Source organism: Lissotriton vulgaris, chromosome 8 (genome assembly GCF_964263255.1).
Source record: "Lissotriton vulgaris chromosome 8, aLisVul1.2, whole genome shotgun sequence".
Classification (NCBI taxonomy): Eukaryota; Metazoa; Chordata; class Amphibia; order Caudata; family Salamandridae; genus Lissotriton; species Lissotriton vulgaris.
The window spans coordinates 109,101,705-109,245,883 of NC_141696.1; the positions used below are offsets into that span (position 1 = coordinate 109,101,705).

The following is a 144,179-nucleotide window of genomic DNA, read 5'->3' on the forward strand; positions in this document are numbered from 1 at the left end:
ACATTGAGGATATAATAATCCGCTGGAAGGGAGGCTAGGATATCTGGCAGTGAATTCTGGGTAAGCCAGGTTTCAGATAGAAACACAATGTCAGGTTTCTCCGATGTTAATAATAAAAATATATCCACTTGGTGTTTGGCCATGGAGCGTGTATTAAGATATATACAGCGAAGTTTGACCTGAGGAGTTTGGGGTAACTGACTAGCAATAGGTGTAAGCTGAGTAGAAGTGGGATTATAAGCGGTGTAATCAGTTTTTTTTAGAAAGACCGTATAATGAGGTACGATTTAATACGTGCAGGGGTAGGGTGGGGCAGAGATGGTCTGGGGGCCTCAGAGTGAACAATTAATCCGTGGTATAAAGATGTTTTTGAGCATAAGGGTTGGCCCCTGGCCCCGGCCGGCCGTGGACGGGCGCAGACGGGCTTGCCTTAGGCGCGTCTTCGGCGCGCCCGCTGCGCTCCCGGATGCACATTTCCTTTTATCCCTTCCTCCCCAGAAGAGCTAGACCGCTAGCTCCGGTCTGGCCCGCTCCAAGATGGCGCCTCGCCCTCCACACAAGCGGCACAGTCAGCCGTGGTGGAACAGGGCGAGGTACAGTGGTATGCAAGCTTTGAAAACAATAGAGTGCCCAAAATAGTAAGTAGTGATTTAAAAATTATTTTTAAAATTATCGAGGCGGCATCAGCATCGTATTCATGCACGCGCTGCCTAAAGCTTTACAGAGGTAATGCGCGCTATGTAGCGCTGAGTGTTGCGGTTCGTTCTCCAAACGGACCCCAGGAGCTGCCACCAACCTGAGAGTCCTCGGAGAATACTGCGCTTCCACTCGCTTTATCCCTTCCTCCCCAGAAGAGCTAGACCGCTAGCTCCGGTCTGGCCCGCTCCAAGATGGCACCTCGCCCTCCACACAAGCGGCACAGTCAGCCCTGGTGGAACGGGGCGAGGTACAGTGGTATGCAAGCTTTGAAAACAATAGAGTGCCCAAAATAGTAAGTAGTGATTTAAAAATTATTTTTAAAATTATCGAGGCGGCATCAGCATCGTATTCATGCACGCGCTGCCTAAAGCTTTACAGAGGTAATGCGCGCTATGTAGCGCTGAGTGTTGCGGTTCGTTCTCCAAACGGACCCCAGGAGCTGCCACCAACCTGAGAGTCCTCCTGTAGAAAAACAAGTAAAAGCAGAAGCACCCAAAACATATGTGAGAAGAGGGAGCTTTCCCTCAGAGTCCTTGCAGGCTCCGTCAATGGAAATCTTATAGTCTGATCATCTTTAAATGAGGCAATCGGACCAAGAGTTTGGCTCCTAAATCCATTTTTGTAAAAACAGAAGCTGAGCATAGTTGTTCAAGAAGAACCGAAAATAGTGGCAAGAGATATCTATTTTTTATTGGAATAATGTTCAGCTCATGATAATCAATACAATATATGGACATGGTTCTACATTCAATATTGGCTCAAACAATATAGGTGCTTCAACCAGAGACGTAGTGTTGGATAAATAAATTAAAGCATTTGGTGAGATTTTCCTCTATGTATTTCTTGAGCTCCTTTACTTCCTTGATAGTGAAATCATAGGGCTTATGATCCTTTTTGAAGGTAGAGAGAAGATCTATCCTTGGCGTATCATAGGCCACAGCATTCCCCACGGTGGGGGGCGCCTGAGCTCCCTGGGGCCCACTCAGCACAGTAGCTTGTCCTGAGAGCTCCTGACTGACTCCAGAGGAGGACACCTTTATGTACTTTGCAGGCTCCCCTCCCCCCTCAAGTTACATTTCGCCACTGAGATCTATGACAGTGTTATCCTCTATGCAGTGGTAATTCTTCAGATAACTTTTCATCAAAGACATCTAAGAAAGTAATAATGCCTTCTCTTGATCAGTAGGATAATGCTACAAAGACGCCAACATCTCTGTTGCTTCCATAGGACTTGTAGAGACACAATGGTCTCAAGTGGACTCAAATGAAATGATATTGTTGGCTCAATTCATAACAGCATTGTGTGTGCGTAACCACATATTACCCAAAGTGATGGAAATTACTTGTGCAAGGATAATGATTGTGAAGGTCTACTGGCGTGACCATAATCTGCTTACTAGTGGCATACGTAACATTTCCAAATGTGAGGGGTGTCCCACCCACAGCCCAGAAAGGTCTGTTTATATGTTGGGTACCAATGGAATGGCATGTAAGGGAGTCATTTTGTACCCATAAAAACACATTTCAGGTTCTGGAATCCAAAAGAGCAACGGTGTAGAATGGTTGGATTGGAAGTAACAACAAAGCATGTATACAAAAAGTGACAAAAGGAAATAAGATTAACGAATAGTTACATGCTTGCTCATCGCCTACTATTGACCACCGGCAGGGCTATTTTACAGCAAAGAGGGACAATATTTCACAAAATGTTTTTCGACAATTTAATCATACGTTTTCTTTCTTTTGGTCTTTTTTCTCCTCTGGGAGCAATTTTTGTCTTATGTTTCACAATTGCACAGGTTCTTCTGTAAAAGGATTTGTGTTGTGCCTCTCCCCCACCAGCCAGTGAGGTCCTGTGGTCATTGGCACTTTTTTAATGGGGCCTAGCCTTTTCCAGACCCAGCAGGGAGAGCTTGAAGTGCTTTGGCACTCGTTCAGGTGGGTGTGGAGGCAGGGGGCAAAATAAATTCTTGCAAGGATTGCAACCTTTCAGAAGCAGGCAGCCTTCTAGGTATGGATAAAGTATTTAAAGCCACACTCCAGCTCAAACATTGCTTGTGATCCAAGACCTTAGAGGGAGCAGGACCTCCTCTGTTGCAGTTCTTACCAGCTATTTCTTCCGCATGCAGCATCCAGTGGTCCTCCGCTGTACAGCGGACCTCCCAAAGAACCTGAGAAAAAAAATAAGAACTGAGTTTAGTAAGGCAGTAGAATGAGAAAACTGGGAGAACAATAATCAAGGTAAGGCGCACATGCCATAAAAAGTAGACATTTACTATTGCTTTCGCTGTCTTCAAAGTGAGTAGATTTATGTGGCCCTGTTGCTGTGAAAGGAAAGGCTTTTTTCTAGCACACAACTAAATTTAAATGTCCGTAAGGGAACTGTGCAGATATTTAATAATATAATAGAATTAGGAAAGCACAAATTAAGCACTTTTTTGTAATTCTGAAGTGTGGTGGAAACAAATGTTTTAAAACGATCAAAACAAATCAATACACTAGGTGATGACATTTCCACACATTATCGTTTGTGCACTGTATGCTTTTATTTTGAAAACTCTATGTCTCTGCAAATGGTCATTTCAATTGAAAATGTGTTGTCTGTAATTGCAGTGAGCTACCACACCATGCATACTAAACACTACGTCACTCAACTCCACTCTTCACCACTCCACTCTACAACACTCTACTCTATACTTGGACACTCTTTCCCACTCCATTCTATGACACTTCACTCTATGACACGCCACTCCACTCTACGTCACTCCGTTCTAAGTCACTCCACTCCACTCTACAACACATCACACCACTCTATGACACGCCACTCCACTTTATGACATGACACTCTACTTTATGCCACTCCACTTTATTCTACAACACGCCACTCCACTATATGACACTCTATGACACGTCCTACATTCTTTGTCCCTCCTCTCTACACCCATCCACTCCACTTTACTCTACAATACGCCGCTCCACTATATGCCACTCTATGACGCGCTCCTACACTCTTTGCCCCTCCTCTCTATGCCACTCCACGCCACACCACTCTACAACACAACACTCTATGCTACTCCTGTCTGCGACATAACACTCCATGACACAACATTCTATGACACTCTACGCCACTCCAATCGACATTCCACTTCACTCCACACCACTCCTCTCTACTCCACTCAGACCCTTTAGTCCACTCTACGCCACTTTACTCTACAGCAGTCTATGACAGTCTATGCCCATCCACTCTATAACACTCTTTGCTACTCCACTATACAACACTCTATGAAACTCTACTCAACTCTGAGCAACTCCCTATACGCCTCTCTACGCCACTTTACTGCGCTCTACTCTGTGACACACTATGCCACACACCACTCCGTTGTACTCCACTCTATGCCACTCCACTCCATGACACTCTATGCTACTCCACTTTACAACACTCTACTCCACTGTATGCCACTATACTCTACTCCACGCCCCTCCACTCTACGACACTTCACTCTCGCACTCCATTCAGCAACACTCCACTCAACAACTCTCCAATCAACGACACTTCACTCAACAACACTTCACTCAATGACACTCCACTCTACTCTGTGCCACTCCACTCTACGACTCCCTACTCCACTCTATGCCACTCCACACTACAACAATCTACTCAAACCTACGCCACTTTTCTCTACATCACTCTACTCCACTTTACACAACTCCCTCTATGCCACTACAAGACAATGTATTCCACTCTACGCACCTCCATAAAACCCAACTCTAAGACACTCTACGTCACTCCACTCTACAACACTCTGTGCCACTCCATGACATTCTACTCCACTCTACATCCCTCCATTCTATGCCCCTCCACTCTACGACACTCTACAACACCCAATGCCACTCAACAAAACTCTGCTTCACTCCACGGAACTCCATGCTACTTTACTCCACTCTACTCAATAACACACTACTTATACCACTACACCCACTCCATTCTACTCCACTCTAAGCCACTCCACTCCATACCACTCCACTCTCTGATACTTACTCCACTGTATGCCACCCCACTCAACAACACTCTACTCCACTCCATGCCACTCCACTCTGCTCTAGGACACTTCACTCTATGACACTCCACTTTACGCCACTCCACTCTACAACACTCTATGCCACTCACCTCTACTGCTCTTTTTGCCACTACATTGTACAACGCTCTAAGGCCCTCTATTCTACACCCTTCAACTCCACTCCATTCAACTCCCTCCATGACAATCCATGCCACTCTATGCTATTCCACTCTAAGCCACTCTACACTACTCCACAACACTCCACAATACGACACTCCACAACACTTCACTCTACTATACTCTATGACACTCCATTACACTCTACGCCACTCCACAACACTCTATGCCACTCCATCTGACACCCTACTCCACTCTATGCCAATCTACTCCACTCTTTGCTATGACATGCTACTCCACTGTACGCAACTCCCTTTACGCCACTCTATGCCACTTTACTACACTCTACACCACTCCACTCTACTCTATGACACTCTTCTCCACTCTACGCCACTCACCTATGCGATACGCTAAGGCACTTCACTCTACGACACTCTGCTCCACTCTATGACACTTTACTCCACTTTATGCCACTCCACTCCATTGTAGTACACTCTACTCCACTCTACGCTCCTCAACTCTATACCCCTCCACTCTACGCCACTCCACTCTATGCCACACCACACCACTCTATGACACAACGCTCTAAGCAACTCCACTGTACAACATGACACTCTATGACACTCTCCGAACCTCCACTCTACAACCCTCCACTCTATGCCCCACCGCTCTATACCAATCCACTCTATGCCACTCTACTCTATGCCAATCCACTCTATTACACAACACTCTATGCCACTCCACTGTACAACATGACACTCTATGACACTCTCCGAACCTCCACTCTACAACCCTCCACTCTATGCCCCACCGCTCTACGCCACACCACACCACTCTATGACATGACACGCTACGCCACTCCACTCTACAAATGACACTCTATGACACTCAACACTCCACTTTATGAGACAACACTATGACATTCTAGCCCACTCTATTCCCCTCCACTCTTATCCACTCCACAACACTCTATGCCACTCCACAACACTGTACTCCACTTTATGCCACTCTACTCCTCTCGATTGTATGACACACTACTCCACTCTATGCCCCTCCACTTTACACCCTTCCGCTCTACTCCACTCTACTCCCTCCATGACACTCCACGCCACTCTACACCACTCCACTCCACTCCAAGACACTCTATGCCACTCCATCTATGACACTGTATTGCACTCAATGCAACTCCACTCTATGACAATCTACTACACTTTAAGCTATAACACTCAACTCCACTCCACGATCCTTTACGCCACTCTATAACACTCTGCTCTATGCCACTGTACTCCACTCTACAACACCCTATGCCCCTCCACAACACTCTACTTCACTCTGTACAACTCAACTCTACAACACTCTACTCCACTCTATGACATTTGACTCTACCCCACTCTAGACAACGTTCTCTTTGCCACTCCACTCTACTCTATGGCACACTACTCCACTACATAAATTCTACGGCACTCAACTCTATGCCATTCCACTCTACGACACTCTATGCCACTCCACGACAATCCATTCCACTCAATGACACTCCACTCTGCAAAACTCTACTCCATCCTATGCCACCCCACTCCATGACAATCTACTCCACTCAAAGCCACTCTACTCTACAACAATCAACTCTACGCAACTCCCTCCATGCCACTTAATACCACTTTACTCCACTACAGTCTACTTCACTCCACTCTAATCTAAGACACTCTATTCGACTTTAGGCCATGCCACTTTATGACACCGTATGTCACTCCACAACACTCTTTTCCACTCCATGCCGCTCCATTCTGCCCCTCCCATCTACTCTACAACACTCTACTCCCTCCATAACACCCCACGACAATCTATGCCACTCCAATGAACTGTTTGACAGTCTATCCCACTCTATGCCACTCCACTCTATGACACTCTATGCCACTCCACTCGTTTGAAAAAAACGAGGCAGAAGTATGGACCCACGAGAAATCAGAGCATATCTAGTTCGAGAAAAGTGGGACTACGAAACTGGGAATAGCGCCTGACCACATTATCCCTCGTTATACAAGAATTTTAAAATACAAAGATTTCGGTAGCGGATACAAAGAAGTCCACAGCTCCCATTAAAAGGAGAAAAAAGAAAAAAAGAATAGCAAAACAAGACGTCCAGTCTGATTTATGTGCTCTACTCAAAGGTTCACCCTTGATAAAAACTACAACTGGATTGAAAGAAAAGTGAGACAGGAATATCAACCTGGGCCACATATCTAATCTAAAGGTCAATCCTTTAACTCGATAAAGCCCCATAGGAGAAGAGTTCACTCCCGGGTTGGGATAGTAATCCCCCTATTCCAGAATAAGACGAAAAGGATACCTAAATTGGAAACGGTGACCCCTTTGAATTGTCCTGTCCTGAAGAAGGTGTTACTGTATCAGTGGTACAACACCGAAACGCGTCGACGCATTGAAAAATAGAATCCAAATAGAGCCCCAGGGAATAACAGATATACAAAAATTTGGATACTGTAGTTCCCGTTAGAAAATACTGTAAGGCTATTGGATCAATATAATGTGTAGCTAGAACATTTGAAGCTATTGAGAGAAGGGGTAATGTTGTGACTTTATAAGGTACTGTGATTATATAATGTATTGTGATTAAGTGATAAATAGGTTGTGTCTATATATATATATATATATATATATATATTTTTTTTTTTAAAAGGTCCTTTGTTTTTTTGTGTCTAATGATTTTCCACCTGATCTCTATTGCTGCATTGTATTTAAAACGCCCAAAACATTCACAACCCTCTCAGGCAGGGATCTCTGTCCAGAACCCCCGGATGCGGCAACAGCACTCTAATAAAATGAGGCTGCAAACACATGCATTATAATCACTGCTTACGGTGAACTACACTCCTGGAGGTATCGTCTTTGTGACCGGAACACTAACAATCAGAGGCTGCAAACACATGCATTATAATCACTGCTTACGGTGAACTACACTCCTGGAGGTATCGTCTTTGTGACCGGAACACTAACAATCAGGTGTTCCTAACGCTCTATGTACCCCTTATAAAATCATCGCGCAGCACGAATGCCTCAGCTATAACCGCCACACAGAAGTCCCCCAGGTGGCTCATATGCTAAAGATAACTAATATGAGGGCACTTTGGACACTGAGCTAATGCCTTAAAGAAACCAACAAGTCTTTCTTCCATGACACGCCTAGATCCTTTATATCATAGAACTTTGTACCAAGCCCTCATATTTTAACTATAGTATATTAGTTATTTGTTTGTTCGCTGTCTTCGGCCCTGAGGAAGGTGACATTCACCGAAACGTACGTCGGCCTACCATCTACTGTCCAGGATACGATCTGGTTAACTCCATCATAACTAGCAGAACCATACCATCTAGGTTCCCATGCGTACCACACTAAGTACACCTTTGAGCCATTATTAGTGTTAGTCCAATGTCTTGTACCATTATGTCTATGTGTTTAGTTTGTTAGATCTGTATCTTTTATCCTCTAGAACTAGTATGACTGATGTATGAGTCTGTGTTGTATGATCATTAGGACAAACTGCTATTAGAGGGCATTTTGAATGATAGGATGATCATTACTAAAATTTGTATGTAAAAATGTGTTTCTCATAATGATAATGTAATGTACTTTTGCACAAATGTCTTTTGATAAATGTTGAAAATGAAAAAATAGTCAAATAAATATCTCATGTTTGAATAATACCTTATAGTTTCTCGTTGGCATCTTTCTAAAAAACTGTTTGGATATATTCCATGTTAAAAGAAATATAGGTCCGCACAGAGGTACTGTCTCCTTTTTCGCTTGGTTTATCTCCCCCCTCTGGGCCTTAAAGTATCTGGGAGAACTCTCTTTTCTTATAATGAAGTATTGGGAACATTTATTTTAAAGTGATATACTGTACATGTTTTTAACGATGGATGCTTTCAGAAGGTTTTTCTGAAATTTTAATCTGTGATGTAAGGAAAGATTCCTCTTCATTTTATATGCTAAATAAAAAGAGTGTAAACGTTACATTTTAGTGTGGGTGTTATATATAAAATGTTTTTCTTTCTATTAAGACTTTCTGGATGTATGAGACGCAGTAATATTGAGAAAAGGATTGCTTTTCCAGGTATTTCCTTAGACTTTGAGTGTCGATAGTACCCTGTTCCCTGGAACTCAGTGGGGTCTTCTCTCCCTTAGAAACATGCTGAACAGCAGCCATGCTGGCATTAAACCTGGCTAAAACACATTGGTCAAAGCCAATAGCTCATGCATAGGCGAGAACAATTAGCTTTGCCAAAGCTTGTTTAAAAGATTGCACCACCACTCTCAAGACTAAATTCTAAATAGCTGCAGCAGTTTAAGAGTAATCAGAACTCCTGGGGAAATGGATGTTTCTAAAGAGACACCTCTATGTAGGTTTACAAAGAACGTTTTCAATCTTTTAGCTAATGTAAGTCAATATAATATGAACACTAATTTTCAGAATCCCACAGTTTTAGCTTTACCCACTTAAACATTCATTTTGGTATCAATGCTAATGGGCTATGGTACTACCAGAAATGTTATGGATTTGAGGAAGGCAAAGACATTAGGAATACCTACTAAAGAGAAAGATGGTCTAAAGCCTGTTCACTAATAGGGGTGCCAGTGTGGAGTCTGGGCGGTCCTGGAGCAGGGCGTTTCTACTAACCAGATGCAAGGGTATGAAGGATTGAACAGCAGTTCTGGAGTCACTTTCTGGAAGAAATAGTTTGATTTTCCTTAGACGAGAGAGCTGGTACCAGGCCGTCTTTGTTTTTTTGGCAGTGCGGTCCTTGATGGTGAGGTTGGTGTCCACGGTGCACCGAAATGACTTGCCATTCAGTAGATGCTGAGGCTTTAAAGCCATCAATGCCATCTTGTTGAGCCCGATTTGTACTGTTTCTTGATGTTCTTGACAAATAAGAGCATTCTGTCTTGGATGGGTTGAGCCTCAAGTGACAGTCACTTCTGGATGATGTACAAGCAATATTTGAGGGGTTGGATGTCTGAAGCAGGGAGACTCAAGTAGAGTTGTGCATCATTGGCATATTGGTGAATCTTGATGCTGTTATCTACGAGTAGAGCACCAATGAGCTCCATTAGATGTTGAAAATGACAGGACACAGTACCTAGACCCTAGAGGACTCTATCAGTAATACGGATCTTTTGTGACTTGGAGGTGAGTCTTTGAACAAACTGGTGGTTGGTTGGAAAGGTCGGAGTAGAATCAGTGAAGGACATTGCCAATGACTCCCTTTCAAGACTTCAGAGAGCGTAGGAGGGTGGAATGGTACACTGTGTAGAAGGCTGCTGAGAAGTCTAGCAATATCAGGAGCAGAGGTCATCTTCATCAGTGGTCCAACGGCATCGTCCACGATGTATAAGGTAAAGGTTTCCATGTCACGTGATCTGAAGCCAGACTGGTAGTCGTGCAAAAGATGCTTATCAATGATGTCATCTTGAAGTTGAACATAGACTTTTTCAATGGATCTTGCAGATGAAAGGTGGGTGAGTGATGTGCCGATAGTTGGTGAGGTCATCGGGCCTAGTGGTGGTTTTGCAAAGGAGTGCGGGATCTGGCCTATCTTGAGAGCTTCTAGGAAGATGCCTTGACTGAAGGAGAGATTGACAATGGCAGTAGGCATAAGAGAGCGTCCCTAGAGAGAGCTTTGATGAAGGATATTGTCTCACTGCCCTCCCACCATCTTCTCAACATCTATCCTCAACCCCTCTTTATCCACTGTCCTGTCTCCCTTTCCAAACATCCTCAATCTCTGCTATCAATGCTTACTCACTCTTTCACCTCCACCCATTCTCAGTAGCCCACGCACAATCTCGCTCACCACCCGCTCGCTGGTCGCCACCAATTCTTTAACCAACTTTTACGTTCTTGTCCCAAATCCAATCCTTGACCCACACGCACGTTCTCAATGAGGACTCTCCATCGTTCCCCACACCCACCCATGCACCACAATCTCTCGCCTGCTTTCTTCACTTTCCCACTTCTTAACTAACACTGTTTATAAAAAAAAAAAATCTAAGAAGAATACCTATCTGGAAATCTAGAGCTCAGCTATCCCAACAGATTGTTCTCAGTGTAAGGTAAAGCAGAGAGGGCTGGGTGGAGTCAGTCACGTTTCCTGCTACGGCTGATTTTGAGGCAGCTCCCCCCGCCTTTAAGTCTCACTTTTGACAGAGACAAGTTCACAGCACGAAATCATAACATACACTGAATGAACACGATTTGCAACCGACAGAAATGAGATATCAGGGCAGCTAACCGTATGATTTTTCTTGATAATTAAGAGTGTTGGAATAGCACTTTAGGAGCGGTTATCTCAAAGCGGAAGAGAACGTCACGCGAACAGCATCAATCACTTTTCACTATAGAAGACGCGACCTCTGTAATCACTTCCGGCGGATGCGTCACACTGTTTCCTCCCGCCGTCACAAAGCGCAGCGGTTCATTGAAACGGGCCATAACGTTTTATTGCGATTGCACCTGCTATTTACTGGATCAAATGAAGGCTAATTATGCAGGTCAGCGAGGAAACCAGGAGTTCAAAGGGCATTTATTCTAATGGCTCTTATGCTGGGTGAAAAAAGTCGCAGTTTTTTATTTGCAGTATTGGCTTTTAAAACAGTGCGAGCGGAAACCTTGAACAACGCAAACATGCAGAGCAGGTTTACTAGAAGAGTAAAGCATAAAAAAAACACAGATGTAAATGGAAACAATTTTATTACCTCCTGTCCCATCCAGGAAGTCATGGACCTCACCAAGATGGCCACCCCTTGATGGTAAACATTCTTGACTGCTCGTGGAGCCCGCATTGGGCTCCTGATGCACCGCTCACTACAGCCTTCAGAGACAAGAATCGAGGTCAGTTCCAAACTTGACAGCTGACCAATGGCTCGTCCGCTGTAATACTCTGGGGGTCACCAAGTACTGCTAGACTCATTCTCAGCAAAGCAGTTTCAGACCTGGAAAAACCTAAGAGCAGTGGATTTGTTAAATGCACTTTTAACATTCTTTTGGAGGACACAGCCTGCCTGAAAGTGGAGGGAGAGTGCTGTCTCTGGTTCTCCAGATGGAAGGGAAGCAGACCTTTTCTTTGAAAAAGAAACAATCAAGTAGGATTGCGTCACTTAGAGATAGAGGGCCTGATTTAGATCTTGGCAGACGGGTTACTTCGTCACATTGGTGATGGATATCCTCTCCGCCGAAATGTAAAACCCATTATATCCAATGGGATTTATATTTTCAGCACTCCAGAATGTCTGTTTGGAAGCCTCGAGTGTGTCAAGCAGGGCCTGCTTTGCCTCAAGACCAGCTAGCTGTCTGTGTACTTGACAATATTACAGAGATCTTTCAGCAAGTGCACAGCAGGATAACAGTCGGCACATTAAAGGTGGACATCATGTGTGTGGAGCAGGTGCTCTTCAAGGATCATATAGATCTCTTCCAGGCGAAACACGAGAAGAAGGGCGCCAGAGAACTGATCCTGTAAAGACCCGTGCATGGAGAGACTCAGCCAGTGGAACCGATTAAACCTAAACAGGAGGAGCATGACGTGTGAGACGACGTAGACAAGAACAAACCGAAGGACACAGAAGAATATCTATTCTACTATGGTGCAGTGAAGATTGACTCTTCATGTGTGCTGATGCCGTAAGACTTGGAATCTGATGGGAGAAGCCAAAAGATTCGAAAAGCTACTACTCTGTAGAGAAGCAAAGACATGAGAGAGAGGTCCAGGAGGGAAGTTTGCCAGACCTCTGCATCAATGCATCTCCAAGACATTACATCCAGAAGTCCAGGGGCCACAATGACTTCGTCATGAAGAAGATCATCAATGGACATTGTAGTGGAACTTGAAGGGGCGGCTGGTGGATTTTCAAAGTGGTGGGGCGAAAAGTTCTGTACTATTCAGTGGCGGCTGGTAGATTTTCAAAGTGGTGACATGCTCCTATCACTCGAGAGTACTGCTCTGCTTCCGGAGATGTGTACCTGCCCCATAGAATAATACTGTGCGTGCCCCATGAGACGTACACTGCCTGCCCCCCAGAGACTTCTACTGGCTCTCTCTCGGCCCCAGAGGTGTTTTGCTCTGCTCCTACCCATGAGGTCACCATACCCTTTAGGGGGCTCCGCGCCAGTCACCAAAGCTCCTCACATCCAGAGAAACCCAGCTGCACGTGAAATGCTGCTTTACTCGTTGCTTGCCTGATTAATCGTAACAAATGGATATGCCCTAATACTCTTTTTGTGAATCGTACATTTCTCCCTGCTTCTTCAGTGAGAAAACTCAAGGTCAAAGAGGACAGGGGAATGAATACATGGCGATGATTCTGCCAGACGCAGTCGCGTGCAGACAGTATCCCCAGGGTTTCGTATACATTTATGGGCAATAAATAGGAGACAGCAGGGTCACAAGCTTATATTTCAAAAGGACCAAAGTGCATGGCGCAACGACTCATTACCGCGTTGCACAAATAACAGCTTGTTTGCATTCTGCTGGACAGAGATATATAATTTAGTTCCAGGACCATTACAGATGCGAACCCCAGGCTATATAGTTTACAAAGTTCGACCATTTTCTGTTACATAACACTCATTTGATCGCGACATCTGCTTTAGTTTGAGTGCGTACCTCGAGGACATATACATGTTTTTGAAGACTGTCCCATCACTTCTAAGACACCAACCACAATAGATCAGTCACGGCTCGCTCACAGGGGGGTGGGGATAAATAAAATAAAAAACTTACCTTGTCTTCACTTGACCGGGTCCGCACCATCTCTGCTCTGGGGTCCCGTTGGCGCCTAGACTGATGGCTGCCAACTTGCCGATGACGAGGGACAGTAGTAGCCAATCCTGATGCTGCTCTCTTTAGAGGAGAGCTGCTCTCTAAAGAAAGTAGCATCAGGATTGGGCTGAGCATTAAAAAAACGTCGTTCGTTTTTTGAGCAATGGGGTACGTTGCATTAGGCAGGCAAACCCCTAATCGGTGGTTTTTTTTAAAACCACATAGTTATCTAGTTAAAGAAGCCCTGCCGGGCAAACACCACATGCGCAGTGAGTGCGCACTGTGCCGGCACAGAGTCAGTCCAGCGCCACCCAGTGTCAGACAGTGCATACTGTCCAAGTCCATGACACACACCACAGCCGCAGGGCAATAATTATCGGGCAATTTATTCGAGCGGCGCGTTAATTTATAAAACTTTTACTAACGCGCCGCTCGAATAAATTGCCTGATAATTATAGGTGGGGCAACGCCCAAACGCCCTAATGGTAAAACCGCCACTGAAGGTAACTATTCTGCAAGGCACACTGGACAGTGGGCGTTACTTCACTTTGTATGTGCCACAGAACTGAAATTGTCAGACCCACCTGCCACTGGAAACTTGGAAGGGCTGGCTTGCCCTAGCAGAGTGTGTGAAGATCCATCTTTTGCTTTACAACAAAGGGTCCTGTGTACCTAAAGAACTGAGATTGGCTTCATTTCCTGGTGTCACAGAGAAGGCGTCATCGTGTATCATAAGAACGTGGTCTGCCATGTTCAGCACAGTATCCAAGCAGTGCCGTGACTAGGCGAGGCCAGACTACCTCTGCAACCTGTGGGTGTATCCCTCGTACTGGATGGGGATGAGGAGTAAGGTACCAGAGGCACGATCCATGGAGGTGATCACATTATGAAGAGGGCTGCTGGCCACAATTCAACCCAACAACAAGTTTAATGTTGAAAACCACCTGCAAGGCAGTTGTTCTGAAGAGACCAAGAATCAACACACTCTCAAGCGCTGTCCTGATGAAGAGTGCCTGGCCTCCATGCGCAGCAACGTCTTGACACACGCTTCACCCTACCAGGCAGAATGTGGCTGGCCCACATGTGAATGTCTGCTACAGTAGCCCAGACAACGTCCACACATCGGAGGGTGATGGCATCTCACCTGAGGATCTAGGCTATGGTGCCAAAAGCTTCAAAGAAAACCAGGAGCGCTGACATCTCATCAACCTGTAAGTAGGATAATAGACTCTCCTGAACACAGACAACCAGTTCACCAAAAGATACCCGGCGCTTCACATTTACCTAAATGGGGGATGTGAATAGACATCTGCAGGATCTAAAACTGCAGAGATCATCCAGCTGTCTTCCAGTCGGGAGGCCCCACTCACACTGTGGCCAAAAAACACAGAATGAGGCGAGAATGTCCATAGACTATCATATGTTGATCACATATCAGTACGCGATACTTCATGTCAATCATGCACCCAACACACTGGAAGTAAGTAAGTAATACTTTGTTTGTTTCAATTAATTAAAATTGTCAAAAGTGTCATAACACATAAAATACAAATAAACAGAACATTCATCGGCCTTAAGTAATTTCGAGCGTTGTCCTATGCGCCCTGAAGTATATAGCCATAGCACAGGCCCAGTAAAATGCAGTTCATATATGCAGTGTAAATTTGTTGACAAAACGACTGACACCCGATGGCACCTGGTAAGTGCCCCAAAAATTAGTCATATTCTGAGAGTATAAGGTGCAATAAAGTGTGTTACTATACGAACCGGTCCAGGTCTGTAAAACGGGGCCATGTGCTTGTAAATCTTAGTTGCAGCCAGCAGGGAGCACAGAGATGCTAAAGTGCAGAGTGCAGATTGTAAAATCATAGTCCCCGGTTCACGTTTCATGTGCAAAATACACAAAGTCCTGAGTTCAGCTATAATGTTGCTGAATTCTGAGCCCTTCGGGATTGTGCCATCAGTTAAAGACCCAAGTGCTAATTGTGCTTTTGAATGTCAGTGTTGTGAGTCCACCTGGGTTCAGATAAATTGTGAGCGTCTTAGTGATTTAGCAGCTTTTGAGTTAAGTCGATACATTTGGCAAATCTTGCGAACTCCACAGGGGTTTCCAGATTAAAAGGGAGCTCTTTTGCTTCCCTGCATGAACGTGCATCCTATTTTAAGAAAAGTGCCTTTATCAAAGAGTGGTGTGCATTTAAGAGGACACGACATATGCAGATCAGGTGGACCAAGGATTCCTCCTGTGAGTGACATTGCTACATGCGCCAATATTTGCTGGTGATTTCCAGCCACTGTTTACATCTTTAATTGCAAGAGCCATGAGTCTTGCTAAGAGAATCTGCTTGAGCAGTGGCTTTCTTAACACACAGTTTAAGTTTGGCTGGCAGCACCTTTCTCTATGAGCCTAGTTAGTATGACCTGGATGTTGCTAGATTTTCACTCTTGTGACCAATTTCATTGGGTAATAGACAAGAGTTGACAGTGGGTGAAGATGCAGTACGTGCAATGCAGCGAGGAGGGGTCGACCTATGAGGCCCAAGTAGCCGAGCTGTGAGGAAGACCGACGGCCACCGTGCGGCGTGCAGATGCACGCCATGCACGTCATGAGTTTTTGGCGGCTCGGCGGTTGTGATCTTGCTGACGTCGAGGCCCTTTCCGACCCCAACTACCGTTTTCCCTCTACAATCAAGCAGCCAAGTCGCCAGGGGCTGACACACAAACCGAGCTGTGGTGTTTGGGCCTCAGGCCCACATGGTAGCAAAAGGATGGACACAGACACTCCGTAGTGTGGTGTGATAACTGGCCACGAGCACATGCACCCAGGCCCTTTTATTGACAGGCTCATGTCACCCGTGACGCCTGAAAGGGATGCGTGTGGGGGGTGCAAGCGTGCCCACTCCCATAGGGAAGTGGCTACTACTCTGTCTGTCGAGACACTAGAACGTGTCTCGCAGGACACAACAAGAGCGGCAGCTCCATGAACCTCCATTACCCAATGTGGTGCTAACACATTTGCAGTCCCAGCCCTTCTACACCGCAAGATATGTGTCATCATGAGCTCCGCTGCAGTAAGAGCTGTACGTGGGAGTGGGTCTGTGATGAAGTAGCAGTGGGTTAAGGCCCTGCTGCATTGGCAGAACCCTGGCCCGCGGAAGCAGCCCAACCAGGTTTGGGTGCGGCTTGCAGACCAGGTGTGCCTCTGCCCAGCCAGTATCACCACGGTGCGCTTTCCTTCCCCATGCACCCCATGCAGCAAATCCCCAAGCTTGTTCACTGCTTTTTTTATTTCTGCTTATTTTCACCTACCAACACTTACTGGAAGATGATTGGTCTCACTGCTGGATTTGAGGATAATCGGTGCTATCAGATCTCCAAGGGAAAGAAGACCCAGAAAAGGCAGCAGTCTGCAGTCCACTGCTTTACTGTTAGTTCAGGAGTTGATCCAGGTCCTCTCTGGAACATTGGCAATTTTCTAGGGGCTCATGGAGAGGGCTGTGGGCAACATGAATATGCTAGAATACGTTGTGCATCCACACAACCTAACTGACCACTTTCAGTTTATCTACAGCTGTGCTAAGGTCTCTCTTCTCCAATGTATGCCTCAGGAAGGCTCATTAGCTTCCACAAAGTAGACAAAAAGTGAACTTTTTTCCTTAACCACAATACATGCCACCTTTATTTGAAGCTTTTTAATTTTCTCCTCTTGTACACGATTACCCAAGACACCCTTGGGTAATCGTGCGCTCAACAAATTGCATAAAATAAATAAATACATCTGCCATTACTTCAGGTGGTATATCTGCTTCCCTTTACATCAGACCCTGTCTAGGCCAGACTGGACACCAAAATCAGCCTTGGCAAAAGTGTTTGAACCAGCTGCACACTGCAAGATGCTGCACCCAGATTGGGATATAGGGCACCCTATCCTTCCCTGAAAGCAGTACCCTATTCTTCAGTGATGGAAAATTTGCCAGAGTGGCAGAATGGTCGTTGTAACGCTGGACTCTGAGTGTACAGGGGTACCAGATCACATGTTGATGTGCCTTTCATCATTGCTGATGTACCATGTCATTGGAAAACCATCAGCCTATGCAGAAAACCTTTATTCTGCAAACATCAGGCATTTTAACTATTCACATACAAGCAGCTCAGGGTGCAGAGCCTTTCGTTTAAGCCTTTTGTCTGTTCTCATGTAATATGAACAACATCAGTTACTCTGTCAGGCAACTTCCCACGCCTACCTACACGTGTCCCAGTGTGATAATCTCTTAGTGTGTTTCACACTCTGTGTGTGTGTCAAGCTACCCAAGTGTGTCTTTATGTTGGGCAGTTGTCATGTACTGGAAAAAAATCAGAAACATCTTATGCACCTCCTTATCTGCCAAATGTAGGACAAGTAACTCTTTTCTCCCATCTCCTTGGTCGCCTGCAGTGGTCGGTCAGGCTGGGCTATCCCCAGCTGCCGTCTTGCAACCGTAGCAGCTGTAACATTTGATGGTTGAAGAAAGGAAGCGGGTGATAGATTCTGTCTATGTGACCTCTTTGTGGACCACCACAGGGCCAACCACTAACACTGTAAAACGTAAAGGTCACAACTGACTCCATTTGTCACTATTGGGGCACACACAACAGTCATCTACCATGGAACTGACCAGACAATCAAATAGTGTGTTAACCATTACAGTCAATAGTTGAGATGAACAATTCTCAGAGTGCATCACAACTTCATCGACTGCCCCTACGTCAATAAAAACTTTCAGATGACCAAACCCTCATTGCCTCGATTTGCCATGACATTGACATGACTCTAACAGCAAAGAGTGAAGTCATGGAAGGTCTAGGCAGTGGCCAGATCAATGTAATAGCACTTAAGATAGTGTTATACAGCTTTTATTCATTCTCTCTTTCACTGAAATAGGACCATGTGAATGAACATGGTTTACAGCTATCAAACAGGATTCTGCCAAAGTCACATCACAGAAGCTTCTCTAATTGCCAAAAGCTTTGGACCTAGAGGCCTTCTCCCTGTGTTCCAATCTTCTAGTGGCAGACTGATGAAAGATGTGCAACCACCTGAACTCTGAGATCCTCACATGTGGAAAATGGTCCATATAGCGGGAGACATCGTTTACAACACACGCGTTACATCGCGTGCCTTTACAATGCAATTATTACAATGCAAAATCCATTAAAATGCATGTCATTACAAAGGACACAATAACAACGCATTCCCAAAAGTAACGCCTCGGCGGAGTTAGAATAGTAATTTGCGTTGTAATGGATCATGCGTCGTAATGACTTGCGTTGTAATGAAATGCGTTGTAATGGATTTTGCATTGTAAATAAAATGTTGTAATGGCACGCTTTGTAAAAGCGTGCGTTGTAACATGTCCTATTCCCATATAGCTCAATGGTTCATCTGAATGAAGATCACCAGTGGCCAGAACTAGAGAAGGGCAGAACCTGAAAGTGCGCATGATTACTGACTTCTCTCTTGTACCCCAGTTGAACCAGATCACTGAAATTTCCTTCATCATAAGGAACTTGAGACATATCTTCCCATACCCTTGTATCCCACCATATTGGAGAGGTCACCATTGCCTTACTTGGCCGCCTCCACCTATTTCACACCAAAGGATTACACTTGGTGCTCCTGTATTTGTCTAGTGCAGAACTCAGCTTCTTTTTTAGAATGCAGCTGCAAGACAGCTTCAATACCCCTGCAGCCATGAAACCCATCTTCAAGTGCTTTAAGCTCTGCAGAGACTACCTGAAGCAGACGGTTCTACTTCAAAGACCTCTGCATCACTCATCGAGCAATCCAAGACACCTGTCCGAAATTTCTGCAACACACCTATCAACCAAAATGAACCCTCAGATCAAGACTGTCTCTATTCCTGGTCAGATTCAAGTTCAGAAAGAACTTACATCAGCAGGACATACTTGATGGCTCAGACAGGCAAACCCTCGAGCTCTCTCTCAGCAAAATCAAGAAATCTTGCTAACCACTGAAGTTCTGAAGTTGTAGAGATGTGAATTTTCCCAGCAGACCTATCCTCCCACCTAAACCAAGACTACCTTCCGCCATTGATTCTGCCAATTAGCTGTCACCTAAACGAGAGACCTTGAACCCATCCCAAGATGGTAAGCTTAGGAAGCTCATTTTGGTGTGACTGACATGCTTAAGTGCAGACATGTTCCACAGTGGCATGGCTTGAGTACTCCTCTAGACCAACCTTTCCCACATATGTCACATTTTAAACACACACTTACCCAGCGAGTAGACTATGCAGCGCCCCAACAAGTGCAACTATATCTACCTTACACCCTTCTGCATCATTGACATGACAGAGCGCAGATCCCATGTTTGCAACAACACAACTGGAGGACCCACCGCTCCTCACACACATCACCCACGTAGCTTACACTGTAAAGGTTACTATACCAACCGTTGTATTGCATTCTATTGTATTGTAGCATTTGTACAACATTTATCATCCATATGTGGGGCACTGAGGTGCTTACCCACACGGATAGCAAGCGAAACCTTGTAGGGCAGGGGTCTCCAACCTTTTCTGTAATGAGAGCTATTTCTGATCGTGAAAAAACGTTCTACGTGCATTGTAACCAGACACCCAATCGACCAGCTTAATTGATTTTAAACCTAATGTCGATGGAGCCTGATACTATGGTTTGAACAAAATAATGTGACTAGGGGTATTATGATAGGGCTGTGAATGCATGGTCTGTGGGGATCTATGAACATGTGTGTGAATGAATGGGATATATGTGTATGGGTGACTGTGAGGTAAACCAGCCCAGTCCCCAAAACGTACCTGCACACCCGGATAAAGGTCCGTGGTCCGTTCCGACCACCAGAGGCAGGACGTGACCCGGAACCAAAACAAAGCACCCATCTAGAATCAGGAAATAACCCCTCCTCCTTATCATGTGTCATCGCAGGAGGAGAAGCGTTGGTTGAACCCTGCACCAGGAGGCGGAGCTGACCTGGAAAGACTCTAGGGGAGAGAGAGAAAAAGGACGAGACAGAGACAACGAGGAGAGACCCGGAAGCGAGTAGAGGAGGCGGAGACAACACAACCAAAGCTGACCTCCAGAGAAAGCCCGAAGAAGGATCACGAGAGGAAGCCGAACCTGAGGAAGAAGTCGAGCGGTGGAGCGAGGAGTGGTGGTGTCCACCGGAGGATGCGGAAGGGCGGCTGCAGCTCAGGTGAGTTGCAGCAGAGAGGGTAAGTGCTGACGGGACGGGTGGGTAGCTGTGTGGGAACAAGCACATCGGGGAGGGACAGAAAGGGGGGGGGGGGAGTATGAACGAACCAGCACTTGGCACGGTTTGTTTATTACCCTCAATAGGCATGTCCCGAGAGACCCCCACAACCCTGATCCAAGGCACGTAGTGGGAAGATTAGGACAGGACACAAGAAGTGAACACCGTCAACCTGTCTAAGACAATTGGTGTTCCTTATATTATAGATAGGAGGAGTTATACCCTACGTAGAATACAACCCAAGGAAGAAGCATTCTGTGATTATTCTTTTCTTATTACTTTCTTTATAAAACCCCACATTCTTTTCCCTGCTACACCGAACGGTCTCTCTTTTCCTTTTAAATCCCAGTTACTGACTGCTCCTTTCTCTTCCACATTTCCGAGCCTCTGGGGAAAACACATAACCAGGATAAGGCCGGACGGAGGACGCAAGACCACTGGAAGGAGGAGGAAGACCCGAAGTACATCAAGGAGTCTCACCTATAACTGGGCTGTGAACTTGAGAGACCCAATAAAAGCATCACCATTAAGAAATATATCCAGCCTCTGCGTCTGTTTATCCGGCCTGCCCTCCCACAGTGACTGAGAGCTTGTGCCGTATGTACTTGCGGCACAGGCCATAGCTTTCGCCATATGTAACACCTTTACATGTACAACACAAACATACAACCATTTTTTTAAATGGGAGAATTGTAAAGTGCAATATAAAAGTTCTATTCTGCACTTGATGGAACATTTTTCTGCACTTTAAAAATCTCCCATGTAAACAAAATGTCTGCATTTTTCAAATAGAAATGTGGCAGCGTGCCTACCAGCCACAGAGAGCAACATGCCTGGCCCGTGTAGATAAAACACTTTGAAATTAGAAATAATTCAACTGAAGAGTTAACTTTATGTTTATATGCATTTCATAAAACTCATCATTTTAATGTTTTCCCATTTCAAAGTGTCTTTACAAACAGGACGCATTTTAGTCCCAGGGGCCTGTAGACATCATGCTATATTTGAAACAGGAAAATGCAGTTATTTGTTTAAATGTAAGCAATTTAAAGTGAAGGAACATGCTTTGTAAAACATTAGGACTTAACTGGCTTAATTTAAAGTAGAGAAAAACATAAAGACGTAATGTTCCATAGAAATATTTTCTTCACTTTAAATGTCTCCTATTTAAAAGAAAATGACTGTATTTTGTGCTATAAACATGACACTCTGTCCATCAGCCACTAGGAGCAAGATGCCTGCTGTTTGTAAATGTGACACTTTGGAAAGGGAGAACATTAAAATGAAGTTAACTTCATTATTAAGTTAACTTCATTTTATTTTTTTCTCATTTAAAAGCATTTTGAAACATAATTTTGTTATATCCATTGAGTTGAGAACAACTTTTATTTAAGAGTTAAAAACCTCAGTGCTTCAGTTATGAACCTCTGTAACCCACAATAGTCATAAATCTGACTGAGCACTGCTCATTAACAGGCCCTGCTATCTTCAGCCTGATAATAATGTAAGATAAACATAGCCTTTTCTTAACTTTAAAAAGGAAACACAAAACGTATTTATTGCAGTTCTTAATTAAAAATGAACTCAAGGCTGGGAGCTACTCTGAAGGTTTCTATGAGGTATTGGTAGCTCGCGATCGACTGGTTGGAGACATGGGGAAGGGTGCTGTTTTTGTTTTCAACCTGCATGTGAAGTGTTTTCATGTTGTATGTGATGACCACCAAACTGTGGTTATCGATCCAGCAACTGGCGGTATGAGAGGGGAGGGTATGTGAGAGATAGACGTGCAAATTCAAACTGTAACAAGGACTAAAACATATAGACAGCTACTCGGAACCAGCCTAGCTGTATGAGCCGTGGAATGCTGTGTGTGTACCAGCAGAGGGGTAATCAGAGAAGGCCCAGTAATTCATATGCCAACGTGTACCCCTCACAGATGCTGGTTAATGAATAAAAGAGCGCCAAAATGACAAAAATAGGAATTGCTGACATGAGCAGCAAGCACACACTTTTTATTTTAAATTCAGGGAAATGGCCTATTGCTGCAGAAATACACCTGATATTTGATGAAGGGGTGGAACAATCAAGGCTTGACCCTGGGCAGAAACTACAAATCCTTAAAAGGCCCAGACACAACCTACTCCAGCTAGGTCGAAAGAAGCCAACATTTTGAGCAGAGGTTCATGTTCTAAGCCTCTTTCAGGCTCCTAGTCAGGTTATAGCTCAGTCCCTGGCAAGATTTGTACCTTGCACATGCTAGAGTGAGAGAGAAAACCCTCGGCCTGCTTCCTGCGAGCCCAGTACTTTTCCTTGATGTTAAAGCGCCTTTCTCTTTCTAGGTTACATAAAGAGGCATTTTCCTGTACTTCTATCATTTCCTCCCTGACAAGTTTCACTTTCATTATTTGTAGTGATTGACATTTCAGCAGGGGCGGTTCCTCCATTAGGGCGGAGGAGCGTCGCCCTACTGCTTTCTCGCAATGCGAGAAGCAGAAACATAAAATTATATTTTATATACCATTTTATGTTTCTGCTTCTTGACCTGCGAGAAAGCAAACACAGGGTACGCCTGGTTGGGGGCGGGCGGGAGGGTATGCCTGTTTGGGGGCGGGCGGGTCCGGGAGGAGTGGCTTGCCCACTGTTGTGGGCTCTGACTGTTTGGTCAGACCTCTGGGGCTGACCAAACCAGTCATGCGCTCGCTACATTTTCTCTATGTAGGCTGCATGCAGCCTACATAGAGAAAATGGCCTCCCTACATTGGCCATTGCAGCATTGTGATTGGCTTGGGGAGTGGAGGGACGATGCATGCTGCCTGTTACTGCTGAACGCGGGACCCGGCCAGGAGCGGAGGCAGCGTGGGACCCGGTAAAGTACGTTTTTTTAATTAATGTTGTTAACCGTCGCCTCCGCGCGACCCCCCCCACCCACGAGCCATGCAAGCCGCGACTGCATTTCAGAAGAAAAAAAGACCATTTGCTGAAAGGAGGCATCCTCTGCTTCTATTGTTTCGGCTAGGGCAGCTGCATGGCACCGTTTTTTCAGATTTTGTTGAATTTAGCCCAGCTTTTTCCTGACCTATGAGCCTAGAGAAAACACCTTTTGTATGTCTCCCCAGGTTACCTTACCTTCTGGTCTCCACTATATGTTCTCTTCCCCAGCCCCATCCCCCATGCTTCCCACTACAACCCCCACTAACTAAATCTGCTCTCACCTCTAGCAAGAGGCCTATGAACAAAGCAACAGTAGCCAATAAACGTCATTTCCTGTCCTAGACAACTCATAGTTCACCCAGCAGAGTTGATTGATTCTGAGCACATGTGCATATGTAATATTCCTCTGTGTAACTTGCTGTGTAATCTTGTAAATACCTAACTCACCCTGAGTTACAGTAGTAGCCATAAGTTTGGTCCCATGCTACCATATTACTCTAAACTTTCTCATGCAACATTCCTCAGGCTAATGTAAAGCGCTTTGACACCTCTGGTAATGTACGCGCTATATAAAATTGCATAAATAAATACATATCTGCTTTGGGAGGAGAGCAGAGCTCTCCCGCCTTTTTAATCCAAAAAGCATGTTTGACAGAGAGGTGTTTCTCAAACCAGACCGCTTCGGGTCTACACACCTGCGGCAAGGCCGTGCCATAAAACCAAAGCAAAAATGAACCAGAGGAGGATAAAAGATAAACAAGCATTTGCAATGCAATAGGTCTCGCATTATGAAAGTTTGAGCTATTGGTCTTGTAAATGACAAATTTTTTATTTATGTGTTGGTTTTGAAAATAGCGAAATTAATAGCTGTGTCATTTACAATGCCAATACTTTTATCTTTTGCAAATGTGACACCTATAGCATTTGTAATGCAACATGTTTTGTATTTACGTGACTTAGATATATTGATATTACAAATAACAATGGCTTTTAATTTTTTTAAATACATAATACTTAAATAAAAGTTATTGTAATTTATAATGGCAATAGCTTAAACTTTTGTAAATAACTTTTTTGAGGATTATGTTCAGTGTATTTTATTGTGACGAAAATCCAAGAACAGAAGTGAAATATTATCATCTTTGTGACATTTGTAATAAAGCTTGAAACATTGAGAGAACATATTTGAACCAGTTGATGTTGAATGGTTGCACAGATTGATACTGTGGTGGCGACGAGTGATGCTGTGGCGTTCAGTGATGTTGTGGTAGCGCATATTGATGTTGTGGTGCCCCTGAGTGATGCTGTGGTGCCCCTGAGTGATGCTGTGGTGCCCCTGAGTGATGCTGTGGTCGTGCTGAGTGATGCTGTGGTACCCCTGAATGATGCTGTGGTGGTGCGCTAGATAGAGTGAGTGAGGGCGATAGATAGAGTGAGTGAGGGCGATAGATAGAGTGAGTGAGGGCGATAGATAGAGGGAGTGAGGGCGATAGATAGAGGAGGTGAGGGCTATCGATATAGAGGGAGGGCGATAGATAGATCGAGTGAGGGAGGACGATAGATAGATCGTGTGAGGGAGGGCGATAGATAGAGTGAGGGAGGGCGATAGATAGATAGGTAGATAGATAGAGCGAGGGAGGGCGATAGATAGATAGAGCGAGGGAGGGCGATAGATAGATAGAGCGAGGGAGGGCGATAGATTGATAGATCGAGTGAGGGAGGGCGATAGATAGATAGGTAGAGTGAGTGAGGTTGGTAGAGTGAGTGAGGGCGGTAGAGTGAGTGAGGGCGGTAGAGTGAGTGAGGGCGGTAAAGTGAGTGAGGGCAGTAGAGTGAGAGGGGTTGAGTGGTAGAGTGAGGGCGGTAGAGTGGTAGAGTGAGGGCGGTAGAGTGGTAGAGTGAGGGCGATAGAGTGGTAGAGGTATGTGAGAGGGTGAGGGTGTGTGAGGGTGAGGATGAGGGGGTGTGAGGGTGAGGATGAGGGTGTGTGAGGGTGAGGGTGTGAGAGGGTGTGTGAGGGTGACCCAGATTGAAGAGTCAAAGATGAAGTTGTGGGTGCTTAAATTTGGTGTTCATATGTGGTAATCTGCATACTAACACTGTATGCGTCACCTTGATTCTGAGGTCAACACAGCTACAATGTTGCCCAATATCACATATGAGGTCTCAGCCAGGTCTAGCTTTACAGCCAAAAGCACACTGCATGCTGGGACTTGTAGTTTCACTGTTAACAGCGTAAGTATAGGTTAATAAATCGCAGCATGCAAAGAGCTGTTGTATAAAAAAAGGGCTGAACTTATCACACTTCACGTGGTCCTTCTTGGCAGCAGTAATATGAATAATTGGCAAGTGCAATAGGTTTAGCCAAAGGCACAACTCGATCTCTAGCTATGTCAATTGTTTCGCCTATGTTGTTGTGAATGAGCAAAAATAAAAAAGTGCTTGTTTTCCAATGACGAGAGGCATTTCCAAAAAACGCCCAAAAAACAAAGAAAATAAGCACATGCCCATCTCGCATGTGCATGTATCTGGCGTTAGCATATCACATGTGCATGTATCTGTCAAGACGCTCCAGTGACACCAGTGTGATGACGTGTACGTCATGATGCAGTAGCCATTTAAACAAGAGGAGAGGGCGGCCGTGTCTTTGCACATCAGCATGTGACATCAGCCTGTGGGCGTGGCAGCCTGCATTAGAGAAACGGCCTCCGGACGCAACCATTCGAATCCAAGAATGGGCTCATTCTAAGTTCAGTCTGATGCTCAATTGCAGTTGATCCCTAATCTCATAGTGGCACAATGTCTAAGGCATCTTTAGGTATTAAAAGCGTACTAATTTTAAAAATGGCATGGTTAAAGTGTTCAGAATGTTATGTGTATACTATCCCAATATTCAACATATGTCGGTCACACAATGGTAACGTGTTTATATTGACAAGCAGAAACAAGCGGGTCGGGCAGACGAGTGCAGTGGGGGGCAGGAGAGCCTTTCAAGGAATGCAGAGTCTGCAGGGGGCACACAATGTAAAACAAGCATGCTGATGCATGCATGGGTGTCTGCTGAGGTCTGGGCGCACTGCACCCTCCGCACTAACCTCCCGCAGATGCTGAGGACTGCTCGCCGTCGCTCCCCCTGACAGCCAAGCTTTGACGGGCTTGAACCTGGCCAAGTTTCCAGAGCAACGTAACCAGGGACAGTAGAGACAAACAAGCCCAGGAGGTGCTGTGTGCCCCAAGCCCCACCCACGTCGCCAAACGGGGGCTGACAGCACCCTCGATCATATATGTCACTCGGTGCAGCAAAACCTGCGTCACACGATGCGCAGCTATTTTGCAGAACAAATATTAATAAAGGCTCTTTTGGTGGCATTTATTTATGGTGTCTAACTTTAAATACACATCAGAAGAACTTTGAAGCTTCCCTGTCCTCAAGAATGCCCGAAGCGAGGGAGCAGGGTTTCTTTTGTTACGCAAGGGGCACTGGAAGAGGGCATTTTTTGAGTTAATGAATGAAGGAAGGCTCCCAGCCCTCCAGGCAGGAAGGGGAAGTGGGGCCGAGGGGAGGGGTATTGATTTACACATATCAATAGAACAGGTTTTACGAACAAGGTGAGAAGCTCCCCCTGCTTACACAAAGGAGCTTGTGGGAGGAGCTGGGGGGCTGTGGGTGCACGCTCAGCGGGGAGGGGTCTAGGGAACAAAGATGTGTGGGGGAGAGCAGATACCCAACAAACCGAAACTGCCCCTCCCACACCGCAACCCGACCACCCTCCCTGCACAGGTTTCGATCGCTTCGGGGAGCTCCCCTGCCCTGCAAGGGACAGCACCAGCCAAAACACGCGGGTTTTAAAGTGAGCTATAAGACACCGAAAAAAAAACAAGGCCCTGAGCAGGCTTCTTTCTATATGGGATTTATGTATGTAATCATAAAGCTGAGCGGGCAGACAATGAGCGTTTTCGGCGCCTGATCTCGGAGTTCCACCTGAATACATTCGTTGACGAACTCAGCATAGTAAACACGAGGAATGTCTCCTGTTTAATAATCTATGCTCATATCTCACCTAGTTAGATTTGTGAATATTTTAACGGCCCTGTCGCTGCTGTGAGGAACCCTGCGAGCTGGCTATTTATCCAGCAGGATGGCAGAGGTCCCCCTCACCATAATTTCTACCATGGCGAGAAACAACACCTTGGTCCCCACAGGCAAACAAAGTTTCACGTGCACTGTAGTCTGAGCGGACATGCCTGCACACGCAAGCGCCAGCATCACACTGATTGTGATTCCAGGACTGCCCCATGTTCTGCAAAGATTCCAAACTGACTGCCTGCTGTCCTGGGTGGATGCCTGCAATAAAAGTCTTCCAGTTAGCTCTATGTGCTCTACACCAAGTACCCACTACAGGGCGCCTCGGCACTTAATCGTCACCAGGGGCTCTCACTTTGAAGAGTCTGATAGTTCAAGACCTCTGCCATTATTCTTCAGCAGCAGGCTAGTACATCAACGCTCACTAATCACAGAGCGAGAAACAAACAAGAAACAAAACAAATTAAAATTTAGTGAACTCCGTTTTGAGTGCGGCATCTTCAGCGAGACGTCTTTAAAGTTGGTTACACTGTTTGTGTGTTGGGACATGAAATCAATCAGATATTTCAAAAACTCAGCCGCTAATGCCAAATTCTGTATTACATGACAATTGCCGAAGTGCTGCTGAAGGTGAGCTCTCAAAATACCCTGGATGCCTTAAATATCAGTCTCGGGCGCCTTTAATATCAATCTTGCATCGTTAAATAGACCGCGTCCCTCCCCTCTGAAGAGAATTTGCGGGTTTGTAGCCATATTGGTAACAGTTTGATCAATACTTACGCGTGGAGTGCGTTTAAAATGATACATTGCATTTTTTTACTATAGGCAAAGTGCACCTGTTTTTCATTCCATATTTCCATTTGCTGTTTCTGAATAGTTGCAAAGGAAAATAGTACCAGGCTCGTTCTCAGCAGCACTGTACTTGAAGGCAGAAATTGGGGAGAATTCATAGGAGACCCTCGCATCGGCCGCACGGCCATAAAAACGAAAGTGAGCCACACAGGGAACAAGAAGTGGGCAAAGAGGTGTCACTTGAGGGAGAAGGGGAGAGGAAGGAAGAAGAGGGAACGTGGAGGGAAAGTGAATGCAGCAGGGGGCGGAGCGGATCCCTTTGAAGCACGGCCGCCGTGAAAGAAGTGTGTGTTAATTAGGGGGAGGAGAAGTGAGACCGAGTGTGCTGGGGAAGCAACAGATGGCTTTAATGTGAAGCTCTCGGAGGCAGCGCGGTCACGAGAACTCATGCACTCGTGGAAATCCGCTTTCGTTAAAGTTTTTGGGTTCACCGTAATAGGTCTCTCTACGAGACCTAAAAATGCTGGCTAGGGCGGACTTCGGCCACTTAACACGCCACCATCACCCCCTCGTGACTCATTAAAAGCAGCGGAGAAGCTATCAAATTGCAATGGAAACTTTGAGACGCCAACAGCGCCACCTAGTGTTTCTCCTTTCCGTATCTTAACACTGCATTTGAAAAGATCTTCGAATCCTTTATTCAGCGGTGGACGCCGCTTACATTCGTAAACCCATCATTACATTGATGACGTCTCATGGTGTAGGTTTAGCGGAATCCTGTAAACTCCAGAGCTTTAACAGCCGTTCACTCTTCCGTTTATCGGAGTAACCGCTAGAACTATTTGCGAGAGTCCTTGTTGTCTTGTCACCCCCCCGTTGGAAACTTTTTACCGTCGTTTCCATATTGATTGTTTATTTAGCTATTTCTATAGCGTGCCATTTTCACTTGTTTGTGTTTCCGGAATTCTCTTTATTCACGGTGTAACTTTGTTCTTCCGAACACCCTATTGTGCATCAGGAATACCTTTGGTGCGTTTTAGGAGGCTTCTAATCACCCATTTAATTTCAGGTCTTTTTTATTTTCTACATAACAGGTACATTCGTATTGCATTTGAGAGGTCCAGTTGGTCGGTACATAAATGTAGGGATAGACTAAGGTCTGGTGGACCACATGCAGAACACTTGAAACCTCTCCTAAAGCCAATGCCGACTCCCCTCCTCTTTCACAGAAGTGTGGCTACCTGAAAAAGTGAGCTCAGTATCCGGCGACCATAACTCATTTATCCATGTTTCTGAAGAAGATCCAACTGATACTCGCTAAGAAGACTATTAATAGAAAGAGCATTTTTATGAAGGGAGCGTTCTGGAAGTAGTGCGGCCCTAAGACAATTGTGACCAGTATGGGAATACAGCCTAACTCACTCCACCGACCTGAAAGAGCCCCTTCCAAAGGGACTAGAGTCGACAGAGGTCAGAGCAGTTTCAGACCGAAAGCTTATTCCTGTAACTCATCTGGGGCCTGAAATTATCTCACTCCTGAGGAGAATAGCTGTGAGTAGAACCGGTAGCTGCTTTAAAATGACCAGCATGGTAATCGCTGAAAACAGCTGCATGTGACCTGAAATATTTAAATCCAGCTTTGATTCAAACTTATGTTGCCCTAAGCTTGATAAAATAAGTTCCCATGAGCTGTGTAGTAATAAATTGCATTAAATTCTGACGTTACTGTAGGTTTGTACACACACACACACATATATATTTATATATATATATATATGATTTACATATGTCGGATCCCGAGTATGGAAACTCTGGTCTTGGGTTATCCCTGTCAGCTTGTGAAGCCGCTTGCGCTGAGCATCTATTACCTCTTCATGTCTTGCTAATCCCAGTCCACGCCGTATGAGAGAATATCAAAGCGGAAGCATTCTAGGCAACCAGACCAAATAAAACACCATCACAAACAGATACTGCAGCATCCAGTGCACTTTTTACAGCTGTAATTTATGAACTAGGACTGCAAAGAGGAAGACCAGGACACAGAATAATGAAGAATACTGGCAAGTAACTGGGCCAGATGTCCCTCATGGGCTGCTAATCCTGGCGACCAGTGCGAGAGCCCGACTGCGCTCCCTATGACTTTTGATATCTACTCCTAGAATGTTCAGTTATGTCGCAAGGAGCTGAAGCTTCTCATTAGCTCGTCTCACACTAGTCTGATTGCAACCTTGCATTCGGAATGACAGGCGTGGCAACCAATAGCAGTAAAGGGGAATTTCCAATGCAAGGCAAGATTCCAATGTCATTGAGCACCATGCCCCAGTCAGTGTCTCAGCCTCATTTGTGCAAACCCCACAGGGCACTTCCGTGTTCCAATATCTGTTGATGCCAAAACCACAGCACAAGGTGCAGACGGAACTGCGAGGACATGGGCTGCTGCCACAACCTCACTAACACTGTTGCCGCCCTCCTCCCCACATTACTCCATATGGGTGAAATTGTGGGTCACGTGGCTATTTATTTACTGAATTTCTAGAGCGCACTATCACCTGACAGGCATCCTGGCGCTAGTAACTCAGCCTGACAACCTCCGTTAGACCTTACTGTAGCCAACCCCTAAGTCTTAGGAAATAGCCATGTTTTGAAATTCCTTCTAAATTAGAGAAGGTCACTCATTTGTCTCAGCTAAAGAGGTAAAGTATTACAGAGATTTGCTGCCACAACACCAAAGGATCTACCACCTGCTCTAACTTTTTTGAATCGGGGGATTTTTATCAGTTTTGCCCCAGATAAGCGCAGAGTTCGGGTAGGAACGTACCACTCGAATTTACGTTGAAGAGAGATATGACCCATTCCATGCAGGGCCTTAAAAACTAGGCAAAGTGATTTAAACTTGATTCTTTGTTTCACAGGGAGCCAGTGCAGCTCCGCCAGGGCCAATGAAGCGGAGGACCTTCTAGACCAGCCTAATACTAATTTAGCTGCGGTTGACTGTAACCTCTGCATCCTGTCCAGTAGAGACTTTGGGGATTCAAGGAGCAGGGCATTACAGTAATCAACTCGGCTAAGTACGGTACTCCGTGCTATCAGTGAACGCGCCAAAGGGGGGAGCAACGGAAAGATCTTCCTTAAAGAACGAATGATGGCCAGGCAGCAACCTATAACTTTCGTGACATGCACCTCCAAAGTAAGATTACAATCGAATGTCACACCCAGGTTGCAAACTGTCTTGACAGGCTGAACAAAATTAAGGGAATCAGAGGGCTAAAAATTACTAGACAACACGGAAGGAATCCTTCTCATGGCACAGTAAAGCACCTCCGTTTTAGACGCATTAAATTGCAGCAAGTTATCCCTCAGCCACAATGTCATAACCCACAGGCAACTGTGAAACCCCCCTAGAGAAGTTGACTGTGCTCCCTCCAGGGAGAGAATTGCGTATCATCTGCGTAATTAAAGATCTTAATGTTATGACGCTTGATGACCGCCATCAGGGGTATTATGTAGATATTAAAAAGAATAGGGCTAATGGCCGAGCCCTGTGGCACGCCATGCGAGACACTAGTAAAAACAGATTGGTAAGGAGAGAGGGACACTGCCTGCTGCCTACCTGACAGAAAAGACTGGAACCACCTAAGGGCGCAGCTCGTCACTCCCACCTCTTTCAGTCGTTTTAACAGGATTTCATGGTTAACCATTTGAGTCACTCAAGAGGATAGCTCCTTCCTGCAGAATGTGATGAGGGGCCCCTGAGTCTCCCATATCACACAGATATTCATTGTCCTTGGGCTGAATGGGGGGGGGGAGGGGGGGTCACTGAAAGTTTAGGGGCCCCTGAAGGGTTGGAGGGCCACCTGCGTTGCTACGCCCTTGGGCTAGGCATCATCTTGGCAGGAGCTACAGAGGCTGATGGCACAGTGAAGGGGGCCCTCTTGCTTTACTACGTCCAACAAGACATGCTGAAATTGTCCTCAGATGACTACTCCTCAACACCACTGAAGGTTTTGGGAAAAGGTTGTGGCAATGCACCCAGAGCTTCCAAATTTGGAACTGTGGAACTAGGTTCAAATCTCAGCATCGGATCAACATCTTCTGATACTTGGCAGATCATTTAATCTCCCGTGCCTTTAAAAAAAAAATCTGGCCTTGTGTAATGATATTACTGGAGAGGTGTGGTGCAGCGGCCAGGGCAGCTGACTTCGGAGCACAGGGTTCACGGTTCGATCTCCGGCTCCAGCGGCAGCTCACCTCAGCACCATGTGACTCTGGGCAATAGCTCACTTCATTTTCACGACGGCCCTCAGCGCCTTGAGACCCGTAAGGGTGAGTAGTTTGTGCTTTAGAAATACGGATTAACATTTTTTACTGGTGCTCAAGTAGATTTCTTCAATACCTTTAGGGTGAGTTGCGCTACATACATCTGCAATAAAAAACATACCAGGCCTCTGTGGATATGCTAAACACACTTCAGTCACCAGGTTAACCCTGGCTATGACCTATTCTTGCTACACATTGCACACCAATGAGTCCATGGACACATTTCCTATTAAATTGATAGAGTTGGTAAGCACATGCACAGTTGTTGACCCGAGCAAGAGGTACACCTGCAAATTATTGAGGCCTGCAGCTATTCGCACCTTCTACAAAAACATCTTTCAAAAATCTGGGCTTAAGCTCCCAGCCTTGCCGGCAGTGAGTGGAGGTGCTGGACTGTGAGGACCGTGGGCAACCCACACTGAGGCAGCATTCACATCAACAGGGTCAGGGAGGAACCACCCCAGAGAGAGAGCAAGATAGCCCAAAGAGCAGTGGTGCTGGAACTGGGGGTGCTGGAGGTGCTGCAGCACCCCTATAGAACTTGAAAGAGTTTAGATGGAGAATGAACAATAAGGGGACCATTGAAATGTTTTTCTTCTGGCAGTATGTGATGTGTTCTAAAAGTTGCTGGTCAATGTCCCCACTTCAAAAATTGTCTCAGCACCACTGACAAACAGTGAGCTGTCTCGGACTCATGCCAAGATCACCAAACTAGATGAATCAGAGGTCACTCGGCCAGTAGTGCTGGAACAATTTTCAGAGTGGGGGTGCTGCCATCAATGTTACATCACTGAAGTCATCGGGTTTATGAAAAATCCAAGCATCACACAAAGAACACATGTAGCAAACGAGCCACAAGACTGGTGAGGGCGTAGTATGTAGCCTGTGATAACTTTGGAGCAGGCTGTTGCAAATACATTACTAAAGTATAATGTGGTGACACATTGTAATTTGCCGACAGTTCATTTTCTACTGAAATGGCCACTAAATTTGCCCATCCATGCTGCTTTACAGAAGCACATAGATGGCGCTCAAACGATAAAGTGTGGAAAATGGGTTTTAGTATATATTAATCATTTGCACATCACCAAGTTAAGTGTCTTGATTCGTTTTGATTATATTAAAATCTTTATTTCCACTTCAGAATTACAAAATAATGAGCTTCTTGTATTTTTTCGTAAAGGTGAGACAAAAATCATGAGTGGAATCAGACAACAGGAAAGAATATGCAGCAGAGGCTGAGGGCAGGGGCATTGATAGCACTGGCTCTGAGAGCAATGGAGATGATGTGAAGCTGGGGAGAACATCACGACAAGAAATCAAAAACAGGGCTACCGAAATTAGGAACAGGAGTTCAGAGATCAAGAATAGGCTGTACTCGATAGGCACTGGGATGAGTAAACGAGTGGAACCAGAGGCGGCTCCTCCCCTATCTCCCCCCTCAACCCTACTGAAAGCCAAGAGAGGCAACCCACAAAAATAAAATGATAATAAAACATTTTTATGATAATTTTATTTTTAGCCCTGCAGGCTGTGAGCTGAGGGAGGGCCGTGGTCTCCCATACTGACGCTACAGCTGCAGCACCAGGAAGGAGGGGATGTGTGGGCACTGCGCCATCACGCACACTTAGCCTTTCTCCACCTAGCTGTGTTGTACAGCTGGTTGGAGAAAACAACACAGGCTCCCAGTGTATGTCTGAGCGCTGAAACGAGGCGCTCAGACCAATCCCAGCGCTGCTCACATGCTGAGTATAGTATTCCCAGCATGTGAGCAGCACTAGGATAGGGAGCCTGCACAGTGTGCAGCAGTTCCTGGACATCCAGGCAGCGAGGATTGGGAGGAAGGAGGAGGCTGTCAGAGCTGGTAAGTTACATTTTTTATATGTTTATTCTTTGTTTTTGTATACCCCCCACCTCACCACTTCTTAATATGAATGACCGCTAATGCAAGGAACTTAAGAATGTACCCAAAAGCCCCTTGGACAAAGGAGGCCCTGCTACCTTATGGAAACTGGAACATAGATTCAGAATAAGAAACTGAGGGATGTACCTAGCAGGCACTGGGACAACTAATGCTTTAGTGGTATGTGAAACAAATAGAGAAACTCAGAACAAGGCTAACAACAAAAGAAAGACTCAATCAAGAAAAGAACAATTCAACAAATTCATGGTCAGAACACCAACAGGAAAAAGAGAGAAAGACAGGAAATCAGTGTACTAAGTTAAGGCAGTAAGAAGGTGAGGCTATGGGGCACTGAAGAAACAAATTAAATCAGAATGTCTAACAAGGCAGCCACAGGAAAGGAGGCCAATATTGTAGTGGCGCAAATGAGGATTCTTCTTAAATTCTCAAAGGCAGTTTCACCAGTGCAGGCAACTGGAATTGAAAGCAGGAGCTCCCAGAAATGGCAGTTAATATCACAAATTCTAAAGGAAGAAACTAGTCTTAAATCCCTCCTTTTAGCTCACTTTGGAACGCAGAGCAGGTGTGAGCAAACTACAGTACAGCGCAGAAGAGAGCATTTGACGTCCCGCCTCCATGTCGCTTTCAGCTGAGGTACATGGAGATTCCACAAGGAAGCAACAAGTGTGGACAAGGGACAGTGGCAAAGTCCGTGAACAGCATAATTTTTAACTTGCTCTTATCCACGGCTCAGGCTCTTTTCATTTGAGGCTATTTCATTGGGGAAGCACTGTGTAGAATTGTTTTAACACCCTACCTGTACTCGAACTTTGGGTCTCCCTGCCTCGGTCCGACGCGGTGTTTACCGTTGCGCGGAGGGCGGGGGAGACAGAGACAGGCACTTCCGGGAGGGCAGCGGTCTAGTTTTGGGGTGGGCGCTGCTTAAAAACACTTTGGCAGAGCAGCCGCGATGTGGACAAGGGACTGTGGCAGGTTTCCAGGTCCTATCGCGGCACAGTCTGTGGACAGCATAATTTTTAACTTGCTTTTATCCACTGCTCAGGCTCTTTTAATTTGAGGCTATTTCGTTGGGGAAGCACTGTGTAGAATTGTTTTAACACCCTACCTGTACTCGAACTTTGGGTCTCCCTGCCTCGGTCCGACGCGGTGTTTACCGTTGCTGGGAGGGCGGGGGAGACAAAAACAGGCACTTCCGGCAGGGCAGCGGTCTAGTTGTGGGGAGGGCTGTGCTTAATAACATCATGACCTCGCGTCCGCACAGCGGGCGCGCCGAAGGCGCGCCAAAGGCGAATCCATCTGCGCCCGTCCGCGGCCGACCGGGGCTAGGGGCCAGCCCAGAAGCCCTGCCGGTTTCGGACCAAGACGCCATTACAGCCCAGGGAGGCTCCACGCTCTCTGCCCTAACCTGGACAAGAAATGCAGGCATAGTATTAATGTTGAGGTGGAGCCCTGGCAATGCAGTTACTGCGCTTTCGGGGCAGAAACACTAGCAGAGACTACAGAAGGCGGTAATGCGCTCAGGCTTGCACTCATCAACTGTAGATCCTTAAGGAAACACAAATTTGAAATATGTGACCTTCTCTTGGAAGATCAAACGGATGTCCTGTTTTTTACGGAAACATGGCTGGATATTGACTCTGCGCCTGAAATTCTGGAGGCACTCCCTAATGGCTATGGGATCGTGCGAATTGACAGAGGATCAGGACGGGGGGGGGGAGAGGGGGGGGGGCATTGCAATTATTTATAAACACGGCATTAATTGCTCACTGGTACCTCCTAACATAACAGATGGGGAAGCAGGCCTGTTTACTATCAGCTTGGCCACTAACTATGTTGTGAAGGGGTTACTGATATACAGACCCCCTGGCCCTCATCTGCGCTTTACCCCCAGCCTAATTGACTATCTCATACAACCAGCCATTCGTTTTGAAAAACGTCTGGTTTTGGGAGATATGAATTTGCATCTTGATGATGCACTCAGCTCTGGGGCACAAGAGCTTCGTCAGGAACTTGAAGTCTTACAAATAATTTTACAATCTGAACTCCCCACCCATAAACTAGGGCATTTGCTTGACCCTATTTTTGCCAATTGGGATGTGCTGGGAATTGAGCCTCCACTTCCGGTGCTCTGGTCTGATCACCTTTTGGATCAAGCTTCCCATTGTAAAAACTCAGGAGGGAGCCAAGGCTGGAATAAAGAGAAGAAAGTGGGCTGGTTTCTCACAGGGCGCTTTCGACCTGGCACTTCTGAGGGAGGGCCCTCCCTCCAGGCTGGACGTAAATGAGGTATGCAAATCTCTCAAGAGACGCATTACTGTCGCTCTTGACTGTATGGCACCTTGGTCTTCTAAAGTGTCCATGAATAGGCGCAAAACTGCGCCTTGGTTTAGCAAAGAGTTACGTTGCGCTAAAACCACCTGTAAACAGTTGGAGAGGCGATGGAGGAAGGCTTTCTCTGTTCACCTGAAAGCAGACTATAAACTCAGTCTCAAGCACTATCATTCCTTCATTAGAAAGGCAAAGGCAGCCTATTTCAATGAGAGAATACAAACTGCAGAAAACTCTACTAAAGAGATGTTTAAGATCTTTACTGAAATTTCCTCCTTGGCGTCTGCTGCTGCACCTTACATTGGCTCTGAGGAGTCATGCAATCGTGTAGCGGAATATTTTGCGGATAAGGTGGAGAGTATGTACTCTTCCTTTCCCAATTTAGCTCGCGATGGGAAAAGAGTGGAAATTGAGGGAGTGGAAGTGGCTGAAACCCAAGGTCTTTCTGAATTTCTTGTACCACCTCGGGACATCCTTAAGAGTATTGCTATGGGTATTAAATCAGGTTTTCCTGGTGACCCGGCTACCCCATGGGTGTTGAGGAGTAGGATCAATGTACTTGAGCCTTTTCTGAGACATTTATTAGAACTCTCTTTTATCTCAGGAGTGGTCCCAGAAATGTGGAAGGAGGCTGTGGTTCTACCCCTACAGAAAAAGCCTCACATCAGTGCGGATCAGCTTGACAATCTGCGTCCCATCTCTTTGCTTCCGTACTTTGCAAAGGTGGTGGAAAAAATTGTGAATGCTCAGTTGAGTGCCCACATCTGCACCAATAACCTTCTTCATCATTCTCAGTCCGGCTATCGGGCTTTGCATTCCACGGAATCGGCCCTGCTGTAATCCATTGAGACCATCCGGAAGTATGTGGACAAAGGTCAGACGGCGGCCTTGATTCTTTTAGACTTAAGTGCCGCGTTCGACACTGTCGCCCACCATACTTTGCTCTACGATTTGGAGAAAGGGGGTATAGCTGGCAGAGCGCTAGAATGGATGGAGTCCTTTTTGTCCGCGTGCAGCTTTCGAGTTATGCAAGGCAACCATTACTCTAGAAACATCAAGCTGGCCAGGGGGGTGCCTCAGGGCTCTGTATTGAGCCCTACACTGTTCAATCTGTATGTAGCTCCCCTGGCTAAAATCTCGGACAAATATGGAATCAGTGCCTTGTCCTATGCTGATGACACCCAGCTAGTAGTCTCCCTTACCCAAGCCCGGGTAGATGCTGCCTCCAACTTTGTAGCTTGCCTCCAAAAACTGGCTGACTGGATGGCAAATAATTGCTTGAGGCTGAATGGCAGCAAGACCGAGGTGTTGGTGATTGGGAAAGCTCCTTCTGTCTGGTCCTCGGCATGGTGGCCCCAGTCTCTGGGCTCTACTCCCATACCCAGTGAGCGGGCTAAGAATCGTGGGGTCTGGGTTGACAACAAACTGTCCTTCGACTACCACACCAGGCAGGTGGCAGGTGCGTGTTTTGGGATATTGAAGAGATTGCGTAAAATCCTCGATGCCCTTCCCACTGCATCCAGAAAGACCCTGGTCCACGGCATGGTAACATCCCGCCTGGACTATGGAAACCTTTTATACTTGGGCACTACTGCAAGATGCCTGCAGCGCCTACAGTACTTTCAGAATGCAGCGGCTAAGCTAGTTCTCAGGCTCTCTAAAAGGGCCTCAGCGACTGGTGCGCTGGCTTCTCTGCACTGGCTCCCCATTAGGGAGAGGGTGAAGTTCAAGGCCTTTTGCGTGAGTCATAGGATCTTACAAAGAAAGGGCCCCTCATATCTTCACAATATTCTCACGCCCTATGTACCGACCAGACTCTTAAGGTCGGGCGGAAAGGGCACTGTACAGGTTCCCAAAGTTAAGAGAGCCAGGATGGGCTGCATGAACACTCGAGCTAGAAGAGAGTGTTGAGGCTGAAATTTGGTTATGAGGGTTTGCATGCTTGCTAACCTTGCTGGACTGGGATAAGCGAGCGCTTTTGAGGTGTTTATTGTGGCACCCAGGTATTGTTGTATGTGGGACGGTTGTAGATGAGACTTTACTGTAAACCCCTAGTTGTTGAGTAGTTGAATAGTGGTGTGGGTGTGATGTACACACTGACTGTATGAGCTGGCTTTTATAAGCCAGTCGTCTAAATATGGGAAGACGTGAATGTGTTGTCTTCTTAGATGAGCTGCAACTACCGCCAGGCACTTGGTGAATACCTGGGGTACTGTGGTGACTCCGAATGGGAGTACTTTGAATTGGTAGTGTTGACCGTCCACTACGAACCTGAGATATTTCCTGTGAGATGTGTGAATGGGAATATGGAAGTAGGCATCCTTGACATCTAGAGTGGCAAGGAAGTCGCCTTGTGAAAGAAGAGGAAGGCCCAGCTGAAGTGTGACCATGTGGAAATGGTCTGAGTGTATGTACAGGTTTAGGGGTCTGAGGTCTAGAATAGGTCTCAGAGAGCTGTCCTTTATTGGTATGAGAAAATACAGGAAGTAAACTCCTGTGTTTTGTTGGTGATGGGGAACTGGTTCTATTGCACTCTTTTGTAGGAGGGAGATGACTTCTTCCTTGAGCAGTGATAAATGTTCTAACGGCATTGGGCACTGCTTGGGTGATATGTTTGGGGGTAGAGGTAAGTTCCAGACAGTAACCTGATTAAACGATTTGTCTCACCCACCTGTCTGTGGTGATGTTGCTCCATACAGGAAGGAGCTGCTGTATTCTTCCCCCGACCGGAGTGGAATGGTCCGGGGGAGCGTAGGGAAGTCATTAAGTAGGGGTGGAGGCAGGTCGGATATTGTTGGTCTTGCCTCTACCTTTGTTATTGTTGCCTCTATAGCCTCCTCTTTGGTAACCTCTGATGAATGTAGACTGGGTGGGAGCCTTGTAAGAGGTGGAGGTGTTGTCAGAGGAGTAGCCTCTCGAGGTGCCTTTGTAGACGGAGCGACGAAAAGAACATCTGGGAGCTTGCGATTGCAAGGCTTCCATTGATTTAGCTGTGTCTGTGTCTTTCTTCATCTTTTCAGGTGATGAATCTACATTAGGTCCAAATAAGTGTTCCTGATTGAATGGCTGGTTTAAGATGGAACTTTGTACTTCAGGTTTAAAACCTGAAATGCGTAGCCAAGCATGTCTACACAGAAGGACACTTGTGTTGACGGCTCTGGAGGCGGTATCTGCTACGTCCAGAGCGCAACGAATGGAGGTGTTACTGATGAGTTTTCCCTCCTGTATGAGGTCATTGGCCCTGTTTTTAGGTTTTGCCCTGAGCCAGCACATGCGCTGCTCTGAGACAATTAGTATTGGGGTTTTCAAAGTGCTACCAGATGCTTTTGCTGGCCTCAAGCTTGCGGTTACGCGCGCAGCCGCCATCTGCCATCTGCCTCCCTTCCAGCGCGATCCCTTTCACTTTTTCCTGCTGCCGGGCGCGCGCATTACTAGTGAGTTTTTAAAAAAACGTTATCGTCCCCTTTCTATCCCAGTGCGCTTTTGCTCGCATGCCCACACAACTCCCGGTCGCGGAGAGTCCCCCACTTGCACTGCCAAACACTAGGCATGTCAAATACGAAGCTGGCCTCATCTTGCTTCATAACATTCCCCTTGCTGCCAACACCAACCCCTCGCTGTCTTTTTGTCTCACTGACTCAGGTTATTTTGCATCTCCACTTCCTCCTTCGCCTTTCTCCCTTTTCTGCTTTTTGCTCACTTATTCTGGGCCAAAGTCTCATGATTAAATAAATCCTGGTGACCAAATAGGAGTACTTGTGCCAACCATCTGCAACGAGGCACAAACTGAGCGCTGATGGTGGCGCTGGCATGTTCCTGTGGGTTCAGCTAGCAGGCATCATACTGAAATAATCCTCGATCATTGGTATTAAAGCATTTAGAACCTTTCAGTCGTTGTTGCTTGCCAAGACTACCTTGGTGGAAGCCATTTCTGAATTTCTGTTGCAGGGGTGAACTCTCAAAAAAATACCTGCTGAGTGCTCTGTGTGGTCTTGAATTGTAACAAAACTTCGGCAGGAAGTGGCTTCTCAACTACCCTTAATGCTGTCTGTCATTTGGACATAAATGCTTTTCAAATCTTACAAATAACAAATATTTTCACAACTATTTCAATAAGCCACTTCTTCACTGAAAGACACCTAAGTACAAAAAAATAAATTGTCTACCCTAAAGCCCAAAGCAAAAGCTAGCTAGAAATTAGTAATGATTTAGAAATAAACACCACATAAACCTCTGAAAGACGCGCCCTGACAAATAAGTACAACTCCAAGCAGCCTTGTAGCCCAGACACAACTCACCCTCACACTCGACGCAAGCTAAGGGAGTATGCCAGAATATTGATGGGTAGGTGCGGCCGGGACTGAGTACCCGCCCTTCTTTCATTTGAAGGGGAGAGGGCCTGCAGCTCTCAGCACTCCTGCCATGCATTTATGTGTTAACCACCAGAGCTAACTTTACGCTTTATCGTAGCCCTGGCCTTGCACATTTAGTGGAGTTCGCCACAGCAGGCTCTCAACCTACTGAGCTATAAAGGCAGTGAGTTATGCAGCTGCGTTGTGTTACTCCCAGTGGGCTGTGAAGGGTGTTTTAAAGCAGATGTTACATGTTGCCACATCAGTGTTTTTATGCAATGAGATGTTGGTTTTCAGCGGTGGCCACCTGTTTCGAAGCCCCGAACATCAAACACTGGCTGATAAGCCTAGCAACACTGAGGGGGATCACACAGGTTTTTTTTTTTTCTCATATAGCACGAACTCAACCCAAAGGTATTGGATCGCTTTACATGAGCGCCAGTTCTGTTACACAAGAACACATTCATTTTTGGAAGGTATGGGAGAATAAGCGATTTGCCCAGAATCACAGGATGCTTAGCTGACAGTGAGACTCCAACCTGGTTCCCCAGTGCAAAAGTCAGCAGCTCTGGCTGTTACACCACATCCTCTTCAACTGATGATAGGAAGCCGGCAGGGGCCTTCGCAGCCCTCAGCTGTACAGCTCCCCTTCCACTGTTATGGCTCCCCTCTCAACTTAAAACCCAAGTTCTTTATATGTTGCCCTTGCCACCTGAAGAAGCACTCCTCGCTGGAAAGGTTGAGGCCTCCCCGCCTCGTAAGTAGTTCAGGGCGTTCTGGGACTTGTAGTTCAGGCCTCCCTGCTGTAGCACATCCTGAGCTGCGGGGCAGATGAGGCAGTGATTAATTTGTAAAATATTAAGTGTTGGGGCTCAAAGTTTTGCTCTGAAGCCGCCACCAGCACTGCAAAATGTTGTGGTGCCAGAGACCAAGAACGGGGAGGCTTGAGCGCCCTTCATGCACAACTGACCCACCCCCAGACACTCCGTTTCCCTTGCTCTCACTCCTGCGCGTTGACATTTCTGCTTCCACCCTTTGTCACTGACCTTTTCTTCGTCTTCACCTTTTGTGAGGCCGTTTGGCGACCGTTGACTCTTTTGGTCAGTCCTGCTACCATGTCTCTGCCTCCCCCTGTTGGGTGCCCACCTTCCTGGGCAGGGAAGGATTTCCCTGACAAAAACTCTTCTCTTGTAAGTTAAGTGCGGGAGATAGGATTTATGTTGCTTGTTCATAAGATGCAGATTTATACAAAACACTTGTGAAACAGCTGTGTAAAAGCATCTCTTTTGTTTTTGGACTGCAGGCTAAGGCAGTCAAGTTAGATCGCATTGTACACAGATCTCTGCAGCAGAGGCTCTAAGGTGTCTAGTCCACTGGCATAAGAGGCAGTCCTTCTTCCTTTTCTTTTGACTCTAGAAGAAGAGGAGCAGGAGTAAAGATAAGCAGAGTCGGCAGACAGGGGGGCTTTGCGGTTGCATGATAGCACAGCCCTCTCATTCTAACAAATCCACAATCTCAGAAGCTGACCCCCTCTTCCCAGGTCTCACCTCCTCCACCGCCATCCTGGGGGTGATCTGAGATGTGGTCACTCTCCAGCTCCTGCTTGTAAACAAAACTAACTCGAGCTTTTCAACAGTAATACCATCCTAGGTGTCTCCGCACTGGTTTAACACATGTAATAATTACCCAACTCCAGTGTACTCATTTCATTGCTTCGTAAGGATTAAAGGCAGAGTCTTCTTTACAATATCAGATTATAAATAGCTGCAAGGGGTGCCTGCTCTTGAGCTATTTTACTTAAAACTCCTAAGCTTTGCAATAGCCACACAATTATTTAATCTGTATAAAAACAACGTGGGAAGATTTCTTGCAAATCTAGTCCTTGACATTCCAAAAAGCCAAGATAAACAAGCACTGGCGTAACCAATATGTCTCGCCTTTGGGGCCTTATAAGTATTTAGTTATGCAGCACATCCTAGGTGCAACAATATCAACTGTTGCATGGCTAAACACTTATAAGGTCCCAAAGGTGAGACCTATTGGCTATGCCAATGCTTGTTATATTTGTCTGAGAGGTGCTGCAATAGGGTCTCTAGTTCATTGTATTGTGCCCTATCGAACCTGGCTAACAGAGCTTGAGTGTTGGCGATATACCATATGTTAGCTGCTTGTGACGCTGTTCTTTTGCCAGAGGCGTCCAAGAGTTTGGACTCTTTCTCGGGGGTGGATCGTCTTCTGATGTCTGAGAGTTGGCCTTTTTCCCAGCATTGGAGACTACTAGGGAATCTAAAGGTACGGGGCCCTTAATATAGGCTGGGTCCGCAGGGGCAGCTTTGTACTTTTTCTCGATCCTGGGGTTAATAACTCTAGCCCTCACAGGATCTTTAAACACTTCAGGTGCATGCTTGATGACCTTTTTAGCATAGGCAAAATAGAGGTGGACCTTTGTGAGGTATTAAAAGTGTCCATTAGGAAATCCTCTTCTACAGGGTCTGTATGGAAGTTAAACCTGTGGTATTGGGCTGCTCTGTGGAGTAGCTGATTAAAACCGGTTGTGTCCTCTGGAGGGGAAGGCCCAGAGGGGTAGATGTCCTCCTGTGGGACATTAGGGACATCTGGCGTGTTGTAATCATCCCAGGGATCAGTAGAAGAAGGTGGACTAAGATCCCCTAGTGACTCCTCATCCGCACCCCCGTGTCATTAGAGGTGTCATTATCGTCCCCTGATGGAGGAGATGGTGTAGGAGCATGGTGTGGTGGGGGAGGTGGAGGAGAAGGTGGAGGAGGAGGTGATGGAGAAGGGACCCTGAGAGGAGATGTGGCAATGTCCCTCTTTTTAGGTGGTGAAGCCGGACGTCGCCTTCCTTACAGAAACCTGGATGAACGCATCCTCAGCGCCCGACATCACCATAGCCATCCCGAACAATTACAAGATCATCCGAAAGGACCGCACCAACCAAACAGGAGGAAGCATCGCCATCGTCCACAAAAACACCATCCGAATCACGACCAGCTCCGACAATAACCTCACGACCGCCGAACACCTCCACTTCCAGATCCACACCGACCCCAGGACCACACTTAGAGGCACCCTCATCTACAGACCACCAGGAACCCGCACACAATTCAACGAAGACATCACTGACTTCATCAGCCCACATGCCCTCACCTCCGAGAACTACATTCTACTGGGAGATCTCAACTTCCACCTGGAAAAGAAAAACGACAGCAACACCACCACCCTTCTGGACAACCTGACCAATCTCGGACTCAAACAACTTGTTGACACCCCCACCCACCTAGCCGGACACACGCTCGACCCTATCTTTACCTCCAGCAAACACATCTCCTTCGATCACACCACAGCTCTCCACTGGACGGACCACAGCTGCGTTCACTTCAGCTACAAAAAAACCACGACCCACATCCCCCCACATCCTATTCCTCGAAGAAACTGGAACAAAATCACCACTGACCAATTCTTCACATCGCTTAATCAAAACCCCCCTGCCATATCATCGGACCCAAACCAAGCTGCCACCAAACTCACACATTGGATCTCCCACAGCGCTAACAAATTAGCACCCTTGAAAAACCACCAGATCAAACTAGGTAGCAAAAAGGCTCCCTGGTTCAACGATGACCTTAAGAAATCCAAGAAGGTATGTCGTACCCTCGAGAAAACCTGGAGAAAAAACCCAACCACTAACAACCTGACCACCTTCAAGGACGCCACCCGCAAACACCACCAACTGATCCGATCAACCAAGAAATCAGCATTCAAGGATCGACTCGACAACAACGCCCACAACAGCAAGGAACTATTCAACATCGTCAAAGAATTTACCAACCCCACCACCGGCACCAACGACATCACTCCCTCCCAAGACCTCTGCGACTCTTTATCCTCTTTCTTCCACAACAAAATCGCCGACATACATAACAGCTTTGAAAACCAGGCCGAAGATCAGTCCACTCCACCCACCCCCGAACCAAAACAGCACTTTCACAACCTTCACGCCTGGAACCCAATCACTACTGAAGACACCATCCGCCTGATGAACTCCATCCACTCAGGTTCACCAACCGACTCATGCCCCACCACATCTTCAACAAAGCAGACTCCATCATCGCACCCTACCTCCGTGATGTCATCAACTGTTCCTTCAACTCCGCTACCTTCCCGGAAAGCTGGAAACATGCCGAACTCAGCGCCCTTCTGAAGAAACCCACAGCAGACCCCTCTGAACTTAAGAACTACCGCCCATCTCACTCCTCCCATTCCCTGCCAAAGTCATTGAGAAAGCCGTCAATAATCAGCTCGCCGCCTTCCTGGAATCCAACAATTCCCTCGACCCCTCACAGTCTGGATTCCGAGCCAAACACAGCACCGAAACCGCCCTCATCGCTGCTACAGACGACATCCGAACGCTACTGGACAACGGAGAAACAGTTGCCCTCATCCTACTCGACCTCTCCGCCGCCTTCGACACAGTCTGTCATAGCACCCTCATTCAACGCCTCAGCAACATCGGAATACAAGGAAAAGCTCTGGACTGGATCATCTCGTTCCTCACCGGAAGAACCCAGAGAGTCCGCCTCCCCCATTCAAATCAGAGGCCCCTGAAGTCATCTGCGGCGTACCACAAGGATCATCTCTCAGTCCCACCCTTTTCAACGTTTACATGAGTCCCCTCGCATCCATCGCGCGACAACACAATCTCAACATCATCTCCTACGCAGACGACACCCAGCTGATCCTCTCCCTCACCAAAGACCCAATTATCGCCAAAACCAATCTACACAAAGGAATGAAAGAAGTAGCCGAGTGGATGAAAAACAGCCGTCTAAAACTAAACTCGGACAAAACGGAAGTCCTCATCCTAGGATCATACCCCTCTGCCTGAGACGACTCATGGTGGCCACCGGCCCTGGGTACAGCACCCATACCCACAGATCACGCACGTAACCTGGGCTTCATCCTAGACTCCTCCCTCTCGATGACCAAACAAGTCAACGCCGTCTCATCTTCATGCTTCAACATACTACGCATGCTCAAAAAAATCTTCCGTTGGATCCCCACCGAAACAAGAAAGACAGTCACCCACGCAGTGGTCACTAGCCAACTGGATTATGGAAATACCCTCTACGCCGGAACCACAGCCAAACTGCAGAAAAAACTCCAACGCATCCAAAACGCCTCCGTCAGAATCATACTGGACATCCCCCGTCAAGCTCACATCTCCGGCCACCTGAAAGACCTCCATTGGCTTCCCGTCAACAAATGAATAACTTTCCGGCTCCTTACCCACGCACACAAGGCCCTCTACGACCTAGGACCTGAATGCCTCAACACGCGACTGTCCTTCTACACACCCAACCGACAACTACGATCATCCAATCAAGCCCTCGCTGCAATCCCGCGCATCCATAGATCCACCATGGGAGGAAGATCCTTCTCCTACTTAGCGGCCAAAACCTGGAATTCTCTCCCCACTCACCTCCACCTTACACAGAACCACCTCTCCTTCAGAAAGCAGTTAAAAACCTGGCTATTCGATAAGTAATGTACCTACCCCCCCTCAAGCGCCTTGAGACCCTCTGGGTGAGTAGTGCGCTATACAAATTATTGAACTTGAACTATATCCAATGGTCTCTTCTTTGAACTTAGGGCGAGTTGACCAGTTTTAGGGTCTTTTAGAAGAGTTTTTTGTCAAGTGTCTGGTGTAAAGAGCTCTTCTGATGGAGGCTGGTCTTTCGGCGTCTACTTTTTCGGTTCGGGAGACTTACGCGGCACCAACTCCGGACCGGTTTTGTGGTCTTTTGGTTTAGAACCGTGATGTTTTACAGTCTCTGTGGCTGTCTGTGTAACCGGTTGTTTTTTCGGTTCCGAGGCTTTTTTCGGCTCTGAAGGGTGTGAATCAGAACTTTTAGGGAACAGCTTTTTGCTCCGCTCCGAGTGTTTTTTCGGAGTCGATGGGTTGATGCTTGTAGATTTAGGTGCTGAGTGCTTGGATGTGAAGTCAGCGATGGGCACGGAGGAGGAGGGCGGTTTCTTTTTCGGTGCCGGTGACCGGGTTTCGGTACCGATGGCAGACTGACTCGAGCTCGAGTCACTTGAAGGCTTAATAGGCTTCTTTGCTGAGCCCGATGGCGGGGCATGGGAAGCAGTCTCTCGGTGTGCACCTGGGCTCGAAGGTGAAGGTGTGACTGAAGCCTTTTTCGATAGTGTATGGAGGGGGTCAGGGTCGACGTCTTTACTTACGACCCGCTGCGCAGGAGTGACTTCTTCGACCTCGGAGTCCTCGACTTCGGAGGCGCTGATGAGGAGTTCTTCGACCCGCTCCTGTTCTGGAACGTCAACGCGCTCTTGAAGGATGTCATCAGGAATGGATGCCGACGAGCGAGCCATTGTTCTTCGAGCTCGACGATCCCGAATGGTTTCTTTGAGCGGAAAGAGGCACAAGCTGCACAGTCTCTGGCCTGGTACTCCGGTGAAAGGCAAAGGTTACACACCTCATGCAGATCGGTGTGGCGAAACTTCAATCCACATTGAGGCACTTCTTGAATGGAGTCCTTTCCATGAGCCACGTGCGAAGGCCCAGGTAGGCCCAAAGACCCTCGTCAACGATCGGAATCAAGGACTTCGAAGTTGGAGAGATGCGCGACGACTGGGGATCGCGATCGAAAACAATACCGTAGAGAGGTTGAAGGATAGCGCGTCGAAAGTGGAATCAGTGACGGTTCCGAACTGGAGCGCAAGAAACACATCTGAGCCCGATGGCGGAAAAAAACAATCTGTAGATGGAGCCGATGCCCATGTGCACTATAGTCCAAAGGAGGAGTCACATATCTTGTTACTTCCAAAGACTTTACTAAGAAAAAAACAACTGCAAACATCCGGGCCCAACACCAGTTGGCGATCTATGCATAGTGTGTGATCTGCAGCTCATAAGCCTCGAACATACAGTTTTACTGATAAAACTACATAGCGCACAAAGGAGATCAGGTTTCTGTTAATATTTATCCTTCGTGCATCACTAAGTAAAGTGTCTTGATTTGTTTTGATCGTATTATAAACTCTGTTTCCAGCCAACTTCAGAATTACAAAAACAATATGCTTCATTTGTGCTTTCCTAACTGCTTAATGCATGCAGTTCATTTCTAGTTATTCACAGTTTGTTGTGTGTTGCAATGATGACATCTCAGAGCCTTCCTTTTCACATTTCCTGTACTCCAGCAAGATCGTCACATAATTCACTTTAAAAACTCCTCTTACTTCACAGTGAGAGATAGAAATGTAAACACCAAACCTGCAGCAATTTATCAGAGGACATATCCTGAAATTTGACCGCTGCCTTTGAAACACCAGCAAATGTGACAAGGTAAACTCAGAATTTAAAAGCATTGTTATTTATTGCTCCCACTTTCCCCGCCCACAAAAAAGACAGCTCGCAACCCACAGTTTGGGAAACCCTGCTATACAGCATCCCTGATGCTCTGCAGTATAGCTACCAAGAAAAACAAGCATTTGCAATGCAATGGTCTCGGCATCATTAAAGGTAGAGCTATTGGCATTGCTCATGACATTTCTTTTTTTTTCTTTAAATCATAAATAAATGGCATTGACATTTACATTGCCAATACACAGCACTCTGCACTCAACAGCACACACCACTCTGCACCTGCACTCACTGCTCTGCACACTCACTCTGCACTCACTACTCTGCACTCACTATTCTGCATTCTGCACACTCACCCTGCACTCACTACTCTGCACTCACTACTCACTACTCTGCACTCACTACTCACTACTCTGCACTCACTACTCACTACTCTGCACTCTGCACTCACTACTCACTACTCTGCACTCACTACTCACTACTCTGCACTCACTACTCTGCACTCACTACTTTGCACTCTGCACTCACTACTCTGCACTCTGCACTCACTACTCTGCACTCACTACTCTGCACTCACTACTCTGCACCTCACTACTCTGCACCTCACTACTCTGCACCTCACTACTCTGCACTCACTACTCACTACTCTGCACTCACTACTCACTACTCTGCACTCACTACTCTGCACTCACTACTCACTACTCTGCACTCACTACTCACTACTCTGCACTCACTACTCTGCACTCACTACTCACTACTCTGCACTCACTACTCTGCACTCACTACTCACTACTCTGCACTCACTACTCTGCACTCACTACTCAGCACTCACTACTCTTCACTCACTACTCTGCACTCACTACTCACTACTCTGCACTCACTACTCTGCACTCACTACTCTGCACTCACTACTCACTACTCTGCACTCACTACTCACTACTCTGCACTCTGCACTCACTATTCTGCACTCACTACTCACTACTCTGCACTCACTACTCTGCACTCACTACTCACTACTCTGCACTCACTACTCACTACTCTGCACTCTGCACTCACTACTCCGCACTCACTACTCACTACTCTGCACTCACTACTCACTACTCTGCACTCACTACTCACTACTCTGCACTCACTACTCACTACTCTGCACTCACTACTCTGCACTCACTACTCACTACTCTGCACTCACTACTCACTACTCTGCACTCACTACTCTGCACTCACTACTCTGCACTCACTACTCACTACTCTGCACTCACTACTCACTACTCTGCACTCTGCACTCACTACTCTGCACTCACTACTCACTACTCTGCACTCACTACTCACTACTCTGCACTCACTACTTTGCACTCTGCACTCACTACTCTGCACTCACTACTCACTACTCTGCACTCACTACTCACTACTCTGCACTCACTACTCACTACTCTGCACTCACTACTCACTACTCTGCACTCACTACTCACTACTCTGCACTCACTACTCTGCACTCACTACTCACTACTCTGCACTCACTACTCACTACACTGCACTCACTACTCTGCACTCACTACTCTGCACTCACTACTCTGCACTCACTACTCACTACTCTGCACTCTGCACTCACTACTCTGCACTCACTACTCACTACTCTGCACTCACTACTCACTACTCTGCACTCACTACTCACTACTCTGCACTCACTACTCACTACTCACTACTCTGCACTCTGCACTCACTACTCTGCACTCTGCACTCACTACTCTGCACTCACTACTCACTACTCTGCACTCACTACTCACTACTCTGCACTCACTACTCACTACTCTGCACTCACTACTCACTACTTTGCACTCACTACTCACTACTCACTACTCTGCACTCACTACTCACTACTCTGCACTCACTACTCACTACTCTGCACTCACTACTCTGCACTCACTACTCTGCTTTCACTACTCTGCACTCACTACTCTGCACTCTACACACTCACTCTGCACTCACTACTCTGCACTCACTACTCTGCACTCTGCACACTCACTCTGCACTCACAACTCTGCACTCACAACTCTGCACTCTGCACTCACACTCTGCAAAGCGCGTCCACATACCCTAAGCGGCTCGTGCACCTGTCTGTCTCCCTTGGGAGGCATTTTAGAGATGTTGCCCTGTAGTAAAAAAATAATACTTGTACTTTGAAATGCAAAACATGAACCCCTTTATTAAATAGTCTTGCTTAAACCTTTGACTGCCATATAGCGTTTACCTCTATAATGAGCAATTGAAGCCAGGGAACCCTCCTGATACTTACATACCTTAAAAATATTATTACGCCCCTAAGTCTTGCACCATTTCTTTTATCCATCTTACCCCAATGGATGAAAAAGTTTTTGTTGTGATGTTGGTGGGAGACCGGAGTTTGAAAGTGCCGGTCTCTTCAGGGCACTGGCAAACTCTTGTTCAGCATAGCTTAAAAACCATAACCATAGCCAATCGATTCCACCGGAGAGACCTATTGACTGTCCCAATGCTTGTTATAACTGTGATTTTATCTTACCTGCTGCTCATTGTATCTTTGCACCAGAGGGCTCCGTGTAGCGGATCTAGCGCTCACGTGACCCCCTCTTACCGGCTGGCCACGCCCACCTTCAGGCCACGCCCCCTTCCCGCCCTTATTAAGCGCCAGCTCTCGAGCGCTCAGTTGGGTCACATCTCCTGAGGCGGAAAGCCGGGAGAAGCTCGCTTTTTAACTTGTTATAACTGTGATTTTATCTTACCTGCTGCTCATTGTATCTTTGCACCAGAGGGCTCCGTGTAGCGGATCTAGCGCTCACGTGACCCCCTCTTACCGGCTGGCCACGCCCACCTTCAGGCCACGCCCCCTTCCCGCCCTTATTAAGCGCCAGCTCTCGAGCGCTCAGTTGGGTCACATCTCCTGAGGCAGAAAGCCGGGAGAAGCTCGCTTTTTAACTTGTTATAACTGTGATTTTATCTTACCTGCTGCTCATTGTATCTTTGCACCAGAGGGCTCCGTGTAGCGGATCTAGCGCTCACGTGACCCCCTCTTACCGGCTGGCCACGCCCACCTTCAGGCCACGCCCCCTTCCCGCCCTTGTGGCCACCTATATCAATGTGCAACTTCAGAACGCGCAGCGGGAGCGCCTAAGGCAAGCCCGTCTGCGCCCGTCCGCGGCCGGACGGGGCTAGGGGCACGACTCCATGCCAAAACTACGTCTTACTCTTCCAAGGATCTTATTGCCCTCCAAGGCCAATGGCCACTTCCGGACCCCATCCGCAGACGGGTTTCCTCACTAGGCCTTGCTCCTTCCTCCCCCACAACACCCTATCCCCCGCTGCACATCCCCCTGTCACCCTGCCCCCCTCCCCTTGACCCCCTCCCCCACACTCCGGCATTGTCTGTTTTCCTACTCAACACCAGGTCAGCGGTCAAGCACCACCACGAGCTGTTTGTCTTACTCGACTCAGAGAAACCTGACCTACTGCTCCTGACCGAAACCTGGTACTGTGATTCTTCCCTCCCTGTTCTCCTGGCCACCCTACCCCCCTCCTATGTGGCCCTGCGAGCCGACCGGCCGGCAGGCAAGGCTGGCGGTGGGGTCGCCCTAATCGCTCGGTCGGAATTTAACTTTCAATCACTTCCCTTTCCCCCCATTCCCCCTACTGACTTCCTGATGGTCCGCTCTCTTTCATCTCCCCAAGCCAAGTGGGACGGCAGAGCCTTCTCCACCCTTGCTCCTAGGTGGTGGAATGAACTTCCTCTGGATCTTAGATCTCTCCCGTCCCTACAGAGCTTCCGCACTGCCTTAAAAACCCTTTTATTTCAGCAAGCATATGTTTAGGGTCTTATGTCCTGTCCTGATCATTCTCTGATCTTTTGATAGGCGCCTTGATACCTTCGGGTTACTGTCTGCGCGTTACAAATTTTCTTTCAATTCAATTCAATTCCCCCCCCCATCACTTGTCTCTTAATGTACCGCCCTCCTCAGCCTTCTCCTTCATTCTTGCCGGCATTTCAAGACCTGTTGGCCAACTTGGTGGTCAACTATGCCTCGGTCTTGGTGCTGGGGGACTTCAATTACTGGCCCTCAGACCAAAATGAGTGCTCAGCCTCAAAAGAATTCACAGATTGCCTTTCGTCCCTCAACTTCGTGTCACACATATCCGTCCCCACTCACTCCCATGGGCACACACTGGACCAGGTCTGGTCCCTCAACCTCCCTGTGGCATCGGCTGCTGTCTCGCCGTGCCCATGGTCCGACCATGCCCTCATCTCCTTCTCCATTCTCCGTGATCTGATGCCCAAAACTCCGCACGCCAAAAACACCTGGGCGCGGAATTGGAATAGACTGGATTATCCCTCCTTGACCTCCCTGCTCCACAACTCCACCCCCACTCTCGCTGGCTTATCATCTGCCTCTCAAGCCAAGGCCATCAACACCTGGCTGGCTGGAGGCTGCGACTCAGTGGCGCCCCTACGCCGCATTTCCATCCGCCGATCAAAGGACTCCAATAGATGGTTCAATGACCACCTAAAAGATCTCAAACTGAGCGCCCGACGGGCGGAGAGGCAATGGAGGAATAATTACTGTCCCTTATCAAAAACCCACTTTTTATCATCACTGGCCAAATACAAAACAGCAATCCTAGCTGCAAAAACCACCTACTTTTCGTCAAAAATAACTTCTGCAGAAAACAAACCCAGGGAAATCTTCGGCATAGTGAATGACCTGGCATTCTCAGACCGAACCTTGCCCCAAATCCCTCCCTCCCAGCCTCTTTGCGACCAACTTAACACCTACTTCTTAGACAAAATTGCTACCATCAAGACCAACATCCCACCACCCTCGTCTGCCTTCGTCGATCCCTCCCCCCCTTCCGTCCAATGCCTTCTTACCTCCATTCCCCCCCTCACTCAGGACTCTTTTCTGGAGATACTCCCCAAAGTGAAGTCGGGGTCTCCCGCGGACGTCTGCCCGGCACGAGTCCTGCAGCAAATTTACTCCAGCTGCCCTGACCCCCCCATTGCCTTCCTCAACAGCTCCCTGGCACAGGGCGTAGTGACCCCTGCGCTAAAGGCAGCTACCATAGTGCCCATCCTGAAAAAACCTGGCGCGGACCCTTCCATCTCGGCCAACTACCGCCCCATCTCCCTGCTACCCTTCCTGGGCAAGGTGATGGAACGCCACGTCACCGCGGCACTCAGCGCCCATGTTGAGGCAAATGGGGGGCTGGCATCCCGCCAAGCCGGGTTCCGTCCCAGGCATTCGACCGAATCAGTCGTGGTCTCAGTCTTAGATAAACTCAGAAAGGGCATGGATGAGAACAAACACCAGGCACTGGTCCTCCTTGATCTCTCCGCCGCCTTTGACACGGTGGACCATACCATCTTACTTACCCGTGTCAAGGCGGCCGGCATCCGGGGATCAGCTCTGGTCTGGCTCTCCTCCTTTCTGAGGGACCGCACTCAGGCGGTCCGGCTAGGCGACTTCACGGCCACTCCTCTCCCTGTCACCTGCGGTGTTCCCCAGGGATCCTCTCTCTCCCCCTTACTTTTCAATCTTTATATCTTTCCTCTCATCTTCGCACTCCAGCAGCTGGAGGTCACCGTTTATAATTACGCGGATGACCTCCAGCTCATCTTTGATCTGTCCCCTTCTCCTCTCGCTGTCTCTAATTTCCAGTCAACTATGACATTCATCAGGGACTGGATGAACCACAACCACCTTAAGCTGAACCCGGAGAAAACCGAGCTGGTTCTCACTGGTGGTCCATCCAGCCCCTGGAACTCTCTCTTCTGGCCCCCTTCTCTTGGTCCCGCACCGTCCCCCTCTACCACGGTCAAAACACTGGGTGTCAAAATAAACAACCAGCTCACTCTCCATTCACAAATTAGTTCCGTGGTCTCCTCCTGCTTCCTCACTCTCCGCACTATCCGCACTGTCTCCCGCTTCTTTTCCCCCCAGGCACTCAAGATTATCATGGCCGCACTGGTGATATCGCGACTGGACTACGCAAATGCTCTCTACCATGGCATCCCCGCATACAGCTTGCGTAGACTCCAGACTATCCAAAACCAGGCGGCCCGGCTGGTGTACGGCCTCCCTCGTTATCACCATTCCACCCCCCTTCTCAGGGAGCTTCACTGGCTCCCTGTAAAAGAACGTTCCCTTTTTAAGATTGGCTGCATGGTCTTTCAGGCCCGCCAGGGCACGGCCCCCGCTTTCATCTCTTCATTAATCAATCCTTATGTACCTGCAAGAGAACTTCGGTCTTCCTCCAAGTCCCTTCTTCAGATCCCTCGCTTTACACGTAAAAAGTGGGGCGGGTCCAACTTCTCCATCCTGGCTCCAACATTCTGGAACTCACTCCCTGACCACCTCCGCTCTGCCACCCAGTATCTCCCCTTTCGTAGAGATCTGAAAACGTTCCTCTTTAGCCAGGCCTTTCCCACTTAAACTCTCTTAAAATCTCCTCGTATCTTTTCTTCTGATCTTTTTCCCTCAGTTGCTGAACCCCCTAGCGCCAAGAAACCGCAAGGTGTACGCTGCGCTCTAGAAATGTTTTAAATTAGAAATTAGAAATTGTTTCCACTGGAAATGTTTAAATCTAGTATTAATGTTTGAGTGGAGCATGTACTTTTTTATTTAATTGCTTCACTCGATTGCATTTGAGCTTTTGCTTTCAGTAACTACTTTCCACTTATGTCATTTGCTTTAACTAGACAGCTGAAGTATTAATTTACACAATGATAATTATTTAGGATTATAATATTTTTTCATGGACTTCCTTTAAAATACACCTTTCTGCAGTGTTGTGTCTCCATTGGCGCACGCACCGGAAGTCAGGCAATATCGCCTGTGATGGGGGCGGGGCGGCGTCCGGACCGGAAAAGGAGGCAGGCGGACTAAATGTGTATCGCGGCCCGGGGCTCCTGTGAGCGGTGGAGAGCCCCGGGGCCGCCAGCAGAAGGTTATGCAAGTGTTGCGGGGCTCCCTTGACCAAGAGGGAGCCCCGTGAAAGGAGCTGGCAAGAGCCGCAGCGGCTGAGTCCCCTGAGATTGGCCCGGTAAGTTAGAAAGGGCTGGGGGGGGGTCTTGGTGAACTTGCGTGTGTGTCTGTGTGCGACGGGGGGGGGGGAAGCACTCGTGTGTGTGTATGTGTGGGGGGGTGTCTGTATGAGCGTGCGTGCATGGGTGCTCGTGTGTGTGTGTGTGTGTGTGAATGCGCGACAGCAGCTGCCCACAGCGAGCGCGTTCGCGTGCGCGTTTGAAATCGCCTCCAAGAGATGTGCGCGGCCAGGAGTGTGTGTCTCCTGGGAAGCACACCCGCCGACAATAAGTTCTCGGCGAGAACGCGCGCTTCCGCGCACTTAGCCGAGACCTAAAAAGCCTATGATGTTGCTGGTATGTCATTTTCTATACGTGCACACCATGCATTCGTGTTCTTACAAAATGATGCACTGAAGTATACAAAAAAATGGATGGAACGCTTGAATTCATCTCAGCTACTGGCCATTATTTGGGCCCACATACCAGTCCATTGTTATTTTGCACACCATGCCAGCTTAGGGCATAATTCACGGCCTTCGGAGTCACGGCAGAGGCCTCACAGTTGCTGCGGGGGTCCCACACTCACAACAGGTCCCCTGCAGGTCGCCTGCAATGGGAAACTACTGTATGGAGGTCTCACCGAGTGCAAGACCCCCGCCGCGACTGTGAGGACTCCGCTGCAACTGCGGAGGGCATATGTTAAGTAGGCCTTTGGTTTGAACCCAGCCATATGTAAATCAGTCATGACCCTTCGCAAACAGTGAATCCCAAACTGAGAGGTTAGGTCCTCCCTGAACTGGAACACAAGCAACCCAAAATCGGTCGTGTGTAGCTTGATTTTTGTTGCACAGGGTGCACGGACCTACATGGGCATACCTGTGCCACTTAGGACGTCGAAGTGAAGTAAACAAAAAAAAGGGATAGATGGAATGCTTGAATTAACCTCAGCCACTAGTAATTACTCGAGCTGCATCCCAGTCCATGTCCACTCAGTGGGTAGGTAGAAAAGGTTTTTAGCCTTTCTCTTCCTCTAATGCACTTTACAAAGAACAATGAGAGATACATATATATAACATTCAATAGATCATATATCACTTTACCTGGTGCTTTGAAGAGAAAAAAACACATAACAGAATAGTGATGTAATGGAGGATGCAGGGAAGGAAAAAGGACATAAGAGGAGAAATGGGGGGTATAGCAAGAAGGTGAAACACAGTGCTAAATCACATAGACATAAGTCAAGCTCGTATATAGTCCTAGATCTTCAAATGAATCATCTTAAAACATTTCCTGGGTTAAATTTGGGATTCTGAACATTTCCATTATTAGAGAGGGTTGGTGGGTAAGCCATGCCAGAGGTATTTGGTGGGATCACGGGGCTTGGAGCTTCAAAGTAGAATCTAAATATGTGAGCCTTCATTCCATATCTAAAAGCCAAGGAGTTCCCTGCTGTTCTCGGGTGAAGAGGTCCACGAGCTGGCCGCAGAATCTGAAAAGGGTGAAGAGGAGATGCCGCATGGGGCAGGGCCGGACTGGCCATGAAACAATCGTGAAGGCCCCATTATCCCAATCTGGTCGTGGCCTCCTGTATCGTGAACGGGTTTGAATATTTTTGCCAGGAATGACTTTGGTTTCCAGTCCGATCCTGGTGAACCACACATACGTTCATCCAACCAGCAACTCAGGTTAACCAACATAACAAGAAAAACATAGATTTGTGGTAGAATTCTTGCACATGTTCATAAACGTTCTCTCGAGATCATAATTATTTCCACCACCTTATGACGTCTGTTTCCAGAATAACCAATAATAGTCAGATTTGATTTGAAGTAAATTCACTACATTCCCAACTATAGCCAGTTAAAGAATATGTTCGCTGTACTCATACTACATAAACTACCTATGGGAAGCTTACATGATGAAATCCAAAAGACGCTAATCCAACTAGTCTGTAGCAGCGACTGAGGTCATCTGGGAGCAGCTTGGGAAACATGACCTGTTCCTAACTACATATTGCATTGTTGACGACTAGACTGCAACTTTGAACAGACCTCTATGGTCAGTAAGATGCTGCTCTACAGTGTGTTTCATACCCGTCGGCTAGCTGCATGTGTTTTTCTGGGGACAAGAGCAGTTAGTGTTGCGTATTGCAACACAATTGTTAAGGTGAATCTCATTTTGTACATAACTGCATTCATTAAAGGTATGGACTATGGGAAGTATAGTCTTTATCCTTTGAGTCCTAACATACACCTTTCAAAGGCATGCACCGAAATAGTTTTTTTTCGTACTATGTACCAAACATTTTCGAAGGCAGATGCCATGCATGGACATACATGCACATACACAGAGAGGCAGCCATCTTAGAATGCTTTTCAGCATAATTTGATATTGATTTACTGTTCCAAGATGGCTGACTGGGAATGGTAAAATAATAAAAAAATGTAGGTGTGGGGTATTGCACAGATGTGCACCTCAAGAAAAGCAACAGTTCGGCCCTTGCATCTAAAAAAACAGAAAACATTAAAAAAAATGAAATATTGCCCTACAAGTCCTGGCACTGAGGCGCACAGCTTTTTGCAAAAGGAAAATGCTGTATGTGACAAAGCGAGAAGCCAACAGCTGAAGTGGGTTGACCCTTTACCTAACACTGCAGGCTGTGGTGGGTGGAAGCAAAGCATGGTTGAAAAAAAATGAATTCCGGTATATATGTACACGAAATATGATTTTTTTTTTTGAAGAAAGGAAACTGTCTCTAGTGCCCAACCTAAAAAGTACACTGCTAATATTAGAGTATTGTATGTGTTTTTCTTCAATGCAACATTCAGCATGAAATCGGGCTGCGGTACCTTGTGTGATTGTAATCATGGCATGCGGGATAGAAGTCAAACTTCTGCTTGGTTAGCATAGTGCATTCTGGACAATACCCAAGTCATAAATGCTTCTATTCCACGTGGAAAACATATGGGAAATGTCTCATCAAAATGTTTGGGTTGAAAAAGACTATTTTCCTCACACATCGTAGATCTCTGTGTCAATGACAGTTCTTTTCTACAAGGACAATACCGGGGTCCGCGACACTCAACTGATAAAAGCTTTGTAAGGGAGATTGAAACAGTGAGGCCTCACTGCAGGTGTTTCTTCTGGGCAGAAATGACTCTTTCTAGCTCAATACCTGGTCTCCTATACCATATTCCGTGAGTCCATCGAAAAGGGCTCAAACAGGCACATGCATCATTGTTGGCCTTTGCAATTTCTTAATTGCGATTTTTAAGGAATCGCAATTAAGGAATCGCAAAAGCCTATGCATGTAGAAATCGCTTAAAAAATAGCGATTTCTAAACATTCCTTAATTGCGATTCACAAATTGCGATTCGCAATTAAGGAATACCTCCCCATTCATTCCTATGGGCCCAGAGGCCCATAGGAATGAATGGGAAGACATTCTCAATTTGCGAATCTCAATTAGAGAATCGCAAATTGAGAATGAAATTTCAAGGGTGCCAGGTTGTCAAAAGGACACCCTGTTGCACCCCTGAAATTAATCCGTGCACATATGTTGCGCACACACATGCCCTTGTGTGTGCGCAACATGAAACTTTGAAAAATGCACAAAAGTGCATTTTTCAAAGTTTTTGCAAATTACCATGAAGTTCAACTTCATGGTAATTTGCTCCCCCAAATAGCAAAATCGCGGATTTGTTAGCTTTCATGCATTGGACTTAAGGAATCGCAAAATGCGATTTGAGAACTCGCAATTGATTGCGAATTCTCAAATTGCGCGCGCCTTGACACTTGATGCATCGCAAAAGCTAATTTTGCGATCGCAAACAGACGATTTTTGCGAATCGCACCTTTTGCGATCGCAAAAGGCTTTGATGCATGTGCCTGAAAGTCTCTTTTCAAACTAAAGCGTCAGCATTCAATTCATCAATCCTAGCTGCTCCAAGTCAGCATGTACCAATAGTATGGATCAGTGAATGTTCTAAAGTGCATGATCACTGGCTTTCACACTTGGTATGCTCCCTTGCTTCTGCATGAGAAGCATCATTTCATGATAGCAAGTATCGTATTGCTGTTCTGTTATATAGACCTGTGGATTCGACCTTTCCACTCACCATCACCCTCTCATACTAAAGCACCATCTTCTTAGGCATCGTTCAGTTTAAACCTTCTACATCACGCCTCATTGTAATATTCCAAAATTGAATACATGCAGAAATTCCACTTTGTAAATATCAAATAATAGTGAATCATTGATATGTTGAATTGACTAAGGGGCAGATGTATCAAAATACCTATTTGCGATTCTCAAATAGCGATTTTTAGAGAATCGCTATTTGAGAATTGCAAAATGGTATGTATATAAAAAAATCGCAATTTTTTAGCGATTCCTTAAAATTCCTTAATTGCGATTAGCAAATTGCTATTTAAGGAATCGCAATTTGCGATTTCTTAAATGCTTACGCAAAATTAAAGAATCGCAAATTTTGCGATTCCTTAATTTTGCTATGCAATTTCCTTCATACATACCGTTGAGCAAATTTTTAGTCGCAAACTCTGCTTTTTTGCGAATCGCAGCGTTTGCGACTAAAATTGCTTTGATGCGTCTGCCCCTAAATGTCTTAATTTAATATGCACAAGTGACATTCATTCAACATGTTTATTTCACATATAAAGAACCTCAAAACTCCCCAATCAATGGAATAATAGACCCCATAGCTAAATCATGAACTAATGTAAAAGAGCAGGTGAGCACACAACAGGTGACAGTACAAAAGTTAACATAGCTCTGTGTGCCTCGCTCCATCCAGCAGACCCGAGCTGGTCTCATCAGCCCTCGCACTGCAGGTAACCTGAGCCCGCGGCCTCTCAGGTGACAGCCCCTCTTCTGTTCAACCCTGGACGGCTGCCTGCCCCTGCCTGGGATCCATTATTGATGGAGAGCGCGCGTCACCAGGACACAGGCGTCTCTCCTGCGGCAGCGCTGGTGGCGACGACGTTTCATTCCTGGATGCGGCTGCTGTTGGGGCGCGGACTCTTGGCCAACCCCAGGTGCAGCCGTAGTGTGCAAGGACAGACACCAGCGACCAACAGGTATGAAAGGGCACTTTCTAGGTCCGGCTTCAGCCAAGACTTCTATGTTTTACTAAATGTAAAGTGGGAGAGGGAAACATAGTGTGAGAGGGAGTGGCGAGAGAGAGAGAAGGAGGCAGAGAGACGGAGAGAGAGAGAAAGAACAGAGAGGGAGAGGGAGAGAAGGAGGCAGAGAGACGGAGAGAGAGAAAGAAAGAAAAGAGAGAGAAAGAGAGAGAGAAAGAAGAGAGAGAGAGAGAAGGAGGCAGAGAGACAGAGAGAGAAAGAAGAGAGAGGGAGAGAGAGAGAAGGAGGCAGAGAGACGGAGAGAGAGAAAGAAAGAAGAGAGAGAGAGAAAGAAGAGAGAGAGAGAGAGAGAGAGAGAAGGAGGCAGAGAGACAGAGAGAGAAAGAAGAGAGAGGGAGAGAGAGAGAAGGAGGCAGAGAGACGGAGAGAGAGAAAGAAGAGAGAGAGAAAGAGAGAGAGAAAGAAGAGAGAGAGAGAGAAGGAGGCAGAGAGAGAAAGAAGAGAGAGAGAAGGAGGCAGAGAGACGGAGAGAGACAGAAAGAAGAGAAAGAGAGAGAGAGGGAAAGGAGAGAGAGAGAGAGAGGAGGCAGAGAGACAGAGAGAGAAAGAAGAGAGAGAGAAAGAAGGCGGCAGAGAGACGGAGAGCGAGAGAGAAAGAAGAGAGAGCGAGAGAGAGAGAAAGGAGAGAGAGAGAGAGGAGGCAGAGAGACAGAGAGAAAGAAGAGAGAGAAAGAAGAGAGGGAGAGAGAGAGAGAGAAGGAGGCAGAGAGACGGAGAGAGAGAGAGAAAGAACAGAGAGGGAGAGAGAGAAGGAGGCAGAGAGACGGAGAAAGAGAAAGAAAGAAGAGAGAGAGAAAGAAGAGAGAGAGAGAGAGAGAAGGAGGCAGAGAGAGAGAGAGAAAGAAGAGAGAGGGAGAGAGAAGGAGGCAGAGAGACAGAGAGAGAGAGAAAGAACAGAGAGGGAGAGAGAGAGAGAGGGAGGCAGAGAGACGGAGAGAGAGAGAGAAAGAAGAGAGAGAGCAAGAAGAGAAAGAGAGAGAGAAAGAGAGAGGAGGCAGAGAGACAGAGAGAGAAAGAAGAGAGAGAGAAAGAATAGAGAGAAAGAAGAGAGAGGGAGAGAGAAAGAAGGAGGCAGAGAGACGGAGAGCGAGAGAAAAAGAAGAGAGAGCGAGAGAGAGAGAGAAAGGAGAGAGAGAGAAGAGAGAGAGAAGAGAGAGAGAGAGAAGAGAGAGAAGATAGAGAAGAGAGAGAGAGAGAGAGAAGAGAGAGAAGAGAGAGAGAGAGAAAGAAGAGAGAGAGAGAGAGAGAGAGAGAGAGAGAGAGAGAGAGAGGGAGGCAGAGCGACGGAGAGAGAAAGAATGAAGAGGGAGAGAAAGCATGCATACGTGTGGAGTGTTTATAAATACACTTATAAGGGCTTTCCCCCTGACCTCTTCATCCATTGTTCTACTGTTGGGTTGCATTTTTCTTCCTCACACTACAGCTCACATAATGGGGCAAAGAGTCTGTCCACTTCAGCCATTGGCTAACTTCACTGTGAGTGACAGCATTCTGCTCTTTCACAAGGAGCACGCCCACACACAAAGTTGTTCCTTTCTGTGCCAGGGATTATTATGGCAATAAATGTTTTTTGAGACCCAAAAACATTTTTGCTTTTAGCCAAGTGTTTTTTGTGTTTTTCATAACAGCTCCCCAACGTTAAAGTGTTACAAAACAAAACGACAAAACAAGGATAGGTAAAGCCAAATGGCTGGCACCCAAAGCCAGACCTATTGATTTTGCTATTGCTTGTTGAATGTATCTTAGGATCGGACCTTCATACTGATGAATTATTTATGTATTTTCAGAGTTTTAGAAAGTGTTGTTAGTCGCCTTTAGGCCAATTCAAATGTTTTTTTTAACCACAAAGTAACCAGGGGCTTAGCTTGGAGAGTAAGATTAGGATGCGAACTTCAGATTTCCCAACAATCAGACTGGCATAACTACTGAAAATACAAGGTATGAGAAGCAGGGAATGAGGATGGCTTTACGGGCACTGCGTATTGCTAGGAGTACATAAAACACAATATTTTTCAAACTAACCAACATTTTTTAAACAATTCAACACAAAGGTGAGAGAGCGCGTGCATGTGTGTTTTTGTCTGTCTATATGTGAATATCCCAAGTGAAATTTGACAGACACCTCACCATACCCAACTAAAAACACTTATACCCATTTATTTACTACAAAATGCATTTTGTGGGGCGGTGTAACACCCCCCAAAAAAACCCTGAAGCTACACCTCCGAAAAAGTAGTTTTCTCCACGTGTTAGGCAATTCGTAATGTTCAGGTAGAGGAGTGGTAGATTCCCTGGTTTAAGTAATGTAGTAGTCCCTGAGAAGGGATGTTGGAGGATAACAGTAGAAAAGAGGCACCGCATAGAGGTGGAAATGTTAGGGAAGGTGAGCACATAGGGTCCAGTTTGGAGATAACGTGATTGTCCTTTGTCTTTCTTCTTTGTCTGTGGTTAGAATCGTGCTGAGCTTCTTGTATAGGATTGTTGATTATGGCCGGGAGAGTTAGTTACCTTGTCAAATTGAAGTTCTTTTTCCTCTGCATCCTTCTGCTCCTGGTCCTCAGCATCAGTGAGTGTTTGATCCGGTCGAAGTAAACTTAGGTGATCGTGTTCAGGCTTACGTGTTGGTGAAGAAAATGGGGGCTGACAGGAAAGATAGTCCTTTTATGCTATCACTCCCTTTGCAAATTCTTGCTGAATAGTAATACTTTTGTAAGTATTACAAACTGAAGGCTGTTGAGATGGGGTCATCATAAATGGTTTAATGCATTCCTTAGTTCTGGATCTTGAACTCTGGGGTGTCTGCTTGTCTTCATGCTTTCATGTTTTTTATCTTTGACTCTGGGCTGGAGGATCTCGTAGTACTTTGAGGATCATCTCTATACTAGTAGTGTTTCGTTGGTTAAATAGAGTTAAACAGTTGTGTAATAAGCGTGAAACCTAACAATGGGCTGATCAGTGTTTACCTCCTGCAGAGCTCCTCCTAGGACAATCAGTGGATTCTGAGGCAGATCAATTCTTAGACATCATGCTTGCATTTCCTGCACCTCATGAGTTTAGGCAAAAGAAGTACATCCGTGTGTTATAATTGAAAAGCAATCCTCATATTTCATAGGGGGTTGTATGACGTTACAACGCATGCTTTTACCCCGCATGCCAATCCAACGCATTTTTTATACCCCGACTTGCTGTCGGGGGAGCGCTGGATGTTGGAATAGTATAATTTACTATTCTAACTCCAGTCTGGGGAACAGTGGTGAGGTGTTGGCGTTAAATCCAATACCATCTACCCCCTACAGCAAGCCATTTCCGTTGCAACGGCATGCAGGGTAAAAGCATGCGTCATAATGAATGCGGTGTAATGGTTGTGTCCCTTCGTAGAATGTTGAACAGTCCAATACGCAACCATCACAGCTTGTAGGGGTAACAGTCCATTTATCTAATTACCAACACCTCTCGGCAGGTTAGGTTAAACACGTTTATTTATTTACTATCCCCACATATAGTAACCAAGAGCGATCCCAATACAAATCATTAAAATATTCATACACCATCATTTGAAAAACATTAAAAAATACGATGACAAATATTAATTGAATCAGGTAAATAAAACAATGTGATTGCATCAGCTATTACAGTTGACAAACATAGGTTTTAAAAGCCTTTTTCCATATATAGGGCCAGGCAAACAAAACGTAAACGAGTAAGGTCCTGGACCTTACAATTGCACAAATTACAGGATTGATCTATTTGGACTTCATTTTTATATGTCCAATATTTTCCTTTATTGGCAAACCACCCATACAAAAATTGATATAAAATTGTCGTACCTTCATGCCCAAATTAGGGCCAAGTTAAAAGTTACAAAAGAAAGTGATCAACCTGCAAACTCTTGAGATCTTACTATAGCCTTCAACCATACCTTTCGATTATTCTTTCCCCTTCTTGACTGTAGTAGAGCTTCATTTATACTTAAATCAGATTAAGAGAGTACCATCAATCGAGTAAAACATGCTGAAAATATGTGTCCTTGTGCACTTCTCCCTCTGTCGGAGAGCGTAAAGTACCTGTAGATGAATGATGAGGTTGTATCTATATTGCAACACCAGAGCATAGCCACAGAATTATAGGCTAACCAAACCCAGATCGCGTCAGAAACCTTCAACTGTAGTACTTGTGGTCACATTAAATAAGTCACCATAATAGGCCTTCACCTATAGTAAGTGGAAAGCTATAGGTAACAAGCATTTTACATCATATAACTTTAGTAATACTTCAATCTCACCCAGGGCTGACTTTAGGGCGATGCGACAGGTGCAGCCACACAGGGCGCTGACCTGGAGGGGGGGCACTGCCCTCAAATGGGTGCTTTTTTTAGCAATAACTTACAATTTAAAAGTACCTGCTGCAGAGTTCCTTGTGCATCAAGTTTTCAAGCAGCAGAAAAAATGTCAAGAAAACTCTTGTGATTAATGCTCCTGCTAGAGAGAGCGTTCAGAGTTTTGTCTACTGGCAGTTTTGACTCACCATAAAGTAGCGCAGAGGGTTAATACACCTGCTGAAAAGAACAGATCAGTGTTTTATGTGGATAGCTGGGTGGATTAGTAAAGTCAGATTTTACCAGTGCTTTAAAACAAATGAAATGTATGTGAGAGAGTGGCTATGGAGAGATTAGGGGCACTTTTGCTGGGTGGTAGTGAGGGAATCCGAGGAGGAGGTCATGGGGGGGACAAAAAAGATTGTTGCATCGGGCACCACCAGAGCTAAAGGTGGCCCTGATCTCACCTTTCTCCATAGCCAGGGGCAAAGCTTAGTCACTGAAATTCAGGAGGTGTGTATCTCACATTTCCCAAATAAACAAGGGAGGAAACCCAACATAGGTGCAGCAGACCGGATTCTGGGCCCCCAGATCCAACTACCTAGCTAAGAATGCATTTATTTGGGGGGAGGAGTGTCACACCGCAAACACCCCCCCTCAAGCTACTTTCGTACCCATAGCCACAAAAAACTGAAATAAACCCATACCAACTGAGCAAACTTTGTTTTTTGTGTCTTGATGTGTTACATATTGCTCCAAATAACCCTCCCAATATCCAGCTGTTTCCAACTTTTGTCAGTGTTTCCACCATCCTCTGAATTTTTCCATAACACAAATCCCTATTGCCATAATTTAATTTTCTGTAGATTCTTTTTTATTAAATTATTGTTTGTGGCATATATGGATAATGGAACTAGCTACCTTTGTGGCCTTTTATCAGATTGAAACAAATAGAGTGAATCTTCTCTTGTATATAAAGATGGTTAAACAAGGACACATCTAATGATGGAGCAAAACATTGGGCAGAACTCTGTGACTCCTGTAGACCTGCGGAGCATAAGTAGAATATATGGGGTGCTAAACCACCCTCATTCCAACCCATTATTCAAAAAAGTTTATAAATGAAATCATTCTTGAGACCATACAGTATTCGAATCCAATTAAAATGTATGGGTATAAGTACAATAGGAGAGCTGAAGGAATAGAGCACTTTTGTGTTTGTTAAAACGCTTTATTAAATAACATGAAAAAGATACATAAGGCCAGCTAAGTAAATAGTAGGAATATTAAGCAGCAAATTACAAAGTACAGCCAGCATAAAAAAAGGAAAGCTATTTATATTTTAAAACAGCAATAAGGGAAAGGAAAAAGGGGAATGTAGGAAGGGAGGGAGGAGGAAATACTCTTACAACTGAGGAACGTGTTATATTGCATAGCTTTAAATGATCATAAAAACAATCTTATAATAATTGGAAAAACTGTGTGCCAACAAGAAGTCAGAGAAAAAAGAACAGAGAAAATAAAACAATTACGGAGGTTTAAAAATTTCAGCACTTATGCGAGAACTTCTACATTCTTATCTAGATATCATTCAAGTGGCAACCAGAAGAGATCTCTGTTAACAAATGGTTTACAGGAGGGGGCAAAAGCAACATCTAGCCAATGGTAATAGCACAGATATTTCCACCACTGTTGGACCGAAAGATTTAATGAGTTTTTCCAATTAAGTGCAATTTGTTGGAAGGTTAAAGCCAGCATAAGGTCAAATAGACCATGGTTATGAGTAAGGAGATGCAGAGACTCTAATAAGCTCCCTGAGAAAAGAGTGACATTGGAAAAAGGAAGGTGTATCTTAAATATAAGAGAAATATTGTACCAAATGTTCCTCCAAAAAGAAGTAACATTAGGGCAAAGGAAGAGCAGGTGCATTAGATTAGCTGAGGGGGATCCACATGTCCAACAGTTCATGTTAGTTGAATGGGAAAAAGTAGCAATAGATATAGTAGTAAAATATAGTCTGTGATAAAGGAAGAACATAGATTGAGTGACAGAGGCAGATCTAGAGATTTTGAGAGGTCGGCTCCAGAATTTGTCCCAGATCAGATTCCCTGGAAAGTTCCACCTCACTCTTAGTTCGAGCAGGATCAGGAGATCAGGCATGCCTATATATTAGAGAGGCCTTATGAACGGTAACAATAATCTTAAGAAGAGAATTCTCTCCAGAAGATAGGGGAATTGAGGGAAGAGAATAGAATATGTCACGAATGATTGCCATTAAAATGGAGAATCTATAACAAAAGGAGCTAGGACAATTAAAAGTGGATTGGAACTGAGGAAATGAAGAAGGGGTCGTACCATCAAATAGGTCATTGACCCAAGCTACTCCCTTCAGTCTCCAGGATTTTCAAAGGAAGGTTCTGTTATTAATGGTAATAAGGCGATTGTGCCATAATGGTGAATGTAAAAAGGATTCCTTCAAGTTAACCATTGGCTGGGTCAGCTGTTTCAGTAAGGAACACGTGTGCTTGAATAGAGGAAGAGAAGTTTGAGGAGTATTGGCTGAAAAGGCCAGTACCTCCTTTATAGAAACGGGTAGAAGCAAAGAGCGTTCAATAGTAAGCCATGGAGGCGTGAAGGGGGAGGAATCCGAGAGGAGCCATTTAGAGGCTTGACAGAGGCAAGAGGATTTATGATAATTTCAAAAATCAGGAAAATTAACACCTCCATCGGATTTTGTCTTCCGAAAAAGTGATGAGGATATTCTAGTTTTTTACTTTTCCAAAGAAATTTGGAGAGACAAGAATCTATCTTCTTAAAATAACAAGACGGAATAAAAATGGGAAGCATAGAAAAAATATAAAGTAAGATAGGAGTAATCATCATTTTAATGGAGTCAAATGGAGTTGGAGAACCATATTCCTAAATACTTAAATTTAGAGGTATTCCACAAAAACCCTGTAGAAGAAAAAGAATGTTGAGTGCAGAATTTGGTAAGAGGGAGAATTTCTGTTTTATCAGAATTAATCTTATAGCCAGAGACCAGGGAGAATGAAGAAATTTTGCGTAATAAGGAAGGGATAGATATTTCAAGGTTGGAAATAAAAAGTAATATGTCATCTGCATAAGCAGCAAGTTTCAAATGATGATCACCATAGGGAAATCCGGATATAGAATCAGTATTACAAAAGATGATAAAAAGGGTTCAAGAGCTAGAATGAAAAGAAGAGGGAAAAGGGGGCAACCTTGATGGACTCCACCTTGTAAAGGAAAGTAGGAGGATGTCCAACCATTAACTAACACCGAAGCTCTAGGGGCAGAATATAACAAGGAGATAAGAGAGATTATTTTGGGGCCAAAGCCATGCCAATTAAGAGTTTCAAATAAAAAGGACCAATCTACCCTATCAAATTATTTTTGAGCATCAATGGAAATTTCCGCTAGGGAGTTGGAAAGAGAAGGAATTTTGTTTAGAACATTAAGGCATAGGCAAGAGTTATCCAAGGTAAGTCTATCCTTGACAAAGCCACATTGTTCTTTAACAACCAAGTAGGGCATAAGGGGTTCTAGTCTTAGAGCAAGTAATTTAGCAAATATTTAATAGTCAACTTTGACCAGGGATAAAGGATGGTAATTTTTGCAAAACATAGGGTCTCGGCCTTCTTTGTGAATTAAACAAATCAAAGCTTCTTGAAAGGTACCACTAGTTTTGCCAGAAAGAAAAAATGAGTGAAAGAGTTGTAAAAGTTTAGGTAGCAATATAGTTGAAAAATGTAAATAGAATTCAACCGTAAAACCATCTGGCCCGGGAGTCTTACCTTTCTTTAGATTTGTTAAGGCACTGAAGATTTCTTCAAGAGATAGATCCGATTCAATTGTAGAGAAGTTGAGATGACCATTAGAAGGGGTATGGATGTTATTAAGAAAAGATTGGATAAGAGGGAACGGTAGGAGGGGATTCTGGAGTGTATAAGTCTTATAAAATAACATAAAATCATCGAGGATTTCCTAATCTTTATAGATAAGCTTCACATCAATGAGTAAATGGAGTCAATTAAAATACGATCCTTCTGGAATTTATGATAATTAGCCAGAAGTTTACCCATTTTATTACGTCCGCCATAGTAGCGAGCACTGCTTCTAAGACGAATAAATGAATCATTATCAGTGGTGCCTTTATTACATTTTAATTAAGCACAAACAAGTTCTTGGATAATAGAATCCGACGGTGAGGTATATAATTTGTGCTCCAGGTATTTGATATTTGCAAGTGTAGATTTGTGTTGTTGAAGGAACAGTTTTTTTATTTTGGAGACAAAGTCTATAATTAAACCTTGAGCTGTAGGTTTAAAGGAGTTCCATATTATATGAGAGGGGGTATTGGGATTTTGAGATAAGAATTGTGAAAGAAGAATAAAGTCTAATCGGGAAAGAGAGTTATGAGGAGGAGAGAAAAATGAGAAGATATGAGGAGGAGAAAAAAATGAGAAGTCAATAGTGTCAGGGTGGGAAAGTCTCCAAGCATTAACAAGATGTGATTAGAAAATAGAATTGAGAAATTGCTTATGGATTTTATGAGGGATGAAGCATACCTGGGGCTGGCGGTCAATAAAGGGGTCAACAGCCTTATTGTAATCGCCTCCTAGAATAAAGAGGTCATCTCTAAACTGGATGCATTTTTGTGTAATAGTAGGCCAAAATGTATGGTCCGGCTGATTAGGGCCATAAGAACAAGTTACTTACCTTCGGTAACGATATATCTGGAAGAAACAGTAGTTAGTATTAGATTCCTCACCTTAGAATATCCCCAGGCGTCAGACTGGATCTGGAAACTTTTGCGTAGCAGTACCCCTGCTCGTCGGTAGGCGTCGTCTGCGGCTCCGCGTCCGTCGTCGGCGTCGTCTGTGCCGGGAAGACGTCGCCGAAGTACTTAGACGCTGCCCTCGCGCGCTGACGTCAGTTCTTATACACAGCTTTTCCGTGCCAGAAACGCAGAGCCATGATAAAAACCAACACTGGTGCCATGAAACTAGGGCCCTGAAAGGGGGTGACCTTAACCCTAGATATCGGTTCGCAGAACGGGGGGGATGGGTGGGGCAGTAAGGAATCTAATACTAACTACTGTTTCTTCCAGATATATCGTTACCGAAGGTAAGTAACTTGTTCATCTGAAAGAAACAGGTTAGTATTAGATTCCTTACCTTAGAATAGATACTCCAGCAATACCAACCCAGGTGCTGGGTCTGCGAACCAATATTCACACCAGAAAGTCCTGGAGGACGGAACACCAAAGAAGCCATCCCTCCGGACTTGACTGTCCAGTCAGTAGTGTCTGGCAAACGTGTGCAGCGAGGCCCACGTAGCTGGCTGACAAATGTCCTGCAAGGGGAATCCCCGACTCAGGGCAGTAGTAGCCGCCGTGGCCCGAGTGGAATGGGCCCTCAACCCAACAGATTGGACTATGGCAACGTACTCTATCTGGGGTCCACCAAGGCGGTCACCCGCCGTCTCCAACTGGTACAAAATGCGGCCGCTCGACTCCTTTGTGGATGTCGTAAATCAGACCACATTACAGAACGCCTGAGGGAACTTCATTGGCTCCGTGTGGAAAGCCGTATAAAGCTCAAGGCGCTATGCTATATGCACAAGATTAAGATGGGTGTGGCTCCCCTTTATCTTCAGTCGCTTGTTAAGCCCTATTCTCCTTCCCGTTTGCTCCGTTCCTCCTCTCAACACTTATTCTATGCTCCTAAGTATAGGTTGTCCAGAATGGGGGGCGGTGCATTTGCCAACTTGGGACCCAGACTGTGGAATTCCCTCCCGGAATTGTGACAATCAGCGCCGGGAAACCCGTTTGGGTAGCTGTAGCGCTTTACAAATTCAATAAAATAAATAAATAAAATAAAAGGGGAAAAGAAATAAGAGTAAGGGCAGTCAGTACATGCCAAAAGTGCTGACTGTAATACGTACCTTCACAGGGGAACACAAGGCAAAGATGAGAGCCGGCAACGGACAACAAGGACGGCACACGTAACAAAGGGCAACGCACCACACCGGGATGTCAATTAAACATAGACAAGAGCAGGAACATGAGGCAGGTACAAAATGGGATCCGAAGAACTTGAAATAAGAATTGGAGAGTATGTAAACAAAAAGATAATGAAACTAAATAAAATGCTTCAATAAAAGCAGAATCAAAGATATGAACATTACAGAAGGACCAATTAAAGTCAAGTATTAGGAGAAGGACCAGCGATCTCCATTGAGGAAGTAGAATGAGAATGGATGAATTTGCTGAGATCTGCTGGATCCTCAAATGTGGAATTCTTGTTCAAAAAGTTGACCTTAAATAAGCACGGGTGGAATAAGCCATATCGAGCACCCAGAGAGCGAAGAGCAGGACGAAGCGGTGGCTGTGTAATATCTTGAGAAATAAACAATTTTGTGCCATGCCAATTCGGGTGCTTCTTGGTTTTAGCTGCATTTAGGTCTTGTAGCAGATCTGTGAATTGCAGAATTAGGAGAATTACTCCACAAGGGTTAGATGGAGCAGATGAGGAAGACAAACATGGACCGAGTCTATGTGTCCATTGAGTATTTAGTTTGGTTATAGCAGGAAGGTCCAAGAGCTGTGGAAGAAAAGTGGTAAAATACGTAACAGGGTCATCACCCTCAAGACCTTAAGGAGGCCCATACGAGCAAAGATTGTTACGATGATTTCTATGTTCGAGATCTTCAGTCGATCTTCTTAGTTGTGGAACCTCCGTCTCCAAAATTTAAATTCTGGAAGATGAATCCTGTACGTCACTGATTTGTTGTTCCACCACAGAAAGGCAGGAATCCATAGACCACTTATTTTGCAGAGTCTGCAAACGAGAGTTTGTTTCCTCAATAAATGGTCTTAGAGCACGAATTTCCTCCAAAACGATATCCAAAGAGACAGGAGAAACAGATTTAGGAGGGGAGAGAGAATCTTGTTTAATTCTCTTGATGGTAGACAAAGGTAATTGTGATTTAGACACCATGGTCAGCAAAGCTGTAGGGCGAGAATCCGCCAATTGCGCCAATACCTCAGAAGGCTGAGAGGAATTATTGGGGGCTGCAGAGTAAGCAGGACAAGACACTGGTTCACTGGATTTAAGTTTTTTGGAGGAGTGTAGTACATTTTTTCTCCTACCCATGAAACAACACCGTCAGGGACCAAGAAAAGGCTTGTCTAATAATGCACAAATAATTTGACGTAAAATACTTCACAAGAGTCCAATATTGTGATAAATAATTGGACCTCCCAATAAAGAAATGGTATACAACTGTTACAACGAAGTTTTTACCACGCACTACCATTACAACGCAGGCATTACCACGCATACCATTACAACGCATTGCGCTGGGGGGCGCTCTAGGATAGGGAATAAGTATAATTTTATATCAAACACCTTCCCTAGTGTCCACGGGGACTGGAGTTGGAATATAAAATTATACTTACCACTATCCAGCACCTCTAAGCGCTATGCGTTGTAACGGTATTCATTGTAAATACCGCATTGTAATGGTATGCGTGGTAAAAGTATGCGTTGTAACGTCATACATCCTAAAGAAATACTGGTCAGCCGAAGAAAATGCAACAAAAATAGTAAAAAGTGTTAAAAATGGCATTCCAGAGTGCAGAGTATTGAAATTTGACGAAAAGTAATGTAAGTTAGGATACAAAATGGAGGTCGCTAAAGCAACTTAATAGTTACGTGAAGAAAATTGGTCTTAATCCAGTAACATAGTGAGCAACAAAGATATCCTCATGTAGAGAAGGTGTTCAGAGCTGAGGATACACCCGCATAATAATGAAAACGGCGTTGGAACCGCCGAAATCACATCCGCGATCTCCAGTGCGGCATGGAGCTCTGTGACTAGGCGGCCGTCTTAGGTCCCGAGCGACTCCATGAGCACTTTTAATTTGGACCAGACTATACAGTGATCAACAGGGTCAAAAGCACTGGATAACTTTTTGCTGCTCTGCATTCTTCTCCATTGTCATGAGTAGTATCATTTAGTAGGCATGCACATCCGTGGTGACGCATGTGTGCACATACTTTTTCAGGCATTCAGCCTATACTGGCACTTTTTTTCTTTTTACTTAAAGCATCAGCACAAAAATACATGCTCTAGTTCACGTTTTTCCCTTGCATTCTCGGATTTGTGTTCTCATGTTTCCCACTATAAAACAAGAGTACATGTCCCAGAATCCAAAGAAAATAACTGGACTGGAGTAGATAGTTGTGTATGGATCTGCGATTCTTGGCAGGTTTGCACACTGCAGCACATCTTTCTGTAGAGACAACCAGAGTAGGTCCAGGATGATGGATCCAGTCCAGAATCCCAGCTATCGACATAAAAGAAATGTGCATACAATTGGAGGAAATGGAATGCTTTCACATAGCCAGCAGAGATCCTGAACCTCTTTCATTAACCCAGCCCTAATGGTCTTATGTTGGACACCCCTGCGTGCACTGTTGCGTGCAATTGTATAATGCCCTTTCTCAGTACTCTGATAATCACAGTTTGGGGACTTCTGCGGACCCGGAGAACCTTCTGCAATGATCTGCGAGGATGTGGAGAAGCGCTCTTAAGTTGAGCAACACATCCAGAACAGGATTTTGCTTTGCATCCTGGTGCATGCTAATACTGCAAGGACAAACAAGCTAGACTGGGGCATGGGACATGAGGAACTCGAGAAGTCTGGCACTTTTCTCAGTTAACAGGTCTTACAGTAGATACTAGGGGGCTGGTTTGTAACTCTTTTTGCAAGTCACACTTCATGTGAATAAAAGTGTAAAGTAGGGGGGGGGCGTGGCCAAGATGGCGGCGGAGTAGGACGCCTTTCCGTGCCGCTCCGGCGCTGATCCAGCAAAGCATCTAAAAGCACGATCTTGGGGGTGCCCACGCGCCCCGACAGCGGCGGGGAAGACCGCCTGACGGAGCGGCAGACTTTGGTGGGGTCGCCGAGGCAGTGTGATCCCGGGAGCGCCTTAAAGATCGAACGTAACCCACGGCCTGTGAGACCCCGGGCTCTCCGGACATCGAGGCACGGCGCGGTCGAAGGGCGGGGCCCTAAATCCGCCTGCAGGCATTGGAGTAGACGGAAGGCTGATCGGAACTGCACCTGGGCGACGGAGGTCCTGACGGCGGAACCCAGATCGTACCCCACCACACCTGGGGGAGGTGGGGCGCCGGCCCCTGGCACTGCAGTGGCGCTGGGACTAGCAGCAACTCTCTACTATCTACGCCGCCCGTCCCTACTTTCGCGGTTGGCGCCTGCGGCCTGATTGGACTTTCGAGGCCCGCCATTGCACCGCTCCACGAGGCGCGGGGCCTGGGTGCTGTGCACAGCCGTGACTACGAAGGAGCAGAGGAGTGACTCTCCCGCTGGCTGATGGTGCGACACGTGTTGGGTGGAGGCCTGGAGGGCTAAGGCATACGGACACCGGCTCTCGGGGTTTCCCGCCTTGGGCACCGGAGACACCCACAGATCGAGCACCTGTGTGCGGGGGACTGGTCATACTTGGTGGCGCCGGCGAGCGCCCTCCCGAGCACTTGGACCGCCTGCAGGCCTCGCTACTTTCCGCAGCCACGTGGCGCCGGCACGAGGCGCTGTGAGTCGCCATGTCTACTTTGCCGCGCAAACGGAACCAGGGGAAGGACAACGCCTCGAAATCCTCCCAACAACCGGCCTCCCCTGGAGCGAGTGGGTCGTCGAAGCCCTCGGATGAAGACGCCCCAGCGACGAAGGCTTTCATGTCGGAGTTGTTTGCCTCAATCAAGGAGGACATATCCGAGCTCAGGGCGCAACTCGCCTCCGACTTGCGAGAGGTGCGGAGAGACGTGGACGGCATAGGCGAGAGGGTGGCGACCCTGGAAGACAAGGATCTGAGTGTGGCCACCGATATTCATATGCTCCAGCAGGACATCATCCGCCTCACCGAGCAAAATTTGGACCTACAACTACATACGGAAGACCTTGAGAACCGCTCCCGTAGAAACAACATCCGAATACGGGCGGTCCCGTGGGACGGTGAGGCGGGGGATCTAAGGGGGTACGTCCAGGAGCTGTTTCTCCAGGTCCTTGATGAGGCAGACACGAAAGAGATACAGATGGACAGAGTGCACCGGGTGGGATTGCCACGTCGCGGGGGGGGACCTCCCCCTGACATCCTGGTGTGCGTCCACGATTTCCAGCTTAAGGAAAGGATTCTTCGGAAAGCCCGGACCATCGAGTCGCTGCAATTCCGGGGTCATCGGCCACAACTATATCAGGACTTGGCTGCTTCCACCTTGCAAAAGCGGAGGGAATTCCGACCTGTCACATCGTTTCTGAGAGAGAGGGGCATCGCCTATTCCTGGGGACACCCTTTCAGGATCATCTTCAGGTGGCAGAACCGCCTAGCTCAAATCCGCACGCTCCAGGCGGCAAAAGAGCTTTTGGGGCTGGAGGATGTGCCGTCCTCGCAGGCCGCGGCGGCCTCCCCGTCTCGGCGACGCCGCCGTTCGAACTCATGGCACAGGGTAGGGCGTTCCCCCGCCGGTTCCCCTGCTAGACAGCGCCCGGACCTTTCTGCCAGCCTGCAGGAACGGGGAGCAGCAGTCGCTTCGGTGGCCTCGGCCACGTTGGCCGACTCACAGCATAGCTCTGGGGCGGCGTGATCCCCGAGGAATGGCGGATCGGCGCCGGAGAGGCTCGGGCCTTCTGATCGAGGGTTCTGAAAGTACTCTGGTAGGAGACGACCTCGATTGTGGCCAAGGGGAATAGTGGTTTCATTCCTCCGGCCTGTCTCTTGATTGGTGGCCTCCTACGGACTTCGGCCTACTGATCTCGATGAGTATTGTTACTGCACTTTTTTTTCTGATTTTGTACAATGTTCTGTATTGTTTAGGGGGGGGTTCGGTTGGGGGTTCTTGGGGATGGAGGGGGGGGACCCGTGACGGGAGGCCATTGGGGGTGAATGCGGAGTGTGTGTGGTTGAGTGCGTACTTTGCTGCAGTGGGGATGATTCAGCGACTATTCTGGAAACGTTTGGGTGCACGCTGCCGGGGGGAGGGGAGGAATGCGGAATGGGCGCCAATTGTATTACTGACAGCGGGGTCTGTGTTTTGTGTTTGCCATGCCAATTAGTATAGGTACATGGAATGTCAAGGGCTTGAACTCTCCTCAGAAGCGACAGAAGGTCCTGAAATATGTGGTGGACCATCACCTTGATGTGGTAGGGTTGCAAGAAACTCACTTGGCGCGAAAGGATGAAATGCGGCTCCGCCATAGGGCGTACCCCATTGTGTACAGGTCCTCAGCTGTCACGAAGCATCGGGGGGTGGCTTTACTGTTCAAAGCAGCGTTGCATTTTCAACCAATGGGGGTCCGCAGCGACAGGGAGGGAAGGTGGCTGATGGTCAAAGGGCACATTCAGGGTAGGCTTTGTACGTTTGTTGTGCTCTACCTGCCTAATGCAGGTCAGAATAAGTTCATGCAGGAATTACTGGCTAAGGTGGGGGACTTTGCAGAAGGTCTCGTGTTCATGTTGGGTGATTATAATTTGGTTTGGGACAGGGATATGGATAGCTCGGGGGGGAGGCGGGCGGACACGGGGGTCTTTTCTGAGGCTACGCAGCGTGGGGTGGAGGAGATGGGTCTAGTTGATGGATGGAGGTTTTTTCACCCTGATGTGAAGGACTATACGTTCTTTTCCCATGTGCACCACTCCTACTCCCGTTTGGATTACGTCTTCCTTAGTCAATCCCTTAGAGGGAACATTCTAGATGCCGCCATTCTCCCGATATCTGTGTCGGACCACAGCCTCATGGTGCTCACGCTTCGTTGGTCACCTCCTAACACCGCAAACCGGAAGTGGTACTTCCCGGCTTCGGTAGCCAGGGACGAGGTGTCCCATCAAGCCTTACGTTTGGCCATTCGTGACTTTTTTGCTTGCAACCCCCCGTCGGACACATCCCTGATGACCACGTGGGACGCCTTTAAGGCGACGATTAGGGGGACGTGCCTGGGCCTCAATTCGCAATTGAACGCTCTACGTAGGAAGGAGAGGGAGGCGCTAGAAGCCGAGGTGCTTAAGCTTGAGAGGGAGCACAAAGCTAATCCCTCGAGAATAACCCTGCATCCCCTGACGGCGGTTAGGGGCAAGCTGAAGGCACATTATACGAATAGGGCCGAGCTCACCCTCCTGAGGCTGGGACGGCACTCCTACTCCAGTGGTAACAAGATTGGCAGGCACTTGGCCCGACAACTGAGGGACAAGAGGGAGCGTGAGTACATAGGTGGGATTAGAGATCCCGCGGGTGCGCTCCATCATTGTGACGGGGAGAAGGCGGACGTCTTTGGCCGCTTCTACGCCGCTTTGTACAAGGGGGAAGAGCTGGATACTGCTAAACAACGGGAGTTCCTGCAGCGCTTATCGCTTCCGCAGGTCTCCGGGGCCTGGAATGATTTACTCGATGCTCCGATCACGAGGGAGGAGGTCCTCTCTGCCATCAAAACCTTGAAATTACACAAAGCCCCCGGACCCGATGGGTTCACTGCAGTTTTCTATCAGACCTATGCGACTGAGATGTGCGACTTCCTGGTCGCCCTCTTTAACGATATGGTTGGACCTGGGATCAATTCCGGGACCCTCGCGGAGGCAGTGATCACAGTCCTGCCAAAGCCAGGGAAGGACCCGGAGCTATGTGCCTCATACCGCCCCATAGCCTCACTCAATATCGACGCGAAGCTATACTCGGCTATTTTAGCAAGTCGGCTACAGGATCTGCTGCCGACGATTATCCACGCGGACCAATCCGGCTTCATTAAAGGCCACCAGACGCACGATAATACTAGGAGGGTAATCCACCTTATTGAGAAGGCGGACAAGTTCCGCATCCCGGCGGTCTTGGTGGGTCTGGACGCAGAGAAGGCCTTCGACCGAGTGGACTGGGGCTTCTTATTCCACACGCTACAGGCGTTTGGTTTCTCCGATCGATTCATCGCTATGGTGAGAGCCAACTCCTGCAGCCCACACTCGAGGGTGGCAGTGAACGGCCACCTATCGGCCTTCTTCCGGCACTCACGAGGCACCAGGCAGGGATGCCCCCTCTCGCCCTTGTTGTTTGCGCTCAGCATTGAGCCCCTGGCGATGGCGGTTCGGGAGCACGAGGGGGTGAAGGGCATCCCATTCACAGGGGAACAGCACAAAATCACCCTTTTTGCGGATGACATCTTGCTATCAGTGGCCGACCCCGCTAACTCTCTTCCGTGTGTTCGAGATATATTGCTGGAATTTGAAGCAGTGGCCGGCTTCAAAGTTAAGTACGGCAAGTCGTATGTCCTGAACCTGACCCTATCTCAGGCCGAGGTGGCACGGGTGAGAGCGACGACACCACTGGCCTGGGCCTCGGGCTCCATTCTATACCTGGGAGTTCACCTCACCCCTACGGTGGGCGGCTTATTCGCAGCCAACTTCCCGCCCCTCTTGGCCAAATCACGGGCGGAACTGGAGAAATGGAAACCAAAATTCCTATCCTGGCTGGGACGGGTGCACGCTATCAAAATGGTCCTTCTCCCCAAATATCTGTACCTGTTCCAGGCCCTACCGATCCCACTGAACTCCTCCTTTTTTAGCCACCTTAAATCGATGATGTTGAAATTTGTCTGGCAGGGTGGTCGGGCGCGCCTTTCGTTTACACTCCTGCGACGTCCACGGAATGACGGGGGGGTCGGTCTTCCGGATTTCCACCTCTACTACAAAGCTGCCCAACTCAGAGTCATGGTGGAATGGTCCCAGCAGTTTTCCGACAAACACTGGCTGCATATGGATTGGAGTGTGGCGGGCCGGTCCATCTGGGATCTGGCCTGGAAGCCGAAGCGGGACCGCCCGGCGAACGCGTATATTAGCACCCCCACGGGGACTACGCTGAAAGTCTGGGATACCCTGGCGGGCGACGAGAGGTGGACGACCTTTCCGTCCCCATTCACTCCATTGCATTTCAATCCGGAGTTCCCACCGGCACTCACCGAGGGCCCCTTTGACGCCTGGAGGGAGGGGGGATGTCGGGCGCTACTTCACCTGTTCCACGGCCCCGATCCCCTGACGTTTGGGAACTGCGTGCGGGACTACCAAGTGCAGCCGGTGGAGCGATACAGGCATTTACAATTGCTCCACTGGGCCACGTCACCGGGTGTGCGGGAGGCTGCGACGAGACCTCTGTCCGACTTTGAGGCCTTTCTCCTGAAGACATCCACCATGAAGGGGGCCATCTCCTTTCTGTACCGACTGCTGCTTCGTTCGGCCCTTTCCCCCAGACCGCGCTACATGGAGCAATGGGAGGAGATGGTAGGGAGGGATATCACTGACGGAGAGTGGTCAGCACTTTGGAAAGACATGACACAATTTAATCACTCCATTCTCCTGAGGGAGGCGCATTTTAAAACCCTTACGCAGTGGTACATGGTCCCGGCTCGACTTCATCGCATTTACCCGGCTGTCACGGACAGGTGCTGGAGGGGCTGCGGCCTCCTGGGGGACTTCCGCCATATTTGGTGGGACTGCCCAATCATCAAACCCTTCTGGGTCGAGATCTTGTCCCATATTAAAGACATCCTGAAGTACCCTGTCGACGACTCCCCGGAGTTCGTGCTACTGGGTTTGAGAGACCCTGGCCTTGAACACCAGACACGAGCTGACAAAAAGATCCTTTGGCTGTGTCTCGGCGCGGCCAAACTCACGTTGGCTTCGGCCTGGAAGCGGAAGGAGGCCCCGGCGATCTCCCTTTGGCACGCTAGATTGTGGAGGCTCCTGAGTCTCGAGAGAATGGCGGACATATTCCTAGGCAACTACAAAAATTTCAAACACGTGTGGGGCCCCTTGGTGTCCTTTCTCTCTACTGGTTTGCCCTCGGCAGTTTGCCCGGCATCACTGAGGAATTTACATCTATTTCAGCTCTAGAGTGTGCCTGTTGGATGAATGGGGGAGGTGAGCGGCACCGTCACGGGAGGGGGGGGGGAGTTGTGGGGGACTGGGGTTGGGTGCTACTTTGGCACAGTTATATCGATGAGATGAGGCTCACCTAGAGGACAGGGCGATTCTGGACTCCTTGTCGGCTGCGCTAACTGAGCGACCCCATGTTGGGGGATAGGAACAGGACTGCCGACACTTACAACTGACGAGGCCTCTCATCCACTGGCTTTCTGGTGTTGCAGCATTGCCTCATCTGATTTTAACGCTTTCCCACTGTGTGGGCCCATCTGTGCGCCGTATGTGGTACCTTTTGTTTAATGTTCCTTTTTTTTTGTCTGCAAAATAAAAAAATTTACAACAAAAAAAAAGTGTAAAGTAGGTACGTGTGCAGATCTAAAATCCCCCTTCAAAGAACTGGGGTCGGATATATACAGGACTACAGGGCTGACTACAGAAGCATAGATTATAGAAAAGTAATTACGAGTCAAACTGCAAATTCTCGATCTGCATTGCGCTGCACCAGATTACAGAAAATGTGCCATTCGCTGTGCAGACGCAGACATCTCATGCGGATATCCGAGACACTCGGGATGGCTTCAGTTCTCCTGGATTTAATTAATCCAGAGAAAAGGGGAAGAGAGCTTGAGTCTTCCCTCATGCAACAACAAACTATACTACTCACTGCTTGAGAAGGACTAGTAACTAAAGATAATAACTCGGGAACAATTTTTCTGTGTATAATACCCTCTAGGACGTGGGCCAGCCAGTCCCCTCCTGCTTAAAAAAACTCATTTTTTCAATAAAAATTTAGAAAAACCATTCTTCACCTACGCAAAAGAGAGAAGTAAGAGCTGGAAATATATGACCCAATTTTGGAATCCCAAAAGGGTGTAAATACTGCCCTCACCCACTTAATGACTGACATGCTTCTTCATAGGGGCGCTGTGACTCCCTGGTGCAGACTAACATCCAGGGAGGAGTACTGGGACAAAACAGAATATCGAAAAGAAAGAAATCATACAGTAGAGTAACATCCAGCCTGGTGTGCGGGCTCATCCCAACCTCCAGATTTATGTATCTCACTCACAGCGAGTGAGACTTGAGAAATAGCTGTTTCAAATAAGGAAGAACCCAGCTCACACGCTTGTTCTGGTGCACTGATGTGTGTTAGAATGTGAGCACTAATGTGTACATTCATGTGACGACTTTGGATCTGAAGAAGCGTAATCCTGATCCCATATGAAGATGATGTAGAAGTGCATCATACTAATGAATAGTCAGCACTAAATATATACTCTGTTGTAACTAATGTACTAAAAGAGTGAAGTAATGCAAATCGAAAATACTTTATTTGAACTATACATTTAGAACGTGATTAATAAAGTTATGTGACAATTTGCATATTTACATGACAGGAGAAATTAACACAGACTGTCTTATCGTGAGAGATGTAACCAGGAGTGTGTAACTAGTGTTTTAGGTTCATGCATATGATCTGAATTAATTATGTGAAAGTATACTTATAACAACACCTCTATAGTTGTTGCATTGTATTTATGCATATGCATTATAGAAATGATGTGTTTGAAATCCAGTGCACTAGCCAAAGCCGATAGTTAATTTGAGGCCTAATACATATGTTAGTTTGATTTCATGTGTTATTTCTTTTCAGCCTAACGTTTTCTGTTTCAGAAAAACTCACGTCAAAATCTCATGTTTTGATTATGTTCAGCCTTCGCTATGGAATGTTTTGTCTCATTTTGTTTCTAATGCAGGTGTGGAGAAGTTTCATTAGTTAGAATAAATGAATTTTTGTCTTAGTCGATAGTAAAGCATGAGACAATGGAGCTGGCTGAGGAAATTGCTAACATGGGGAAGGAGAGGAGTTCTCACGGGAGAGGAATGACCAAGGACGAAGAGAGCTAATTTGTTATCTAGCTGGGAAAAGGTGCTGAAAGTATCCAGTTGAGCCAAAGCTATGGAAATTTCTCAAGGAGAAGTCACATAGGAGTGTCAAGTCGACGGCAGATATTATGAGCTGTGTTTTGTGAGGGAGAGAGTCCATCTTAGGTTTCCTTAGAGAGCAGATCTATGCTTCTGCATGTGTGGCTTCAAGCTACTTGATCCACCACAGACAGACTCTAACAACTTACTTCCTATTTTATTTAATTACGCACTTAGTTAAATGCTTCAATATAGGGTGCCTTTATTAAGGTAGTGCAGGGAAAGTTACTTTACTCTCGCTCGTTAAAGAGAATCATCTGATGTCATTTAACCTTAATTTCTTCTTCTTGACTGCCTGCGTCATTATTTTAGAGTTAGTCGCTTGCTTTGCTATCTCTTAAGGAGATGTGGACTTACCTTGACCTTTTTGTACCGTTACACGATCTTTCGAAGATTAATCTACATTGATTTGTTTCTGAATTTACAATTGAACCTACTAAACGCAGATCGAACAGTCGAGTGGATTAATGTGCCGCTACTTTGGTTGCGCTGGGTTCGGAACGAAAATTAGTGATTTGTTTCCTTTCACCGCTCACTCTACTAGAAAGATCTGTTCCCTTTAGAGAGAATTGTGTAACTGGGCCCAGACTTTAACAGACCTCATTCAGATTTTGGTCGACAGGGTACCAGGGGCGCAACTAGATCTTAATTTCGGGGGGGGGCTAACATGGCAGATGAAGGGGCGTGGCTAATGTAAATCAATGGGGCGGAGCTAAAATGGCAGATAATCAGGATCGGTTAATGCTCAGGTCAAGCTGAGAAAAAAATGTGGTGAATTCTGCATTTGAAACTGGACAACAATTAAAGCACACATTTTTGTTAGCTTGATGTATTGCCCCCCAAAACCCATACACACCCTGAATCTTAAAATTACCCCTGGCACACCAAAACACATACCCACGCTGAACCCTAAAATTAACCCCCTCACACTCTAAAACCCATACCCGCCCTGAAATCTATAATTACCCCTGGCACCCCAAAACCCATACCCATCCTATCCCTAAAATTATACCTCCCCGGCACCCCAAAACCCATACCCACCCCACACCCTAAAATTACCCCCTGGCACCCCAAAACCCAATACCCCCCTGAACCCTAAAATCACCCCCCTGGAGCCCCAAAACCCATACCCGCCCTGAACCTTAAATTACCCCTGGCACCCCAGAAACCATACCCATGCTGAACCATAAATTCCCCCTTGCCCCCCAAACCCAAACCCACCCTGAACCTTAAAATTACCCCAGGCACCCCAAAACCCATAGCCATACCCATGCTGAACCATAAATTCCCATCTGGCACCCCATAACCCATACCCACCATGAACCCTAAAATAGCCCCCTGACATCCCAAACCCACACCTGCCCTAAACCCTAAAATTACCCCTGGCACTATAAAACACATACCCACGCTGAACCCTAAAATTAATCCCATGGCACCCCAAAACCCACACCTACCATGTACCTTAAAATTACCCCTGGCACCCCAAACCCATACCCATGCTGAACCATAAATTCCCCCCCCCGGCACCCCATAACCCATACCCACCCTGAACCATAAATTCCCCGCTGGCACCCCATAACCCATACCCACCCTGAACCCTAAAATTGCCCCCTGACACCCCAAAACCCACACCTGCCCTGAAACCTAAAATTACCCCTGGCACACCAAAACACATACCCATGCTGAACCCTAAAATGTCCCCTGGCACCCCATACCCACCCTGAACCCTAAAATAGCCCCCTGACATCCGAAAACCCACACCTGCCTTAAAACCTAAAATTACCCCTGGCACCCCAAAACCCATACCCATGCTGAACCATAAATTCCCCCGGCACCCCATAACCCATACCCACCCTGAACCATAAATTCCCCCCTGGCACCCCATCACCCATACCCACCCTGAACCCTAAAATTGCCCCCTGACACCCCAAAACCCACACCTGCCCTGAACCCTAAAATTACCCCTGGCACACCAAAACACATACCCACGCTGAACCCTAAAATGTCCCCTGGCACCCCAAAACCCATACCTACCCTGAACCCTAAAATTGCCCCCTGGAATCCCAAAACCCATACCCGCTCAGAACCCTAAAATTACCCCCTGGCACCCCAATCCGTAACCCACCCTGAACCATAAAATTACTCACTGGCACCCTGAACTCTAAAATTACCCACTAGCACCCCAAAAAAAAATAAACACTACAAACTTACACTACATTTGCATATTTGGAGGGGACTGTCCTCTTTGACGTTTCTATGTATGTAAGTCAAGAACAACATTCACAGTAACCTAGATATGCAGGCAGTAGGTAATGCTGTGCTGAAAAATGCATTAAAGTTACTGGAACTTACACAAAAAAACTGCTGCCTGCTCTTCTGATACTATACTGTGGAGTCTGGCTGATCAGCAGCACTGTGTCCTGGCATCCAGCCCCTCCCGAAGGTCTCACTGTGTAGATCAATGTGGGTCAAATGCACAGACAGCAGGGGGAAAGGGATGGCCAGTGCAGGTGAAGCTTTTCCTTTGTAAATTAATTCCTGCTGGCGCCATAGCCCAGGGTTTGCGGTCTGTGCACTTCTATGGAATACACATCTATACAAGTGCACAGACAGCACACCCTGTGCTAAGATGCCAGCAGAAATTCCTTTACAAAGGAAAAGCATCACCTTAACTGGCCATGCCTTCCCCCTGCTGTGCACATCTTCACACCCCATGCTCACAACCCATCAAGTGCTTAGGTGAAATCCCTGCCTTCAGGCAAGGATTTCACCTCTACGCCACTCTAAAGGAAACACAAGAGGTCAGGGCAGGGGGGTCGGTTCACTCGCTGAAACTTTTCAGAGGCTCGCTGTCTCTGGCTCGGGCTGCTGGGCCTCTCAGAAATCATTAAAACAATCACATTCTCGGATCGGATGCGCAGCCTTCCTGCACCATTTCAGTGCGTGTCATCTTAGCCCGGGCAGAGGAGGCGACGGGGGGGGGGGGGGGGGGGGGGGGGGAGGGGGGGGAGGGGCTGAAGCCCGGTGAGCCCAATGGGTGTTGCGCGCCTGCAGGGTACTCTGCCAGAAAATGTCAATGCTTCAGAGGACCCGATGTGCCGGCGGCTCTTCTGAAAGCATTGGAATCTCCTCCGTGCAGGCAGAGTTCTCTAAATACGGTGGGTGGTAGTCAGTGTGGGCTGAAAAGGCTCTTACCGCCACTTCCTTGACGGAGGGTGTGCCACCCGCCAACGCCCACATCAGTCGACTTTTCTGTAAATGGGGAGTTCTTTATAGGACACAGATTATAGGGTTGACAAGTGAAAGAGTCTGTAGTGCAATTATTTCACATAACCTTGCTGCTGTTTCATTCCAGGCTCTTTCTCCTGCTTCCAGGATGGTCTCCCCGGCAATAGCCCTGGCATTCATTCCCTTCGTGGTCACACTGATTATCCGCTACCGTCATTACTTCCTGCTATTCTACCGGGCAGTGATAGTGCGCAAGCTGCAGGACTACCTGACCGGCATCCCCCGCGAAGAGCGCGCCTTCCAGTACGTCATGACGCACGCCATCCCAGGAGACCCCCAGCACGTGCTCGACACATTCGACCAGTGGTGCTACCACTGCGAGTACCTCAGCAATGTGGGGCCACAGAAAGGTATGTGTACGTGTTGCCGCTCTGCAGGGTCTTAAGTGACCCTGCCCTCATTTCATGATCAGCACAATATTTGTTACAATCTTTTTCTATTTTGTTTCTTTAATTTGTTGTGTCATGCACAAGACATCGTGATGCAACCACTTCCTGCCACACTTGAAGATTGCCATTTCAGTTAATCAAATCATTAGCTTAAGCGTGTGTACCTATCCGATGTAAGCATTTGTAAACTTTGTTGCATTGTTTGGGGTATGATGTCACAAGGTTTGACATCATACCCCATTGGATGCTTCACCTCTCACAAGTCATGGCCCCTCCCCACTCTCAACAATGGAAATAAAAAGCATATTACACTCTGTGCAATTAAGATTACCAGATTACTTTAGCAAGAAACATTATTTAATTCTTAAAAACGTTGCTCATGCAGAGCCCTTTGACCACTGTGAACCAACCACTGATGAAACAAAGGGGCATATGTACAATCCCCTATCACCACTAGAGCGTCACTGTTTTATCATCTATACAAGGTGGCACTAAGCCACTTAGCGTGGCTTTACACCACCTTGTAAATATGCCCCTTTCCACCGCCGTCCTCTGCATCAAAGGGACGTGCAATGGGTGTTGCTGTGAGCGTTCCACAGCAACACCCATTGCTTTTTGACGCTGCCCCAGATTGTCAAGCGCCAAAACCTAATGCCATGGACTACCAGGAGTTACAATGGCGATACGATGTGAAATTATTAATTTCTCCTCGTTTTTTGCTCTTTCCATCTGTGCTGCATTCTGCAGCATACATAGAAAGAGCAAATCAACCTTTTTTGATTGTTTATGTGCAGGAAAGTGTCCCTTCCTACACATAAACAATCATCCCTGCAGCGCAGGCACCCTTGCAAGATGGCGGCAGGCTGCCTGCACTGATGCTTGGCAGTTTTTTGTGCCAGCGCTATTGGAAACACAGGGGTGCACTGTGTTCTTGTGAATACACCATATCCCTGGATTTCAAAAATGTCAGAGTGCGGCGCTGCCATATTTGTGGCAGCTCCGCTCTCCAACATTTTGTTGTTAATATGCCCCAAAGTGCCAGAGACACGTACTGACATGTTTGGTGCACATTAGTCAAGGGGGGGGGTCCAAGTTAAGACACCATCACAAAAAGTGAGGACTGGAGAGTTGAAGACTTGGTTGGCTCAGGATGCATGCAAATACTCTCGCCTGGCTTTAGGGCAACCCAGGTTGGGGTTCATGTGGGTAGTGTACAAACACACACCCAACCAAGAAAGTTTATGAAATGGACAATAGCCATACAAATTGGTTTATTTTTGTGTGCTTTCTTCCGTGGCTTTTCTAGTGGAGAAAGTCGCTGTGTGTTTAGGTTTGTGTTTCACCCCCTTCAACCTTTAATAAACTTTGACTGAAGTTTTTTCTCAAGGAAGTTCATGGGTTGAAAGTCTTTGAATTCCAACACTTCTTCACCTTTTTCAACTTCAGGATGGTTTCACACAAATAAATGTTTTTGTGGCTATAGGCATGCGGCTGCAGTAGTTTTGTAGATGTTGTTGAAAAATTAATTTCTCGCCTTGCATCCAAACATTTTTTCATATGGCCAGACCATGTGACACCCAACAACCTGTCTTTTCTGGTGATTCACGTGACATAAATTAATATGTATTAATCTAAAGAGAAACCTTTGTATAGTTACTGTTTTCCTGAAAATCTGTGTAACCCTGGTATAAATCCCACATTGAGTTTTAAATGTAATATATAGAATCAGGAAAGTCAGAAGAGAGTCTTACAAGCCTTCTACTGTCCTGGCTTCATCGGTCTTTATTTCTGTTCTACCTTGGCCTTCTGTTTCCTTGTAGGTAAGATCCTGGATCGTCTGGTGTACGACAAGGCCCCTCTCAACGTACTGGAGCTGGGGACGTACTGCGGTTATGCAACTGTCCTAATAGCCCAGGCCCTGCCCCTGGGCGCGCGGCTTTATACGGTGGAGATGGATCTGAATAACGCGGTGGTGGCAGATAAAGTCATCCGCTTGGCGGGATTTGATGACGACACGGTGAGTAGCGCAGCTCCTACGTTTAAATCCTCCTCATTCCGATTGCACACATGGCCTCTCCTGATTAAATGAGACAGCCACTCCCCTTTATTCAGGTGCCTGGCCTTTATTGAGATGCACAGCCCCAGGGGACCATACTTCAGGTCAGGTAGTGAAGTGCCCTGTTGGTGGCAGCTGGTCAACCTATTGTGTTGCAAATGTTATTGTATTACTAACAAATGAACTGCTTGTTTAGGGGAAACTGTTCAATGAAGTCATTGCTGATTGGTAAATCCTTGCCCCAGCAGGTTTACGGATTTCGTTATTCAGTGAGTTAGGGAATGCAAGAAAAAGGCAGCACTCAGTAGATATCTTGGTATGTTTCTTAGAAGTCAAATGAATGTTGAAATGTTTTCTTCTGAGATAAGCTATTGCCAACATCCAGTGGGTTGCTGGAACTACAAAGTGCAAAAGGGTTCAAGACAAAGTGTAGAATGATTCACCCTTGCAGGACTCAGTGCAGAAAGTTGCTAAAGACAGGTCTGTCGACTGCCAGCCAATGACAAAATGGCAGGGGGAGGTTCCTCTTACAAACAATGTCTAAAGGCAATAGGGTCAACTGTCAACCAATAACAAGAGGAAGGCGATCAATTCACTACCAATGGCTAAAGGCAGGTTGGTCGACTGCTGACCAGTGGCAAAATGGCAGGGGGGTTCCACTCACAACCAATGTCTGAAGGCAATAGGGTTGACTGTCAACCAATAGCAAAAGAGAGGCGATCAATTCACTACCAATGGCTAAAGGAAGGCTGGTCGACTGCCGACCAATGGCAAAGTGGCAGGGGGTCAACTCACGACCAATGTCTGAAGGCAATAGGGTCGACTGTCAACCAATAGCAAAAGAGAGGTGATCAATTCACTACCAATGGCTAAAGGGAGGCTGGTCGACTACTGACCAATGGCAAAGTGGCAGGCGGTCAACTCACAACCAAAGGCTAAAGACAGGCGGTGGTCGACTCACAAAAATGGTAAAAGGCAGGCAATTCCCAATCTTCATAGTTAGTGGAGCGCCATGACGTTCCATCCACCAGACGCACCGGAAAATCAGGATATGTTCCACAAATTCCATCGTGAATTTAATAATGTATTTAAATCCATTGTAATCCTATTTAATCCCAATTTTATTCATAACTTTGTCTTTGCATTCTCCATTTACATTTGTATTTCCATATTTTCAAATGGTATAGATATGCCTCAAGCCTTTTTCTGAGGCACGAGGGAAAACATAATTCATCCTAGGCAGCTGTGATGTTATAAACCCAATTCATTTCAGGCTGGGCAGCCCTTCGTCAGGGGTAGCTACGAATTCAAATTTAAAATCACTATTAGTATTTATGAAATGAGACAACATGCGTAAAGTACGATATCTTAGCACATTCTTTAAACTATTTCTTTGTCTAAAAGAAATAAACATGTGACCCCACCAGCATTGAAAAATCAAAAAATAAAACTCCACCCAGTATATATCGATATAAACCCACGAAGCACGATAAATTCCCCAAACTAATCACCATAATTTGTACCTGCACATTCTATGTTCCTTAGCAGTGAAATTGACACCGCTCCATCAGGCACATGCATCAACCATTTTTGCAAGCGCAAACGGTGCAAATCGCAAAAATCGGTCGTTTGCGCCTGCAGAAAAGGCATTTGCAATGCATCAAGGATCAAGGCACTCGCAATTTGAGAATTCACAATTAATTGTGATTTCTCAAATTACGATTGCATTTAAGGAATCGCAATGTGCGATTACTTAAATGCAATGCAAGAACCACTTTAGAATAGCGATTTCGCTACTAGGGGGCGCAAATTACCATCAAGTTCAACTTGATGGTAATATGCAAAAACTTTGAAAAAAAATGCACTAAAGTGCATTTTTCAAAGTTGTAGGTTACACACACACATGCCCTTGGGGCATGTGTGGCACAACATGTGTGCACAGAGCAAATTCAGGGGTGCAACAGGGTGTTCTTCTGACACCCTTGCACCCTTGAAATTGCATGCGCAATTTGCAAGTACCTATTGGTACTCGCAAATTGCGCATGCAATCTCCCATTCATTCTTATGGGCCTGTAGGACCATAGGAATGAATGGGAAGGCATTCCTTAATTGCAACTCGCAATTTGCGAGTCGCAATTAAGGAATGTTTGGGAATCGCTAATTTTATAACGATTCCTACATGCATAGGCTTTTGCAATTTCTTAATTGCGATTCCTTAATAATCGCAATTAAGGAATCGCAAAAGCCTACATTGCTGAACGTACCTGCTTCTCTTCTCATTGCTCTACGAGTGCTAAAACAACGGACTGCTACTTCGTGACTGCAATTGAACCAACCAACCCTTGTGAACCTCCTGACCATTCACCTGCTGCCAATTATCAGTTAAAAATGAAACCTTCTGAAAATACAAGTCCCACTAACCATTGTGTGTTCCCACTAAAAACACCCTCCCTTTTGCTCCAACACAACCATTTACATTAAGGGCCTGATTCTGATGCGGGTTGGAAAGCTTCCCGATCGAATCGGTTTGGGAATAGTTTCCGACCCACTCGGATCGGGAGAGTCTAACCGACGGAGTATGATGCTTCCGGATGCTTCCAGATACAATTTGGTTGGACTCCCATTGACTACAATGGGAGCATGTGTTTCTAACCGCATCATAATTGGGCCCTGGGTCGCGAAGACATGTTCCCGATCCGATTTGGAAGGAGCAAATACTATTAGGAGGCCTTCCTAACCACATCAGAATCAGGCCCTAGGTGGGAATGCTTTCCTGACCGCATCAGAATCAGGCCTTTAGTGTTTGTACACCACATCAGAAATGTTTATGAAGATGCATGTGCCAGACAACAATTGTACATGAAATGTGAACAATATGATGAATGTTAAATCCTTCCACACAGGCATTTTAGCCGTTTTTCGCGGTGCGACTGGTGCATGGAGCGTCGTGGTGCTCCACTAACTATGGACTTACACATAGGTGATGCTGGGGCAAGGCACCTAGCCAGTCTGCACACTAGATTGCCTATGAGTACACTGTAAAAACGGACTGTTGAATATTAAGGTGTGCATTCTGTCATATTATATGCATACTGTATGGATTATGCCCCGTGGATCGTTTGCACCCAGAACATGGATTAATTGAAGAAAAGTAAAGAAATGAAATGACTTCACATAAAGGGCTGCCTAAAAATATCAAAATTCACCAGAGGAAACTGACTTTCCATTTTTAAAACTGCTAAAAAGTCAATGTAATACCCTCAACCGCTGAGGGATGTTACCGGGACTAAGAAGAACACAAAAATAAATGTGAAACACGTGACCTGTGTTGGTACTCACAAGATGCTCGAACAAGTTTGAGCAAAACTGGTTCACAGCGGGAAGTTGCTCCGAACAGTCGCTTCCAGCATAGCTTGTGGGTGGGGGGCGGTAGCGGGGACTCACGGGGTACGTCGCCCCGGGGGGGAGTTTATAAAGAATAATTCTTGGGTCCTGCTCTCCTGCCTACGACAGGAACAGGAAGCCGGCAGTCTGACTCCCTCCCCTAAGCCAATCACAATGCTGCAAGCAGCGGTGTGTTTGGTCAGGACAGCTCCCAGCCAGGGGCTTATGGGGTGGGCATGTTCTCCATCCAGGCAGCCTGCACGGAGAAGGCCAGTGTATGCATGACTAGTTTGGGTGGCCCGAGAGGGCAGACCAAGCAGTCTTTGCGCACTCAAGCGTGGGCACACCACTCTTCCCCTGCCCTGCTTGGAGAGCAGAGCAGCTCTGCCCACCTACCTGCCCGCAATGAGCGAACATAAAATGGTAATAACTAAAAGATATTACCATTTTATGTTTCTGCTGCTCGCGCTGCAAGAAAGCAGTGGGGCGATGCTCTTCTGCCATAGCGGATGAGCTGCCCCTGGCTCCGAGGGCCCTGTAGTACTTTGTAACACGGAAGTCCACGCAAACAAGCATTGGAATAATGGTATGGAAAGACCGTCTAAAAAACCAAACAGGATACGAAGCAGCGTCGGATGCGTAACCCGGAAATTTATATGCCATTACCAGAATGTACCCTCCGACCAGCTGAGTTCAGGTAGCCTGGTGGGAATTAAATGACTTTACCACTGACCAGCAAGGAGTTGTGTGCCTCGGTATGTCTACCCGTGCAAGGGCAGGTATGCATACTTCCGGTTAGACAGAAAAAAGGCAAAGGAAGGAAGGGACGTGACCCCAGTCATAGAGCATTCATGAAATGTAATCTATGAAGGTGGCCAGGGATGTATAAACCTTGACCTGAACCATGACACTTATTGCAGTTTGTAAATTATTTATGCTTGATTGTCATATTGTTATAAATGAATTATTATCCTTTAATGGTTTGATCATAAACCGTGCAAGTTCCACATTTGTGGCGTCCTGTTTCTGGCAATGTATCTAATTGTTGCCTTTTCAGTGTCCTGCCTATCAATAAGTAACAAAAAGACTGGACAAGCCCTATAAACCCGAGAACCAGGGCAGCAACAACGTATCAAAAAAGGTGGATCTCTCAGGGGAAAGTATTTTTAAAGGGAAAACACATGATTCATAACATAACAACAACAAGCATTTGCAATGGAATAGGTCTCGCTTTAGGAAAGTGTGAGCTATTTGTATTGTAAATGACAATTTTTTAATATGTGTTGGCTTTGAAAATATATAAATTAATAGCATTGTTATTCACAAAGCCAATAGCTTACACTTTCCTAATGCGAGTCCTATTGGCTATGGCAATGCTTGTTGGTAGCAAGCAAGGACAGTGCTGTTGTGGTGCTGAGTGATGCTGTTGTGGTGCTGAGTGAGGATGTAGTTGGGCTGAGTGATGTGGTGGTGTATTAGAGTGATGTTGTGGTGTCCCAGAGTAATGTGGTGGTGTCTGTGAGTGATGTGGTGGTGTCTGTGAGTGATGTGGTGGTGTCTGTGAGTGATGTGGTGGTGTCCCTGGGTGATGTGGTGGTGCCCCTTTGTGATGCCCCTGAGTGATGTGGTGGTTCCCCTGAGTGATGTGGTGGTGTCCCTGTCCCAGAGTGATGTGGTGGTGTCCCAGAGTGATGTGGTGGTGTTCCTGAGTGATGTGGTGGTGTTCCTGAGTGATGTGGTGGTGTTCCTGAGTGATGTGGAGGTGTCCCTGAGTGATGTGGAGGTGTCCCTGAGTGATGTGGTGGTGCCCCTGAGTGATGCCCCTGAGTGATGTGGTGGTGCCCCTGAGTGATGTGGTGGTGTCCCTCAGTGATGTGGTGGTGTCCCAGAGTGATGTGGTGGTGTCCCAGAGTGATGTGGTGGTGTCCCAGAGTGATGTGGTGGTGTCCCAGAGTGATGTGGTGGTGTCCTATAGTGATGTGGTGATATTCTAGAGTGATATGGTGGTGTCCCTGAGTGATGTGGTGGTGTTGTGAAGCGTGCAGCAGTGTGAGGCGGTGGTGTTGTGAGGTGGTGGTGTTGTGAGGCGTGCAGCAGTGTGAGGCGTGCAGCAATGTGAGGGGTGCAGTAGTGTGAGGGGTGCAGCAGTGTCAGGCATGCAGCAGTGTCAGGTGTGCAGCAGTGTGTGGCGTGCAGCAGTGTGTGGCGTGCAGCAATGTGATTAATGCAGCAGTTTGCAGCATGCAGCAGTGTGAGGCGTACAGCAGTGTGAGGCGTGCAGCAGTGTGAGGCGTGCGGTAGTGTGCAGCATGCAGCAGTGTGAGTAATGCAGCAGTGTGCAGCATGCACCAGTGTGAGGTGTGCAGCAGTGTGAGGTGTACAGCAGTGTGAGGTGTGCAGAAGTGTGAGGCGTACAGCAGTGTGAGGCGTGTAGCAGTGTGTGGCGTGCAGCAGTGTGAGTATTGCAGCAGTGTGCAGCGTGCTGCAGTGTGAGGCATGCTGCAGTGTGAGGCGTGCTGCAGTGTGAGGCGTGCTGCAGTGTGAGGTGTGCAACAGTGTGAGGCATGTAGCAGTGTGAGGCGTGCGGCAGTGTGCAGCATGCAGCAGTGTGAGTATTGCAGCAGTGTGCGGCGTGCAGCCGTGTGCGGCGTGCAGCAGTGTGAGGCATGCAGCAGTGTGAGGCGTGCAGCAGTGTGAGGTGTGCAGCAGTGTGAGGCTTGCAGCAGTGTGAGGTGTGCAGCAGTGTGAGGCGTGCAGCAATGTGAGGCGTGCAGCAGTGTGTGGCGTGCAGCAGTGTGTGGCGTGCAGCAGTGTGTGGCGTGCAGCAGTGTGTGGCGTGCAGCAGTGTGAGGCGTGCAGCAATTTGAGGCATGCAGCAGTGTGTGGCGTGCAGCAGTGTGAGGCGTGCAGCAATGTGAGGCGTGCAGCAATGTGAGGCGTGCAGCAATGTGAGGCGTGCAGGAATGTGAGGTGTGCAGCAGTGTGTGGCGTGCAGCAGTTTGTGGCGTGCAGCAGTGTGTGGCGTGCAGCAGTGCAGCAGTGTGCAGCATGCAGCAGTGTGAGGCGTGCAGAAGTGTGAGGCGTGCAGCAGTGTGCAGCGTGCAGCAGTGTGCAGCGTGCAGCAGTGTGTGGAGTGCAGCAGCATGTGGCGTTCAGCAGTGTGTGCCGTGCAGCAGTGTGAGGCGTACAGCAATGTGAGGCGTACAGCAATGTGAGGCATGCAGCAGTGTGTGGCGTGCAGCAGTGTGTGGCGTGCAGCAGTGTGTGGCGTGCAGCAGTGTGAGGGGTGCAGCAGTGTGAGGCGTGCAGCAGTGTGAGGGGTGCAGCAATGTGAGGCATGCAGCAATGTGAGGCGTGCAGCAGTGTGTGGCGTGCAGCAGTGTGTGGCGTGCAGCAGTGTGAGTCGTGCAGCAGTGTGCAGCATGCAGCAGTGTGTGGCATGCAGCAGTGTGTGGCGTGTAGCAGTGTGTGGCGTGCAGCAGTGTGTGGCGTGCAGCAGTGTGTGGCGTGCAGCAGTGTGAGGCGTGCAGCAATGTGGGGCGTGCAGCAGTGTGTGGCGTGCAGCAATGTGAGGCGTGCAGCAATGTGAGGCGTGCAGCAATGTGAGGCGTGCAGCAATGTGAGGCGTGCAGCAGTGTGTGGCGTGCAGTAGTGTGTGCCGTGCAGCAGTGCGAGGCGTGCAGCAGTGTGCAGCATGCAGCAGTTTGTGGCGTGCAGCAGTGTGAGGCGTGCAGCAGTGTGTGGCGTGCATCTGTGTGAGGCGTGCAGCAGTGTGTGGTGTGCAGCAGTGTGTGGTGTGGTCTGTGTGCGAGGGAGCCATTGTGTGTGGTCTGTGTGAAAGGGGGGCAGTGTGAGTGGTCTGTTGGAGAGGGGTGTAAACATGTAAAGACAGCCAGAGGCAAGACTGGATAAAAGTGCTGTTTGTGGAGAAAGTGTTTTTGTTTTGCATACAAAATATAAGAAGGAAAGGATCGGTGGAGATAGATTCGAGTGGGAGGCAAAAACAGGGCTTCGGAAAAGGAAAAGTGCAGCTTATGACAGAGAGAAAGAAAGAGGATAAAAGGACAGCGCGAATCAAGAGGAAGAGAGATAGGAAGAGACAGGGTGAGAGGATGAGGAATGTTAGAAACAGGAGAAGAAATGGGTACATAAAATTAAGAAAATGTAAGGTGATAATTGAAAAAAGAGGAAGCTACGTGCAATGAAGCGGGAAAAAACGCAATGGAAAGGAAGAAAAACATGGGGATGGGTAAATAAAATAACAAGCTCTCGTCATTGCTGTGGCGTGGCGGGGAGCGCATTCCTTTGAAGTCAGCAATCACACCGTTTATTGACCTCCACGGGCCAGGTATGTGGCTGCTGCACAGGGGCGGCTGGGGAGGGCTTAGACACGGTATGGGAGGAGGGGGCTGAAGACGCGAGACACCGCCAGACCAATGCGAGAGAAGGGAAAGACACTGTATAGGGAGAGAAGCAAGGCAAGATTATAGAAAAGACGGGAGAGGAAGGAAGAGAAAGATAGCCGGAGCGGGAGCGCATTCCTTTGAAGTCTGATGCGGCGGGCGGGGGAGCGGCAGCCTTTGAAGTCTGATGCGAGGCACAGACAAATGGTGGTGTGTCACGTGGCTGGTTTGTGCATGCGCCTGTCTCACATGAACTGTGTTTTATCCGCAGTTTTGGTAGAGTTTTCGTACTGCTTACTAGAATCTCGACAAACAAGCATTGCCAAAGCAATGCTTTAGTTCGAGACCTAAAAAAGACAAATCTTTCCACAAATAAATTGTAAACCGCCAGTTATGAAAAAGAATAACAACCATCAGAGAGAAAGAAAAACGGATCTAAAAATTCTACACTACAGATATATTAATTTATGAAAAATTATAAAGTTTGTGACAATATAGTGCTTGATGTGATAGGTGAGGTGTAAAGAAAGTGTGGACGTTCCAGTGTACTGGTTTGCCATCCCTTAGTTTGCTTCTATCTGGCTTTCTCATGACCCTGACCTGATGACGGCCCTGGTCAAGTAAACCATTGAGGCTGAAACGTTAACATTTTTTCTTAACAATATGGACTGCTTTCTTATTGATTTATATCATACCTGCAAGAGCCCTGTGGCTTACATTAATTATTGATTTGTGATATCTTGCTTCATACAGCCTATTACTTGAAATATTTCTTCTTTTATAAATTCAAATGGTTCTGCACCTCACCTATCACAACACAATGTGACTATATCGCTTACGCTCTACAACCTCCAAAACTCAAACTATGTTAATGATCCCCTTTATTAATGCAGCCCAAATTTGGGGAAAGAATATCTGCAGAAAGGACAGTGAAAAATCAGATTAATGTTTTTTTTTAAACCAGTGCCAAAATAATGGGAAAAGTGTATCAATGAGCACTCAGTTTTCATTTCGCAATTCATGGATGTCTTTGAAAGCAAGCTGATTGAAATGAGAAGCATATGTGCCTACCTCTTGTGCATCTCCTAAGCCACAATGAGTAGTGATGTCAAGCTCTCCATCTCCCTCACACATCTTTCACCAGGCACCTCCTTTGCACAAGTGCTATCTGCATTCAGTTATAAGGATAGGTGTCATTGGGTGACTGAGTGATTGTACTGGAGTGGTTCACCTGTGAAGACTTGAGACCCAATTACAAGTAATGCAGATTTATATGCGGGGATACAGTGTGCAAGAAAAAAAGTGTGGAGTGGGAACCCTTGCATGTAAATTCGGCTATTGCAAGCTAATACCAAAAGAATGAGGAATAACTGTGCAGACTCACGTTCCTGGGCAAAATCCTGCAGGGAATTCCTATTTCCTTGTGGATTACTGATCCCATTTACCACCTGCTATAAATGGGTGTGGGGGACCGATGCAGGGTAGAAGGTGGGCGAGGTGGATAAGAGAGGTGATGACAGTGGACATGGTGGGTAATAGCCTGGTGTGGGTGGTCATTACATGCTCTCCCCATCCCGTAGGAGAGTTTGGCAGAAGCCAGAAACTGGGTCTGCTGCACTTTCAGACCAATCTGCCGAAAATTAGCAAAATATACAAAACGTACTTGGAACTAAGAAATCTGTAGGTAATTAAGATAGTCTTTTTTACAGAAAATTTAGCACTGCAGATGTGGACAGTTCCTATCCATGAGCATGGAGGGTCACTCTCTTTTTAGGTCTCGTGGCGTTTACAGCGCGAAGCTCTGTCTCGCCAGAGACCTATTGTCAGCGACTCAGCTTTCCAGGAGACAAGAGCTGGCCATGCGCATCGTGAAGAATTGGATCGGAGCGGGTTGCGCGTGCGCGTAGGCGCTCGCTGTGGCCATCTCCTGTCTCCTGGGAAGCTCCAACACACACAGCCACACCTCCCCCTGTTTTCAAACACGCATGCGCACACAGAGAAACACACACAGAGACACCCCCCCGCCGCCGCACACATACACGCGCGCGCACACACACAGACACACGAGCGCACCGAGACACCCCCCAACCCCCGCCGCCGCCTAGATATGTTATCACCAACCGAAAAGGTCTCCCATGCCCTCAGCCGTTATTATATCCTGATAGGATCTAACCATTGCTGAAGCCAATATGTGAACTGAACCGCGATGTCCCGCAAACCTTTCCACCTGCTCACCTCCTCAGCCAAGCACTGCCCTCTTCTTAACTAGACAGCAGCCACTGACTGTCAGAGGACTGGTCAGAAAAATGCACGTGCGGACTTCAAGGCCAGTCAGCGCTTAAGGATTCTGTATGTTGCACTATGATTGGCTATGGGACACCTAGTGCTCTACTCCTATGTCATTTACACGTTAGCACTGCCGTCCACTCCCAGAAGACGCCCAGGATATGTTCAGGCATCGGATTGGTTGGTGTTTGACCAGGAAATGCCTGAATTACAAACAAATGATATCCTTTAGGAGTCCAAGTCTAAGAACGTACGAAGATATTAGGGTGGATTATTTACGGATGGTGCGTGTAAGTAGTAGTTAGTTGATGGCCTTCCCGTGCTGGGGTGCTTGCTAGTAAGGGCATACATTCGAATATTATGAATATGCTTGTTCTCGAAGAAAGGACATCCTCTTTTGGGAAGTGTGGACATTCAGTGTATGAAAGTGATTTTGTGACAGGATAGTAAACACTCCCACTTGGGGCATGACAGCATAATCTAGCGGGAGCGGTATAGTCTTTTAAAGAATGAAGACGCTTACTCTTGGGTAAAGGTTTTAAAGATATTGTACTGTGATGAACGCCTCTTCTGCCCCAGACATCACCATTGCCATCCCGGAAGGCTATAAGATCATTCGTAAGGACCGTACCGGCCACACAGGAGGAGGCATCGCTATCGTCCATAAGAAATCCATCCGCATCTCAACCAGCTCAGACGTCAATCTCGCCAATACTGAACACCTTCACTTCCAGATCCACATCGACCCCAAGACCACACTCAGAGGCACCCTCCTTTACAGGCCACCAGGACCCCGCGCACAATTTAGTGAAGACATCACGGACTTCATCACTCCACACGTGCTCCCCTCCGAGGATTACATCCTTTTGGGAGACCTCAACTTTCACCTTGAAAAGAACAACGACCGCAACACCACCACCCTTCTGGACAACCTCGCCAACCTCGGACTCAAACAACTTGTCACTACCCCCACCCACATCGCAGGTCACACACTCGACCCTATCTTCACCTCCAGCAAACATGTCTCCTTCAGCCACGCCACAGCTCTCCTTTGGACTGACCACAGCTGCGTTCACTTTACCTACAACAAGCCCACATCCAACATCCACCCCCAAACCACTCTGCAAAGAAACTGGAACAAAATCACCATCGACCAGATCTCCTCATCGCTTCTGCAAAACCCCCCAGCCCACTCCTCAAACCCAGACCAAGCAGCCACCAACCTCACCCAATGGTTATCCAACAGCGCCGACATCCTAGCACCACTGAAAAAACGACAAATCAAACTAAGCAGCAAGAAGGCCTCCTGGTTCAACGATGATCTTAAGAAATCCAAGAAACTTTTTCGCTCCCTTGAGATAACCTGGAAAAAAGACCCAACCACCAGCACCAAGGACGCCTTCAAAAACGCCACCCGCATACACCACCAACTGATTCGGAATGCCAAGAAAGCCGCTTTCAAGGACCGACTAGATAACAACGCCCACAACAGCAAGGAATTATTCAACATCGTCAAGGAATTTACCAACTCCTCAGCCAACTCCAACGACATCACCCCCTCTCAAGCCCTCTGCGACTCCCTAGCCTCATTCTTTCACAACAAAATTGCAGACATCCACAACAGCTTCGACAACCGACCCGAAGACCAACCCACCCAACCCCCTGCAGGACCCCCACCCCCCTTGAACATCCTCAATGACTGGAAGCCAATCTCCACCGAGGACACCATCCGTCTGATGAACTCTATCCACTCAGGATCCCCCACAGACCCATGCCCTCACCACATCTTTAACAAAGCAGACTCCACTATAGCACCGCACCTCCGAGACGTCATCAACTGCTCCCTCAACTCCGCAACCTTCCCGGAAAGCTGGAAACATGCCGAACTCAGCGCCCTCCTGAAGAAACCCACAGCTGACCCCACCGAACTCAAAAACTACCGCCCTATCTCACTCCTTCCATTCCCGGCCAAAGTCATCGAGAAAGCGGTCAACAACCAGCTCGCCGCATTCCTCGAAACCAACAAATCCCTCGACTCCTCACAATCCGGCTTCCGAGCCAAGCACAGCACTGAAACCGCCCTCATTGCAACAACAGACGACATTCGAACTCTACTGGACAATGGAGACACAGTCGCCCTCATCCTCCTCGACCTCTCCGCAGCCTTCGACACGGTCTGTCATAGCACCCTTCTACAACGCCTCAGAAACGTCGGAATCCAAGGAAAAGCACTGGAATGGATCACCTCTTTCCTCACCGGAAGAACCCAGAGAGTCCGCCTCCCACCATTCAAGTCAGAGGCCACTGAAGTCATCTGCGGCGTACCACAAGGATCTTCACTCAGCCCCACCCTCTTCAACGTATACATGAGCCCCCTCGCGGTCATCGCACGCCAACACAACCTCAACATCATCTCTTACGCCGATGACACTCAACTGATCCTATCTCTCACCAGAGACCCTAACACTGCTAAAACCAACCTGCATGAAGGAATGAAAGAAGTAGCCGACTGGATGAAGCACAGCCGTCTGAAACTGAACTCAGACAAAACAGAAGTCCTCATCCTAGGCACCTCCCCCTCCGCCTGGGATGACTCTTGGTGGCCAGAGGCCCTTGGAAAAGCACCCATCCCGACGGACCACGGACGGAACCTGGGCATCATCCTGGACTCCTCACTCTCGATGAACAGACAAGTCAACGCCGTTTCTTCATCTTGCTTCAACATTCTTCGCATGCTCAAAAAAACATTTCGTTGGATCCCCACCGAAACTAGAAAAACGGTCACCCACGCTCTGGTCACGAGCCGACTGGACTACGGAAACACCTTCTACGCCGGTACCACCGCAAAACTCCAGAAAAAACTCCAACAAATCCAGAACGCCTCAGCCAGGCTCATATTTGACATCCCGCGTAAAGAACACATCTCTGGTCACCTGAAAAACCTCCACTGGCTCCCCATCAATAAGAGGATTACTTTCCGGCTCCTGACCCACGCACACAAAGCACTCTACGAAATCGGACCCGAATGCCTCAACACACGATTGTCCTTCTACACCCCCTCCCGCCAGCTACGATCCTCCAAGCAAGCCCTTGCCACTGTACCCCGCATCAACAAAACCACCATGGGAGGTAGATCCTTCTCCTACCTGGCAGCTAAAACCTGGAACTCACTTCCCACTCACCTTCGCCTTACTCAGAACCACCTAGCATTCAGAAAGCAACTTAAAACGTGGATATTTGACAAGTAATTCCCCACCCTTCTTCAAGCGCCTTGAGACCCTCTGGGTATGTAGCGCGCGATATAAATTTATTGACTTGACTTGACTTGACTATATCAGAGGCGCAACTAGAACCAAATTTCGGGGGGTCAGGCTGAAGCCCTTTGAGCCCTATGGGCGTTGCGCGCCTGCTGTATATGCATGCTTCACAAATGTGTGCGCTGCGGCCTCTGGTTGGAAATACACATATTTCCGTTTGTAATACGTTTCAGAAAACATATAATTCCTTCTTTGTTTCGTGGTCATGGATAAACATAAAAAATTAAATTCATAAGAGAAATATTAAAAAATAAACACTAATGCTTAAAGCTACCAAACGCCCTCTATAGTGCCAAGAAACTCCGGGATACCAGCGCTTTAAAAACCTACCATAACATTTAGAGCATTATATCAGAAACCAGCACATATCCGTTCACAACTGTTTAGACTAGAGCACAGACAAATGTGTATCTTGTATGTGTGCATCATACTTGTGTTCGGTTGCAGGAGAGCGCAGCGGTGCGCATGCGCAGGACACACACGTGCCATGTAGGGCGACAACACACAATAAGATGTAAATAAGCCACTTTGAGGCCCAGCACGCATTGATACTATGAAGCGTGATTAAAGTCTTAGGCTGCATTCGTTTGGAACTTGTTTTTAACTGTCGCCTGCCCAAGATCAGGAAGCAGGCATACCGAACCGGCACCTCCTCACCACTTCTTCTCAGCCAATAGCAACCCCTATGCCCAGCATACAGAGAGAACTACACTACTATAGCACAGCACTACCAACTGCCTGCCTTCCTGTCCCTACACTGTTACCCCGCGGTGCAGCCACAGGACTGTGGCTACATTGCCAGTGTCTGCACCACAACACGTTGTTCCTGCCGTGGAGGTTTCCCACAGCCGGGTGCAGTTAATAAATACAGGGACCCAAAGATATGTGGCATCGCAGAATAAGAACGGACGTGGTACAGGTAGGCTTTTTAAAATGTATTTATTAGTTTTCACTTTTATATAGCGCAAACTTTACCCGTACGTATCAGAGCGCTTTAAATCAGCATGCTTATAAAAAGCAAGACTAGCACTCTATATTACTGCCAACTTTGCTTTGCATAAGCAACAGCTAACCATTCCCAAACAATGTTTATATACCAATTGCAAATGAAAAAAAAAAAATTAATGCAAAGCATTGTCCTTTACAATGCCAGTAACTCAAACTTTAATGCTGCGAGACCTATTGCATTGTAAATGCTTGTCTATCAGCGCGTTCTGTTTACTTTGGTCTTTTCCTCCCTTTCACTATTCCTATCCCACATCTCTTCCTCTACCTCTCCCTATATTCCTCTTCCACTCTCGCTCATAATCTTGCTCCCTCCCTTGCTCACTATTAATCTGTCCACTCTTTAAGTAGGAAATTAACATTCCGGTTGAAAAGCAGCATTTGCAATGCAATAGGTGTCGGATTACTGAAAAATAGAGCTATTGATGTTGCATTAGTATTTGCAACGCCAAAAGCTCCAGCTTTTACTAATGCGAGACCTATTGCATTGCAAATGCTTGTTTAAACAGTAAGGAGTCCTCTGTGCACACCTTCATCCCAACCGCCCAGAAGGCCCCCAGAAAGCTTTCCTCAGTCCCTAGACAACTGCATGTGTCCCTGGCTGGTTGGGGCATTAAATGTTGCACCAGATCTATTTCTGCAGATTTGTCCTAACAAAGAACCTTTGTAATAAACAGAAATCACATTATCTATGGAGGTGGGGGGGGTATGGGGGGGGGGATGGCAATTGCGAGGCAGATGTTGAGACCCCCAACAAGCCACAGTGCCCTTGCTTACTTATTGTGAGTTTAGCTAAACGACATCATGATTTGGTGGGGTCAAACTTTTAGATGACACCGCTTGACTGCACCAGGCAGGTGGGAACACATTTCCACCAGGGAAGGCCCCGTGAACATTTTTTCCTTCCTCTCGCCCTTTGTGTTTGGTGTGTTAATACTTCGTAGACAATGGTACACATGTAAAAACATTACAAGCATGTGTGCTGGCATGCCAGGATTTTTACTCCAAGTTTCGCGCAGCTCACAAACATTTTCCCAAAATATTGAAGGAATGGAGATAGATTCCTGGTAAACTGCGTTTTTCGGTTTTGCCTGCACAGCGCTTGCACTGTGCTTATGAAATCTATGGCATTTAATATATCTTAAAATGGGTTTAAATCCCTCCTTCACTTCCGATTGGTCCATGTGCTTGCCACTTTTCCTCAGTTTCTATTAGTTGTAGTGTTTTATTTCCGGTTTTCCCTTCTGTGTTTCTCTTATCAGTATTCCATTGTCCAATTACTCATTCTCATCCGCTTTGTTGGGTGGAAGCTTTGATTTTGCTTTAGGCTGCACAGCTTACAGTTTACATTTTCGTATCTTTCCCTGGCTGCAAGCATTTAAAGTGTGCTTCTTAACATCATTTATCTTGTCCTATCAGCACACATTTTTTGTATATTCTTGCCCCCACGCCTTGATTTTACATTCTTGCCTCAGATGCATTGGAACTTATTATCTAGCATCACTGCATGTCCGAGACGCTTCTGTTACTGTGATGAAATGTTCTCTGTAAGGCGCATTGTTTCTCACTGTCACCTTGTTCACAATATATCAATTACATACAACAAATAACAAATTGAAACATCCCATTCCTTTACAGTTCCATTAAGTAGGCCAACTATCTTCAGATTGGACATAAAACACAGCGGGAAATACGCAGAGAAACGCAACTCCACTCACAGGCAGCGGCTCGAAACAAGAAGATAAATCCCCTGCCTGAAAGCCCACGGCTCCAAGCTATTTGTTTAGTTAATAAATGTAGGTTTCTGAAAGATCTGGCAGAATACATGGACAAATCAATAATTACAAACCACATGAGAACACTTCAATTAGCTCCCTGCTCACAGTGTTATGGGGCAATCCCTGCATTGAGTATATATGCTTCAGTGGCATGAAGGCACCTAAACTCCCCACTGCGCTTTGAGTCCACACTAATGCCTGTACAGCTCTACACATAGTAACCAGGCACCTTATCTGTAAGTTGGCTGTATTCAAGAACCACACTCCGGACTTCGGAGTCCTTGAATGCTCTCCATGCATATATTAATCTTTTGAAAAGGTTTGCTATGTCAGTACAGTCCGCAGGTAGGTTAAATTCTGCATTGCAGGCAGCGGCTCGAAACAAGACGATTACTTTAACAAGGCACTCATGGAAAGTGAAACATCACTATAGAAAAGCAGGACACCGCCAAATATCCCCTGCTGACAGCCCACAGCCACAGCCCCTAAGCTGTTTGTTTAGTTAATATCCATTGAGCTATAGCTCGAGGCTACAGGGCAGCCGCCTGCTCGAAAACCTAGAAGTCGGCATTTGTGAATTTAATATCTAACCATCACGGTCCATAAATACAAGCGCGTCCAGGGGGCTACGTGGAATAAGACTCGACAACACAAACAAGAGGGACAGAAGTAGCCCTGAAAGCAGCGACTCATTCGAGTTTGTTTGAAGTGGCTTCTCGGTTTCGCTGGGTATTTTAATCTCTAAATGAACAAAGCTCTTCCCTCTTCAGTTCCTTCTCAATGCAACTAGCTTGCACCAGAGACCTACTACAGACACCTACGTGAGATAATGGCTGTCAAATTCACCCTTAAATTGCTGCAGAATTCAGCATCTCTACTAAAATGCTCCGGACTTCAGCAATTTGAGGTCTCGTTCCAGACCGATGTAGCTGTTTTGTCGAAACCTCATTGTGTACATTACAACTCATAGTGGGTTTTTGATTAGCCCCTAGCTCTTGATTGAATGGTCTTGTCTATCTAATTTCTCTATTCCTTATTCAACGACTTTCCTCCCTATCCTATGTGCCCTGCCAAATTATTGCTTCTGATTGGATGTGTTGTACCCTTTCCCTGCTTACATCAACGGGCTTTTTTCCTTCTTTTAGCACTTTATTGGCGCACAGGACTTTTTTCTCCTTCTCCATCTTTTGTTCTCCCTACTAGCCCTGCTCTCCCTGCTTGTAATTGCTCACTGGTGCTCCTGCTAGGTTTCTGTAGTATAGCAACAATTAATTGTTTTTAGCCACGCTAAATTTACTATCCCTACATATATATCTGTAGTAGGTTTAATTTTCAAGCAAAGCATTGCTTTAGTACTTATTATTAATCACATAGGCAAAACCTAGTGCATTTACCAATGCTTGTTAATCATTATTTTCTACATGCTGAAGGGGCCCGTGTTTATCATCCCAGTAACCCGCTTCCATCTCCTCTCGTCCCACTCCACTTCATGCAATCCCTGGCTGGCGAACTGCCTACCGTTATGGCGACCTTGCGGCGTAACTGAGTGACCTGGATAATCTGCTGGCGAAGTTGTATACCTTGGGAGATTGAGTATTCCAATTGAGCGACCTGTAGAGTTCTTGCCTCGCAGGCGTGTGTCCGCCCCCCACAAGAACATTTTCCTGCTGTAAGATTTCTCGTATGGCTTGGCTGGATTGATCCACAGGAGTCCGTTATCACCCTGTCCTGAGGAGGCCAGATTTGTTGAAAAGGCCGAAACGCGACCGCGTCGACACTTTCCATTAAGATGAGTCCAATTTAATTTTGAAATCTCATGGGAATTATAGCCATTGACACATTCCTGATATTTGGGTTCTGTTCAGTCATTTTTTGAATCGACTGTGTCCGACTACCTCGGAGTGTACCTCCTAAACTTCATAGGAGGGCACTTAGCTTTTGCTTTAATAACTTTTGCTAAGTGAAGAAGGAAGTATTTGTAATTACGTGTTCTTTTGTATAAATTTGGTGTATTTTGTCTTTCTTCCTTTTTGTATATATCTGTGTACATATGAATGCATATTTGTGTATAATGTAAAATTGTATACTTATAGAAATTTTTGGAGAATAATCCTGTGATTACACAAATAAAACATGTAATCACGTCTTCATACAGTCGTGATGGTTTTTGTATTTTGATAGTAACGGAAAAGTGGACAAGTGTCACTAAGAGAATCTATAGTCCCCTATTACCTAAATATTTCGATATTTATTCCTCCTTTTCCACCTTTTCAGTTTGTTTGCATCCCACCAATGCGACACACACAGACCTGCAAACTTACAACATGATTTCACTGTGTGAGAAAGGGGCTTGCCTGGGAGGTGGCAATGCCTTGTGCCGAGAGCTACTTAAGAGGCACTCTGCCCCCTACCCCCACCAGTCCACCTTCACAAAAAATGAAAAACAAAAGCTTCCTGAAGCTGCCATCTATGTCCTGGGGTGTTGTCACATCTCTTAATGGACATCGGCAGCCTGAACCTCCAAAAACGAGTTGGAAAGCCCACTGTGTAGCGGTTTTCAGTTCATCTTTCCTGCCACTGTGTGATATCAGCTTCTCACCGGATGACCCTGTGAAGTGAGCCAATATTGTGTGACACACAGTGGCTCAGTGTGAGTTGGGAGGTCTGCATACATGCCAACAGACCAAATTTAGGTGTATTTATTTATTTTTATTTTGAAGGTTTTATATAGAGTGGACAAGACCATTGCGGGTATCAGAGCGCTGCATTGCTGATGTTTTGAGCCCAAAGGTCTTTATTTCAGTTGCCTCCGCCTCACATCTCCTCCACATGTAGGTGAACTGGGAAAGTAAATTCCCCCGATTTATTTTCCAAATCTCCCTCGTTTCAGTTTCAAAATGATGGCGTGTATGTCCACCCCATAAACCTCCCCTTTCTTCTTCGAGTGGGGGCCCCTCTCCAACAGCAGAGCTGAAATGTGGTTGATTAAGGAGAGTTGGGGAGGAGCAGAAATGCTTGTGCTTAGAGGCCAGTCACTGCTCTGAAGTAATCCTCAGGTTACCTGTGAACCCAAAAGACACCCCCTGTTGCTGTGATGTGCTCACTAGCAGCATAGGGGGCGCTGAAATGGTTTCCACCCAGGAAGCTATGAAAAAAAGGCTGGTTCTGAAGGGGGACCACAACCCCTGGGTTTATGGCTCAAAATTCCAAGTCTTATCAGGGTAGACACCACTGTCCTCCTCTTTCAGACAATGTAATTTACTCTACCGGATAGAAACAAAACCTCCATAATTCGAAACAGATTACTTTACGTAACTTACCTCTTATCCAAAGATATACCCCAGCGGGCAGTATTTCTTTCGAAACCGCAGTGAAAAATATTTGTGCATGAGATGGCATTTATTAGGCAGCTTTGGGTTAGGGAGACCGAAAGAATGCCCTTTAATGATACCAAAGAAATTTACGTGAAAATAATTACACCTATTGTCTTGACCCCATTATTACAAATAATACCACTCTTTTTTTAAATGTTCCTTCCATCTTCAAAAACCTTATGCCCCGAAACAAACTATCACTCCATTGACTTATAGCTGTGCAAGTCATGTCTGGTACATGCCCACTTCAAAATAACATGGTTATGGATTTATTGGCCATTCTTGGTTATGAGGTAGAAATTTAGCACAAGTGCTGTGTGTGATGGGTGAAGCACAGTGCATTGTTTGTGACAGTGCAGTGATAATCTTGAACTTGTTGCTTCTGTCCCCCGCTTTCTTTCTCCTGATGGTATGATCCGGCAGGTGGAGCTCATCGTTGGTGCCTCAGAGGAGGTGATCCCCCAGCTGAAGGAGAAGCAAGGGGTGCAGAAACTTGACTTTGTCTTCATGGATCATTGGAAGCGATTCTACCTCCGCGACCTGCAGCTGCTTGAGGAGAACGACTTGTTGCAGGAGGGCACCATCATCCTTGCGGACAACGTCATCTTCCCAGGGGCCCCCCATTTCCTGCAATACGTCAAGTCCTGCGGAAAGTACCAGTGCAAGATCCACCGAACCAGCCTGGAGTACTTCCGCTACATCCGTGACGGCATGGCTGAGCTCACCTACACCAAAGTACTCTGAATTGGATCTTGGGCCAACATTGCAAGGACAGGCACCCCTGTGTTTGTCTGACCAAAGATGCCATGTAACAACAGAAACAGACTAGATGCACAATTCTCATGTCTTTTTGGCTTGCTGACACTGCTCAGCATCTTATACCATATAACTATTGCCTTTTATCACCAGAAATATGTTTGCTTACTCTCGTTTTTATGAGCTGGTGTATACTCAATTTACTACAGCGAGTGAAAACAAATTGCAAGAAGGCCACCGATTGTTCCTGTCTTTCCCCTGTATCTTATGCTCCTTTTAGGATCAACATACTCATGTCATCATTTGAAATGGTACATTTAAAGGCAAGACATAGCCTAATCTTCACTCAGCCGAAAGGTTCCACTGACTCTTGGGTTCACAGGCTTTAACTGTTGATGTTTGGTAATCAATGATTGGAAAAATGCAGAATTTGAAAATGGGCAACTTTTAACTGACTGCAAATGAAAAACTAAAGTGTAATGTCAATAAATCATCAATCCTGCCATTGGGTGGCGCTAATTGAAGACCTTATGTGATCTTTTTGCTATTGTGAACACTAGTTTGGAACCTGTGCTTCACTTCACTCTCCATTCCAAGACTTTAGAAATCCTCTGGAAAATCGGATCCACTCCAGATTCCATTTCAGGGTTTACAAACCATCTCGGAATGCATTGTGGTACGCATACGCCTTACCAGATTCTCAGACCTGCAGAGAGGCTTTTTGGTGAATCTTATTAAATTCTGAACTCTCCGTTACCATTTTTGTAATGCCAATGTGCTCCCTTGCATGAACTGCTGCTATATTCAGAAACAAGATGTGATCCTTGCTCCACTCCGGGAGTTTTCTTCTACCCACTGGTTCCTTCCTGAAACTTCAGTGAACTCCTTCAGTTAGAGAGCTGGAGAAGGGACTTAAACTGCTTTCACTTGCACTGAGCTGCAGCTAGCTCACACCTATTCTGAGTTCCAGTCACCATCTGCTGCTTTGAGCTGGGAGGAGGGATTGAAGACTGGCTTCTAATTCCAGAATGTGTGCTTCAACGGCAGCGACAGAGCTCCTGCTTTCTTCTTCAGTTGCCTGCACTGCCGAACATTTGAATTCCTGAGAGGAGTTCCTGTTTTCTGTTACTGCTTTCTGCGGTGTCCTGCTTTCCTGTAGCTGCCCTGTGCAGCATTGTGCTTTATGTGTTTTCCTTGCTACTCCGTCTCACCTTGTTCTGAATTCTGTGTTTATTCCATGTGCCATCACGGCATCACTTGTTCCAGTTCCTGTTGGGTCCCGCCTTCTCTTCATCCCTCTATTCCTGTTCTTGATTTCTGAAGTCCTGTTCATAGTCCCTTGTCTTGGTTTTCTCTCTATCTCATTGCTGTCATGTCTGTCCTGCATTCTAGTTATTCTTTCAACTCTGGCATCCTGTCCATTCCACATTCTGTCCACTGCCTGTGTCAGTCCATATCAGTTTACAGAGTGACCTCTGGCTTGATCTCCAATTTGATCAGATAAGAGAAAGACTTCTGTTGTTGCACCCAGGTCCTTTGGAGTCTTACCTGTCTCAATGTTGTTCTGTCTTGATCCGAATTGCACTGAGTACAAGAGTCTGTATAACAGCAGGCCCAACTATGGCTGCTCTTTAGTACTGTTGTTCAGAGCAATCTGCTGATGTCAGTCCAAAGGGTGTTCCCTAAGCCACCTAAAAACTTCTTGTCAGATACCATTAGATCCCTCACTTTGATCAAACCTTGCTGTTGCTGGTTTCCTGTCTCCTTCCTTATCCCGCTCACAGCTGTCTCCTATCCTCTGTAGTTCTGTGACCGGAGTTATACTTTTAGAAATACACATTTTAGAATTACATGTACCTACCTTGCTTAATCCCTTGAGTTCACAAAGTACTTAAAACAAATTATATTTTTATTAACAAAACTACAAAGGAAAGCATCAGGTGACATACATTGCTTCAAATTTGTCTTATATACTGTTCCGTACCACAGTATAATACATACGGAATAACATTTGGGGTTCACAGGGACTCCTGTGCTACTGCTTCGACCCGAACAACTGGAGGAGCACAAACATCAACACGATACCTATTCCAGGCTCCCCAAACCTTCCCCCACTTCGTAGGACAGCCCCTAGCAACGTAGACCAACCTCTCCCTGAACATGCACCAATCCAGGTCCTTCGTCCACTTCGTCCACTTCTCGAACTGGGGCGGTTGGCTAGCACCCCACAACTGGGCGATGTTGCGCTTGGCAATCATACACACCAGGGTCGCCCACTGTCTCTCATTCACGCTCAGGTCTGTGGGTTCCCAGACATTTAAAACACTCCTTCGAGCCTCCATTGTCATCTCCACCCCCAGCACCTCTTGCATCTTACCATTAATTTTACTCCAATAGTCCTGTATCGCTGCACAGTGCCACAAAATATGCATGAAGGTTCCAAGCTCCCCACACCCCCTCCGGCACTCCCCAACCTCGGCCAGACCCATGTGCACCAACTGGGGCCCGTGACATATGACCTATGTAGGATCTTTAACTGGAATAGTCAGAGTCTCATCTGAATAGCCACTACCTTCGGAGACAAGACTGCCTCCCTCCAATCCTCATCATCTAATTCCAAGCCATCGGCGCCCCATTGAGCCCTAATAGTTACCAGCAGGTCATCCATGTTACTGATAAGTTTTTTATAAATTAATGAAATGGTCTTATCCAGAAGATGACCATCTAACACTCGATCTTCCAGAGGGAAGGCTTCTGGGAGTGTAGTGCCTCTGGGAATATGAGTAAGCAGGGCGTGCCGGACTTGGAGGTTGCGATAATGCTCACTCTCCCTTAGATGGTACTTTTCTTGGAGGGCACCAAATTTGAGAATTGCATCCTTACCCCAGATATCCTTTATCTGCGTAATCCCAATGAGATCCCATTTATCAAATCAAAATTTAGCGAAATGGGCCTGTAGGAGGAGCAATGCGACTTAGGCTTTCCTGCTTTAAGAATAATGACGATATTAACTACCCGCTGATCGTAGGGGACCTGACCCCCCTCTTTACTCTCAACACACATAGCGCAAAGAAACGGAGCCAGCATGTTTGCACCCAGTTTGTGCAGTTCTACAGGGATACCGTTTGGGCCAGTGGCCTTCCCGGAATGCACTCCCCTAATGGCTTGCGCCACTTCATCATTTGTGAGAGGGGAATCTAGGTATTTCTGATTGTCCTCTGATGGTGTGGGCATACGAATATCGTGTATCATGGCCGCGTTTTCTTCCTCACTGAATCCCCCCGTGGAGGTATACACTTCACCATAATATTCTGAGAATTCATTAGCTATAAGTTGTGGGTCTGTTATCTTTTCGGACGCACCTTTCTGCAACTCCGGCACTAGCCTTGACACCCACTCTCCCCTCAGCTATCAGTTTACCTGCTCTATCTCCGTGTTCACAAAGTACTTTCAATTACAAGAGCATGATTTGCGCTGCAGATGTAGAGGTGTCCATTGGTAGGCATTTTACAGAATATTCTTCACAGAAAATGTTTCTCAGGAAGCTTTCTCGTGCCACAAGAGTCAACCATTACAACTTTTGTAAGAGATACGAATGACATTGTGCAGAAAATGAATACTCTTCCATAGGTACAAGATAGGGTGCTATTGTCTAGCTTTATACACACATGCACACACTAATCTGCTAAGATGCACTAAGGGGCATGTGGTTTGAAAATGTCTCAAACTAACCTGGATTCTGGGAAATTCAGTGTTCAACAGTGCTCCAGCAGTTCATCAATGGAAATGATTTCTACATGATTTAACAGAACTAAAATGTAATACATTCTGTTCAATATTGATTCATCAAATTGTCATGTTTTTAATGAGTTAATCTTACAACCCTGGAACACTGCTATTATTCCTACTGTAGGTAACCTTGTTCAAGAACTATCAAGCTTAGGAAAGCTCAAAAAATATACAATAACTGTAGAAATTCAGGTTATCTTCTTGCCATGAGCAGTTGGGCACAGAGAGTCAGGAGAGCAGTTAAAGAGTCATGTTCCTTTATTCACAGAAGATCCCAGACATCCATAAGCAGGACTCCTTCCAACTGACAGGTACATTCAAGTCATCACATTCCATCACCATGGAAACCCACAACATGTGACATCATAGTGACCCCCACAGCTGTGCCTGCTCAGGACACAGCTGTGATTACCAATTAACCATACTTTTGAGGAATACCACACACCTCCCTCCTCTGATAACCAACAAAACAAAAACACAACAGAATAACCTTGAGGAGAATGATACATACAGAAAGTAATTAGCACAACGCCTTTATGAAGAAACCACCCGCCAAGGAAATCAAACAAAATCTTCCAAATGCCTTGGTTTTTTAACCAACCTGCAAGACCTCTTGGTGACAACAACACCCTCTGACGCAGATAAGTTTTTGACATTACCATCAGCCCCTTTATGTACAACAACTGTGTTCATATTCCAAATACGGTGACAGCATTGTTAAAGGTCTTGACAACAAGAATAGGTTTGGGATATTTCATAACACCAGCCAAACCTGGCCGTTTGATCATGACCTATCACCAACCTGCACATTAAGTTTTCTCACAGAATGTTTATCATCAAAATATTTCTTCCTCTGCACAACCTTCTTCACTTCTCTCATGCGCCAATTGTCATCATCACATGTTTTACCAACTTCACGTTCAAATTCATTGACCCAGGGAGGTTCCACAAATGTGTTAGGTAACCTACCTCTAAAGAGCTGAGAAGGTGTTTTCCCCGTAGTACAATGAGGGGTGAACCTATACATCTCAATCTACTTTAACAATTCTTCCTTCCAGTTAAGAGAATTGGATTTAGCCAAAGAAATTGTTTCCTTAAGAACTCTGTTTAGCCTTTCCATGATCCCCATTGGTCTCTGGATGGTACAGAGAGCACCTCTTGTGGTTAATTGATCTAACTGAAAGAAAACTACTCGTCTCTTTAAAAACCAACTGCACTCCATTGTCAGTAGGGATCGTGCGAGGGAACCCCTCACGACCAAAAAGAACATCCAAGAATTTGGTTACATCTTTGATCTCAATGGAATTAGAAATACAGACTTCTGGCCACCTGGAGAACATGTCGATGACAACAATGACAAATCTCTGCAAGCCTTCGCCCTGAATTGGTCCCAAAATGTCTAACACAATTTCACACCAGGGACCTTCAGGTAATTTCCTAATCTCCATGGGTTACATCCTAGGTTGTTTGTTCTTATCACAGAGTGCATACAATGAACATTCTCTGACCAGTCTCTCAATCATTTTATCCATTCCAGACCACCAGTAGGAGCAACAAAGTATTTCTTTACATTTAGATATTTCCATGTGAGACACATGAGCATGTTCAATCAGCTCTTCCCTCAGTTTTTCTGGAGATATCAACTTGGTTTCCCTAAAAAGCAAATCCTTAAGGACACTCAACTCATCCTTAATCTTCCAAAAGGATTCACACCCAGAGGTACTTGTTTTCTTGGTGTTCCAACCACACTCCAACAAACGCATCACTTCCTTGAGAAGACAATCCAAGGATAGGTCACTTTGCCATTATCCTCAGAAAGGGTTTGCAATCAATCTGGCACACAAAGTTAGTCTTTTCGTCAGGACACTCCACATCATCAGACACCTCATGCTCTACAGAGACCAACCTGGAGAGGGTATTGGCCACCGTGTTCCTTACCCCTGGAAGGTACTCCAGGTGAAAATCGTACTCTTGAAGTGCAATAACCCACTTGGTGATTCTACTGGAAACCAGATCTAGACCCTTCATTGCAAAAACCTCAATAAGTGGCTTATGGTCAGTTCGTACCAAAAACTTCGATCCCCACAAGAACTTCTTAAGCTTCTTGACCGCCCAATGCGCAGCCAAGGCCTCCCTCTCAATCACTGAGTACCGTGATTCTGCATCTTTCAAACCACTGGAGATAAACATAATGGTGTTAATGCAGTTTTCTCCCTTCGTTTGTAAAACAGCACCGAGACGTTTCAGGCTGGCATCAGTGGTGCCAAAAGATAGTTTTTTAGGATGGAATGGGATGTGTAAAGCGCATGGCTACCCGGAGGCGTCCCAGCGCTGCGGAGTTGCTCGACTAGAGGGCAGATGAAGTTAAGGGAAGAGCCAGGTTTTCAGGTGTTTGCGGAATGTTAGTAGGTTTTTTCCCTGCGGATGGAAAGTGGCTGGGAATTCCAAAGCCTAGAGGCGTTGTAGGAGAAGAGGCGGCCCCCTGCCTGCGCCTTCTTGATTCTGGGGATTTTGGCTAGGTAGAGGTGATCAGAGCGTAGCTTTCTATTGGCTTTGTATGGTTTGATCAGAGTTCTTAGTATTGGGGGACCCTTACCCTCGAGGATTTTGTGTGTAATGCAAAGGGATTTGAAGTTGTCTCTCTCCTGAATCGGGAGCCAGTGGAGGGTGCTTAAAGCGGGTTTAGCAGAGCACCGATTTTTAGTGCCTGTGAGAAGCCTGGATGCTGAGTTCTGGACTAGTTGGAGTTTAGAAATTACTGTTTTAGGGGCGCCAAGTAGAGGGCGTTGCCGTAGTCTAGTCTGGAGAGAATAAGCCCCTGAATAAGGAGTTTTCTAGAATGGGCAGGTAAGAGAGGGAGTATTTTTCGCCTGGTTCGAAGCAGACCAAAGCAGACTCCCGCAGTTTTCCTTGCTTGGGCTTGAAAGGAGAGGCCCTTGTCGAGCCAAATGCCCAGGCTTTTTATCTCTTTTTTTTGGGGTGGGTGCTGGTCCCATACAGATCGACAATATAGAGGTAGAGGTGAATTTTGACTGGTTACCCAGCACCAAGAGCTCAGTTTTTTCGCCGTTAAGTTTCAGGTGTGATCTGTTCATCCAGCTAGTGATTTATTTGAGACAGGAGCACAGTTTTTCCGGGGATTGGTCCAACTGATTCAGAGATATAATAAGTTGGGTATCGTATGCGTAAGTGACCAGCTTGATTCCAAAAGGGGCTACTATTTCCTCTAGTGGGGACATATACACGTTAAAAAGTGTGGGGCTCAGGTACGAGCCCTGGGGAACCCCAAAGTGGAGTGGAATGGCTTGGGATCGAGTGTTACCCTCGAAGACCTGGAAAGTTCTATTTTCCAGGAATAATTTCAGCCAGGATAAGGCAGAGCCAGTAACTCCTACTCTGTTAAGCCAGTGTATTAAAATACGGTGATTCACCGTATCGAAGGCTGCACTTAGGTCCAGGAGGATCACGGCTGCTGATCCTGCTGAGTCAAGAATCTTTCTTGCCTCCTTTACAACTGCTATCAGTGCGGTTTCAGTGCCCTGACCAGGGGGGGAACCAGTCTGAGAGTAGTGGAGAAGTCCACCAGACTCAAGGAAGGCGGCAAGCTGGCGGTTGACACATTTTTCCACCACTTTGCTGATTCCTGGTAGTAAAAAGATGGGACGGTAGTTACCCATCTCAGTGGGATCAAGGAGGTTTTTTTTTAACAGTGCCTTTACTATGGCCTTTTTCTAGTTCAGGGGAACGGTGCCCTGTATTAGGGAGGCGTTGAATAAGTTGGTAATAGGGGAATTGATGGTGGGTGCAGCTGACTTCAAGATGTTAAGCGGTGCCGTGTCGAGCGGAGAACCGCTCTTTTTTGATTCTAAAATGGGGAGAAGTAGCTCCACTGTGAGAGGGCTAAATGAGTCTAGACGGTGGGCATTGTTCTGAGGTTCTGGTGAATGGGCTATAGAAAATGGTCATTATTGGTGGTTGGGAGAAGTTTTAGGATATCTTGGATTTTAGTGGCGAAGAATTGTGCCAGTTTCCTTGCATCGATGACCGGAGGGGTCAGGGGCAGGGGCGGGTCGGGGACTTTCATGAGTTTTTTAACAATGCAGAATGTTTTCCTATAGGAGTTGGCCGAGGATCTAATTTTTTCTTCAAAGAAAGCCACCTGACTCAACATGTGGGAACCGAATGGTTTGACACGGCAGGGACAGATATGGGCGACGTTGGGCTTCATGGTTGCAAAGCGGAACATAGCGCAGAAGTGGGGGGCGCTGACCGACCACTATTGCAATCCTGGTGTAGGGACATGGATGTAATAATGATCACTGAAAGAACGGTATATGTTAATAGGAAATGTCCTAGATAGTGGGCCAAGAATACTGCCTGGAATACCTATAGAGCGGATTTATGCAAACCCATTCCAGACTCTAACCAGGATAGCTCGGATGAGGATTCGGGGGGAAGATTGAGAAGTTGGGTGGGTCGCTGCTGTTGATGGGTTTTTCTTTTTTAGGTATAAGGGGAGGGACTGAGATATTGGAAAAGTGTTGTCAGAACTGTCATGTGAGAAATGTAACCCAATATTTTCTGATTGTGAAGTGCTACTTTGTTGTTTTCTGTAAAACAATAAAAACATGTTTAAAAAAAAAGAAAGCCACCTGAGTTGTTTTAAGGGCAGCTTTATAAGATATGATGGATAGTCTATATCCAGTTTTTTATTGCTGGAAAAGTCTTTCCTCCATACTCTTTCTAGTCTTTTGCATTGTTTTTTCATATTACGGAGTTCAGGGGTAAACCAAGGAGATGTGAACGTTCCGCTTTTTTTAAAATAATATTTTTCTGGGCAGTACTATGTCTAGAGAGTTCTCCATCCATGAAGAGAATTTCTTATCTGCTACTGATGGGTCAGAGTCATATGTGGGAGTGGCTAATTCAAGTTCGCGCCTACAGTCATCTAGGACTAATTTGGACCAGGGTCGTTCTAGGGGGAGTGGGGCTGGCACGTGGGAGTCATCAATGGGCGTGTGCCAGATGAATGGTACTAAAAAATGGTCTGACCACGGGACAGGAGAAGGTTCCATCACTTTTAGTTCAGTTATGTTTGAAAAAATAGGGTCTAAAAGGTGACCTTTCACGTGTGTAGCTTGAGGGATCTTGAGGTGGAGGTGGTAGGCAGTAAGGTCAAGTGCTCGTTTGCCAACAACCTTGTCCAAAGGGTCCTCAAAATGGAGATTTAAGTATCCAGAAGAGTAAAGCTGGATGAGGTATTGGCCAGAGAGATGATGGCTTCCAATAGCGAGCTACAGAATTGTCCCTGTGCTCCCGGGAGGCAGTATAGGAGAATGCCAGAAAGTGATTTTGAGTGGGAGAGTCGAATGGTGAAGTGGGCATTCTTACAATATGAGATGGTCCGGAACGCGACAGGTAAGGTGTTTTTATAGATGATTGCTATTCCGCCACCCTTGCCATAGGTTCTGTCAAGGCGCTGAATCAGGTATCCAGGGGGAAGGGCCTGTACAACATCAGGATCAGAGCTTGGAGAGAGCCAAGACTCTGTCAGAAACAGAACGTCCGGTTTACTGTCCTGAAGAAGCATGGACATTTCCAGGGAGTGTTTAGGCAGGGATCTGCAATTCAGCAGGGCCATGCTAACCAGATTCCCTGCTGGGTGTAGGGTTCCCTTTGATGAAAGTTCATAAGGGCAGTGGGTGCAGTGGTTTGCAGTTCCTCCAAGGAGATTGAATGGGAGCATTGTAATTTTGGTGCCTGACTTGGAGTAGTTTGTCCCTGGAGTAGCGTAGGAGGGCTGTGGGAGGCGGAGCAGAGGTTCCTGGCCCTGGCCCGGTCTGGCGCGGACGGGCGCAGGCGGGCTTGCCTTTGGCATGCCAGCTGCGCGCCCGCAGGCCGCCGTGGCGTGCATCGAGTTTTATGCAGGTGTACTGGAAGCTAGAGGGCTAACCTTCCCAGTTGCACACAAGCACTTCCGGTCTGCTTGGCCTTCCCTCTACTCAACCGGAACACTCCGTGGTGGCCCAGGGAAGATGCAGCCTGGTGCCTGTGTGAGAACAGTGAATGGTGAGTGAAGTTTAAAACCAATGCGGCGATTTAAAAAGTAGAGATAAAATTGTACGTGGGGTTCATGCAAGGGCAAAGGTTCAGTACAGTTTCAACAATGAACTAATACAGTGCAGTAATCAGTGGAAATACAGCAAAGTAAACAATGCGATTCGGTAGCCCTTTACCAGGCGCTCCTTCCCTTGGACAGTTACCCAGGTCAGAATCCTCCAGCGCGTCCGCTGCGCGTCGAGGCATGCATAGAGTTTTATGCAGGTGTACTGGAAGCTAGAGCGCTAAACTTCCTAGTTGCACACAAGCTCTTTCGGTCTGCGTGCTTGTCTAGACACTTTAGTCCCGGGGAAGCACTCAGAAACTTTTTGAGTTCATAAGTTCTTCCTCACACGCTTCTTCCCACATAAAAACAATTCCTTTCCTCAAGCAGCTCCTCATGTTGACATTCATGTCAGCAAAGTTTTTAGGAAACTTGCCACAAATCTCCACCATACCCAGAAACGTCATTAACTCCTCTTGCGAAGTAGGTGAAACTATTCTAGAAATGATATCAACCAGCTCTGCTTATGGAAACACACCATCACCAGAAATAGTGTGACCCAAGTAGTCAATCATCCTTGTTCCAAACTTACAATTCTCTGCTATTATGTTTGAGATTATCCATGGTCAGCCTGCTCAAAACCTCTCCTAAACATCTCTCATGATCAGCCACGCCTTTACCAAAGACCAAGATATCATCCTGGTATATGCAGACACCATAAAATTCCTTTGAGAACTCTTTCCATGACCCTTTGTAAAATGGAAGCACCTTATACAAGACCAAAGGGAAGCCTAACAAATCTGAAAGTGCCAAAAGGAGTCACAAAAGCCGTCAAATCCCTCGACGACTCTTTCAGTTTTATCTGGTGGTACGCCGAGGTGAGATTAACGGTACTAAAAACAGTAGCACCACCCAACAAAATAACGAGTTCAGTTATGTTAGGCAGAGGATACTTAGCCGCGATAACACACTTGTTGAGGTGTCTTAAATCCACACACAGGCGAAGGCTACCATTGGCCTTCCTGGCAGCAATGACAGCAGCCAGACATTCGGTGCCCTCAACTTCCTCTATACCACCTTCCTTAAGCTTTTCAATCTCATTGCGCATTTCATCACTAACAGCAATGGGAACATTTCTCACCTTACAGTAAGCAGGTTGTGTATGGGCTACCAACCGTATTTCGTGTTCATAAGCCACCAGGCATCCCAATTCCTTCTTGAACACCTGAGGGAACTCATTCTTCATCCGTGCAACCAAATCAGAATCATCCACAACTCCAACAGGAAACACAATATCTCAGTTCTTTTAAGAGAATTGGAACCGGACCACTAGAATCCAGATGACTCCCAAATCACATTGAAGAGACCAACTTATAACACTGTCACCTTTCTGAGAAACATAAATCTTTCCTGAAGTTAACCTCTGTTTGTACTCCATGACACCCTCGAAGAAGCCTTGCAATTTGATGGGCTCACTACCATGGGCACATGGCTTGATATCAGGTTGGTATAATTTTACCTCCCCAAGGAGAGAATTTAGATAACATCTGTTGGAAACATTGGTTATTTTTGCCCCAGTATCGAAAAGAACATTGGTTGCCCCACCAAGAACACTAATAGTATCTACAGGTGAGCATATAATCATAGCATCCCCAAGAACTTGCAACACAATTTGATCACAGACAAAATCAGTGTCACCCTCCTCTTGCACTGAATCAACCGCTACGGACACTTCTTTCACTTTTGGTTTAGCAATTTTAGCTTTGCATGCAACAGCAAAATGTCCTTTCTTTTTACACTTGGTGCAGACCGCTTTTAGGGCTTGACAATTTCTGTCATTAGCTAAATGCCCAACTTTGTCACATCTGTAACATCTCCTCACATTTGCAGCAACCCTAGTCTTGCCGTCCTCTTTCTTTCTTGTTTCCTTTTTACTCTTTTCTTTGATAACATGGACATTAGGAACATCTTTCTCATTAACTTTCTTTATGACCCCAATGCACTCCATGGAATGCTCAACCTTTTTTTTGCAATGACTAAAACTTCGTCTAATGATGGGTCATCTTGCAACCAAAGTTCATCACATATCTTTTCATTGACGTAACCCACAAAGAATTGATCATGTATGTGCTCATGCAGCAAGCCACCAAAATTACAAGATGATGCAAGCCTGTGAAGGTTAGTAACGTAATTTTCATTAGACTCCCCTTCACTCTGGTGCCTTCTTGCAAAATTGGTAGCGCTCCAAAATAGTGCTCATCTTTGGAAGATAATGTTTGTCAAGCTTAAAAATGCTCAACTCATACTCATCCAAACCTTCAAGGTCTACTAGAGGTGGCATAGGTAGGTGATCAAAGACATCTTGACCTTCCGAACCTAAGCAGTGCATCAACATTGCAGTTTTACGCCCATCACTCAATGTTGCACAACAGACCTTTGCGTCCCTCTCAAAAACCTTTCTCCATTTCTGCCACTTAATGGATGGTGTACCAGGAGTAGTAAGAAAGAAAAGAGGTGCTGTAATGTTTTGCATAACTGCACGTAACTCAAACTAATACACCTATACTCAAACAGCACCAAGTAGTATTAATTTCACCCACCCTGTCTTATTAACAAAAACAGGGTTGAATAGTAATACCTAGAAAAGTGTTCTTAGAGTAACAATAAAAAAATTACATTTGTAATATCAACAGAAACCTGTAGATATCAGTACAACTCAACAGAGTGGGTAATGAAGTCCACTAGCGAGGATTTGAACGTGCACGTTGCACACTGGGAAACTTAACCAAACATCCAGAAAGGCAGAAGGAAGATCAGCAGCAGCGAGCAGTGAGGTGTCCATGCTACAGGTAAATCAAGTCAAAGAGAAATTAGCATACCACATAGAAGGTAAGCCCATATGTATGTGTGTAGTGATGAAGGTCCACGCAGGAAGGATGAAACTCAAGGTAACTTTATTGAAGATAATTACATGTACAGCAGGTAGTTAGGCTCTCAAGAGCAGGTAGTAAAGCTCTGTGAAGCAGCCCCACCAAGAGCAGCCTGCATGCTGCTCAGCCCTTCTCAACTGTCACTCTAAACCTCTCAGGCACCCAACATTCCAAACGCATCATCACTCTAACATTACGTGAGCACACACACTGGCTGAGCAGGGGATGTAAAAGGAATAACAAGAACATGAGTAGGATACTACATATCCCCCTTTCTTACAAAACGGAAGCAAAGGTCCTATACCTAAAAGAGATGTAACAATAAATGACCCAGAGCAAAAAGGAATGCAAATGCAACAAAGAAAGTAAGGTCAAGAAGACGACAGAAAAGAGTGAGCAAGGAGATGGTAGGAGGAAAACTAAGTGGAAGCAATGGGTAAGTATACATTTTAGAAATGGCAATTTCCGGTTGGCTAAGACTTGCGCCAAAGCCAGGCAGAAACCACCACTCTAGTCAGGGCAAGAGAGTTACAAACCAAAGATAACCCCTGCTCACCCTCTAGGTAACGTGACGCCAGCAGCAAGGCTAATCCCGGAGGCAATGTAGGTTAAGTGTTTGCGCGCGCACCCCCAGCAACAACATCCCAGGCCCCCCACAAAAGGAACTCCACACAAGGTTATATGTAAAAATAGCCTTTGTATTATACCAAACACATTAGACAAGAAACACATACTTTACAATGTGCCATAGGCACAGGCGGAATGTACAGGGGATTATATACATGGGACAGGGCCACATGGACCACTGTCAGGAATAAGCACTTTTAGAACTAGCCGTTGGTAGAATTAGCACTTTGTAGGAGTAACACTTTTAGAACATAGAACATATAATAACTGGAGATGGGTACGGACCGTGCCTTCCGTTCTGGTGGCGCGGGACAATGCGGTGACCTCCTTGGCAGACCGGAGCGGGCGGGAGGCGGCCGGTACGCTACAAGCGTGCAGGCGTTTCTCGCCTCCCAAAGGGGGCTCCGGGCTTTTTCGGAGGCTGGGGCGACCCAAAGGTGTATGGCTCAGAGGAGGAGGGGGGCAGGTTGCGGGCGGCCCAGCGAAGCGGACGCGGCTCAGAGGAGAGCGGCGCGGCTCGAGGCGGGGGCGGTGTAATGGCCGGATTTTCCGCTTAGATGGGATCAGCCCCCAGGGGCCCCTATAACCCAGCCAAAACGTACTCACCTCCCTCCTTAGAACGTATTCACAATGAATATGGATAGATATATATATAGGTATATACAGGTCACATCTAAGGATGGGGAATAGCAATACACATGCATAGATTCTCTACAATGTCTTATTCACATCAGTTGGTCTCGCGGCCACCCCGACCCAGACCGGTCTACCCTAGGGCAGATATGACACACAATCCGGTGCGTCTACACATGGGCCTGCAGAACCCAATGCTCCCCTTTCCAAACGATCCACAATCCGGTAGATCTACACGCCAGTATCCTCCCTGACGCTCTCACTTATGCAAGCCACAATCCTGTGGGTATCCACGCTGGTATCCTACCCAACGTTCTCACTAACGCCGCATATCAACGACGACCACATTCCTATGAGCAATTATCGGGACAATGTCTCAATTATCTACTTGGGATAAAACTATAATAATGACTTTTAATATGGTTCACAAATTATATGATGTACCTCCTATTCTTGGCATCAAAGATCCACTCACTCCCTCTTTGTTCGATCACTATTTACCTGATCGGGATTTCACATCCGTTCACATAAACAACTTTCGACTAGGAGGTCCATTTACCAAGATTGAACAGGAACACAAGGCACACGTTCGTTCTATAAGAACTAGGGTATTTATTAACAATAAACACATATCACATTACTATGCAACATAATTTCTGTAAAGAAAAGGTAAAGATTAGAATGCGCGCTAATTGGGAAAAGGGCGGAGATCACCTTGTAACATGAAGTCTGGGCTCGGCAGTCATCTAGGTTCCCTTCTCGTCTCTGTGTCCTGGCTCGCCTCGCAGTCACGCCCCAGCCGTCACAAGTACACGTCTGCACCGCTAGGCTCAACCTCGTCTGCTTCCCTCCAGGCCACCGGAACCTTGCTGGTTATTAGCTACCGTCTCTCTCTCTCTCTCTGTGCCAGTGCGCTCCGCGCTAATTCTCCTTCAGTCTTTCTCAGAGAGTTTCGGTCTTAAATCTTTCTCGGACTTCAAAGATGGCGACTGTCCGCCATGAAATAATTAATGGCAGAGATGCTAACGGCTAGATGCCGCCTACGGACTAACTAACAACTGACTAACACCTTCGCTAATATCAAAGCTCGTTCCTTCATGGAAAGTTACGGCCAGCCACCTGCCGCCCACCAAATTTTTGTACCTCCCCGTACCAAGGACACGTTCCCAGCCGGCCGGCCTGAAGTTGTGTCTTCGGAGTGGAGAAAAATACATTCCTTCGATAAGGGCCAGCCTGAGCCGGTTCTCTCCAAGCGAACAACAGCTTGAAACTAAAACACTACACTTGACCTAGAAAGCCTTCTCGAGCTACCAGGCAGAAAGCAAAATGGAGTCTGTCTCGTTTAAGGCCTACAGGGCCCGCAATATGCGTAACTCCATGGAAAATATCCTAACACGTTAGCAAATGGGCAAATCATGATTAATACTTATGTATCTATCCCCTAACTTAAATTCATAAGCCCTACATTAAGGAAAGTGACACGAAAATGCTCTAATATATGGAAGGCAGGGGTCCTGTCTATAGTCCTAATCCCTATGCTATGGGGGTGATAGGCTGGAGTCACTCTCCATCATTCTCCCTCTTAAAAGAGCCAGAAAAGGGCAGCCATTACATTACACCCCTTGACTCCAGTCTATTAACCACAAACTACATAGAACTAACATCAGTAGAAGAATAATAGGAAACAAAATTAACTGATCTATGTCTCTTACTAAGTCTAAAAAATTGGAGCAGGGAAGGGATGCACTGAATAAAGCAACAAAGAGCTATCAAAACACAAATGGCAACGATAACTCCCCCTAAAATCTGTCGTAAAGAATGCAAGTCAGGTAACCAATTAAAGAGCCAGTCAAAGAAACCCTGATCTATGTGTTGTCTAATTTCTGTAGTCAAGTCGTGGAGTTTGTCAATATGGGCTTGGATTGATTTGGAATGGTCAGACAAATTAAAACAGCATAGACCCTCGAAATCAGAACATTCATGTCCATGTTTTAACAAAAGATAATCAATAGCAGCGCGATTCTGTAAAATAGCTCTACGTTCGCCTTGGGCGTCTAATAAAAGGTCAGATAAAACAGTAGAGGTTTGATTGATGGACTTAACCATCCAGCAGGCCATCTTGCCGATCGTTTTGGCATTATAAACGGCCAATGCAGGCACTCCAATGATAGAAAAAGCTAAACCAAGATATTCTGATTTAGAATAAAGGTGGACAGAGGAATCACAGTCCTCATGCAATGACATTGAATCACGTACAATACGGGAATGTGAATTAGGATGTGAGGAAAACATTAATAAACTCAATCTAGTGATGGCACATGGGCCACCAGAAATATTTGCAGGAATATAGGGCCAAGATGAATTTCCGCAAGAAAATAGCCATCCAGCTGGCAATAACATGGAACGATAATAACTAGGGGCAACTAATAAACGTTTACATGTCATATTATTCTTCACAGAAAGACATAAATTCGGAAGTCTCTTTAAACACAGCAATCGTTGATGAGCTGAAAAAGAAGTTGCAGCCTGTATTTTTAGCTTGATACATTCGGTGATAGCTTTAGGATCACAAGTCATTATAAAACATAGGTCCCCAGGGGTAATATTAAAAGTAGTAATCCGGGAATGAATAGGGATATCGAGGTCTGGAAGAGCAGTACATGAGGGACAAAATTCATGGGCCGCAAAGTCGCCCAGAATAACATTTGGTCGGGCATTCGAGATAATAAAAATATGTCGCAAAGTCTCGGTAGATGCAGGGACGGCAACCAGACAGGTCGCTAAGATGTCAGTGACAGACCTCATTGGGGTAAGACAGAAATGTGGAGAGTTCGTCACACGCTTTGCGAGTGTAATCCAAAAGTTAGAGGAAGTCATCCACGCAGACCGTGGAACTCGGATTCTCCCATCAACCGGCGTCGGTGGATCCTCTCCTCTCCCGGCGTAGCAGGCCAAAAGGAGTCCAACGCCGACACATCCTGCAGCAGCAGTCCAGAGAATGATCTGAAAGAATACAAATACAGGCCTTAATCATTCTCGTAAATAACATTTGTCAGCTGGGACAGCATCCCAGCCATCTTTCCCTGGCTTCATCACCAAAACGGTGTTGTCATGACCGGTCGCAATAATATCAGCCTGTTCAGGAGGATTTTTAGGCGATTGCACCCATATTTTAGCTCCAGGAAGATCAGAAGATCCGAAGCCTTTTTGTCCTCGCACAGTTAGCAACGTTGGGGCAGAGCCTATTTTGATCTCACCACTGAAGACAGGCATAATCAATAACTGAGCAACACGGTCAGACTTTTTAATCAATAAGTCAGTCTCACTGCTATTAAGCAGGAGAACCTTAATCTCTCCCTGATAGTCACTGTCAATTACTCCGCCGAGCACTTGTACGCCTTTCAGGGCCAGGCCAGATCTGGGGGCAATTAATCCAAAACTACCGGCAGGTATACAGACACCAATGCCAGTTTCAACAATGATTCGGTCTTTTCCTGGTAAGGTTGCATCCTTTAAAGCATGCAGGTCTAGGCCTGCGGAACCTGGGGTCGCTCTACATGGAGCCAAAGCTCCGGGGGTAATTTCCCAATACATGACAGTGTTGGATAGAGAATTAGGCTTTACATCAACATTTGGAGGAAACAAACGCATCAACGGGGATTCAGCATGTAACAAAGGGAGATTATTCAAAATCAATATAGCTTGAAACAAAACATCCTTCCAGTTCTTGTATCGGTCATCAGTCAATTTACGCAATTGTTCTTTTAACAAACCATTCATTCTCTCAATCAGTCCTGAAGCTTGTGGGTAATATGGAATGTGAAACACCCAATCGATATTATTTTCCGCACAGAATTCCTGCACCAATCTTCCACGAAAGTGGGATGCGTTATCTGATTGAATATGGAATGGGACACCATAGTACAGAATAAGCAGCTCCAGGGTTTTAATGGTATTCACTTGGGTAGCATTCTTGCAAGGGAAAGCGACCAGAAGGCCACTATAAGTGTCAACAACTGTACAAATATATTGACAATTTCTGCTCATAGGGAGCGGACCGATATAGTCAATCTGCCAAATTTGAGCCGGCAATTTACCTCGATGCAAGTGGCCTCGAACAATTTGAGGCACCTCCTTTTTCCTAGAATGCTGACAAATGGGACAATGTAGAATGACATCTTTTATCAAAGAAAAAGGAATATGAATTCCTCTATCGGCAGCCCACCTGCTAGTGGCTTTTTCTCCAAAATGTCCCGCTTTCTGGTGGGCCCACTTCGCCAACCCCGCCAAATCAGAATCCTGCATGTCCACCACTGCCTCAGCAATTTTAGATTTCTCATCTGCAATGTTATGAAAGAATTTATCAAGGGAATCAATTGGAGTGTGAGCATCCAAGTGAAAGATTGTTACAGTACTCTGCGGGAGCAACTCCCAAATTTCTTGCCATAATTCTTTTCCCCACAATTCTTTTGAATGCAATTTCCAATTATGAGAATGCCATGTTGGTAACCATACCGCCAGTCCATTCGCAGTGGACCAGGAATCAGTGAAAATATGACATGTGCCAGGCAATTCCTGTTTCAAAACTTGGTAAACTGCATAGAGTTCAGCATACTGACTACTCTTACCATCTCCAGTCGTACTCAATAATTTCTGCGTGATCGGGTTATAAGAAACAGCTTTCCAATGTCTTTTGTCACCGATGAACTTCGCTGAACCATCCGTAAACCACACATGTTTTCTATCCTCCACGGACAGATCATCAAATGATTTACCCCACTTAACGGGAGACTCCTGCACCACGGGTACCGAACAATCGCTTTCAGTCTCATTGGAGGGCGCCTGCGCCACTCGCTCACGTAAAACCGCCACACCTTTCGGACCTACACGTGCCCTGTCCTGAATGTACCATTTCCATTTAATCACACTCGCCTCCTGCGCATGTCCAATTCGATGGGACTTCGGTGAACTCAAAACCCACTGCATAATGGGAATTTCAGGCCTCAAAATCACAGCATGGCCTAGGGTCAGTTGCTCGGTATCGGTATCCACCAAAGCCCAATAACAAGCAAGTAATTGTTTCTCAAAGGGTGAGCAACGCTCACCAGCCTCAGGTAATTTTTTGGTCCAAAAACCTAATGGCACTTTTTGTCTGCCCTGCTTTTGCCACAGGCTCCAATTGGCATACAGACCTTCCACGGACACATTCAAGTCCACATCACCTTCACTCACAGGCCACAAATCCAAAGCATACTGAATAGCTTCCTTAGCCAAATTAAAAGCATTCTGTTGAGACTCGCCCCATTCAAACGCATTCTTTTTACGAGTGATTCGATATAATGGAGCCAGAATCTGACTCAGATGGGGAATATACTGACGCCAAAAGCCAAACAAACCAATAAAACATTGAGCCTCTTTCCTGTTCCTAGGAACTGCAAAATCAAGTATTTTTCGCTTCACCTGTGGGATCACTTCTCTGTGACCTTCATGCCAATTAATTCCTAAAAATTTCACATTTTGGGATGGAGTTTGTAATTTGTCAGGATTAATTTCCCAACCTTTCGCTCGCAAACAGTCAAGAATCTGATCTAAATGGGACTGTACCTGGTCTTGCGTTTCACCTTGAATCAAAATGTCGTCAATATAATGACAGACCTGAACTCGTGGATTCGTGGGCACTTCAGACAAATGCTCTGCCACCAGCCGGTGACAGATCGTAGGACTGTGCACATAGCCTTGAGGAAGACTCCGGAACGTCATTTGACGTCCATTCCATGTAAAACTGAACTGTTCCTGACATTTGGGGGCAATCGGAATTGAAAAGAAAGCATTAGCAATATCAATAGAAGCATACCACGTACCTGGATGCTTTTGAATTCTCTGAATTAGCGTGACAATGTCAGGCACTGCAACAGTCAATTTAGGTGTGTTTTTATTCAATTCTCGATAATCAACAGTCATGCGCCAAGAATTGTCACTTTTGCGCACGGGCCAAACGGGATTATTCCAAGCAGACGTGACCGGAGTTATGACTCCCGCGTCAACCAAATCCTGAATTGTAGCAGTAATTTCCTCATGACCACCTGGGATACGATATTGCTTTTGAGAAATCACCTTCGTGGCCAAAGGAATCTTAATAGGTGGCATTCGCAAACGGCCAACCCGAACGGGTCTGGTCGAAATATACTGTCTAGTTCCAAATTGATAACAACCATCATCCAAATGCAAAGTCATTCCTTTTAAAATGTCAATTCCAATTATATATTCCAAAAGTGGTACAACCAACACAGAGTATTCTCTACGAGGAATCCTACCAATTTTAATTTCAAGTGCAGTTTGAACTGCGGGTGTCTCTTTACCACCCAAACCAGTAATTGTGAAAGACTGTCCATTAAATTTCTTTGATTTACCATGAATTAAAGTGGCCTCCGCCCCAGTATCAACTAATGCTCGGGCCCTTTGGATATTACGATGTTTCCAAAAAATCTCAATATCTACATAGGGTCTATTGTCTCTATGAGCCCACTTGTGTACCGGAGCTTGACCTATTTCCTAGTCATTTTTCCTGCGTTCCGTCAACCAAGACAAATCAGGGTAAATGCTCTCAGTTTTCTTTGGTATCAAAATATCTTGTTCATATCCGTCTCCAGTACGAAACGGATTATTGTCATGTTCAAAAAATTGTGAATTACGGTCAGAAAGTCTGTTACGATCTTCTCTTCTTCTCATCTCAGGGGAATAACTCCTTTCCTCTTTTTGTCGGTTGGAAACACGATCATCTCTCCCCCTCTCACGGTCATCCTCTCTCTCCCTCCCGCCATTACGACGAGGGGACGCATCACGTTCATAACGCCGATCATCACGGCGATCAGAATTCACACGTCGCCTCTCATCACCACTGTCATCCGAACCACGGTCATACTCATTCTTACGCACACGACGGGCACCCTCCTTCCGATCCAAACCACGCTTACGAAACATGTCCCATAAGCGATTATTAGGCTCACCGTCAATGTCCTCCCTTTTGACACCATCAGCAACAAGAGCAAGAAACATGTCACGTCTAGAGAACTTATAGTCCCCACCAGTACGGCCCTCAGGTCGAGATTGTCTCTCAGGTTTAAACCACTCACCCAGCTCACCAAGTTGACGAACAGACTCGAGCACAGCAGACAAAGGATTGCCAGTTTGATTAATCAACAAAGTCATCATAACTTGCTTGTAAGCAACAGGCGAAGAACGAATAATGCGATTGCGCACAGAAGATGTTAAAAGACCATCCAGCAATCTATCAGCAGTACTAAGAAAGATAGCCGTTTTCATGACTTCCTCCTTTAAACGTTGCGACGCATCGCGCAAAGTGTACCATGGTTTGTCATCAGTGGGCCAATCAGATTCAGTTGGATATTTATGATTACAGCCGTCAGACGCAAGCTGGAGCAAAGTAATTTGACCAGCACCATTATAGTTTCGAAAATGATCTTGAATCGTAGAATCAGAACTCAAAGAGCAAAACCGTAAACAATCAATAGCATCGAGCATAATACCGGCAGCGCCAAGTTCATAAAGGCGCACCATCCAGGTAAGCAAGGCCTCACCAGGCCGTTGTCGAAATCGTTGTAAAATGTCACTAACCTCCTGCTGAGTAAAATCTTCGATACAGTCTAAAGCTATACCAGCCGGATTACCAGGGGCTTGTTGTAATTTGCGTCGAAACACAGGGTGAGCAGAAACCTCAGGAAGAGCTTCCGAGGAAGCCCGCATCTTAGATTTAGTAGAACAATCGGGGCAAGATACGTCATCCGAACAGGAAGAACGAGCACGGTCGCTGTGAGGACCCGTATCAGTACATGAAGCAGATTTACAATCACGTCCGGAGCGAGAAGACTCGCGCTTGTCACCCTCCTCCGCCGAGGAGTCAGAAGTATGTGAATCCCAGATATTGCCGTCCCACTCATCGGGGTTCCAATCCATTCCGGCTTTTGCTACAACCAGACGCACTTTTCGTGTAGACACACGACCACGACGATGTTTATACTTATATCGTGCAATGCGGACCGCAGCTCTTTCGGCTATGGTCTGATATGTTTCAAGTTTGTCGGCAAGCAATTTATTTTGACAACGCAAAAGAGTATGCGCATTTTGCAACTCAACACACTGTCCTTCCATGTCCTTAAACTGCTTCTGTAGCTGAACAAACCTCTCATGCAGTATTCTGTATGCATTAAGAACAATCCAACCTCTGCGTCCTAAAATAGGAAGCTCATCACCCTTCACTACTGGTGCTTTCTGTAAGCACGATACCACATCGGCAGGCTCCGCCTGCTCCAAGCAAGAAGACCAATTTTCACTTAAACCAGTAGAATCAGCCCATTCACGAGCCAAAGCCTCGTAGGGCGTACACTCCCAGCCGGGAATCTGAATCGGTAACTTGAAAACCGACGGTGATTTTTTCGTAAACATACGGACACAAAAAAGTTATATATACACAATTATAAACAAAATATTATACGTACGAGCCGAGCGCAAACCAACAAGATTAAAACAACACAGTGCACACAGGCTTCGTAAACAGTTCGTGACGCCAGATGTAATGGCCGGATTTTCCGCTTAGATGGGATCAGCCCCCAGGGGCCCCTATAACCCAGCCAAAACGTACTCACCTCCCTCCTTAGAACGTATTCACAATGAATATGGATAGATATATATATAGGTATATACAGGTCACATCTAAGGATGGGGAATAGCAATACACATGCATAGATTCTCTACAATGTCTTATTCACATCAGTTGGTCTCGCGGCCACCCCGACCCAGACCGGTCTACCCTAGGGCAGATATGACACACAATCCGGTGCGTCTACACATGGGCCTGCAGAACCCAATGCTCCCCTTTCCAAACGATCCACAATCCGGTAGATCTACACGCCAATATCCTCCCTGACGCTCTCACTTATGCAAGCCACAATCCTGTGGGTATCCACACTGGTATCCTACCCAACGTTCTCACTAACGCCGCATATCAACGACGACCACATTCCTATGAGCAATTATCGGGACAATGTCTCAATTATCTACTTGGGATAAAACTATAATAATGACTTTTAATATGGTTCCCAAATTATATGATGTACCTCCTATTCTTGGCATCAAAGGTCCACTCACTCCCTCTTTGTTCGATCACTATTTACCTGATCGGGATTTCACATCCGTTCACATAAACAACTTTCGACTAGGAGGTCCATTTACCAAGATTGAACAGGAACACAAGGCACACGTTCGTTCTATAAGAACTAGGGTATTTATTAACAATAAACACATATCACATTACTATGCAACATAATTTCTGTAAAGAAAAGGTAAAGATTAGAATGCGCGCTAATTGGGAAAAGGGCGGAGATCACCTTGTTAACATGAAGTCTGGGCTCGGCAGTCATCTAGGTTCCCTTCTCGTCTCTGTGTCCTGGCTCGCCTCGCAGTCACGCCCCAGCCGTCACAAGTACACGTCTGCACCGCTAGGCTCAACCTCGTCTGCTTCCCTCCAGGCCACCGGAACCTTGCTGGTTATTAGCTACCGTCTCTCTCTCTCTCTCTGTGCCAGTGCGCTCCGCGCTAATTCTCCTTCAGTCTTTCTCAGAGAGTTTCGGTCTTAAATCTTTCTCGGACTTCAAAGATGGCGACTGTCCGCCATGAAATAATTAATGGCAGAGATGCTAACGGCTAGATGCCGCCTACGGACTAACTAACAACTGACTAACACCTTCGCTAATATCAAAGCCCGTTCCTTCATGGAAAGTTACGGCCAGCCACCTGCCGCCCACCAAATTCTTGTACCTCCCCGTACCAAGGACACGTTCCCAGCCGGCCGGCCTGAAGTTGTGTCTTCGGAGTGGAGAAAAATACATTCCTTCGTAAGGGCCAGCCTGAGCCGGTTCTCTCCAAGCGAACAACAGCTTGAAACTAAAACACTACACTTGACCTAGAAAGCCTTCTCGAGCTACCAGGCAGAAAGCAAAATGGAGTCTGTCTCGTTTAAGGCCTACAGGGCCCGCAATATGCGTAACTCCATGGAAAATATCCTAACACGTTAGCAAATGGGCAAATCATGATTAATACTTATGTATCTATCCCCTAACTTAAATTCATAAGCCCTACATTAAGGAAAGTGACACGAAAATGCTCTAATATATGGAAGGCAGGGGTCCTGTCTATAGTCCTAATCCCTATGCTATGGGGGTGATAGGCTGGAGTCACTCTCCATCATTCTTCCTCTTAAAAGAGCCAGAAAAGGGCAGCCATTACAGGCGGCCAGGCACGGGCTGCAAAGGGGGGCGAGCCAGGCACGGGCTGCAAAGGGGGGCGAGCGAGGCACACTTCAGGCGGGGCTCCAGCGGCACCTGGAGGTCAGACAAGTCCCAGCAACTTGGCAGGGAAGGCACAATAGAGTCCACTGGTCCTGGGACTCTGGTCAGGGGGCGAGCTCAGTATCAAGCCCTTGGAGATAGTTTTAGGTTTAAATCTTTTATTGAAAGCAGCACAGAGAAAACAAAACATACATTGCGTATCATGTGCGCTTCCACAGTGGCATGGAGCATTTGTAAGGCACGTAGGGCCCCCAGACAGGCGAGTATAATATTCAAAAACCAATCTGGCCAGCAAGTGTACACATATAGAGGCAGTGCTGCGAAAAAACCCTCTAACAGGAAACCCCACCCCCGCACCCCCAACTCCCCGTCCCCTCTCCCCCCTTCCCCCCCGTCCAGTGCTCAGGCCTGTTCCAAATCGCTCCCCCCCACCCACCCTTGAAGGACTCTCCATCCGGAGCCCCCTTAGGAGTCCACCTCTTTAGGTGCTGTGAGCCGCAACAGGCGGAGGTATCTCGGGCAGGTGAGTACCCAAAATTCAGTGACCAACAGGGAGTGGAATGGTTGCCAAAGTTCATCATACTGATCTATATCACCGGCTAAGGTAAGGGACAACTTCTCCATCCCCAATACATGCCACATCCTATGTAACCACCCTGTAGTGGACGGGACCGTAGTTGTGCGCCAGTGTACAAGGATATTCTGCACTGCAGAGCCTAGGGCAATGGCTATCTGGCGTCCCCTGCGCGAGCGTAAGGGGTATGTCAACGGGTTAGGGAGCCCCAGCAAGATGTAGGCAGGGAATCGAGGCAGCTCAGTCTGAAAATGAGTGTCAATGTCGTTATCACCTGCGTCCAGTAAGAGTGGAGAAGCGGACAGTCCCATAAGAGGTGTGACAATGTGCCTGTGTGTCCACACTCCCTCCAAAAAGTTTTGTCTTTGCTGTGGTCCATCTCATGTACCCGTTCTGGGGTGTAATACCAATATGTAGATATCTTGGTTAGTGTCTCTGTAAGTCCTGTGTGGTATGCAGAGTGGCGCGCTCTATAAGAGATCTGGTCCCATTCTTTATGACTCAGGGTCCTACCCAATTCACGTTCTCAGCGTTCCCTGCCTGGGTTGTGGAGATGTGTGGTTGGTGGTTGTAGAAATTTGTAAAGATCGGATATTAATTTGGTGTTAGAAGTGCGGGATAGAAGCCACCTTTCATACGGCTGGAGTTTCCTATCGGCCGTCTCTCTCACTTGTGGGTGCAGAGCCCAGTGGCAGACTTGCATGTAGCACATCCGCTCCGTCTCAGGGAATGTGTATTCCTGTTTAAAGAGTGGGAAAGGAATTACTCCTTCTGGACCGTAGATATGGTAGAGGAAGCGGCACCCCGCGGGCCGCCAGTGAGTAAAGGCTCCCTTATCGAGTCCCGGAGTGAAGTCTGGGTTGTCGACTATTGGCGTGAGCGGCGAAGGGAAGGTGGTAAGTTTGTGAATGGTGTTAGTGGCGTCCCACACTTTCAGGGGGACCCGTGTAACAAACGAGGCATAAAGGTTAGCGGGCCGATGGGCCTTACGAAGAAAGGGGACTTCCTGGAGTGGGCGCCCCGCAACTGCCTGGTCCTGGAAGAGCCAGTGCTTCTCCGACTCCCACTTACTCCATTCTACTAAGTAGCGCACCTGCGCAGCCTGAAAGTATTTGCACAGATCCGGTATCCCCAAGCCCCCTGGTTCTGGGGCCAGCGTGGTCAGTGCCCTCTTCATTCTTGGCTTCCGGCCTTGCCAAATAAAGTGGGAGAGGTCTGCCTGCGTTTGCTGGAGCCAACCTGCAGGCGGCTGCAGTGGTAGCGCTCTAAAGAGGTAGAGATTTTGGGGCAAGACGGTCATTTTGACCGCTGCAATTCTACCCTGCCAGGAAAGGGGGAAGTGTTTCCAGCGTCCCAGCTCCTCCCGTATCTTCCTTTGGAGTGCGGCATAGTTGGCCGTCGCAATGGTCGGAAGTGTGGGAGCTAGCTGGATCCCTAGATACGGCACGAGGCCGGGCGAACATTGGAGGGGGAAGAGGGCCTGCAGGTAATTTTTGTGGAGGGGGCGAGGGACAAATCAAGAGCTATTGACTTATCTGTATTCATTTTAAACCGGCTACGTCCGCAAAGGTCTCCAACTCCGCTATGCAAGCTGGGAGGGCCGTCCGCGGATTTTCTAGCGATAGTAGGACATCATCCGCGTAGAGACTGATGGTGTGGGTGAAGCCACCGAACTTCATCCCCGTTGCCTCATTGGCCTGGCGGATCCTCTGGCGAATGGCTCCATATATAGGGCAAATAATAAGGGTGATAGCGGGCATCCCTGCCCCGTGCCCCTCTCGATTGCAAAACTCTGTGAGCTGTAACCATTAACTCGCACCACTGCTGTGGGAGATTTGTAGCAGTTAAAAATGAGAGTGTGAAATTTCTCTCCAATACCGACCTTCGCCATGACCCGTTCCAGGTACGGCCAGTGGACTCGGTCAAACGCCTTTTCGGCATCCACCGCCAGCATCATTCTCCCTCCAGGGATTCGGGAGGCTTTTTCTATGAGGTGGACAATCCTTTTGGTGCTATCTACGGTCTGCCGTCCTGGGATAAAACCCTCCTGGTCCTGGGTCTATGAGTCCCGGCAAGTGGGGGGCCAACCGAGCCGCTAGTATCCCGGTGTATAACTTAAGGTCCACATTTAGTAGCGATATCGGCCTGTAGGAGCCGCATTTGGCCCTATCTTTCCCCTAACCGCTGGTTACCACGAACGGTGTATCCTTGCAACACCCACTCCCTGGGAAGCCCTGCGCCCCGCTTGGTAGCAGAGTCTGAACACACAGCAGGGGGAAGGAGGGAGAAGGGACGTAGGGGGGAGGGTCTTGGCCGGGGAGGGGGGATAGGACAGGGGGAGGGGCGAATTATCAGACCCACTCATAACTGTTGGGGCGTGACCTGGGGGGTAGTCTGTTCCTTTGTCTGTTATTGGCTGGTTTATTCTACTCAATCACTATGTAATTACTAATGCACTCTCCTTGCTACTTGATGTGTCTTTTTATAGAGCTGTTACGTTTCAATAAAAAGATTTAAAAAATAAAAAAAGTGATTTATGTGATCTGATTTATGTGCTAATGCTTTGGGTGTTAGGAAACGTACTGTGTGTAGTATGTTTTGCGCACCCTGTGTTCTGACACCTCTGAATGTGTTTTTATGCATCATGTGTAAAGTTTCTGGCCTATACCCCTAGAGGTATTTTTATGCGTAGGTGGTTGTTTTTCCTAGTATAGTTATGCTATTGAGTTCATGGTTCCCTGCGTGATATTTTCCTAAGGTGGTTAGGGTTGCGTAGGTGGTACTTACCTTTTACCAGTGGTTACTGGTTGTGTGCTACATTTGCTATTTGGTGCTTGAAACTATCTCCAAGGGGGCGTGGCCAAGATGGCGACCTGGGAGGACGTCTGCTCGAGAGGCTCCTCGTCCCAAACCCCCAAAATGCCCTTTTAATGCTGAGCTGACCCCCCAAACGCCTTAATTTTCGCCCAGGCTCCCGGCAAATTGAAAGGGCCGCATCCAGACCGGAGTATTCAACATGGCGGCCGGACCCGCCAAGTAATCGCGGCCGGCCTAGTCCCTTGGTCCCCTGCTACAGCCCAAGCCATACCACGGAGCGGAACCGCCCGAACTAATCGGCCGCTGCCACGGAAGGAGAGACACGGACGTACGGACAGCTGCATTCGGGCTTATCGGCGTGCCGCCTGTGGCAGGACGGAAGAAGGCTGGCAGAGAGGAGCGGAGTCCGTGGCCCGATCTGGCCCTGCAAGGCAGCTAAAATGAGAGCCCCCCAGCGCCCGGAAGACGGAGGGAGCAGCCGACGGAGCCGTGACTCATAGAGCCCTGTTGAGGTGAGGAGTGCGGCGCCAGGCTGGTGGAGGTCCGGAATTCGGGGGCAGCTAATTGAGCCCCCGGCATGGGGCCTAGTGAGGCCTACCGGGCGCTTCCCCTTCCCGCGCACCATAGGGGCCGGGAGCGGAGAGAATACCCTCCAGCGCCGCGGGAAGTGAGGAGAGCAGCTGCCTGGGCCACGGCCTGCGGGCCCCCATAGCAGGGAGGACAGGGGCTTGTGAAGATCCGGAGCTCGGGGGGCAGCCAATCGAGCCCCCGGCGTGAGGCCTAGCAAGGCCCGGCAGGCGCACCATTCTAGAGAGCGACATTGTGGCCGGGAGGGAGCCCTGCGCCGTGGTGGGTGCAGAGGCGGCGGCAGGTTCTGGAGACCCGCTGACAGCACAGGCCGGGCAGCAGCACATAGGGTCTTCACAGACTCAATGAGATGGAGAGCTGCATCAGACCGGTAAGGTTCGAAGGCTCGGGGGGGCGATAATTGAGCCCCCGGCGGGGGGGCCTAGTGGGTCCCACCATTAGCTCGACGCAGCGTCGGAAGGGTGGCGTGAAGCGGGTGTGGCACGGAGGCCGCCGCATATACATCAGCAAGCCCGGACACACAGTCACACTGGAAAGGCATATCATACTAGGGGGGGACTTCAACATGGTCTTTGACTCGGTCCTGGATAGGTCCGCCCAACGAACTCACCAAACTGGAGTGTTCTCCTCCAGTTGCACGGACCGGATGGCTGAGCTAGATCTTCATGATCTCTGGTGCCGCACGCACCCACATGATAGGGAATACACGTATTATTCCAACGCGCATCAAACTTACGCCAGGCTGGACCATCTCCTGGTCACGAGCCATGTGTGCGCCTTGTCCACCGCGGCGGAGATAGGGGTTATCTCCCTCTCGGACCATGCACCAGTCACTACCACACTGCAATTGCCACCGATGTCATACACCCCCAAGAGATGGCGTCTTAGAGATACGTTACTGCATAAGAAAGTAATAGTGAAGGACATTCAGGACACTATCCAAGACTACCTGTCCCACAATGCTAAAGCCGACACGTCTTTGGCGACACAATGGGAGGCTATGAAGGCTGTCATCCGGGGGGAATTTCTGGCTCTCTCCTCTGCGGAGAATAGGGACCGGCAACACAAGCGAGACGAACTCACCCAACGTGTTCACGAACTCGAGCAGATGCACCAACGAACGGGGGCACCCAGAATATGGAAGCAACTTAAAGTATCGCGGCAACTCCTCGCAGCCCTGGACATGGACCGGGCGGAGTATGCAGCCCTGCGGCTGCGGCATGCCTACTATACCGGAGGGGACAGATGCGGCCGCCTCCTGGCGAATAGGCTTCGAGTTGCACACCAACAACAGTTGGTGAAAGAGCTCTCCCTTCCTGACGGGTCTATAGTCACAGAGGACGCCCAGATCGCAGAAACTTTCCGCAGCTTCTATGCGACTCTCTATACGGACAGTCCTCTAGACGACTCGGCAGCGGCTGCATACCTGGACTCTGTTACACTCCCCTCTCTGGCACCTTCGCAGTCGTAATACCTTGAAAGGGATATCCGCATTGAAGTGATCTCCGCCATTGCCAAACTCAAACACCGGAAGTCCCCGGGGCCAGATGGCTACACGGCCCTCTTTTACAAAACATTTTGCACTACACTAGCCAAGTGACTTGATACCGACGATAGAAGAATGGGAGCGAGATATGGACTGGTGTCAGAGGGCTGAGAAGGTCATTTATAACAGAAGAGGATGCCCCAAAAAATGGGAAAAGATATGGCAGGCTTCGAGAAGATATAGAGGGGAATGGAGGGATACCCCAGAGGCCTCACCGTAGGGGTCTCCAGTGGCACTTCCGCTCTCACCACCTCCTCCATTATATCCTTTAGACTGACCCAATACGCATGGATTTTAGGGCAGTCCCAGAGGATGTGAAAGAATGTGCCCTCTTCCCCACAACCTCTCAAACAAAAGTGTGATGCTGCGTATCCCATGCTGAATTGTACCGTTCGAGGGGTGTAGGACATGTGAAGGATGCGCAGCTGCACCAACCTGAATCGAGCTCGAATCGCCACCTCCTTAGGACACTGCAAGGCCTCATTCCAGTCATCGTCCTCTAACAAACCCAGGTCGGATTCCCACTTCTCCCTCAGTGGCCCCAAGATATCAGGAATATTATTAATGAGCTTCTTATAGGTGAGGGATATGGCCTTATCAATCATGGGGTCCAACAGTAGTCTATCCTCGAGAGGGGCATAGTCAGGGACCTGATCCCCCTGTGTCAGATGCAGGGATAGGGTGTGTTTGAATTGTTGATAATGGAGGAATTCGCCATCACCCATCTGGAATTCCGATTGAAGAGCCGTGAATTCCACCACCTGTCCCCTCTTCCAGACGTCCCCCAGCATATCTATACCGATCAGGCTCCACTGGCGCAGGTCTCGGAGTTTCACCACCTCCCTAAGGAAGTCTCCCTGCCATAGGGGCGCTTGTGCCGTGAGCTTCATCCCCCATCCAAGCGTTTTCGTTGCCCGCTTCCATATGTCCACCACTACCGCAGTCAGGGGAGGTAAGGACCGGCCGCCCCGCGATTTGGAGTAGAGAGCCGCTAAGTAGGAGCCCGCTCCTAGGGCCATACGATCCACCCGATATGCCGGTTCCTCCTGTGGGGCGAATACCCACCCATTGACATTATTCAACTGCGTCGCCCAATAATATAGGCGGATGTCAGGTACCGCCAGTCCTCCCTCATAGGGACCTCGCTGCAATTTCCGAAGGGCTATCCTCGGACATCCACCGCCCCATAATAATGACCGCTGCTCCATCTCCACCGTCCTAAAGACATGCTCCGGGATCGGGAAGGGCGAGCTCTGTAAGACATATAGTAGACGGGGTAGAGCCATCATTTTGAACAACACAGCTCTGCCCATGAGGGAGACCGGAAGGGTTCGCCAGTGTAGTATATCACTGTGCAGGCGGTTCAATTGTGCCTGTACATTGAGCTGGAAAAACTCAGTGTCGGACGGTGTAATCCAAATTACTAGATAGCGAAACGCTGCGCGCCAAACAAGGCCTTCGCAGGCAAGCACTGTGTGTGGCTGAGGTCCCGCCAGAACTCTAGAATGGTGCGCCTGCCGGCCTTGCTAGGCCTCACGCCGGGGGCTCGATTGGCTGCCCCCCGAGCTCCGGATCCTCACAAGCCCCCGTCCTCCCTGCTATGGGGGCCCCGCAGGCCGTGGCCCAGGCAGCATCTCTCCTCACTTCCCGCGGCGCCGGAGGGTATTCTCTCCGCTCCCGGCCCCTATGGTGCGCGGGAAGGGGAAGCGACCGGTAGGCCTCACTAGGCCCCACGCCGGGGGCTCGATTAGCTGCCCCCCGAATTCCGGACCTCCACCAGCCTGGCGCCGCACTCCTCACCTCAACGGGGCTCTATGAGTCACGGCTCCGTCGGCTGCTCCCTCCGTCTTCCGGGCGCTGGGGGGCTCTCACTGTAGCTGCCTTGCAGGTCCAGATCGGGCCACGGACTCCGCTCCTCTCTGCCAGCCTTCTTCTTTTGTCCTGCCACGGGCGGCACGCCGAAAAAACCCGAATGCAGCTGCAGGATTTGCTCCAGTTAATACGGTACCCCGAGTATTCCCCGAACGCGCGTAATATGACCATCAGTCGTTGAATGGACTCCGACGGCCGTTGGGTGTAGAGCAGTATGTCGTCGGCGTATAGCGATATGCGTTCTTCCCATCCGCCCCCCATGTCTATGCCCCACACCCCAGGGTCCGTCCACACCCAGTGCGCCAGCAGCTCTAGCGCCAGGGCAAATAGGGTCGGGGACAGGGGGCATCCCTGTCTCGTGCCGCGTCCCAGCTGAAATTCTCGTGACATAGCCCCGTTGACTCGGACCCTCGCCAGTGGCCCAGTGTATAGTAGCTTCACCCAGGAGCGGACGTTGTCCCCAAAGCCCAGTCTCTCCAAGACTGCGTAGATATATCGCCACTCAATACTGTCGAAGGCCATATGGGCGTCGAGAGAAAGCAGTGACGCTGATACCTCCTGACGCGCGGGCACCGTCTGTAGAACCCCGAATAGGCGACGCAGGTTGAGTCTCGTGCTCCTGTGGGGCATAAATCCCGACTGGTCCGGGTGGACCAGCGACTGGATCACCGCCCCAAGGCGCGTGGCCAGGATCTTCCCCAAGACCTTCGTCTCGTAGTTAAGGAGGGAGATGGGCCAGTATGAACTGCAGTCCCCTTGTGGTTTCCCTGCTTTGTGGATCACAACGATTGTGGCTGATCGTAGGTCCCTCGGGAGCTGCCCAATCTCCTGCGCCTCGCGGAGCATGCTGCATAAATGGGGCGCCATGCGGCTAGCCACACAGCTAAATGCTTCCGCTGGGAACCCATTGGGTCCGGGGGCTTTCCCCGTTTGTAGGTCCCCCATGGCCTCCTCCTCTTCCTTGACTGTAATATCGGCCTCCAGCAGGTCCCTGTCTACAGGGTCCAAGACCGGGAGCTGCAGGGGGGCCAGGAAATCACGACACTCCTGCTCGTCCCTCGTCGTGTGCGACCGATATACCTCCTCATAATATCGCGCAAAATCCTCAGCAATTGCCGCGCTGGTGGTGCTCACTGACCCATCCAGATGCTCAATCTGCGGCACCCAACTACGATCTCGGTCTCTCCTTTCCAACCAGGCGATCATTTTATTTGCCTTGTCCCCAAGGTCATACACCCTCCGCTGGGTGGCCTAATGCATACGACTGCGCCTGTTCCGTCAGGAGATCCCGTATTTCTTTGATGAGAAGGCGCGCCTTATGTAGCCTGTCCCGCTCCTGTTCTGGGGTGAGCCCCGCCCCGGTTCCCAGAGCCAGGAGCTCCGACTCCATTTGTTCCACCTGCGCATGCTTGTTCTTACGCCTCCGCCCCACCTCAGCCTGTACAAAATCTCTGGCTACAGTCTTGTATGCCTCCCACACCATTCCGGGGGAGTCTAGAGAGCCTGCATTTTCCCTGAAGTAGTGATCTACCCTTTCCCGGAACCTCTCCTGAAAGTCTCTGTCCTTAAATAGGAAGGAGTCAAGCCTAGGTGGGGCTCTCCAATCTCGCTTGGGACCCATCAGCTGAACCCCCACTGGCGCATGATCAGAGATCCTTCTGGCTTATGATGCCCATCCCGAAACAAATTCATGCAGTCTGCTAGTGTGAATATATAATCAATCCTAGAAGAGGACCCGTGGGCCACAGAGATGTGAGTGTACTGTCTCGTGTGTGGGCTATGTGTTCTCCACAGGTCAATCAAACCCAGTGCCTGTACAAAGTCCCTGAGGTGGCTCACCCCTCCCCTACCCAACGTAGACGGCAATCTATCCAGTTCTCTAGCCATCACATCATTCATGTCCCCTCCCATGACCAGTACCCCCTGGGGAATTTCTAACAGTAGCCTCCCCACATCGGGAAGTGTGGAAGCATGCAGCTTCGGAGGTATGTATAGCGAGCAAAGGTTAATGGTGCGACCCTCCCATTGCACAGATAATGCCACATACCGACCCAAGGGATCCGACCAGCTTCGCCCCAGGACCAATGGCAGGGAGTTCTTAATGAGTATGCCTACTCCCCTGGATCCAGTAGTGAATCCAGAGTGAGCACGGAGGGTGTAACCAAATCGGTCTAGGGCCCTGCAATGGTTTCCCAGCAGATGCGTCTCCTGCAGGAGGACAACATCCGGAGTGTGTCTGCGGAGGTATTGCAACATGACAGTGCGTTTGATCTTAATCTGTAGGCCGTTCACATTCCAGGAGAGGACATCTATGTGCTGCATCTGAGGTGTGTGTGACCTAGCCATTGTCCCTGGCGTATCGAATGGGAAGTTCCCACCTCTCCCCCCCACCCTCCTCCCACCTAGCCCCTGCGAGTGGATGGAGTCAAAACCTTCATACAATACAAAAACAAAGAGTGATAACCACAACAGTCTCCCCCATTCCCCCCCTAAACAGCCCCCCACCCTGCTACCCTGCCACTCCGGCCAACCATGCCAGATATCCCCAACAAGCAGAGCGCCTGTAGCCCTTAAACCGGTAAACTCAGGGGTGAGCTGTGCAACCAAGTCCAGCCTCCGGGGCTCCCCACCCCCGACCCCACTGCACAGTCCGATAAGTAGTCCGACGATCATCCCCTTCTACATCATTGTCCCATAGTGGATGAAGATCCGTCCATGACACCAGCACCGCCCTCCAGTTAAATTGAGAACTAGTAGCATTTACAAATACCTGTTTGGGCCGTCTGTCAGTTCTCGCTAGACCCCCTAAACCAGTTGAGGCCTTCTCCCATTCTCATCCCTCCTATAGGGTCCGCATTCGTAGTTCCTTCCTACGTTACAGGTCCGCAGGATCCTACCAGTGTAAGTCTATGTGGTCCACCTCCTCACTCCGGGTCCGGCGACGCCGAGAGACTGCGAGTCCTTCTCTGACCTGGTTGATGCTGACTCTCCCGTTGCTGTCGCGTCCTCCCTGACGATCCCATCAACGACGCCGGAGACTGTGGGGCCGCGCTTCTCCAGCTACCCTCATGATCCGGATCCCCCCGCTGCGGTGTGCGCTCTTCCAGCCAGGCATGGGCCTCTTCTGGGGAATTGAAGAAGACGGATTTTCCTTCCGCTACTACCTTAAGCCGCGCCGGGAAGATCATCATGTAGCGGAAGCCACGCTCTCGAAGTCGCCTCTTGACAGCATCAAACCATCGGCGCTCCTGTTGGACTTTGATCGTGAAATCAGGGAAGAAGCATATCGTGGCGTCCTCTACCCGCAGGTCTCCGTGCTGCCGCGCCGCCTGCAGGATTGCATCCCTGTCCCGATAGTTAAGTACCCGCGCGATGATGGTTCTCGGTGGGACCCCCGGGCGTGGCGGTGGGACCGGCGCTCTGTGCGCTCGCTCTATGACGAAGAACTTAAGACAGTCTCTTGGGCTTCAGGGTGTTCAAAATGAGGTCCTCAACAGTTCCGTGCTAGCCCCTTCCATTTCTGGCACACCTACCACCCTGAGGTTGTTCCTTCGGGCCCGCCCTTCCTGATCCTCCAGCCGCACCGCCATCTGCCTCTGTTGGTGCGTGAGCTGTTGGACCTGCTGTTTCAACGCTTTGGCAGCCCCCTGAAG

General features: G+C 47.2%; 1 protein-coding gene across 1 annotated transcript; it reads left to right on the forward strand.

The window, feature by feature from the left end:
* Window positions 1–14,994: 14,994 nt before the first annotated feature.
* On the forward strand, window positions 14,995–109,012 carry LOC147693558 (transmembrane O-methyltransferase homolog). The gene is made up of 4 exons (XM_086933776.1): window positions 14,995–15,186; window positions 86,003–86,285; window positions 88,145–88,341; window positions 108,351–109,012. The coding sequence occupies exons 1-4, from the start codon at window positions 14,995–14,997 to the stop codon at window positions 108,669–108,671; spliced, it is 993 nt and encodes a 330-aa protein (XP_086789902.1). The 3' UTR covers window positions 108,672–109,012.
* The last annotated feature ends 35,167 nt before the right edge of the window (window positions 109,013–144,179 follow it).

Excerpts from the sequence above, each read along its gene's own strand:
- LOC147693558 (XM_086933776.1), top strand. The coding sequence starts at position 14,995 with ATGGGGGATGTGAATAGACATCTGCAGGATCTAAAACTGCAGAGATCA. Across the intron at positions 15,187-86,002 it reads ATGCACCCAACACACTGGAA|GCTCTTTCTCCTGCTTCCAG; the intron begins GTAAGTAAGTAA and ends GTTTCATTCCAG. Across the intron at positions 88,342-108,350 it reads CGGGATTTGATGACGACACG|GTGGAGCTCATCGTTGGTGC; the intron begins GTGAGTAGCGCA and ends ATGATCCGGCAG.